This window comes from Pecten maximus, chromosome 11, assembly GCF_902652985.1.
Source record: "Pecten maximus chromosome 11, xPecMax1.1, whole genome shotgun sequence".
Lineage (NCBI taxonomy): Eukaryota > Metazoa > Mollusca > Bivalvia > Pectinida > Pectinidae > Pecten > Pecten maximus.
This window is the reverse complement of record NC_047025.1, coordinates 11,677,250-11,799,145: the sequence shown is the minus strand read 5'-3', so window position 1 is coordinate 11,799,145 and position 121,896 is coordinate 11,677,250. Positions and strand designations below refer to the sequence as shown.

The window sequence follows — 121,896 nt, the reverse complement described above, 5'->3', positions numbered from 1 at the left end:
CGCACGTGCGCTAACACATCCTGTATGACGATAACACGAGATAAGATATTTTAAAGAATAACTTCTTATAGGAAGAAAAGTAAACATTATTAAATCATAATCAGATTTATAAGCAACTTGTGGAACGATGGGTGTGTATTGCAAAAAATATATACAATCTTTGTTACTTTTTTTAATCGGATGATGTTTTGAACTTTAACCGAGAATTACATAATTTCTTAACGAACGCCTACAAAGTGCTCCTTAGTACAAGTTAGATCAAAGCTTCATAATACGTGTACGTAAAAAATATTAATATATAAGTGAGTTGCGTCTGAAAATAACTAATTCATTAAGCAGCGAGACAGACGCACTTGTATCATTTCATTTATTTTCGGATGGCGTTATTTTCATTCGTCATGGCAGCTTAAAGTCGCCACCCCCGCAGAATCTGGGAATAAGACAATTATACTCAACTTCTACCCACTAATTAATGTGTGTGCACAGGAGGCGACCAATGTGGGATCCTGTGCAGAATTATTAGTATAAAGCTAAGGGAGCATTTTACCCAACTTACCCCGACCCTCTAACCCACTTTTGTAGAATATACGCCTCCTTTCATGTCTTCTACATTGGGGACACGAATGCGACCAAACTTATTAAGTCTACTGCACTTATTGCGACATTAACGATATATAAATTAATGTCTTGCGTGGCAATATCTCGCTTTTCATCTTAGTGACCAAACTCAAATCTATAGATGTCCATGGGCGCGATCGTTAAGCCGACTGGCACTTGCATTGCTAATCTCTACCACATTGACTGGTTTGTCTGTCGTCATTATATGATGTGACCGGGTGGGAAGCAGCTATCGTGTCTAGGAAAGTACGAAAAAAATCTTGAATGGTCACTTATGTCCAGCATTTTATTTAAAATCGGTCACAATAATGTGTAAAACTGTACCTATCATGGTGGTATCACCTAATAGAAAAAATGTAGCTTAATATGTCATACGAAATCAGAAAAGATGGCCAGCACTAAATATCAAAACTTTTGTATCGTCGTGGGTGATTAGCCTAGGGAGTCTTCACTTAACATAAAGGTAATGTCACTTTGAACTTTAATATATAAGGGTGAATTGTAAAGTATTTTGGTAGAAGTTTTCTCCTGTTGAATACTTTCACAAATAAGTAATGATATTCATCTCAATACCATTTCTACAAAAGTAGTCCTCTCTCCGAACACCTTACATTTTACCCGTTTCCACAGAAGATGACAGGCTTTAAATTCTTGATTTATACAAATCATTTCTATTTTCAAAATTAAGAGGGTTTTTAAAGCTAGTATTCCTCACAAAGACACTCATCTTTATATGACCTTAGCTGACCACCAAACAAACAAACCTGAATATATTAATATTTTTCCAAGAATTAATATTCTCGTGAAATATAATGACACAGAAAATTCCATGGGCAAATGCCTACCGCTGTTTACTTTTATCAATATAGTAATGATAAGGGAGCATATCGTTACCTGTTCATAAACATATTCCACAAAATCTTATTTCTATGGTCTTTCTGTCGGACTTTATTTAAGTACACCTTCGCTATAATGCTATTGAAGAATGACGGGAAACCTTGTTCTTGGAACAACCATTTTACTGATTCTAATATGATTTTATTTTTCAATATTTAAGTCGGTGACTTAACCCCCACGAGATCAGTTGTTCACCGCGTTCATCAAAATTCATTAAGAATAAAAGAGTTACGTCCCTTGTTACTCTTACTTCGGGACGAAAATTACACAGCTCAGTCTTATTTATGATTTTTCTTTTTTCAGAGTCAAGGGGCAGAAAAACACAGCGACAATAACGGGCTTGGAATATGTGCCCAGTCCCCATTGTCTCAAGTTTTTTTTTTTGTTTTTTTTTTAACTACAATGTATTTGCTTATAACAAGATACCCTTTTATGGCACAAGGCAGTTTTATTGGTGTGACAATGCGTGTACATTTCTAATAATAATAAAATAGCCACGTGTTGCTATTGTTTGTTTCTTCCTCGTTCTAATTTTTTGTCTTAGTCTTTCTTCTGATACGTGATATAAAGTGTATAGTTTTTTTGTTTTTGTTTTTTGTTTTTGTATGAGGAAATATAAGAATAATAGAGTTGTCCCCCTTGTTGTTAATAGGTTTCATTGACATCGCCGACACTGACTTAATCGTCACACTGTCATATCTGACACATAGACAGTGTCGGTTAAGTCCGGTACACTGTATTCAGCTCCGTGCTGTAATGTATTTTGGTCTAAAAGAAGTACACCGTTCGCTATTAACATTTTCATTAAAAACAGTCCATAAAGCTGTATGATTTTCTACAGATGAACAATGTATCAGTTTTTTTCAATACATGTACAAAGAGTGAAATGACACCCCAAAATGGATTTCAAATGTCACGTTGAAAAAATGATTAAAATGTTTCTTTGGTTATTCCCCATGTCTCCATATAAATTATATGCTCACTAAAGAACGTCCACATGGGAATTTAGTTGAAATAAATATATAGACTACATGATATACAAATGTAGATAGCTCATGACTTCATTTCCGGTTCCTCTGCTACGGTGTCTAACCGGAAGGTTTCCGAACGATCCAAAGCCGGTCCCCTCCCTTATGTCGTCCAGGCGTACCGTAAACGAACGCTTCTTCCCTGTCAACAATAAAAGCAATTTATTTTGCATAATATACCGAAGATTTCAATTCCCTGAAAATTCCAAAAGGATGCCATATTAGCTATATAATATCTAGCATAAAGCAACCAATGAGGACTGAAGGTAAAAAACATGTTATGATTTACATGTAGTTCGAGTATTTGTACCTGAACTTTAGCTGGTACTGACCGAAGACCAGTGGTTTTTCTCCTAGTACTCTGGCTTTCTTCCACCTTCAAAACCTGACACGTCCTTAAATGACACTGGCTGTTAAAAGGACGTTAAACAAAATAAACCCCAAACCCCACTAGATTGGCTGGGAAACTTTTTTTTTGTCAAAATAAACTGAAAACATTAAGTTCATGCACTATGTACATCATACAGAGATTTGATACATTTGCTTGTACTGGACCCAATCGTAACTATGACGACGCCTGTCGTAAAAATTCCGTCTTCCTGAGCTACAAACCTTTGCAAGGAATGGATATGCGTGATTTTACATGTAAGCCAAACAGGACAAGCCAGACCAGGCATACTGCTTCATAATGTCATCATTCATGAAATTTGAAGCATTGAAGGTTTTCTCGATCATGTAGTGCACGGAGTCTTCAGAAATAAGGATATGTAGGGATCATCTCATAATTTATAATACTGAAGGTTACGATATACAATGATTACCTGTTTTGTAGATGAATATGGCGGCCCCTAAAATCACACAGAGAACTAAACAGGCGACAATTGTCATTGACACAGGATGAAGCTTTGTTTTACCTGTAACATAAAAACATAATTCAGTGAATACTATGTTTTTAGTAAGCGCCCCCTCCCCTCATACACGCACACAAACAAACAAACAAAATCAATACAGGAAAAAAACAAAAACAAAAACAAAACAAATAACCGGATTCTGATATTTCAACAAACCGCCAAAGCGACACCGGATATTGGTATAAATCGAGATGTCAGTAGAGTTGTACAATTATATTAAAAAAAATATATTTTAGTGCATGCTCAAGTTTGATGACCAAATCAACTTCGCATCAGTGTGCATATCTTAGGCAGGTGTAATACTCAGTAATACACCGTCCAGGTATATAATTTGTTCTATGATTCTCAAACTACAATCGGCGATACTAACGTCCCCCCCCCCCTTCTCTAGTAGCAATATCCAGTGTCGCTCTTATGCGATTTGACTAAACAAAAATAACAAGTTATTTTTATTACTTTGTATTAGAAAGGCTTTCGTATCTTTAATATGCTGAAAATTTACTCATTTTAAACCACATAGTATAATCGCATCGGTATAATGATATACGTCAACACATCCCATATGGTACAACTTGACCGAGACGAATTTTCCTACCACTTGAATTTTCTTCTGAACATTCATTCTCATCCTCCTGATTACGACAATTCGGAACTCCGTCACAGACCCTGTCTTTCCACATCCGAACGGATATGTTGCCATGGTAACCACCGTCTAGTTTAGGTATGCATTGAAACAACATGGCTGCTGTTCCTCTGCTTTTCATTCTGTAACACATGTCTGGAACATAGCAACGAGCGTAATTATCGTTTTACTTCGTTTAGTTACACGTGCGGTTATTTTTCTATCACTTAACTGATATTTGAAAGAAAACAGTTGAAAAAGGATAAATTACAGATGAAAGCCACAAGAACTATTTTGATGGAGAACATTATTCTGTGTGATTAAATACCATAGCTACTGTACGAGTTATCTCCCCTTGTACAATTTTTCAGAAGTTACAACATTCAATACATATTTGTTCTACAGACATCTTTCAAATATAATGAGGTCAGCTATATGCCATTGGCTACATCAATTTTCCTTTTACGATTACGAAATTGCAAATGCAAGAATAGCCAGTATATACTGATTAACCAACCTAGCCGTTCGTCTGACCCGTCCTTGCAATGATCGATCCCGTCACACATGAACCAGAGGTCATGACCTCTGTCATCGTCATACATCGGTAGTGAAGGGCAGACAACTGTGTCATTCCAGCACAGAAAACACGAACCACTGGTTTCGGGTATACGCGTCTCTAAAACACTTCCGATATTTCCTTCAAAGTAGAAAACATGTTTAAATCCGGATTGCAAAATTCTGGAAAATTCATAACCGGATTGCGAATATCCGGAAAATTTATAATCCGGAAACAGGCTTTCGTAACGTTAACAACACACGTTTCTGAACTATTGAAATAAAATAACTCTGAAAAATTAATATCATGTGATTAAGCATCCGTCATCAAGCGCAAAAAGCGCGTTAAAGATGTATTGGTGATAGCAACATAGAAAATAATGAGTACCACAGAATTCGTCCCGTCCATTACGACAGTCCGTTCGTCCATCACACATTCTCCTAGACTCCACACACTGAACTGGGGAGCACTTAAATGAACTGCTGTTGCATCTCGCTGTAAAAATACAGTATCTTGTACACTACGGCCCTGTAGTTTGCATAGCAATGATTTAGGTAATGATCCGGAAAAAATGATAGGTCTGACACAGGATTTAGAAAAATTATTTTCTTCACTTTTTTATAATTTTAAGTCTAGTGTTGGTAGAACACCAAATATTGAAGGATTTTCTTAATTATTGATATTAAGAGTGATTTGAGAATTATAAAAAGCTCTCGGAAAATGTGATGTACTTTATATAAATACTTCCCTAATTGCAGCTATAAAGTTTTTGAGAACTGAACACTTAGATATAAAAGTTGAACACTTACCATCTGGAAGAGCCTCGATGTGGATTTCGCCTGTAGCTTTCTGTTGATTTATGACGTCATATACCATCCACAGATAGTTATCTCTGGATATGATTTCTAACCCGCGTACTACGTCACAAAATTTGTATGACGTCATGGATACCATGTCCAATCGGTATTTGTTGTTCCCAACGTGGAAATAGCCCCGATTACAACCAGAAAACTGAGGATAATACTGGACATTTACTTGTAAACGATATCCAGGAATCGTCTGAACATTGATATGACATTTTCTATAACGCAAGCCACCTTCGCCATGTTTTAAAATTTTCACAGTGTGGTTTCCGGTTGCATCTTGAGATTTTGTGACGTCATTGAAATCACTGCTGAAATACTTCAGGGTGTATTTGTCTTGTTTTGAAACATGTATTGTTTCTCCGCATAGAATTGTATCTGTTAAAGGAAAATTTGATAAACCTGAATCCAAACTCCCTTTTTTTTTATAGAATATAATAATTATGTTACCTGTCTTGATTGTCTAACACTCGGCAGAGCTACCTTCGTGAAGTTGATATTCGTTTCCCATTTTTATAATTACTTATTCCTTATTCCGTTACTTATTCGATTGCATCATTTAAGATTCGTTTCCCCTTTACTAATTAGCACTTCAAATGGTTCAAAACGTATTGTTAAACGTTGCCGTTACCCATTCTACCATTCCATTTATTAACCATAACTTATTACTTATTCAATTCCCTCATTACTTATTCGATTCATTCATAACGCATTTGTCCAATCTTTACTAATTAACACTTTAAATGGTTCAAAACTAATTATTAAACATTCACATTACCCATTCGAGCATTCCATTCCTTATCCATACCTTATTTCTTATTCGATTTCTTCATTGCTTATTCGATTTCTTGATTACTTATTAAATTCCTTCATTACTTATTCGATTCCATCATTACATACTCGCTTCTCATTTGCAAATTGATACTTTAAAACTAATTATGAAACATTTCCTTTACCGATTCGAACATTATATTCCTTATCCATACCTTATTACTAATTCGATCCGTTCATTAATACATTCGATTCCTTCCTTACTTCTTCTTTTCTTTTTTAATTCATTTACACTTTAATGGTTCAAAACTAATTATTGAACATTCTCATTCGAAAATTCCATTCCTTTTTCATACTTTATAATGTATTCAATTCCTTCATTACTTATTCGAGGCCGCGGTGGCCGAGTGGTTAAGGTGTCCTGACTCTTTAACACTAGCCCTCCACCTCTGGGTTGCGAGTTCGAAACCTACGTGGGGCAGTTGCCAGGTACTGACCGGAGGCCGGTGTTTTTTCTCTGAGTACTCCAGCATTCCTCCACCTCCAAAACCTGGCACGTCCTTAAATGACCCTGGCTGTTAATAGGACGTTAAACAAAAACAAACCAAACAAACCAAATCATTACTTATGCGATTTCTTAATGAATTAATTGAATAAGTAATAAGGTATAAACAAGGATTGAAATGGTGTAATGGGTAGTGGGAATGTTCAATAATTAGTTTTGAACTATTTAAAGTGTTAATTAGTAAAGGGGAAACGAATATGTAATGCTGGAATCGAATAAGTAATGAAATAAGGAATAAGTAATCAACTTCACGGGGGTGCAGAGCCTCTGGTTAGACAGCCAAAATAAATACAATCCTCCCTCACTTGGATTTCTCCGTCACCCCTCAAGATATTGGGAAAGATTCTGATAGTCTACAAGCCCTGTCACTCTAAAAGTATTGTGGGGGACTTGAATTGATTTCCTTTCAGAAATGTAAATACAAATGTCTTGACACTTGTTTCTGATTCCTTTTTGTATAAATTATATGTTGTATATATATATATTGTTAAATGTAAATTGAAAAATAAAAAACAGTTTAAAATAAATGTCAATACTAAGATTCAAATATGAAACCAGGTTTTATCAGCATGCAATGATGTGTTGGGTCACATCGGAGGAGTTCCGAGTGTTATCTCTGATGAAAACTTAAATTGTACTTCATATCAGTAAGGTACACTCACCACAAAATTGGCAGATTTAAACAAGTAATTGTTGTTGTTTTTTTAGTAAAATCATAAATAGTTCGGAGCATGCAATTATACAATTTTCATAAAAGTCCGTATTTTTCTGCAATTTACCCGGTATTTTTCAAAGACGAATCCGTTTAGATTCTACATTACAAAGTAAATGTGGCGGTTATCGTTCTTGATTAATATTATATCAATTGCTTTAACCAACAAGGATGTTTGTTAAATCAATATTTGGTTAACTTACCTTGGACTGACCCGGCTACCAATGCAAGTCCTGTGTAAAACACTATTAACGCTGAAATAAGAATTTCTACATCATTATAATTTTTGATATATTTTTGCGTTTGTATCTTCTCGTATTATCCATTTATATATCTTAACGTGTCTGCGGAACCTACAGCATATTTGGATTACATCTCATATACACCAGCGAATATAAAAAATAAGAAAAATAAGTATCGATATCATATCATAAATATTCTTTTTCATTAATTAATATTACATTATTACGTACAAACACTTACTTGTAATAAATGTGTATTCCATCAGGGCGTAAAATTTCCTCACGTTCGTTTATGTCTACCACATTGCATATATAACAATATTATTCTCAACAAGTCGAGACATACGGTTAAATGTATTGTTTACCTACAACACCTGAAGAGCCCTATCTGCCACTTGAGGTTTACCTGTAATAGATAATCAATTTACATCAAACACTTTAGATAACATACTACCTGCTCACATATCGGGTAATTTAATACAAACTTCGATAAAGCAAAATCCAGACGTTTTGATCAGCGGCTATAATAGATACTAACTACTATGGATATATAGAGAATACATGGCCAGTGTCTTAAAATATAAGCTGTATTTTTGCGAGGGTAAAGAAAGACAAAAGTATCGAGCCTCGGCGAGCCACTTTTGTCATTCTGTACCGAGCCAAAAATACAGCTTATATTTTAAGACACTGGCCATGTATTCTTTTTATCCTGCAATAGTCATAAAAATAATCATCAAAAATAATCATTTTGAAGTAAAAAATGACAGAAATAAGTACGCCTTTTAAACGGTGTTTCCCTTTAAAGTAGGTCAGTTGAATTGATACACGTGCTAAGATTCCAAAATACAACTGTTTTCCGTCACTGCCGTATACAGTAAAAATATATATATGGTGGGTGTATTCCGATAGTATCTGCGGTGGCAGTTGCAGGATAAATATATGTAAATCTATAAATCGGTGATACGGTCCCTGAAAATCACCGAAACTTCTCGACCTATTCCGCAAAGACAATATAGGCCATATAGCGCTAGATTATTAGGGTTTCCGTCTTTTTAATTCTTGGCCAAATCGTTTTGTATTTGCTTCGTTGACACAAATAACTGCAGCAGTGTGGACGATACACATTGTCTAGTTTTGGTATCCGGCACGCACCGTATCTGTCTATCGGTTCTTTATCAGTTATTTAGACGGGTCTAATTGTTTACATAGGTATATACACATTTGTCAATATCTATAGAGCATACTGCAGGTTCAGGGTTACTTATATAGATATAGACGTCATAAATATGACATCATTTGACTTTTTGGATGCGTGCGCCGATTTCTATTGCTGCTGTCTGCTGATTGGAGCATTACAAGAGGCACAGAAGACCAGACCGCCTGTTCAATCATGCTTGCTTGATAAATATTGAACACAATAAAAGTTTGGAGATTGTGTACATGTTTTTTGATGTCACATCGTTTTGACTTTCATATCGATCCTCATTTCCAATGCATTCAAAATAAGAAATTTAGAACAAGGGCCCAATGGGCCTGAATCGCTCACCAGCTATCCAGTGATCCTTTTCATACATAAACATAATTAAGAACAAGTGTATCAGAGACCAGATATAAGATCTCAGGGTGTGGCTGTTATTTGAAAAGGTGTCTTAAATATTTTGGCCAATTTAATTGTTCCAAATTTAAATTATGATCAAGGTCATTCATTTGAACAAACTTACCAGCCTTCATCCAAGAACGCTAAAAGCCAAATATAAAGTCTTTGAACCTTTCAGTTATTGGAAATAAGTCATGGAATTGTTTGACTGCTCTCATCTTGAAAGGTCAAGGTCATTCATTTGAACAAACGTGGTAGCCTTTCACCCCAGCATGCTACATACCCAATATCAACTCCCTAGGACTCCTTTTTATTGAAAAGAAGTTGTTTAAAGATTTCAGCCTATTTGATCCTTGTGACCTTGAATGAAGGTCAAGGTCATTCATTTGAACAAATTCGGTAGACCCAATACCAAGTCCATAGGTCTTTTGGTTATTGAGAAAAGGTCGTTTTAAGATTTTAGCCTATTTGACCCCTCTGACATTGAATGACGGTCAATTTCATTCATTGAACAAACTTGGTAGCCCTTCACCCCAGCATGCTACAGACCCAATACCAACTCCCTAGGACTCCTTTTTATTGAGAAGAAGTCGTTTAAATATTTCAGCCTATTTGATCACTGTGACCTTGAATGAAGGTCAAGGTCATTCAATTGAACAAACTTGCTATCCCTTTAGCCCAGCATGTTTCAGACCCAATATAAACTCCCTTGGACTCTTGGTTATTGAGAAGAAATCGTTTAAAAGATTTTAGCATATTTGATCCATGTGACCTTGAATGAAGGTCAATGTTAAACATTTGAACAAACTTGGTAGCCCTTTACCCTAGCATGCTACATAAACAATATCTCAAATCCCTGGATCTTTTGGTTATTGAGAAGAAGTCGTTTAAAAGATTTTAGCATATTTGACCCCTGTGACCTTGAAAATAGGTCAAGGTCATTCATTTGAACAAATTGGTATCCCTTTACCCCAGCATACTACAGACCCAATATGAAGTCCCTTGGTCTTTTGGTTATTGAGAAGAAGTTGTCTGAAGATTTCAGCCTATTTGACCCCTGTGACCTTGAATGAAGGTCAATTTCATTCCTTTGAACAGATTTGGTAGCCCTTCACCCCAGCATGCTACAGGCCTAGTATTAGGTCTCTGGGACTCTTGGTTATTGGAGAAGAAGTTGTTTAAATGGAAAAGTGGACGCCGGAAGGATGCCGGACACCGCGCCACGGCATAAGCTTACTTGCCCTTTGGGCAGGTGAGCTATAAAGAAAAAGGAAAGCCCAATTTAATTCTTAACTAAATTTATTAAATTGTACTAAACGAATACATAATCAACTAAAATAAATAACTGAAAAACAGTACAAAGTATAAGTACATTACATTTTGGAACTAAATTTATATATCAAATTATAACGCACGTGAAGTGTACCAAAACGGACACCCGGCAAATTTGATGTTGTTTTAGTTACTATATATAAAGTTTTTTAAAATTTTATTTTAAATGCCATAATATGAATTGAGATTCCTTATAACATTTTTTTATTTTGTGTCATAAATACGTTCCTTTGCAATAATGCCAGATACAAATGTATCAGTACTTTCATATCAATAAATTGAATTTGTATTTTTGACATAGCAGTTATGTGCTGTGGAGAAAATATATGCTGTGCTATAATTTAGTTGTGCTGTGAGATACTTCTAGGGGTCATCAATACAATAAATGTATATGATGTTTACTTTCAACTGAATTCAATACATTTGTTCAGGCATAAAATTACTATTCAAGGCCAATTTGATACAACACCCAAACTTTGGAAGAGTATACCTTGTATTACACTTTTGTATACACATAGAATTGCATGTCCATCTATAGAAACCTCATCATATTGTCACCTCTGGTCCCCGATAAAAGGATAACTTATTAATGAACAATGGATTACCACTGTCTTAATAAATGTGAAAATGGCAAAATTTGGCTCTAACACTGTACATTACAGTATAGACATTAAGATGTTGAAATGCCATGGACATTCATTATTTCATATTTTGTCTCCTTGCAAGCAGACAAAACCAAAGGAGACAGTGATATGAGCCTAAGGCCAAATTAAAATTTATTTGTGTTTCCTTTTTCCAATTTTTCTTGTGTGATCTGTGAAGTGTATTGATTTCAAGGTGTCAATCTTTTTCCTATTTTCAAAGAGAGAATTAAGTTTAGAATAATCAAATTACTCAAATTTAGTAGATAAAAGGATAATCTATTGTATAACTTATGTAACAAAAATACACCCTTTCCAAGTTGAAGGCATTAGAGGAATGGAAAACAAACATATTTATTTTTGGCCTAATAATAAGTGATGTTCTAGAGATAGAAACATACCATGAACATGTAAAGAAATTGTATCTTATTATTATCAATCCCCAACAGTCTCTATGAAGATGAACAATTTTGTCTACATTAAAAGTACTCTTGTTCTAGTATGCGCCTTTTTAAAGTCAAAGGAAAAGCAATATTTATGCGAAAAATGCCCGGTTTCCAGGGAAACGACACACAAGTTGAATAAATGAATTAGAATAACCTTATATTGTCTGATTTTCACTGTTATAACTGTAATATATGAGATATTGACGACTGTTTTCCGCCAACTCATTATTTTCAACATTTAAGAAAGCACACTTCTCGCAAAATGTTCTAGGTAAGTCACAAAGAGAAAGTTTCATACACTTTTTCTGACACATTTTATTGTTATAAAAATAAAAACAGGCAATGTTTTTGTGAGGAATAATGTAGAGCCTATGAGTTTAAATGAATTTGTGAAAAATCGACAACATATTATACCAGAACATATAGCACTAAATGGCATGGCACGAATGCAAATGGAAATGATATTCCAGATTTTCCTGTTGAATGTCAATGTATTCAATTATCACCTCCTAAAAGTACAAATGTACTCATTAAGTAATGAGGTAACTATGATTAAATTTATGAATGCCGTTAATTTGTGTAAAATGTGTTCATGTACAAAACTACATACCTGTATAGTTTAAAATATAGGTAGTATTTTAATTTGTGATATAGGATACCACTTGCAGGATATTGTTTTGTACAGTACATTGGAGGTAGATACATTACTTTTAGATGTACATACCACAACTCTACAATCAGTGTGTATCTCAATTATCTACAATCAGTTTACAAGTATCTATCTGTTTACAATCATCAAAACTAAACAAACAAACAAGTATATATGCAAAAGAACATCTTTGTAAACAACAGTATATACATTTGGTTTGAGATAAACAAATGTAAATTATATATATTATACCAGGAAATTAATGTCACATTTGGAATTCAATCCTATAAACCCATGCCTAGTGATAAGTTCACCCATGTCTACTTAAGCTCAGTAGAAATCCTTATAATGTCCTGAAATATTCTGATCAATTGGAAGCTGATCAATGTGTTTGCCCCTCAGGTTATCACAGGATGAATATCAAGAGACAGTATACTGTGGTTTGCATTAAATTTTTATGAGAACATTAACACCAGGCTGATATGGTAATGTTATATTGTAAATATCTGACAAAACAATATCCACCTGGTATAAATTTTCACTCTCTCTCTCACTGAACATTTAAAAATCTCATTTTAGTACTGAAAATTCATACCAGAATAATAGAAAATATATTGAAACAATAGATTATTGAAATAAAAGCTTTATAATACTGAAACTTATTGAAACAATAGATTATTGAAACAGATTGTTGAAACAATAGATTTTTGAAACAATAGATATAAGAATTAAGAGCATCAAATGTTTGATAATAAACACATCATAAATGCAACATACACAGGCTATGATTAAGCTTGATCATGAATTGCCATTCATTGCTTGGTATAGGTGCACTTATATTTAAATATGTGCTCCTTCCACATAACTGACAGTGAATATTACTCATTTCATCCAACAATTTCTCACTCTCATAAATCATTGAGTTCCCATTCAATCATTTTGCTTACATTTAAAATTGTCTTTTCTTCAATGAACAAAATTATCATTTAGCACTAGGAGTGTATGTTTTGCTCGTTGGCAGTTAGTGTTGTATCATCTATAACCATGAAGCTTCTATGCCCCTGAAATATTGAGGTAGATAGTGCAAAAAATTAGTCAAAGATTTTCAGAGGTTATTGTCTCTTTAAAGAAACTGAGTGTAGTACGAGAGCACTTTTAGAAATCAGCAGTGTAGCCTTACATAGCTATAGGAACCTATATTGAGAAAATACTTTATGGATTTCTTAACAATGATTTCAATACAGATTTGAGACAACACAATATTTGAAAAAAAAACAAAAAACAAAAACAAAAACAGAAAAAATATATATCTTGGATGACATTGTGCATATATGTACGCATTTTGAAATACATGTAAATGCAACCTAAAAAAAACATCTATTGTACAGATCTTAGGTGGAATATTCAATAAGAAAAGCAGTCTCCTGAACATTTAACTGCTCCTTCTAGGGACATACACAACTTCATCCCTGGTAAAAAAATATCTTAAATCCATCTACTGATTCTTTTAGTGGAAAAAACTTTTTGTACTTGAAGACCACCTAAAGGAAGACCACCTAAAGGAATGCAAAAACATAATGGCATGTTGACAGCTGAAGACAGTTTGGTGTTATAAAAAAGGTGATTCTATCAGAGATGTGTTTTGATAAGAGACACATGGCTTCATAAAGAGGTTTTATAACAGATTTGGTCTCTAAAGAGTATTGATAATGATAAATCAAGATTTTAGAAAATATAAATCACAGAAGAAAAAGTATGTTTCATTGAAAACATGCAACTTTTGCTCGATTTGCCCAATAGTCTGGTAGACATTTTTGCTGTACACAAACAAAACATGGTTATAGAAAAACATAAATAAGATAAAATAATATCTAGTAAAATATATACAAACATATACAAATCTCTTTCATGCTTCAAAACAATTTGTATTTTGTTTTGTTCTCTACTTTTTTTCAGTAAAATGGAATACAAATATAAAGTAATGAATGCTTAAGCTTTATGTCGGAAGATGAAGTGTTTATAGCTTTAAAGAAGTTCACTTTAAACTTTAATGTACTGATGAAGTTTAAATGTTTTGACAACAAAAATGCGTATTGATGTGTTTACTTAGCAATGCCCACAAAACATATATATATATGTATATGATATATATTTATATAGTAAAACAAAACACTGTTATTGCTGTAATTAGCACCAAGGTCCCTTAGTAGAAATCCACAAAAAGAGAAGAGGCCATTTCGATAAAATAAACCATTTCTGTCCAGAGAAAAGAGGGGTTATAATAAATTAAATGAACTTATATAAGTACCAGAAGAAAAAGTGTAAAAATCCTCACTGTATGAAATATTGTTAAATATTATCTAAAAACATTATTTATGTATTTATTGAAAAAAAACTGGTCTTCTATACAAGTTTCTCAAAAGTTAGTTTCAATTTCCTTCAGCGACATAGTCCCAAATGTGATGGGCGAGGGCTTCTCCTTACCGATAAATTTGTCAGAAATAGTGAGAGCTATTGAATTACTCATTGAACCTGGGGGAGGGGCCGGGGGGCTAATTATGGCAATATAGCATCCTAGTACACTACATTTATATGGCACACACTCTTGTACTCTATTTCAGCCATTCTTTCACTCTTTGTTTTCACTCTCTGGTATTTCTGTTTTGATTACAATCTGTTCTGCTTCATCATTGAGATGGTCATAGAGAGGGAACTCACAGCAGCATAAACACTTCAGGGCCCTGGGGAGGGCTCCATAGCACCCGTTGGGGAGGGGGATTAACGGACTTGTCCTGTTCTTGAAGATCACATATGTCTCATTCCTGCAAAAATAAAAAATAAATATTTTTATCTCGACTATAAAAATCATGTGCATGATGAATTACAATTTGTGATACCAGTCATATTTTCCAGCAATATGTCCATGTGTACTTCCAGTGATAAGCATATCCACGTCTGTTGTAATTCAGTAAAATTAACAAACAAAAATTATTTCATTGCCCTGTTTTTTAGTCTACGTCAAATTTGAACGTCCACAAACTAGGGACCAAATGGAACCTACATATTGAATTTGAGAAAGATGTGATCAATTCCTGAAAAAAGCAGAACTTCAAACTAAAGAAAACTCAAAGATGGTCACTTGTCAGAAAATTATTTTCGAAATCGGACAATTACAATTTGAGAAAGATCTAGAAAGATGTAGCACTTAAAAAAAAAAAAAAAAAAAAAATCCCAGTGATAACAAACTTCAATTTTCAGTGTCAATATGGTCACCTTTTGGTAGTTTTGTTTTTCTTTATACAGGGTACGAAGTGGAACATTCAAATTTGTGAAATATCTGCTGTTCTTCGACTTCCTCAGGAACAGAGATAACGCTCGAGAGTTAGACCATGGACAAGGGCGATTTGAAACATGGTGGGCTAATAAACATCAGAGACTAAACAGTATCAATTTTAGTGGCAATTTTCTTGAGATATTTGACCTTGCATAAACAAATCTTACTTTCTGAATCGTTCATCTGCCTTTTTCTCCAGTAGTGGGATACCACTGAGAAACAGTAGAATGCTCATGGTAAAAACTGGACTAAGGACCGCTGACCACTGTCCATCCCAAAGAATACTGGTACTGATGATGAAAATCCCTAGCCAAAGAGTTATCTCCCCAAAATAGTTTGGATGTCGGCTCACACTCCACAGACCTATTAATAGAAAAGGATAGTTATATTCCTGAAAACAGCATTTTCATATACATATATATGTATGTACATGTACCAAACAAATACATCTGTACATATACATGCATATAATACCAATATACATGTACCTGGTAGTATATGATACAAAAACACACATGTATACACATATGTATATATAATACCAATATACATGTACCGGGTAGTATATAATATATAATACATGTACACACACATGTATATACATATGCATATATAATACCAATATACATTCAACACAAAGTACAACTACGACAGGAAATTCAAATCTTTACCTTCGGATCACCAACACATAGTGTATATGATACATTGTGTTAATAATTAGTTATATGTAAACATATATAGTATCATATACATATACAATACAATTATACATTGAGCTTAATCTAATTTTTACCTTGAAGGATTTTGCTTAATTATGTTGGTACTTGTAACTACACTTTCATATACAATGTACTAACACTATTTCAGTTACTATATGAGCATGCCAATTCATCATTTCGCTGATCTGTTAAAATTTGAAAAAGTCAGTATAAGTACATTAAAATTATTAAAATATTCCTTCATACTACAAACATGTATACTTACCAACATCACACCATTTTCCTTTATTCTCGGGATTATTTCTGAAGTTAAATTTCTCAATGTCAGCAATTGTCTCTGATAACAGGCCAATGACGAAAAGAAAAGCACCGATGATATCCTGAGGTTTCCAGTCGTTATCAGGGTCCAACTTGACCGCACTGGACGGTGCATTTATGAAGATGACTGGCAAACTGACAGTGAATACCCAGAATGCCTGAAATATATAATGCATTTAGCACACATGTTGAAATGATTTTTTAAACATCAATAAACAGGATTTTCTTAACAAAATCTAACTAATATTTAAACATGTTTAATTAGGATGACTCACAGTACTAAAGTTTAAGTGAATACAATATATTTGTTAGAGTTTTTTATTCATTTTTTTTTTAAATGTTTATTTATCTAGATTGTGGAGTAAGAAAAAGCAGTCTACTTTTAAATAAATACTTTATGTGACAATAATTTTTGTTTTATTATTTCTCTTTTCTTATTCTTTTTATTTCATTTTATAAATCCAAATGAAATTTGCCATATAGATGTACCAGATACCTGAAATGTCCAGAACCCAGCAAATGCAGCACAATTTTCTCGCTTGTCATCAAATCTTTTATCCTCTCCTATTTTGATGATTCTGTATAGAAGGTACCCGGACAGCCTTATACCCCAGATACACACAAATACGGTCACACATACCTGTCTCCAATTGTAGGTCTGAAAAAAAAAACACTTGAACTTCTAACTCATTCAATACACATGCATATGTATTTCCATTAAAATTAATATACATGTATTTCCATTAAAATTTGACATAAAACTTACATGTTGCTCTTCTCAGTTTTGAATGACCTTTCAGATAGTTCTTTAAAACTTTGCTTGTTTGTTTTTATTATCATTGTATAAATAGAGGTTACACAACGAGTGGTTGTTGGATATGGAATTTATTTCACACGAGTAAGTTATTTTTTAAAAGTTACAAAAGACACAAGCTTTAGCAAGTGTTTTTTGCAACTTTTAAAAAATAACTTACGAGTGTGAAATAAATTCCATATCCAACAATTTCGAGTCATGTGACCTGTTTCTACCACAATAATATCGGCTTGAATCAAAAGGAAACGTGGCCAAGTATAATTTTGCGTATGCAAATAAAGTGTACCGGTGACGTCCGGGACCCGGTGATGTGACGTCATTAGATTATTGATGACGTCAATAACAATTGCAGCTTGGGTCAAAGTTCACCGTGTTAGCCAATCGAAATGTGTGGTATAAACAGATTGTTAATCAACAGCTGTAATGATTAACTGATGGTCTGAGAGTTGAATAACACAGGGTATTGTGGTAGAAATATACTTAATGTACTTTAAATAGAATTTTAATTAATAATTTTCTAGAGTTATTCCCAATTGTTTTCTCCATTCTTTTATTTGAAAGTTGATCTAATTGGGACGCATTTATTATTCAGAAATGTGATTCTATTGTAATTGTCGGCTATAATAAATCTGATGAAAAAATTAAATAGAAAAAAAGAAATTTAAATATAATTTTTTTTTTGATAAAATCATAATCATATTTATCCTGGAATACTCCTAGGATTGGAGGGGTGGGGCAATGCAAGGAATTTAAGTAGGTGGGCTTATTGCGGAACAATAGATACAGACTTTTTGCTTGATAAACAGTGTTTCATTTCAAATTCTAGTAAATTAAAAATAAAAAGTCGTCACACTTACCTGTGCTAGCAAAAAGGTAAGTAAGGCTAAAACTACAAAGTTAGTACCCCCAGCAAAGTCTGTCACTTTGTCAAATTTACAGGTACATGCCACCAGAAAAAAAGTGAACTGCATAGCAACAGTAACTATGGCACAAATGGCCAAGTTGTTTTCATCTGCATCAAACACCAGCACCATGTTGAAGAGTGAATTTGAATTGTTCCTCTGAAAAGAAAAAGAAAAATCAAGAAATTCTGTGCCATTAAGCCAAACAGTCCATATGCATGCATATATAATATATTCACATTTTGAATTACTGTGTACCATGTACCAAAAAGTCTAAACTTTTGTTGGAAGACTTTTATCATCCAATATATACATGTTTATATTTTCTTTAAATTTCTACTACTTCCAATTACACACACACATATATATCCTGCTTATGCTGGGGTTTGAACCAGCAACCTATGGTTCAAGGAGAAAATCATTTTGAATATATTGTGTACCCTGTACCAAATTGTTCTATTAAGCTTGAGGGTATTATTGTTTTTTTATTATTTTATAATTGATCCAGTATTTAAAATATTGATAACAAATTAAAGGCCAAGACATTACGTACATTTTCCACAAAAGGGAAATGTTATCACTTGTAGCAGCTATATTCCGTAGGAAAATAAAACTATGACCCAAATGTGGAGATGACACATGGGGATTGAGGATTAAACTTTGACTCGGTCAAACTGAGTAAATATCTGTTTACATACTTGTGAACTCTGTCCCTTTCTTATATCAGGTACTGTATACATACACAGTAAGTAGGATTGCCGTTTCCTTGTGACCATATATAGATATAACAGTCACATCAGATAACATGCCCTGTATCTATATATAGACTAGTATATACATGTAGACCAAAAGTACTTTTATTACAATCTAATATTGTTCCGCAGGCGCTTCTTGAGTTCGAAATTAACACAGGAATCGGACGTTTCATACACATATATATTATACTTATAAAGATAGCAAAACACTAGCCCGAGTTTCCTCTGGCCCCGACTCCATCGATGATCAGCTGACCATGTCTGGTGACCAGAGGAAACTCAGGCTAGCAGCACACACGTACATAAATGTCCATTTATCTGTTTATGAACATGTAAATATATACATAGGTGCATGATATGCTGCTATTTTCTATTAATAGAATGTCCAATTCCAGCCCGAGTATCCTCCGGTCCTAATAATAACATCAGAGACCCGATATACAAGTCTGATGTACATCAGCTCTGATTCATGTGATTGAATTGAAACTAAATCTATATATCGTAATTATAAACTGGTACATATAAATTGAATTAACTATCAATATATCCATATACACAATGTACGTGTGCATGCATACAAGCACATGGACTGCTAGAGATTACCCACTGTAAAATTTAGATCTCGTTAGGCACGTCTCTGGTTAGGCCTAGGCCTACTGTCACATGAATCATATATAGCTATAGGCTACCACATCACTTGTAAACCAGCTGTGTTACAATTTATACTCACAGATATATCGATGTTGAACGAATGCAATCCCTCTGTTTGATGTTATGAGCTGAAAATTCGTTGAAAACGATCCTTTTTTATCAATCGTCAGGACATAAAGTTATGCAACGTACTGGACACGTGCTGTTCAGCGTGACAGTGACTAGTGTTTACAATTGCCCAGCCGGATGTCGCTTAGGACCTAGACAAAATAAATCACTTACGTAACTATATGATAAGCCCCTTTATGTATTATATGTGTATCTTTTGACAGAAAAATGAATAAAATATGATTTGAAAATATTACAAAATAGAGTGGATATCATTATTTCTGGATTATCAACGTTTCTTTCAGAACTTGTTTACCGGAAGTAACATATAAAGTGCAAATAGGGGCGTGGCTTGATAAGGTTTCATAACGTTGAATTTTAAGTGTGACTGCACTTGAAATTTATTCAGATTTTTGACTCGGTAATAACATGCCCAGCTTACGTGTATTCCATTCGTTAATTTTAACGATCACAATTTATGACATTTGAATGCCTCTACATATTTAGGTTACATCATCACCGCAGCTGGATATTACATTTGTATCAAGGAAAAAAAAGGTGTTGAACATTAATTATTCTTATAAGAGCAAATATTTTCATTGGCGTTTTAATATCAATTAGTTGCATTCATCAGTTCATTAAACTTAATAATACTAAATGTATTTGAGGCAGGTGAAATCCCAAACCTCACATCCATACAGAAAAAAATGGTTTGACAATTGAACCGTATAAGTTAATTTGTGTTGTCTACTTTTCTTAATAAATAATCGTGCCCAAATAGGATAAGTTATCCACGTATTTAAGTTATTACCTCATAATCAAATAAAAAAAAAGTTATATTGTTTCTACGTCCTTTTAAGTTCCGTCGGTGAGCCTTTTTTTTTTTATAAAATAGAACGATACTACCTATAAGCTATTTTGCTGAAAACTGCCACTATTGAAAATACGGAGGTGTTAAATATTTTTTACACACAAATCGGTCTTTTTTTTTTTCAATTGAATGTTTGATGTATTTATTTATAATATTGTCATCAGTGACCTAATTGCTTTTTTCGACCATATGACACAAATAAATAAATAAATAAATGAATAACAGCGTCACTTAAACCTACATGTACATCAGTATGACCATCAACACTTGTATCGAGGCATTGACAAAGATTGAAGAAAGCATAGAAAGCTATAGGTATTGTCCCCTTCTTTTCCTATTATCTTTCAGAAGCTTCCAATAACCTCTTTGATTTTTACTTTTTATAACTTTTTTCATTCGAACATCATATCTTAAAGTTTTAACTCTTTTATTCATATGACTTCAATTCATATTTATAAGTTTTTTTTCAGATTCTTTATATTTACTATGAAAATACTCGTTTCGATGCCGTCGAACTTTAAACCCAATCTAATTAAAATCTAGATGGTCATTCTCACTACGTTACATGAACATCTACCAACATCCCATAACGGGTCACGTCGGGGTGACCTTTTGAATTCGCCAATCAAATGACTACTTCCAGAATCTTGGAAGTGCATTTAGCATGACTAGAGTTCATAGCTTGCATAATCTGTCAATTTGTTTCAAGTCATTTCGTCCCAGAAAGCATATAGTTCAGATGCATACTGTGACGAAATGGTTTGCGTCGATGACTTCGACAAATTGACGATTCGCACTGAAATACATATCTCAAAGGTTATCAGAACGTGACCCCATATGGGATGTTGTTAGATGTTCATGTAACTGGTGAGAATGGCCATCTAGATTTTAATTAGATTGCTTTACACCGTCGGTATCTTTTCTAGTAATTTTACAATTAAAATCAAACCTTACTTAGAGTTTCTTGGAAGCAACTGTTTCTGCCTCTTTACATTATGCAGTTTAACATAAGTGCCAAGTGAGGTTTAGCAGCAGGCAATACACGTACTTAATGTATATTACAACAGTTATAACCTAAATTAGTGATATGTTTGACTGAATCATCATCAATATCATGGACAAAATTAATGTGTGTTTTTTTCAGAATTCCATTCATTAATCCCATCCTCTTTTCAAACTCTAGAAGTATATATAGCGGGGAGTATATATATATCATACCATTTTGACAACGGGACATATGTATCGTGTAACTTTTTGATAAATGTAAAGCAATTCAATTCATGTATGTATCGATGTATGTTTATAGACTGAGGGCAATTTTAATTCAAGCTTTCTCTTGCATTTTTTCTCCATCCATTTATTTAAGAAAACGGCAGACACTGATTGATGATGATACATAAGGTACCATCAACACTCTTTTTTTTTTTTTTTTTTTTTTTTAAAGATGTAGACATATTCAGAGGAGGCTTTTTTGACGGCGTTTTCTGACCTGTTTGTTTGAATTTGTGTTTATATACAAAACGTAATTTCAGTTAATTTAAACCAAACAAAAAGCATATGTTTATGAGTATTAGCAAATCTTAAAAGTGCAATTCTGAAACTAAAATTAAGCTCTATCACCATTCAAGTTTAAGGAATAAGTATTTAATGGAACCTTTGTTTTTCCCGGAAACAATATCAAACTGATGACAGTCACCAACGTGGTGATGTCGTAACAAAGACTAGAAGACATTAAGATAGAAGTGTACTCGGCAAAAGATCGACAAACACTATCGGCAATATCATTTCTATTTTTTAAAAAAACGAATGGGCCAAGAATAGAACCTTGTAGTTTCCAGCTTTGATAACAGCGGGGAGTGAAAGAGAGTCAGATATAAAAAACCTTCTGATTTCTTTGACTGAGAAAATCTTTAAAAAAAAAAGGTTTCCAGATATTGAGTACAATTAAAGGTTTTTCAATAACACAAAATGCTTTTGATCAAAAACTTTTGATATTTCACAAAAATAATAAACAGTTGATAAACAGTAGATTAACATGGCAGAAAACCAGACTTGTGCTCCTAGAAAAGATAATTACTAATTAAATATTTATTAACATGTTTATAATAATAATGCGCCTCTCAAAACTTTACCTGTAGCTTGATTTCAAAGATTTCATAGATTTTATTCACAAACTGAGACACACTATTGTGTGCAATAAGAGGTCACATACATGGCGGATAATACTATCACCTGCTAGTAAAGGGGGATGACCTTGCTGTTTCCTACAAAGCAGGATATTGACAGGTAGATATACTGATATGGAATATTAGCGTTTTCTAGACAGGCAGCATGATATATACCAACAAAATAGAAACGCGTCATTTAGTTATACAATTAATACAATTATGATCGTTTAGTTTGAACAAAATTTGACATCAATATCAAAGGACAAGGTTTGGTTTATTTTAGGGGTTTAACGTCTTCGTAACAACCAGGGCAACACCTACAGAGGAAAACAAAGCACATAAAGAAACCACAGTGAGGAAAGTAAGCAAAGATTTAAAATCCCAAGGACAGATCTATTTTGGTCTCTTCAATGTCCTCTAAATAGAGGACACAAGAAAATCCTCTAATCTTTAGAGACTCCACGTTTAATAGCATGGGCTTCTACGACAAACATGTATTGGGATACAGCGGGTCTTTCTAGGGCTCTGTCCACTGGACAGAAGAGATCGTAGAAACGCTTGGCTAATTTTAGGACAGGTTGTCAAAAAAGAGCATCTATACTGTTTTGCCCGATATCATTACATGCTAATGTGTTCTACAGGGGAAACGTTATAAGAGCCTGTTTTTGTCGAGTATGTACATATATTTCTAGTACGAAAAAAACCCCACTAATGACAAATGTTTCACAGACAACTGGCAGACAGAAGCGTGCCTATGCAAAGACATGTTTTACCTGCATGAACCATAATTTTTATCACAGGTGTCATTGTTATACCGCGATATTCAGGTCACCCACCTAGACACACATGTCATTGTGGTAATGTTGAAAGCATTGTTAGGTCACCATTGTTATAAATGATGTCATTTTAAACATGCATCCAATTTTAAGAATAAAGAAGACATGGATTTAAGAAAAAATACCTGAGAAAATCTGATATTATTTTAAAGATTCAAAAATTGTTCTATTGAATATACAGTTTAAGTATGGGGTAGAGGGATATAGCAAGCTTCTGGTTTCCCGAGACCAGATCTACTTCTCGAGGCGAAGCCAAGGGAAGTAGGTACAATGTATGGTCGAGTGACATCAGAAACGATTTATATCCCTCAATTCCATACTTTAAACGTTTTATTATACCGATACAGACCCGAGATCATCTATTGTTTATTTCCGAATATTTATTAGCTACACGTAACCGCGTGCCAGAGCAAACATTTCATAAACTACGTTATCTTTTACCGAAACATGGTCGGTAAAACTCTAGTAGGGTGGTTTGGCCTGCTATGATTTTTAGCACGACTACGTAATTCAGTTCTAAAGAGAAAAAACCATGGAATGTTAGAAGTAATTATAAGCGTTCCAAGAAGTGACCAGGATACCCCTTTCTGAAGTGTAAAATCGATGATGTTTAGGATACATCTGTGGTAACTAGCCCAATTTTGATTAACAAGAGATCTCTTGTATTTTTTAAATGTTAAATGTTACTCACTTTTATGCAAAACATTTTGACTTCGACATATCCACATATTTAGAACTAGATATATTTTCCCTATATCTGGTTGTTTCAATTTATATTTATATTCGCAAATATAATATCACATAACGACTGTGTTTCGGTAAATTAAAGAAAAAGCTACAATTAAATTGACAGAACCCTCTGTTTTTCTCGGATTAAGTATTTAGCTTTTAAAAGTCATAACTTTTCTAAGTTTCGATTTCAAGACAAAGTCTAGACGATACAAAGACGAAACGTAGATACGACAAACACCAGCAAAATGATTCACATCAATTTCAAAAAGTAATGGACGAAGAATAGAACCCTGTGGTACTACTACTTTGACAAATATGGGAGTGAAATTGAGTCAACAATGAGAACTATTTGATTTCTGTGACATGCGATCTATAAACTAATTCAAATGTTTTCCTGTTGTTCCATATGATTTCACCTTTGCAAATATATCAACCTTAATGTCAAACCCGATTAGAATATTTTAAAGTCACGGAAATCTAAAAAAAATAACTTTGTTTCCTTCCTCAAGTGTCAAGTAAAGTTCAGCTAGTTGTTGACATTAAGATGGTATGTCATTTAACATCAAATAAAAATAAAACTTCTCATGAAATAATAATAAAATCATTTTTATAACCCTCTCAAAACTTTACCTCAGTAGATGATAAGGATATTTGTGTGTGCTTCGAAGGAGACTAACTTTGATTCCTTTTGAAAATGACCATAACTTCTCCTGGTTTCCTATATAGTTGTTTAATAGAAATAAATAGTGACATACACAAGTAATTTCAGTGGCTTACAAACAAAAGGTATATTTGTACTTTACACCATATATTATCGTCCAAACAACAGGGTTCACTTAGCTTTAACTTGTGGATGGTGATACTCAATTCAATTATTATGTAACTGATATATCTCTTCAATACATTTAAAAAATCAGTTTGGGTTCAAATTCACATGATTTATCAACATGGATCAAAGCAAAATTATGATAATGATGTTAGTGATGGTTTTGAGGAAAACAAACTAGTCAACGATTCATTAGCATTTGTTACAATTAAATCGTGTGTTGCAGTTAGAAAATTCGTTTTCAAGGCGAATCCTTGCTCTAGTATTTTCATGATATTTTGAATCAATGACTGATTTCCAAGACGAATGAAGGCCCATAGGACAGGATGGGTCAGGGAATAGTATTCAAACTTGTCGAAATTGATAAGGATGATGTTGTGGATTTTATACGAAGTATATGAATACCATGCACGCTTTCATTCTAAGTCCCAATATATATTTTTCTCATTTTTGGAAAAAAATATCAAAACAAATTTACTCCGTACCAGGAAATGAACGATATCCTCTTCTACGGAACACCTACATTAAAATATCTAGCTGGGATACAAACACGGTAACCGTCCTGTTCCAGTGCTGGAAGTAATCCATTCATGATCCACTTATTTATCTCGTCAGTTGTTTCATAATATGATATATAAACATCATAATACATATCTGGGTATGTATTATATTTGTTTCTGAGAGTTCGAAACAACAGGTAAATTTCGTACTTAAATACCTTAGCGATTAAAGCTATGCCCAATAGAAGAGGTTTCAGTATTGCAAGAGAAACCGTAATCCATTTTGGCAGCATCGACGGTTTACTACAATCTAGGAGCTCTTTTGTTACAACCTCAGCAGCCTCCTTATCGTTGTTTTCAGTGTGGCACCAAAACATGTTGTGTCCTTTTTCATTCTCATGCATTTTTATCCAATCTCCATACCATGTATTGCTACAATTGCAGTTAATTGTAAGTTCTCCAAAAATGAAAATGCTTGGTTTCAAGTAACGTATATCTTCAGGTAGATCCTTGATTCCTGTGTTTCCCCGTAAGTTTACTTCTGTTGCATTCTGTGGTTGATTAACAGCGCGTCCCTCAATCGTAGTTATAGAAGTTGTTGGATAAGACTAACTTCCGTGTTTGGTTAAGGTATCCTCGCCACTCTAAGCTGGATATACTGTTATTGTCTAGATATACATTTGTATCTCAAAAGGAAAAGCTTTTCTGAGCACTTTTTCAGGCATTTTATCAAGTTCATGCCCTGAGCAATTTACGACCACGCGATCTCTGCTTCGCTGTTTATAGCAATTACAATCGTAAGGACAACCTTTAGTTTGTGGTATATCATATATAAACAAATCTAACTGTTTACCCCGCACGAGGTTAGAAAATTGATTTTTAAGTTCTTCCGGATAAAAACACTTAATCAGTTCATAGTATGATCTCCATATATATTGAAAGTTAGATTCAACCATTCGAACGAATGGCTCTATTTCACAGTCACATTTAAAATGAGCATCACGCATCTCAACCACATACATGTATGAAAACAACACCTTTCCCAAAACTTTTAGGTCAGAGACACCTAGATGTAGAAAGTCTATGATTCCAGACGTGCTGTTTTCAGTCAGGTCGACAAAACCACCCTTTACGATTCCATGGTCTGTCGTCAATGTCCATCCAGCTTCGTTGACGATATTTTTGATGTGGTTATTTCGGTAATCAAGGTTACAAAAAGGTCGATTGATGATGACATTCGTGATGTCAACGCCTGACAGATCATTGCCCTGTAGCTGAATGTTAAGTATAGAAGACGTTTGATGAGACCAAGCATAGGGTTGTATGTAGCTTATTTTGTTATTTGCCAAGTTTAAATTGCGCAGTGACACCAGACCTCGGAATGTATTATTGTAGATATAGGACAGTTGGTTCTCACTCAAATCTAATGTATCTAATTTAGTCAGACACGATATGTTTCCTATTTCCTTTATTTTGTTCCCACTTAAGTCAACATAAACCAAACGTTGGTTCTAACATGTTATCTAGAAGGGCCTCCAGGTATCCAACTTTATGTTCCAGCTTCGATTTGATATCATATCGCCCATTACTACAGACGATCCCCTAATTGTCGTGTAATCCACATCCAATGGATGTAACTCGTTTATCTTCCAAAGAGGCTGAGTGTAACAAACACAATTTATGCCTGTTAGCATAACTCCGGAAGTGTTGAATTTTCTATGGTTCATACTGAATATCCATAGAAACATGGAGTGGTACCGACTACAAGCGTACTGACGGACACTAACACTAATGATCGAAGTCCTGTTTTTGAATCTTAAGGATTTATTGTTTGCAAGAAGAACTGAAACAAAAGCAGAAATCGAAACAATAAACAAATAAACATTTAAAACAACCCGTCTTTCATTATTTAAATGATTATCCAATCAATTTGATTATATATAACGTTTTCAAACTATTTTTTACGACGCTGTTGGCGTCACTGTCTCTCTCTCGTACGATGAAGCAAAAACCAAACGGACAGCACACGTTTGTTAAATTATGAATTCGTTGAGGTTTCTTGGTGAGCGAAGCCATGTTGTTTACCGTTGCTTTCGACCAACGGAATATCTCGAGAACGTCGTGTAAGTATTTATACTTCAGAAGAATGAAATCATACTGACATGTTTAGATCTTTCGAACGCCTTATTGTCCCCTAGTAACATTTCTGCAGACTGTAGTCGCATATCTGAAGATTTCAACAAATGCAATAATGGCCATTATATTTGGGATAGTGGTTAAACAACGAGTAGTTGTATATGGTATCTTTCACTGAGTTAGTTTTTTTTCAAACGTTAAAAAAAGATCGCTAGCGAGTGTTTTGTGTTACTTTGGAAATATAACTAACGAGAGAGGCAAACTATAATATGCAAATCATATGCAACAGCCATGAGTTTGTGTGACCTGTTTCTACCACAATAGAAAAGCTATTCTGAGGATGAATTGACCTGTTTTTCTTCGTGTTTGTTTCCCCACAATATCACGTGAGGCGTAAGAATATGGCCTAAAGTGAAATGCCGCTTATCAATATGAAAAAACTGACAATTTCGGAAATGTATAAAAATATCAAAAGGTATAATCAATCATAACAAATAATAAGCAATAATTTTTTAAAAACAATCAAATTGATAGAAATAAACATATATTTTCATTTTCTTATGACAAAAACAACTGTGAACTACTTCTTGTGCGTTATCATTTCCGGGACCCCGTGAAAACGCAATGAACCACGTGATTTAAAATATGCCCTCTCAAAGGTCACCGTATCAATAAATCAAAACGCATTTAGAGTTTATTCCATGCGTGGTATAGACTGAATGTTATTCAACAGTTGTAAGGATTATTTCTTGCCTTGGGAGTTGACTAACGCCCACCTATTGTGGTAGAAGAAGTTTTAAATTGAAACCCTTACTTGGTATGTAATAATTCGTTCCGTTTTCGATTTCATTGTACCAATATACATCCTCTATAAGGAAAAAAATGTCTCAGGGATAAGTGGCGGACACGTGCCATTATATGCTTTAATACTGGAGTGAATTACATGTAGTTTTTCTTATCACGTGTATTGTCTTTCTTACAGCGCCATATGCAGGTCACCCACCTATACCTTGTTGTCAATGGAGTCATGTTGAAGCATTGTTAGGTTACGATTATTTTATTACTGGTATTATTTTACACTTGTAGATCTATTCAAGTTTAAGAAATCAATAAAAGAATTGCATTTCAGAAAAAAATACCCGAACCTGTCTTCTTACTTTTCATGAATCATATGAAAATTAAAAAAATAATCTTGATAATTGTTTATCTTTATCAGAAATGCAGATCAGATACAAAGTTGGATGCTTTCTGGGTAGTTAAGGAAACAGTGACTGTTGACTCAACATATTGATATGTCAGATTTGGGTATCGACTTTTTGTGAAAACAACTAGCACTTTGTTCTATGATGTCTTATGAGGTCACACGTGGTAAACAATCAAAATAAAGACAAAATCCTCACGTCAACTTTTAATTCAAAGTTGATGATTTTGACGTGTACGGATAAAACAGGAAGCTGAGAATTTCTTTCTTGACGTCCGGTCATGTAAATCAAGCAGTGTAAGTCAAATCCCTGTCTTGTTCTCAATTTTACCCTGGGTAACATGCTAACCGTTCATAGCGCCATTAACCGAATACTACAATGTACGTATGCTAACTGGTGGTATACATAACAAAAAGATGATAAGATAAACTCAATAAAGCAAATTATAAATACCGGATACATACCTTTAACGCCGCACTGCAGGGTATTTTCTTGTGTAGTGTCACCTACTGTTCGAGTTTATTACAGTGTAATAAGATAGCGCTTGTGTCAGTCATTCTTTATATCCAGATATAGTACTTACACGTAACCATGCCAGTGCAAACATTTGATTAACAACATTGTCCCTGATCCTCACAGAAATATGGTCAGTAAAAACTCAACAACAAAATACTAGCATGGCTATAATTATTACCTCCACAACGTGATTCAGTTCTGCATGAAGAATGATATACACAGGCATAATGTCTTGAGGTCAATTTGACCTGAAACAATATTGACTTGAAATTGACCTGAAATTGACCAGAAAACGACCAGAAAACGACCGGAATTGATGTCAACTCCACATGAAGAAATTTTCAGGTAAATTTCAGGTCAAAATCAGGTAAATTTCTTGACATGAATTGACTAATCTGCTGTTTTCAGGTCAATATATTTACATTTGTCTGGCATTGTCACTATATAGTCTGTTTGAGAGCTCTGGCGTTGATGTACGTTTAAATGCCACCCATCACGCGCTACATTTATCAGCGTATTAATACAACACAAACCGAAACTACAATATCCAGGATGATTAAGTTTAACAACTAATTATTTTGTCTACATTATTTATGAAAAATATGCCATTTGCGCATTACGTTGATAATAAAATGATGAACAAAATTGAAGTTTAAAAAAAAAAAATTCCATGTTCTATTTTGTTTGCCAAAAAACACGCGACCATGTTCCGGCTGTTCCAACGACTGACAAAAAATCTGCTAACTGTCGATAAGGCGGGAATTATGAATTTTAGATATGAATTATAGCATTTAAAAATCAAAAAAGTAAAATGAATGTAAATATAAGCGTTGAACTGTTTTTGTATGGTATTTATGATCTATTTGAATGCCAGAGCTTTGTAAGCAAACAAATCATAATGTGCGGCGTTAGCACATTATGATTTGTTTGCTTACAAAGCTCTGGCATTCAAATAGATCATAAATACCATACAAAAGCAGTTCAATGCTTAATTGAACTGAAAATACTGACCTGGAATTGACCTGAATTTGTGCTGAATTGGCATAAAGAACTTTTGCCTGTGTATATATATTCATGCATGTAAAGAAAATATCCATGTAATGTTAGTTGTACTTATAGGTAAGTAGTGACAAGTAGGGCCCTTTACTATGAAGTGTCAAATCAATGGTGCTTAAGGGATGCCTGTGGTAATTAGTTCAATTTTAATAGATATCATATATGTAATGTTCTACAATCGCTCGGTCTCTTATCAGAAAATCAGAAAAAAATAAAGTGAAGGCGTGAGGCATCGTGATTTAACGAAATGATCCCAGGAATACCAACCCGGACAATCATCACTTCATTGCATAAGCAATAAACAGTTTAATTATCGGTTTATATATAACTCCGTTATCATAATGAGAAATAGTGGGTTGAACTTTTTTGATCAATTTCCTAAATTTGAAAGTTAATGTATAGAAAGTTCTATAGTATGGTGAGGAACTGCATGCTGGGAATGTAAACTTGAGTATTTCCAGACACGTGTATCGTTACATGAAATTAAGTAAACGATTCAAATTAGACAGGTACAGCGTATAAACAATTGACAATGTCTAGCTTCATTGTATGTTGTATTTGTTTTATTGTGTATCGGGAGAGGGCGTTTAATCAGATTAACAACTTGTGCCAGATTTCTTTGTCTCTGTGTTTGATAATAAAATATATTTAAGTTGATATAAGATAATCAGACGTAGACATGTACAAAAATGCACTTCAAGGAAAAAAACAAAGGCTAAATTTAAAATCCCTCTTTTTCTCCTCGGATTAAATATCGAGCGCTTGAAAGTCACGATTTTTGTAGATATCGATTCTGGGACAAAGTCCGTATATCGTCTTCCAAAGTAGATACAAAACTTCAGAACCATATTCAAAGGTTTTCCAATTATTCCATATGATTTAAACTTCGCAAATAATCCCTTATGTCAAACGCGATTAAAGTCTTACGATGGCTTGACATTAAACCAGAAAATGTGTGCTAATAGAAAAGAAAACATCTCTTGAAATGATTATAAGATTATATAACCTCTCGATAACTTTACCTACAGTAGATATCACGGATATTGGTTTGTGGCCTGATGGAGACTACCTGTCATAGGAACAAAGCTCGTGTATTATAGCATATCATACCATCACAACAAGATTCTGTATAGAAATTAACTTGGTTTTATATTTACATGTATTCATCAACATGGGTCAACATAATTTGGAATTTCAAAGAAAAACTCTAATAATGATATTAATGATGTGTTTTTTCCTTCATTTTAACGATTCATCAGCATTTCGCTACGTTTAAATCGTGTATTGCAATTAGAAAATTCGTTTTCAAGACGAATCTTTTTCCTAGTAGGAAACCCTAGCATTTTCTTGATATCTTGAATCAATGACTGGTCCATGTTGGCGAAGTCAATGCACATTCCAAGTCGAATGAAGGCCCTAAGGACAGGATGGGTCACGCAATCGTATTCAGCCATGTCGAAATTGATAAGGATGATGTTTTGGATTTTATACGATGTATATGAATACCATGCACGCTTCCACTCCAAATCCCAAAACACATTTTTCTCATTTTTTGAAACGAGCATTAAAACAAATTTGCTCCGTCCCATAAAATCAGCGATTTCATCTTCATGTGGAACACCTACATTGAAATCTCTAGCCGGGATACAAACACGGTAACCGTCCTGTTCCAGTGCTGGAAGTAATCCATTCATTATCCACTTATTTATCTCGTCAGTTGTTTCATCATATGATACATAAACATCATAATACATATCTGGGTATGTCTTATATTTGTTTCTGAGAGTACGGAACAACAGGTAAATTTCGTACTTAAATACCTTCACGATTAACGAAATGCCCAAGATAAGAGATGTGAGTATTGCGAGAGCCACCGTAATCCATTTTGATAGCATCGACGGTTTACTACAATCTAGGAACTCTTTTGTTACTACCTCAGGAGCCTCTTTAACGTTGTTTTCAGTGTGGCACCAAAACATGTTGTGTCCTTTTTCATTCTTATGCATTTTTATCCACTCTCCATACCATGTATTGCTACAATCGCAAACAATTGTCAATTCGCCGAAAATAAAAATACTTGGTTTCAAATAACGGATGTCTTCTGGTAGATGTATAATTCCTGTATTTCCCCGTAAGTCTACTTCTGTTGCATTCTGTAGTTGATTAACAGCGCGTCCCTCCATCGTAGTTATGGAGTTGTTGGATAAGACTAACTTCCGTGTTTGGTTAAGGTATCCTCGCCACTCCAAGGTGGATATACTGTTATTGTCTAGATATATCTCAAGGTGGAGATCTGTTCTAGGTACCTGTTGTGGTATTTGATCAAGTCCATGCCCTGAGCAATTTACGACCACGCGATCTCTGCTTGGCTGTTTATAGCAATTGCAATTGTAAGGACAACCTTCACTTTGTGGAATATCACATATAAACAAGTCATATTGCTTATTCCGTACAAGCTCTGCAAGTACTTTATTCCTCAGTTCTTCCGGATAAAAGCACTTTATTTGTTCATAATATGACCTCCACATGGTTTGAAAATTAGATTCAACCATTTTCAAGAATGGCTCCATTATACAATCACACTGAAAAGGGGCATCACGCATGTCAAACGCATACGTAGAAAATATCTTTCCTAAGACTTTAAGGTCAGACACACCTTGATATAGAAAGTCGATTACGCCAGACAATTTGTTGTCTGTCAGGTTGACGTAACCACCTTTTACGATCTCATCGTCCGCCGTCAAAGTCCATCCAGCTTCGCTGACGATATCTTTGATGTGGTTATTTCGGTAATCCAACATGCAAAAAGGCCGATTGATGATTATATTCGTCATGTCAACTTCTGATAGTTCGTTGCCCTCCAACTGAATGTTTAATATTGAAGACGTTTGATGAGACCAAGTATAGGGTTCTATGTAGCTTATCTTGTTATTTGCCAAATTCAGTTTCCGGAGTGACACAAGTCCTCGGAAGGTATGATTGTAGATGAAGGACAATTGGTTCTCACTCAAATCTAACGTATCTAATTTAGTAAGACACGATATATTTCCAATTTCCTTTATATTGTTACCACTTAAGTCAACATAAACCAAAAGTTGGTACTGACATATGTTATCTGGAATGGCATCCAGGTATCCAGCTTCGTGTTCCAGCTTTGATTTGATATCATATCGCCCACTTAGTACGGAAGATCCTCGAATTGTCGTGTACTCCACATCCAATGGGTGTAACTCGCTCATTTTCCAAAGAGGCTGAGTGTTACAAACGCAACTATAACCTTTATGGCCACGACATGAAGACTCAACGTTACAGCAGTTTTCGATACAGCATAACTCCGGAAGTGTTGAATTTTCTATGGTACATACTGAATATCTATCGGAACATGGATTGGTACCGACTATAAGCGTACTGATGGACGCCAACACTAATAATCCAAGTCCAGTTTTTGAATCGGAAGGATTCATTGCATGCAAGTAAAACTGAAACAAAAACATACAGAAATAGTTTAAAATTAAGGAAAAAACAATTAAAAAAATCTTTCAATTATTCACATAATATCCTTTCAATTTTATCATATATAACGTTTTCATGCGAATTGTACAGCATGCTAAGAACATTATTTGATGACGTCAGCTTCTATGAATGTCGTTTATGAAAATGTATCGGTCATCTTTGGTCAGCTGTGAAATGATTTTGTTTACGTATCACATTATACAACACAAAATATCCACTTATGCTATTATGATATTTGACATGTTCTATTATGCATGTGTATTTATATTGGCGTTCTCGAATGTAACAGCATATTTTAGTACGTTATTTATATGAGATATTATTTGCTATATAAATAGTGTACATAATCTGTACCTTACGCAATCATGTTTTATCGTGCAATGTTTCCAGAATCGCCAAAAAATAAATTTACCGTTAAAATGTGAACGTTGATTGCACCTACAATAAAACGCGGGAAATTTAATAAACACCATATGAGACAGGTAAAAGCATTGCGTCATCTATAGAATTATTTTTGTAGTCAAAAATTGGAATATTATTTAAGGGGATAGATAGAGTGTTTCATATCTCATTTAGACAGTTTTACTCGTTAATTTAACGATACAATCAATTGTATTCATGGATTTTTGTAAATAACGAGGAGGCTTAGACAACGCATTGGATTTGAGATCAAAATAATGCTCTGTCTACATGATGCATTGTACCTGGTCGTTTCAGTTTTATCAATGTGACGCATTTTTTTACTCATCTTAGAGGAAATTGTAAATAATATTAGATTATAAAACTCGAAAAGTAGGAGATCTTAGGTGTAAGTTTCCTCAGCTTGGTAGATTTGCGAAAGAAGTTTAAAACTTGATGTAATATGCAACTAACACAAATAAATGATTGATGTTTCAAAAGGCAATGAAATGTTTATGGTATTTTTAGGCCATTCAAACGCCAAATAAGCCCAATAGCTACACTCCGTAGCCTGCCGTTACATACCCAACGGTTTAAATTATGACAATACGTACCATCATATTTTGGAATGTGGTTCCTTTTGCAAAGTCCAAAGACAAAATAGAAGACTTCGCTTTATCAGCTTAATCCAATAATCTGAGTTGAAGAATAAGAAGTATTAAATAACAACGCTTATTCTGTAAACAATTACTTCGCCCCGTTTTCAATATCAAAGTACAAATGTTTACGTTCTATGACAAAAACACTAACAACAATGTATCAAGTATAAGTGGCGGGCAGAAACATGCACAAGACATGACATGCTTCAACACTGCAATTGAAATATATATATATATATATTTTTTATCTCGGGTGCCCTTTATATAATGCGATATCCAGGTCATCCACGTCGACACATGTGTCCATGGAGTCATGTTTAAAGCATGGTTAGGCTACGACTATCAATTGATATATATTTTTAGCAAATATTTAAGTTTGATAAATAATGCCAGAATGGAATTTCAGAACAATAACCGAATGTACCTTTTCGTTTACTTTCATCATGACGCATATCGAAAGGTGTTCTATTGGGTTTGTTTTAAATAACCTTGGTCATTGTTTAGCTTTATAAGTAATGTAGATAAAAAGCAAGGTGGGTTATTTTCTCAATAGTTAAAGTAGAACTGGCTATTGACCCAGCATACTGATATGTCGTGCTTGGATATCGATTTTCTGTCTAAATAATAGGATTTTAGTTCTATGATGACGTAGTTGTCCACAGAAGTATTGTACTAAAAAAGAGAGTCACGCATCCTCACGTCAACCTTTGATTCAATGTTGATATTCTTGACGTGTAATTCGAAAAAATGCAGATGTTGAAACTTTCTTCGTTGACATACTATCCCGTCCTGTTCTTACATTTATCCCAGGTAACACGGGAACTGTCTATAGCGATATTAATATAACAAAATACTTCTAATGGTAACAGGTAGAAAGAAACATTAATATAGAACATAACACTCACGATATCAGCATAATTCTAACTGTATTGAATGCAGAGCGGTTTTATAGTGAGAACAACTATAACACTATAACAGAACGTCCATATGAGCTATGTATGGAATTATTACTTTTGAAAAAAAATCAATATTTTATGTTCTCGTCTTCTCAACGAAGTTTTCGCAGCAACAATGTCTGTAAAGTCTTGATCATGATCATGCTTTCCCTTTAATTCTTTTATGTATAAATTCAAACGCTCTGGCGACTATATTTGTCACGTAATAGTACGAAATTCTGTTCGCCAGAGAAGCGATAGGAAAAGAAATAACAGACTGGTTCTAATTTGATGAAAGTGATGAAATTAGCGAAAACATTTCACATTAACAAAATGATAATTGATGTCATATTGTTTCCCAAAACTTTCGCGGGATATAAATTTGATAACCAACGTCACAGGAAGCCGCATTCGAGAAGAAACTGACACCCGGCTTATATATGCCGCGGTCTGTTTTCGTCGGCTAATCGGGCTGAGCCCAGCTAAAGTGAACATGCGCATTTTAAATTTACGTCCTAACACCATGATGTCTCAACATGGACGCCCGAGACCGAAAATATTAATAGTTACCCGGTAACAGCCGAAGCCGTCGCAAAAATTGCTTACATCACTTCAAAAACTGGTATATATAGCAATCATATTACCGTTATCCGGATATCATAAATTTTCACAAGCTGCGTATAAACACGTTTTGTAACCCGTCTCGACTATATGCTTATCTACAGGGACTTACCTAACGTGTTTTGAACAGCGGGATTTAATCCATAGGCCATAGAAATACATTGGACGGTCCGCCGTCATACAAAGGTAACTGCCACTTGCAGCACGGGGTTACACGTATGTACATACTAAATAATCATATACGGAGCAATATAAAGAGACGGAAACATACAACATAAAGTAATTATCTAATATATTAATTTCGTGTTTGTTAAAGGTTTTGTTATATATCATTTGTTTCCGATGTCATTAATTTGAGATTTATATGCCTGTATACCATTGATATAGATCCATCGTCTACACAATTGATTACTATTTATCAGTTGTACTTTTTCACTAATAAATATTGAACATACGATTAAACAATTTATTTTTACTGTGTCTTAGTTGTTCTTATGATCGCCTTTTTACATTGTAGCTCAAGCTTGCATGATTTTCCTTTGGCCTATATAGTTAGTAGAAGGTGAGTAAGATGACTGGTCAAGAGAGCGATATGTTAATAGAGTCCCAGTCCTGCTGGCAGGATGATTTTTTTTTTATTAATTCCTTGAAATGGACTCGGTTTCATTCAGATCGATGTTCTGCAAATAAGCAGATGATCAACAGTTCAAATGTATTCTAACGTTTAATTAACTGTTCATCGGTCTCATGTTGATATCGCTTTATTACATATTGCATATTTTTTTCCTATTTTCCCTTGAGAGACAATTGTGCCTATATAGCATTCACGATTTAATCTATGATGAATATGAATAATCTGTCATGAATTTTTCTGTGATAGTTCGACATTAAATTATTAACATTTATTGAGATAAAATAAAAGAAAAAATGTATCTATATTTTTATATCCAAATGATTAAAACACCATTTTAAAACATAGCTACATTTGTAGATTCCCTTTTAATTTAACTTTATCCACAATAATTTCCCCAAATTTTAATGAATATTTTTGTTGTCTAGATACAATGCATTTGCCTCTCTGTTCATGATCGATCAACAATCGTTTTAGAATTGTTTAATTAAGAATAATGAAAGACTGATGATGAGTCATCATGAATTCTGAAGTGATTCTCAACATTAGCGACGTCATGCATGATGCAATACAGGTAGATAAAGCTATAATATAATTTGATAGCACAGACCCATTACATCACGAAGTTGCTATATTAATATGGGTTATCAATGTGTTTCTGTTCTAATGTTTATATAGTAATCTGATATATATTACTTATACCTATACATGTGACCTCTTTTATCTTATCAAAATTGAAAGTACAATTGTACCCATAAATCACTTAAACTGTATCAGGTATATACATAATCTCTAAATGTATGACTCAAAAGTATTTTATTTCTTGATTGGTGGCCGAGTGGTTAAGTTGCCCCGACACTTTATCACCAGCCCTCTACATCTGGGTTGTGAGTTGGAAACCCATATGGGACAGTTGCCAGGTACTGACCGTAGGCCGGTGGTTTTTCTTCGGGTACTATGGCTTTCCTCCACCTCCAACACCTGGCACGTTCTTAAATGACTCTAGCTGTTAAAAGGACGTTAAACAATACAAACCAAACCAAATCTTGATTCAACAGTTTTAGTTTTATTCTCGATCCACTACGTTGATACATGTATATCGTTAACTAATGTACTTTTATAAATGAAAAGTAAATTTCAAACTGTTATACTTTTTCCATCAATAAAATATTTCCCTACCTGTCAACAATAGACGTTAAACATTTTGACCAACAGATATCGAGTTTGGCCACCTAAATATCTAACATCAAGTGTTAGGGACAGAGGAAACACTATCTGAACTTGAACTTCAACCAGCAGGACCCTTGATGAAACTCATGCCGGATTTGTACACGGCTGAAATTATATACATTTTGGCCAGAAATAATACAGACTCGTACTTAAATACCTTCGTGATTAACGAATCGCCCAAGACAAGTGCTAACAATATTTCGAGAAACCCCCCCCCCCCCCCCCCCCCCAAAAAAAAAATTACTTTGGCAGCATCAGCGATATCTTGTAGTATGACCTCAGGAGCCTTCATAGCGCTGTTTTCAATCTGACACCAAAAGTTGTTCGTGTCTCGTTTTGAATCTTAGTCATTCTGATCCATTCTCCAAACCACTTTTTTAACACATGCAACGTTAAGTTTGCTTAATATGAAAATGCCTCGTTTCAAGTAACGTATATCTACTGGTAGATCCTTGAATTCCGTGTTTCCCCGTAAGTCTACTTCCGTTGCATTCTGTATTTGATTAACAGCACGTCCCTCCATCGTAGTTATAGAGTTGTTGGATAAGACTAACTTCCGTGTTTCGTTAAGGTATCCTCGCCACTCTAAGCTGGACAGGTTGTTTTTGTCGAGATGAGAACCTATTTTGGCATTATGTTAATTTCATGCTCGGAGCAATTTACGACCATGTGGTGTCTGCTTGGCTGTTTATTTCAATTACAATCGTAAGGACATCCTTCAGTTCGTGGTATATCACACATAAAATTATTTTAGTGATTACTCCGCAAAAGTCGACGGATTGATTGATTCTTAAGTTGTTCTGTATATAAGCATTTCATCTGTTCATTATATAATCTCCATAATATTAGAGTTTGAAAGCCAGATCCAGCCTCCTGCAAAAAAGGTTATATTTCACAATCGCATTTAAAAGGGACATAACGCAAGTCAAAACCATATTAAGAAAACATCTTCCCCAACGATAAGGTCAGAAACACCGAGATTAAGAAAGAAGATGACAAGAGACATACCATTTTCAGTTAGCTTTACAAGACCAACTTTGCCAATGTTATCGTCCACTGTTAATATCCATCCCAATTCGTTGACAATATTTTGTGTCTAGTTATACGTGTAATTCAGTGTGCAGAATGGTCGATTAATGATTAAGGTTAAAGAATATTTAGTATAGAGGATGTTTGACGAGTCCATGAATACGGCCCAATGTTAAGTACCCTGTTGCTTGCCTCGTTCAGACAGCGGAGCGGAGACAATTTTAATAGTGTATAATTGTTGATTTGTCACAAGTTGTTTTCACTCAGATTCAATGTGGGTAACTTAGTAAGACACGATTTCCCCCCTATTTTCGGTGATTTTGTACGGCATATTATATTGGTAAACAACACAACAAACTATATTGTTAAACAACACGACAAACTATAATGGTAAACAACACACGACAAATTATTATTTGGTAATTACAGGACAAACAATATTGGTAAACAACAGGATAAACTATAATTGTAAACAAGAAGACAAATTATTTTGGTAAACAACTTACGACCTGTTATATTGGTAGACAATGTCCGACATATTATACTGGTCAACGGCCTGAATTGGTGAAGTAGTCATGTTGGTTTGTGAAAACAACCTCGGAAGAAAAATAGCCATTGTTTTACAATGTCGTAGAAGACAGGATATGTGTCTCAATTTCTACCCGTCGTGTCCATCTTGTCATTTACGTCTTTTCCAAAACAGACATCGTCCAGATTCCGTACTAATTAATGCTTTACTATTAGACAACGCTTTCTTCTGGCCTCGTACCACAATCACATGCAACTTCCTTCTATGTTCTACCAAAGGTGATTACAAAATATATTATTTAAAAAAATATCTGGTTTACTTATATTTTAAAAACATTTCAAGCTGGACCTAAGGGGAATTGAAAAGTACCTCATGACCAGCATTTAGGAGCGGGTAGCAGGGCTGGAGCGTGTTTGATAACATGCAGCATTACAAATATGGGGTCTTTAGCAAACGATAACATTAACATTTGTAACTATGAAATTGTTTGCGTTAACATGTAACATACATACCATTCTATCACACTTTTCTTCAATATACAAACGTTCACTATATCGAAATAAAACAATACTCACGCAGCTCTTCATGTTAAATGAGTGGTTTATCATCTGAAGAAATGAACAATGAGACCGAACTTCTATTGTTTACGCGATGTCACACACACTGTACTTAGACAATACATGATATATAGTGTCTACTCGTACATAGCATCAGGCATTGTTAGCTTTCGATTACTTAACATATTCTATCGTTTAATCTTAAGATTCATCTTTAAATATAATAGCCAGAACAGCCATCTGTATGTTTTTATGTATGTTTAGACCATCTTGTCCATTGTAAAAGCTGTATAACTAAAGGGGAATCAGAAAGAAGGTGAGATTTCATATCGAGAGTTAGTTATCAGGAGTTCTGTGTATTTTCCCCACAACGCAAAATACCTGTAACAGTAATCGATTTCACGTCGACATTTTTTACGAGTTGCCGGACTAGAGGAAGAGTAACGATCATCGTTCCTTTTGAAGGATAGGTAATTAAGTTTAAACTGTGTTTTATTTGTCAATTTCCACTTAACAATACAACATATGAATCATACAGAAAGAAATCAGAAACAAGTGTCAAGACACGTATATAAACCTGACACCTATGTATATAGCTTGACATTACATAACAGCATAGACATGATAAAACACAACATCGTATCGAAATGGCAATAGATTTAATATGAAAACATCATTTGAAATGTGATCAAATAATTAAATATAAAAAGGGTAACAACGTGAAAGAGGGAATTTCTGCTTCCATCTGGTTGTAGATATATATTTAATGTGGTATTAATCTAAAATGATAGACGTACAAAATATGTACATGCTACGTTAGCATGGGAAATCTGTTATATTTTACAAGGACATTTTGCACACCAAGGGATATCCTGTTATCGTCGATGGAAAGAGAAGCATCTCCAGACAGTAATGAACTTACATTTATTTTATATGATAAGGTGAGAATATACTTACAATGTATGTATTGTATCCTCAATTAGACCACAGGTACACAGAGGAAAGGGAATTATATTATTTTTCCCTAAATGAATGACCATTCAGTGAACTACTGTTAATTCCTAATCTGGCATGATAGATTTGACATAGTCGTGTCCCACAGTAGAACAGATTCGGTGGTTCCGGCGGAGATGATCTTTTTAGATAAGTTTTGAGACAAGAAAGAGCCTTGTTACGTATGATAATTGGCAATTTGTTCCAACAGTCAATAGCAGAGGGAAGGAAAGTTCTACACCGAATCAGTGTAATATTTTCAGACTGTCTAGTCCTATAATTGTGACCTGATGAAATTGGGTAAGGACCAAGATTGCTAGAGTATACCGGTGTATTTTGATAATGCATTTCATGAAATTTGATGATTTTTGGTTTTGTCTTCTGTCGATCAGTTTAGGCCAACCACATCACTGTACATGTACAGTTTTTCAATATTAGTTAATTTGTTAGCACCAGCAACTATTCTGGCGACTATTAAATTTACACTTTCGAGGTTTTGTACATATTCGTATGATATACAGTCACAGACGACGTCAGCATCCTCTTATATAGGGCGAATAAACGAGAAACGCATATTTTGTAAAGAACCTCTATCATATTTTAATTTGAGTGATCGTAGTATATTTAATTTGCTACAAGCTTTAGTTATGATATAATTAAAATGATCAAGCAAATTACCATTTTCTGAGCACGTTACACCAAGGTGTTTGTAAAATGATATATTTAATATGTTTTCGGAATTCATTTGTAGAACAGGATGATTCATATCAATATTTTACTACTAGTTATCATACTTTCCCTCTTTATCGGACATCGTAAGTAATTTATGTAACCAATAATTGCATAACCATTAATATCATCATCATACCATATAAGGAAGTAATGACATCAGTAAGAATATATCAATAGTTACTGTAATCGTACATATTTTAGCGGTGATCTTATTTCAGCGCCTTTTTGCGGTGGAAGCATTCCACTAAATTATTATTGCGCTAATAGCACTTTCTATATACTCTTTCTACATAAATTTTTGGCGCACGAATTTATCAATGCGCTAATCTATACAAATTCAGACATGCGCTTAAATTTGAGTGCGCCAAATAAAGTACATTAGCAGTATATCTTTAACATGTATCTTAATAGGTAAGTTTAAGAAAATAAGGGAAAACAAATTAGATAAATACAATGTATCTACATAGATTGTGTCTGACGTTGTTCGTTACCGATTGCCATTGGTCGTACATACACTACTATTGATGAAGGCACTGGTGTGTCAAGTGTCTCATATATTGTCAACCGACAAGATTTCACAGCAGTTATGCCGAACGATCTATTTGAAGTATCCCTACCTAGGTCAGGATTTAAATAGGACAAATAACCTTCCTGTCTAGAGGTCACGCAAAAGAGTACTTTGGTATTCATACAGTTTGAGAGGTTTCGACAATGTTGAAATAGATGGAGTGTTTATCTTTCACACGAGCAGAAAAAAGGCAAAGTCCTTGTGCATTAAAAGCATGTGTTTACTTTGCGGTAAACAAGGAAAAAAAACTACGCCATATTTTCATTGGTAGATCGATAAAGTAGAGTTGCCGAAAACCTTAACAGCTGATTGGTTAAGTGTAGGTCTACATTGCGTTTTGAGATAAAGCCATATATTTATTTTGACTTAAAGTTCTTACATTGTTATCAGCGTCATATGCATTATATCTACATAGGTAAGTTCGCTACATATTTCAATAAGCTTTTAATGTCAAAACTGACGGATACAATACCTGTATTACGCCATCGGTATGATGGTGTTTTGGTTATATATATATATATATATATTTATATATTGTTTATTAAAATCATATGTCACTGGGGAAAGAACAGGAACCTGCTGTATGTTTTGTGACGTTAATAAATACTTGGGGGAGGACTACTATCGCCCTTACAATCAACGTCCTGGACGTACGTTTTTGACAGGAAATTGGTCGTGGTTTTCGACATGTAATATATTATATAATACAGATATTGAATATTTATAATCTTTCCATATGTGTACATCGTCATGTTCTCCACTATCTGTCGACAAACCACTTGCCACTTTCCTTCGAAAACCACTTGTTGCGGAGCGATGAGGTGAAGGTGAAAACGTGTACGACAACCCTGGACCCGACCCGTTATCCGTACATCATTTATTTTATATAAAAAAGTTCTCTTATGAAGGATGATCGGCACAACTGTGATACAACTGTATCACCAAACATAAATATGTTTCGGTTTAGTTTAAAAAATAATACACAGAAATCTTCAAAGAAATATTTAAGGATGCATCACTTATATTGATATTGATACACTTTTATGAATACATATTCTGCATGTATCTCCTTTTAATTATGGTGTCAATATCTCATGTCTACATCATATGTTTATTATTGCCACAAACATACATAGATAATAAGATAATGAACATATATAAATAAACAAATATATATTTTAATTTTTTTTACAAATTGTTCAAGAATAGTATTGCAATCGAGGGAATACATTACTGTATAATAAAATCAAAAGCACGCATATAGTATAAATTACATACATGTGAATCCCATTAGCAATAACTGTTACAATGTTAATCACTCTACTTTGTTACTGTACCAATACACATACAGAATGTAAACTGTACAATACACATAAAATACAATATCGGAAATCATGTCTACATAGTATGGTCTATATCATAATATACCCACATAATTAACAAATATGAATTAAAATTGAGTGTCCGACAGCAAATATTATTAGATAATATAGATTTATTATTGCTACAAACATACATAGATAATAAGATAATGAACATATATAAATAAACAAATATATATTAAAAAAAAAAAAAAAATCGGCGGAAAAATAGATAGGTAAGATAAGCTTATCTTACCTATCTACAGTGTATTTTCCCCCCGATTTTTTTTAAAAATATATATTTGTTTATTTATATATGTTCATTATCTTATTATCTATGTATGTTTGTAGCAATAATAAACATATGATGTAGGCATCAGATATTGACACCATAATTAAAAGACATTATATTTATATATGTTGTTATGTTTTCATTAATCTTTGATTTCTTTTTTCGTAATTCGGGCCCACTGTCGCTGAGTGGAATTTTATATACTGGTTCTGTGTTCCAACGCATGGTTAGGTTTTGTTTTGTTAAACGTCCTATTAACAGCCAGGTTCATTTAAGGACGTGCCAGGTTTGGAGGTGGAGGAAAGCCGGAGTACCCGGAGGAAAAATCACCGGCCTACGGTCAGTACCAGGCGACTGCCCCACGTAGGCTTTACGACCGTCCAACAAATGATAATTTCTTCTGTATACATGTATCCTAAGGCCAATTGACACCAGTGGATAATTACTTGATAACAAAGATATATATTGCTGTCAGTTACCTTTGTGATTCTTTGGAAGACGATATAGCTGTATGGTCTTTTAATGACATAGTTAACATTTTTTACATCAGTTTTATGACTAATACCGAATAATGTGTAATTGTTACCTTGTTCACATTGCATTTACGTTTGTACGTGTGAGATTTTAATATTCTCGTTTATATAATAACATGTTACTGGTGTAACGTTATGTTTTGATTGATTTAATTTTCTATTATATTTATATTGAAAATATGTTTCTTCGTCTCGGGCAATACACATAAACTTAACTTTATTCCATTTTTGATCCCCATCGTTATATATTTGAGTCCGCATTGTCGTATGTAATCCACTTTTTATATTTTCACATTTCCCCATATTTTAGCGTAGTGTCTGCTTCGGTTTATGTTTTTCGGCATTTATTCGCGTTTTGTTCACTTTTCATATTTTCGTATTTTCCCATAATTTTACCGTTTCGTCCGCTTTTCCTCGTCTCTCGGTTTTCTACTGAGTATCTATCCATATTCTGCGTTTCATTAACAGTCGAACAAGATGTCTCATTTACCAGAACACGTATTGTGCATTTAATGCATTGATATACAAATGCACCACGCGTGCCCTGAGGTTAACAATAGCCCAGTAGAACATGAATGACTCTATTCTATCATTAATCTCTGTAGTCATTATACTGAAACACTCTGATCACCAGTGGTCAGTGGTCAGTGGTCACAATGGGTATTCTAACCACAGTTCTTATTATTTCTGTGCTGTTTTCCTGCGTTAATTGTTCATCGTCTCCGAGAAGGCCTCCAAGCTCCGGACTTGCATCATGTTCAGAAGTCAGGAAACATCAATTCTTTAGTTATGATAATCGTTCGCCTATAGGTAATGCTCTATATCTATATATTCAACACATTTGAGTTTTTCTATATACTCATGTTGATCACCTTTATTTCTTATTGGGTGGCAGAATTGTTACTTTTTAATGTTAAATGTATAGACTGTCTTTGCGATCAATTATCACTTTTATATGAAACTTTGTGTATGCTTATGTTAAAGGTAAGATGTAATTCAGATCAACTTTAGATGATTATCTAAGTATATACATGTATGTGTATGTAGGCAGGCTCTGTGGATGAAGTTGAATTAATGCTGTGGTTGTAGTTTATACAGGTTTATGGCGTAGCCTTTAGAAGGGGTGGGGGTATTGCATTGTTAAGATTATTATGTTTCATATATAAACACCAATTTTTAACATTACATATTTGGTAGTGCGAGTTTACATTAGAAAATATAATAAAAGTCTTAAAATGTTTACATTGTACCATCACCAGGCCCTAGAAGATGGCGGATGTGTTATAATGAGTGCAAGGGACCCCATCAGAGCCCTATCGATATAAGACTTAATAGGGTACAGTGCATGGGAATCTGCAGAAGAAGACGACTCTCCTTTATATCTCCATTATAGAAGTCAGAATGGATACGTCAGAGGGAGCTTTTTAAACAACGGTAACTTAGATATCATATCTTATCTATAAGTTTTCCGAGTTTGTGTCGAATATTAGTTCCTTATATTTTAACATAATGTCTTCTCCATTTTTGATTTTCAACTTCTCTTCCGGATTTCTTAACTTCTGAAGCGTTGCAGAAGAATCTTAGAAAGACGAAACAGTTCTATTATAAACGTAAACGTATTTGTTGGCTCCCTCAAATTTAGCAAATCTCCGAATTGAAGAGATTAACGAATTGGTGAATTGGCGCACCAAATGATTTTATATAGAAAAAGTGTATAGGAAGTGCAATTAGCGGAATCATAATTTAGCGGAATGCTTTTAGTACGAAAAGCGCTAAAATAAGAATACTGCTAAAATATGTACGTTTTCAGAACGTATCTATTATCAAAACTATATTTTAAAGTGATACTCAGTTGGGCGCCATGTGTACAACGTATTGTGAAACACATTGCTTTATTAGTATACATGAACACGAATATGGTGAAAGCAAATCAGACAAGATTGCATATACATGTACGTATAAGTATGAAAACTGAACTATAATGTACTCAAATATTAGCCACCGTATGTGTATTTTGGTGTAGCATAAAAGTCAAATAATCAATGACATAATTCAGTTTTTACATTGATTTATTCCACACGTGCTGCAAACATCTGTCTGGATCACATGACCTCCCCTCTGTCTTTTGTGTATTTGTTCTCCTCGTGATAGTGTTCTTATCATTGTATATTCTTAATGTAGCCTCACTTCCGCTCTTTACATTGGTTTGCTTTTCTTTCCGTGACATCATTTCCGTTTTAAGTGCGAGGGTCACTGTTTCTTCCTGACCTCATTTACGTTATAACTATGGCAGTTACGTTCCTTTCGTTACGTTCTTTCCATTTTGTGTGTTAGACCGTTGTTCCTTCTGCGATCCAACTTCAATTTGATGAATGAAATAGTAATTCTGCTACTTCTGTTTGCATTCTTGTTGCCTTTGCTTGTAATATTGATGGTTGTTTCTATCTTTCTTTTGTTTCTATTGGGTTTGAATTTTGGGATTTAAACGATATGTGTTGTGTCATTTTTTCTACTTGATTGATTGTGTTTAATTGTCTCTCGACAACCGTGGGCATTTTAAGCCTACGTAACGGCAATGTTCACTGGCTATTAACTTTATTGCAAAGACAAAAAAAAAAAAAAAAAAATAAATAAAAAAAAATTAACTGCTGTAAGGATGTTTGTATGGCTGACATATCCTGATCTTCCAAAACCATCTTGATGAAAACAACAAATTCATAGAAACACGATACGACCAGTTATTATCACGGGACCATTTAGTTCTTTAGTCTCTTTAAAAATGGTCACGTGGTAAATATAAAATCTTCCTAATTTGCACAGGTCATTCTAGTACATTTACACCATCAAACCGCGGCGGTGTTCGCACGTATGGAAAAGTACTGAGAAATGTTCCAGACCACGAGGATACTGACTATGTATTCTCGGAACTCCATTTCCACATTGGTACCAACGGGAGTCGTACAGGATCTGAACACCGGATCAATGGGAAGGGATTCAGAGGAGAGGTACTAACGTTTAAAAGACACAGGGCGTCAATTTTCATTATTATTATTTTTTTTCTATTTTCTTATTTAGCTACTGTAAACGTATATATCATGTCGCATAACTAATGTAAAGAGACTAGCAAAATGGTGAAGTGGCGTAGTCACGGGACTTTCCCTAGAATACCAAGCACAAAAAAACTGCAGTTCACGCAAACAGTATTTACCAGAAGATTTCATTGCGAAAATCGGTATTATATATATCTAATTCAAATGTATTTAATTAAAAAAAAAAAATCTTATTTCTATTAAAGTTTTTTTTTATTCTGTATTTTTGTCTTTGTTACTTTTTTACTTTTACTTTTTTAATAAAATTAAATAACACTATTGATATTAGCATGTATATTTTTTATAAACATCTTAAACGTGGAGATCTTGAAAAAGTTCTGTATGGCAATTTCTGTATTTATCTTTTTAAAAGCTTTTCATTTGTTTGTTTATCTATTGATATTGTTTTTCGTTTTTGTTTTGTTTTATGCTTTGTTTTGTTTCTCGTCGATTTTAAGCCTTAGTTTTTTTATCTATTTTTTTGCACTCATGTTTAACGCTTTAACACAATTGTTATATATACTTTGTTCTCTATAAAAGAACAAACCTCTGAGCACGTGCTTTCTTGTTGCTAGGATTTTAATGAATCATTTCACTTTTTGGAACAACTTGTTTTGGCTTGAATTCAGCTCTGTCATTAAGTGTCATCGCTAATGTTTTGCATTGTTCTTTGAAATTTACAATTTTTGTTGTACATTTAAAAGACTCTGTAATTGTACATCCTGCTGTTAATAATGCTACAATGAAATAAGCAATGTTATAATTGTATATTACTAGATCCACATGGTTCATTGGAAGAGGACACAGGAGTCGAGAACAATTGAAGAAGGTTCTCAAGCAAGAGACGGTTTGGTAGCAGTAGGGATCTTTTTCAATGTGAGTCTTTGTTGTACGAAGAATCTTGTAATAATACTAACGATGAAAATGTTTGATTGTCGTGATGAAATGACATATATATATCAATGTTGTAAAATCAAGTATTTTCTTATAAGTTTAATATCCGTGTCTGTACATGGGCAAATTCATATTTTTACATTTTTCATACATAAATGTAGCTTTGGTTTTGTAAAATTCAGTATCTTATCAAATTGTTGCTGACTGGTGAACAAATTGACAAATATGATTTTCGTTACGGCTGAGTTCAGTTGTAGCCATGTTTATTTCAATAATAGCTCACCACCATATAGATAATAGCGTATCGCCTCCGGCAGCCCATAATTTGCATAACAAAAATGAAAATAAATATCCCGTGAGAGGACCCTTAATGCCCGATACGAACGCACCGCGCATGACCCAAAACCTCACTTCCGCTTATGGCAGCCATCATCCCAGAAGGATTTTGACGACAGCTCGTTTTCCCAGGGTTTTTGTTGCATTTAATTAGTTTTTCTTTTGCTTTGCTTTCGTAATTTGTTATTCTCATCTTTGTTGACAAGTTTTTCATTTTCGTTTGAACTGTCAGTCCGTTTGTGTGTCGTATTTCGTCTTTTTTGTCGAGTGGTTACTGCACACGTGGACTGTCTCGCTACGGTACCGCGGTCTAGTAGACCACTTCGGTGTCTATTTTTCTCGCTTTATTTGCTACCGTTTTGCTTTTGTCAACTCAGTTGTTTTATTTCCTTTTCATTTTGTACTTTTCTGTACTTATTTCCAGTTTACGGGACGTTTTTCCGTAATTTTATCGGTGGATTTTTCTTCCGTTTTTTGGCTGGATTTTCTCGTTTGCTGGAAGCTGCCCGCCTAGCAGAATGCGAGGTAAGAGACTTACTTCGGGTCCAAAAACTCGGTCAGGAGACTGCGGTCATGTCATCCTCGATGGGGATGACCATGACACCTGTTCTACCTGCCGAGGCTGCTCCCGGGACAACATGTGTTCCGTCTGTTTGACATGGTCAAACACTTTGTGGGACAGGGTGTTGTCCCATCAGTCTGTCGCCCGTAATAAGGGTGCTAAGTCTGGGGCAGACAGTAAACGTCAACCTAAAGTCCAGTGTGGTGCTGTTGTCAGCCTCCCACCTGGCAGTGAGGCATTTTTACCCCCTGAAGGGGAAGTAATTTTGTCTCACGGTGGTAGGCACTCTTTGGCTACAGAGGAGCCTATTCACACACATATTTCTGAGGCGGTAGGGCCTTTGGGTTCTATCGGTCATCAGAAGGGCACTCACCCGGGAATCTCCTTGGAGGTCGAAGGGAGCGAGTGTCCAGGTACCATCTCCGTTAGCGGAATGGTTACCGAACAGGCCAGTCATGCGACCCGGGCCCCATTGAGGGGTGCCGGCGTACCCACTGACAGTAGGCCGGCTGGTACTGCCAGTTTTTACGGTGGTTCTGGAGAGGCTGCACTAGGATCTGGGAGTGTCTCTGTTTCACTCCCAGGCGTTGGTTTACCGTATTTTGAGTCTGGTTTGGGTTCCGGGGTTATGCACCCGTCGGTTCCTAGGTCTGCCTTGCCTCTATCTGGTCCTCCTCCAGTTAGAGCTCCTGGCTCAGTTGGGTTTATGGGTGCTCCAGGGCATCCCCCACCTTATCCCTACCCTCATTCTGCACCCGGGTTAGGTGGTAGTTTGCAGTCTCCTGGCAATTTTGGCCATTTTCAGCCATATTGGCCAGGCAGGTCTCCAGTAGGGGGCAATTCATTTCCTGGTCCTGCGGGTGTCGGAATGTTGCCTTCTCCCCAGTATTCTGGCTTCGGCCAACACTGGGGCCCCTCCCAGTCTATGGGATTTCCATACCCTGGGTATGGTCAAACCTTTCCAGGTTACACTGGTCAACCTTGGGTTTCCTCAGCTGTCTATAATCAGTCAGGTGTTGAGTTGGGTCCCCCCCCCCCCCCCCTTCTCGCACACGCCTTGTTAAGTCTAAAAGGGTTCACCGTCCCTCGAAGACATTGGCTGAGACTCCCAGGTCATCGCTTCCCAGCAGGGTTAAGCGTAAAGTCAACTTCTCTCATCTTAGTGCTGGCCTTTCTTCTGCTTCTAAGTGTAGGAGAATGGAGGCTCCAGACCAGACTGTGTCTCGGTCAACCTCCAGTTTTGGCCAGTCTCCTCAAACTGATCTTCAGGAGACTGAGGATATGGATTTTGAGGAGTCCGAGACTGAGGATGTTGGTCAGCTGACTTTGCCTGATGATGGGGACACTCTGTCGTTGGATGCTGGGTCTGATTTGGATGCCGAGACTCGCTCATGGCTCCCATCAGTACCTACCGAGGGGTCAGATCATGAGTCTTTTCACTCTGAGGCTGATAACCCCGACTCAGATTTAGGTCTGGCTGCATTTCAGGCAGAGAGGAATCTTGATTCCTTTCGTAGCCTTCGTTTGGAGGTTGCTTCCCTTTTGGGAGTTGAATTTTGTCCCCCTCCCTCTGCTTCTAGCCTCCCAGAAAGGACTTCAACTTTAAGTGCCTTTCTTCCCTCGGAGCCAGAAGCTAAGGCATCAGGTAGGTCTTTGGCTGAAGGGACTATGGTCTCTTCAGCATTGGCCCAAATTGAAAAGGTTCTGCAGGCCAAAGGTTCTTCTAATAGAAAGCAGGATCTTTCTGGTTTGCTTCTGGGGGTTAGCGATATCGAGGGGTTTAGTCCTTCTCGATATTCTGTGCACAATTCCTCAGTTGAACCTACTCCAGCCAAGGTGGATCTTATCTTAGACCATCGCTGGCCTGGGAGATCAAATGATATTGTTCATTTATCTCCTAAGGAGCATAGTCGCATGGAAAGACTGCTTCGTCTTGCCATTCATGTGCTGGCTTATGCAGATTCTTTTTCCTCTGCTTTGTTCGTAGCATCTTCTCATTCTGAGGAGAGCCTACCTAACAAGACTAAGCTTCTGGCTGAACTCAGCAAGGCCATGAACCGGGCCCACATGGATGGAACCGCGCTCATTTTGGCAGTTCTTGCTGATTTTGTTTTGGCCCGCCGTGCAGCAGTTCTGAAGCCCAGACTAGCTGTAGGTGAGCCATTCATTTCCGATCTCATGACTGCTCCCTTGTCTGGCTCAGAAATGTTTGGAGGTATTCTCACCTCTGTCATGGACCGAGTCAACAATGACAAGGCGGCTTCAGCTAGGCTTGAGAAGCTTAGGGCTAAGCCTAAACCTGGCCGGGTGCAGCGTCCAGGTAAGCCTAAGAGGGGTGCTCAGACAACTCAGTCTCAGACCCAGACTCAGCCTCCTGTAGCTTCGGCTGTTCGAGGTGGGCACTCTTCTCGGGGTCGGGGCAGTCAGAGTCACAGAGGAGGAAGGGGTGGATAGAAGAATCCCAGCAAGAAGGGACAGAGTTCCTGACTCTTGCAGTCCCTCGGTTCCTCATTGTCACTTGTCCTCCCCATTAGACGATCCATGGTCAGGTCTCCAGCTTCCAAAGCCAGATCTGCACGTCGGGGGTCGTCTATCCTCCTTCCTACCAGAATGGAAGGAGCTCACCAAGGACAAGTGGGCAATTTCGGTGGTTTCCGAGGGTCTAGGTATTCCTCTTTTGAAGGATCCTCCTCTGTCTGTGGACCCTATCTTCTTTCCTCCACCAGGCGATGTAGAGAAGGCTCAAGCCCTTTTAGACGAGGTCAATTCCTTGATAGCCAAGGGTGCTGTGGAGGAGCTTCCAAGGTCACTCTGGACTCCAGGCTTTTACTCCCGGATGTTTCTTGTCAAGAAGAAATCCGGGGCCTGGCGTCCGATTATAGACCTCAGTGCATTCAACAAGCATGTAGTCTCGCCACACTTCAAAATGGAGACACCTCGAAGTATCTTGACTTCGGTAGCTCCAGGTATGTGGGCGACCTCAATCGACCTCAAGGACGCTTATTTCCATATACCGATAAAGAAATCGGTCAGGAAATTCCTGAGATTCACTTCTCAGGGCAGAGTGTTCCAGTTCAAGGCCATGCCCTTCGGTCTGACCACCGCCCCTTTGGTGTTCACCAAGCTACTTCAGGTGGTTGTGGGCTATTTACACAGTCGCGGAGTAGATATCCATATTTATTTCGACGACTCCCTGATGCTGCATATAGACCCAATCTCTCTGCGTTGCAGCACCAGGTCGGTCTTGACAACTCTTCTACGCCTAGGTTTTATCCCTTCACGGGAGAAATCCGAGGTTCTTCCATCCCAGGACTTCATTTTCCTGGGAAACCGTTTCCTTACGGATCGGGGCCTCGTTCTTCCTCCTCAGTCCAAGTTCCAGAAAGCCAAGGAGTTGGTTATTCTGCTCAACAGTCTGGACTATATTCAGGTCAGGTGGTTTCTGAGGCTTCTCGGATTCCTCAATTCCCTTTCGGATGTCGTACCCCTGGGTCGGCTCCATATTCGCCCTCTTCAGATGTTTCTTCTTTCCAAATGGAAACCTGCATCCCTCGAGTGGGATGCTCGGATTCCATTGGAAGCTTCCGTCAAGGCCTCGGCCATGTGGTGGGCTTTGGAGGCCAATGTTTTGAAGGGCGTCTCTCTTCAGAGAGCTTCCCCTACAGTAACTCTGTATACGGACGCATCTATGACGGGTTGGGGTGCCTACCTCAACGGTCAGTGTCGTTCAGGGGTCTGGCAGGGGGCTCAACTCCAGGAACACATCAATGTGCTGGAGATGAGAGCAGTTCTGCTAGCCATTCAGTCCCTACAGCCTCTGCTGCAGGATCAGTCCATTTGTCTGGCTACAGACAATGCTACAGTGGTAGCTTATTTGGAGAATCAGGGGGGTACAAAGTCTCACAAGCTATGTGCCCTCACTATCAGGATTCTTCTTCTTTGTCAGGATATGGGTCTGTCCCTCTCAGTGAGGCATCTTCCAGGGCACCTGAATGTTTTAGCAGACACGCTATCTAGATCACGGAGTCCAGTTATCACAGAATGGACCCTGAACAGGTCTATATTCAGGGCCATCTGCATGGTTTGGGAGACTCCTCTTGTAGATCTGTTTGCCACAGCTCTGAATTTCCAGATTCAGACGTTCGTGTCTCCAGTTCCGGATCCTTTGGCTTGGGAAGTAGATGCTCTATCCCTGAGCTGGGAGGGTCTTCTGGCATATGCCTTCCCTCCATTCAACCTCCTGGGCAGGGTACTTCACAAGGTCAGGAATCACGATTGCTCGGTTCTCCTGATAGCACCTCTGTGGCCCAGACAGCCTTGGTTTCCGGCTCTTCTGGATTTGCTGGTAGATCTCCCCTTGGCCATTCCGGCCAGGTGGAATCTCCTCAGCCAGCCCAAATCCAGACAGTTTCACCCCAATCCGGAACACCTGCACCTTCACGCGTGGAGGCTATCTCGGTCTGTCTCTTGCAGGCAGGCTTTTCTGCAGAAGTTACCGATGGCATCACAAGATCTATTCGATCTTCCTCATCTGCCATCTATGAGTCCAGATGGTCAGTCTTCTGCAGTTGGTGTATCAGCAGGAAGATTGATCCACTCGGTGCCTCTATTCAGTTAATAGCGGAGTTTTTCCTCTACCTTTTTAAGGTTAGGGAACTAGCGCCTAGCACCATTCGAGGCTATCGTTCAGTCTTAGCCAATGTATTTTCTTTTCGGGGTCGTTCAGATGTTGGAACATGTTCCACTCTCTCTAATCTCCTCAGGTCTTTTTCGTTGGAGAAGCCTAAGGTAAGAATCTTGACACCCCAGTGGGACTTGGCTTTAGTTTTGGACTCTCTTACAAGGTCTCCTTATGAGTCTTTGGCTTCTGCTTCTGTTAAGTTCCTTTCTTGGAAGACTGTTTTCCTGATTGCACTTGCCTCAGGTAGGCGGAGAAGTGAAACACATGCTCTTTCTTCTTCTCCGTCATGTCTCAGGTGGTCACGTAACTATTCCCTAGTGACCCTTCTCACTGACCCCTCCTTCTTGGCGAAAAACCAGGTTCCCAATTTTTCACCAGATCCTATTAAGATTCCTGCCTTAAAGGCTGTCTCTGGTCCCAATGATCAGGATCTGCTACTTTGTCCTTGTAGGGCTTTGAAGTTTTATCTTGATAAAACTAAGGGGGGGCGGCAGGGTCCTAGACCTCGTCTGTTCTTGTCCATCAAGGCAAAGCAGTCTGATATATCTTCTCAGACTATTCCCAGGTGGATCTGTGAAACTATTCAGAAAGCCTATGAGGGGTCTACTGCAACGACTCGTGACAGTGTTCGGGTTAGGGCACATGAAGTCAGGGCTCTATCTGCCTCTTGGGCTTTTCTCAATGGAACCTCATATGATGAGGTCATGGCATCTGCCTTTTGGCGAGGCCGCAACACCTTTGCAGACTTCTATCTGCGGTCGCTGTCCTCCCATGCAGATGGGTTATATTCTCTGGGTCCTCTTGTCACTGCTCAGTCAGTCACTTGTCCCCCAGTCAATCCTTAGGGAGGTTCCATTGCGGTTTCTGTTTTTAAAGAGTTTTATTGTAAATATCCCAGACCCTTAAGGGGTTTTTAACTGATGTCTTTGTTGCGGTCTTTTCAAGAGGTCATTGTCCTCGGAGACTCCTCTACGGTAAGACAAATTCGCTATTATCTATATGGTGGTGAGCTATTATTGAAATAAACTTGAGGTTTTTGTAGTAAAACCAATGTTTATGATATAATACTCACCACCATATACTAGAGTTCCCACCCTCCTCCCCTCGTCTCCTCATCCAATTATTTGGTTGCGGAAGTGAGGTTTTGGGTCATGCGCGGTGCGTTCGTATCGGGCATTAAGGGTCCTCTCACGGGATATTTATTTTCATTTTTGTTATGCAAATTATGGGCTGCCGGAGGCGATACGCTATTATCTATATGGTGGTGAGTATTATATCATAAACATTGGTTTTACTACAAAAACCTCAAGTTTGAATAAACAATTAATTGCATTCCGAACGAGTTCACAGCACCAAAAGTTGGTATGCACTTTCCAGTCTTATGAGTGATTACTTTTAATGCAAAACTTCTCAGTTTTTTGCTCTGTTTCGTCGGTACTTCTAAGATGATTATATTTCTATATCATTGATGTAATTTTAGGCATTGTCGTGAAAAGTAGTGTACATGTATATGCCGTCGACGGTATAACTTCTTTTAAGTAGAGCTGAAATATAACCTGTTATCTTTGATAAAAATAGTTCATAAATATACTAGCGGGAAAAAGTTTGGTTTTTCTAATATAACTGTTAGACACGTGGTCTAGATTCAATTTAATCTCACACTGATCTACCTCCCTGCACTGTGAAAATGTTCTTCAATTAAAATTCAGTCGAACTTGACCCCGCTCGACGCTGCATGTTTTCATATCATAAGCGTGCATCCGGGGTACTCCTGCACCATATTTACCGGTAAATCATTGCAGATAGAACTTTAGGATAGTACAGACCAGTTACACAATATTTCTTTTCGAAGAGGTTGTACAGCGAAGGGGCGCGACTGAATGAAGTCGATAGATGTAGGGCCGTTGCTGGGATACTACAGGGACACTCGTAACGTAGCCCAGCAATACCGTGTACAAGAGACAACACTATCCCGTTTAGTTGGGCGTCTAAGAGCCACGGGGAGATTGGGTGACCTTCCTAAGAACGGACGCCCACTCATTACGTCGCGTCGTCAAGATAGAGAAATACATTTGTACGTCTCTCGCACCTCCGTAACCAACTTCAGACGGCGAAGGTACGTCAGGGTGTCGGCACTCATGGTCGGCCAGTGTGTCTAAGAACAGTTAGGAATCGTTCACAGGAGTTTCATTGAAGGCCACGGCGTCCCTATGTTGGTCCGCCAGTTTGGCAGAGGCGACGCGAACGTCGAATTCAGTGTCTGCTTGCACATACACGTAATCGGTTTCGTTTGGCCCATTGGAGACGCGCGTTGTTCACTAGCGAGTCTCGCCTGACACTTCGCAGTTCGGATGGGCGACAACGTGTCTATTGACCTCGTGGTAAGCGATATTCTGACGCCTGTGTAATGGAAAGCAATAGTTTCGGGGAAGGGCCTGTTATGTTTTGGGCAGAGATATATGTAACAGAGCACAGGATTAATTAAATTTAAATCACTGCCTCCGCTAGGGATCGAACCCGGGACCTCTGGCTTACTAGTCTTACGCTCAACCGATCAAGCTAAAGACAAGATCTCTCTAGCCGAGCGGTATATTGCGGCTAGTATTTACCAGGGTTACATATATAAAAGCGTGAAAACATTTTTCGTATTTATCCATGATAATCTTAAATCGATAGGATATCGGAATCAGGTCTTGAGATTACACGTTCTTCCTCTTATCCATCAGCGTAATCTAACGTTGCAGCAGGACAACGAGAGGCCCCATATTGCTAGGGTTGTTTCAAACAACGCTCCAGTTCTTGGTCCCAAATCGAGCATTGGTGGGACGAGCAAGGAAGCGCGACAACGACCTTTATAATGTCGCTCAACCCACGCAGGCCCTGGTTCACGAGTGGAATAATAATCACCAAAGAGCAATAAACACCTTGATTGGGTCAATGTTAAGGAGAGTAAGTCAGGCGACTGATATTAGGAGTGGGCATACGGGCTACTGATTTGGATCAGGAAACGGCGTCGGGTAACCTTGTTTAAACGGTATTCGCTAAAACACCGCCTGTGATAGGACAACAAAAATCCTCAAAATATATTTACTATTGATGAAATAATCGAGAAACCCACACCATGAACACATCAGCATGTGCCGTATATTATTATAATAAACTCTTGTCACATGATCAGGTTTTTGTTTTAATATTTACATATCCTGAGTGTTTTCATTATTTTCCTTACTAACTTGATAATCTTACAAGTGTGTAAACATCTGACGCGTAAGAATACAATGCTCATAGCCAGACCGGTGCACACTTGCTCAATTTGTGTGAATGCGCAATGAATATTTTCGTTTCTGTTTTGACTTTTTGAAAAAAATATATGAATTGAATATGGTAGATTTAAACAAAATATAACGATAGAAAAATGAAATGTTTGAAACATCTTACAGGAATCTAATAAAAAAAATTGATACTGTGGAAATATGTTTTGTTTATTCCCGTAGATGATGACCTTTCCCGCCAAATTGGTATCAGCTGTCTAGCGATCCCTTTAACTGTCCGTCTGTTACGTCTATTAGTATAACGCCGAAGAAAGAATGCCGATTTAATTAACGAAAGTATTGAAAAAAATTTATTATAAGGAATATTTTTTTGTATCGTTTACGGGTGTTTTAACTGCATTTTTACAGATATTTCAACATGGCGCACTAACGTCATTTAAACATCTGTAAAAAGCATGCAGTTATTCAACACCAGTAAACGTTAAAAACAAGAATTATTCCATAAATATCTTCATTATATGTCTTATTTCAATCCACTTCGAATTTTACGTAAATTAATGAATGGTTATTGTGTATTTGAATTATTCAAATGTTTACCCATCTAGTGCGACTTAAGCATATATTGCAGTTTTGAGTTGTGCTGTTTTTTGTGTGTTGTTACTTTAGTATATCTAATTATTGTTGTTTGAGAACAATGTGTCGTCATAAAGATGTTGCCGTCGTTATATATCATGTTATCATTATATTTGTATAGGTAGTTAGACGCTGTCACACAGAGGCGGATAGACTTATATTGAACTACGTGTCACACACAAGGAGATATCTTTCAGTGAAGAGTAAGTAAGATTAAGATCCAACTTAATCTAATAGTGCTCAGATACAACTATAAGTAAAAGGAAACATATTAACACAATACTTTTCAAAAAAAATAAAAAAAAAAAAATAAAAAAGATTAATAGGTTATCATTAACACAATACGTCATTATGGTTTAATAGGAGAAAGGGTGTCTTTTTACATAGGTGACAGAATAAAAGTTAATTAAAGGGAACCACGAGACCTCCTAATAGAATTAATACTAGACACCGCTTATAAAAACACAACGTGATTTACAGTTATATAGTATGATGAACAAGATTAAAGGATTCCGAATAAACTTTAAAAAAAAAAACAACCAAGAAGCAATGCTGTATGCTTCGGTATTGATACTTTCTAAGTACAACGATTTTATATGTTATAAATATTTTGCCTATTTTATAATCAATAAGAAGCTATGTTTTTAGAGAATAATGTTATAAACATAATTTACACATATGAATGTTATGATTTAGAATATTTATATATACATGTAAACGACATTTTTTTTTATAATATTTAGACCCTGCGTTTGTCAATCCCAGTCTTTTACTTCCGGCTGATGGTAGATATTATACATACAAAGGATCCAAGACAACACCTCCCTGTAACACCAATGTTATATGGGTAGTGTACAACACACCGACAACGATTTGTTACAGGGTATGTATCTATTGGTATTGCATAATAAATACATTTATTAAAAAGTTTCTTGTTGAAGGCAATACAAATGTTACGTTCCACTCGTGATAAACTGGCGGGTAAATATGATTGTAAACGAAAAAAATATAATTTTGTTATCCATTTCATAGTAAAGACACAAAACTAAAAAAAAAAAACGCTTACAAGTATGGGGTATACGATTTATCATGGAACGTGTATGAAGTCCAATGCTTTAAAGCGTAATATTAATTCTAATATCTGCGTGCGATACCATACGCAGGTTTCTATTCCTTTTTTAATTGTTCAAATACACTAAAATAACATTAAATTTAACATGTTACTGTATTGTATTTTGATATATATTTTGCAGAGTTACCGTGTATTGATGGGTTTACAATCAGCTGAAATTGGTCACCCTTACCTGCGTATGTTCGGAAATGATCGTCCAATTCAAAGCAAGGGCATACACAACGTAAAAGCTAATTTCCTACAATGTGATTAAGTGATACAAATATTATAAATGTTCTTATTTCTGTTTTTGTCAGCAAAGGTTTTTTATCTATATTTTTGCGAAAAGTCTTAAATTGAGCTGAATTATTAAAGTCAGTATAAGAGCAAGTGAAGGTATTAAAGCTAAAGGAAAGGAAATAAAGGTCTTGGGGGTTACCAGTGTTATAAGATAACCAATAATCTATTAAGTCACCCACTTAAAACAAATGACACAAATGTTCTTCAAGGTCATGGAGTTTGCATCTGATCCTTTATTTTCCGATCGGTCAGCCAAGATGACCACCACAGACTTACTTCTCCGACTGGTGAAAATTTAGATATTGTTTGATTTCGATTACCATTGGTATATGGTATATATTGGTATTAGGGAACTGCAAATTCCATTACATGGGTATAATTGCCATGGCTTCTGATTGGTCGAAGTTTAGACATTGGATTTTGATGCAAAATGGTAAATAGGGGAATTCGAATTCAACCACATGGGATTCATTGCCATAGCAACCACATGGAGGAATTCAATTGGTAAAATTTTAGATGCGAATTCGACCTCACAGATTTTCCTGCCATAGAACCACGCTGAGGATTCTGATTGGTCGAAATATTGATATTGAATTATTTTGATGTAAACCAGGACTCGTGCATGGAACCTCTGAACTCAAGACGGATATTTCTGTATCATTCTCAGCATTTATTTTTATCTGTCTTTCGTGCTCAACCAGAGTTATCTTCCCTAACTACACTTTATTCTTTCTGTGACACTACTTTAGGTGTCACCCCACTAGTTAAAGTCGGAAGGAAACAAATTCATTCATTCGCGTTTTTTGTGTTGTTCATTCATCATTTTGTTGACATTTAATTCTTCACGAAACAATGAAGTTAAAAGAATAGTATGATTCTATTTATGTTTCTAATTAAGTTATTTAAGGATAAACTAATATATATAACGTAAAATATCTATTCACGTTAAGTCTTTATCATTGTACCTACTGTACAAAATCACCGTGAAAATTTTCTTAAATTGATGGGCGCTGTGTGAGTCAATCAAAAGAGACATTACAAACAGCGAAGCCATTATGTTACGTTAAGGGGCGATAACACACATTTTGAGACAATTAACATGTTTGTTACAAGCAAAATTGAATTATGAAACACGAAATCACGGTACTTCCTGTTTGCCTTAATGAGTTATATGTGCAGCATTGTTTAAGAACACGAGATCACCAATATTTTCCTTGTATGTGTTACTGTATCTGTATTTGATGCAATTAAAAGAAAACAATATACGCATCAAATAAACATCGAGTTGTATTTCATTTTTCTTTATTGAATACACGGTCATGTTACACAGAACCGATTTCATCAACGTTCCACAATTTCAGACCATTACTAAACGTAATTATGTTCCCATAGGGAAGCATTTTCCTGTTCAATGGGAAACTATAGCTATTTTCCCTTGTGTTAGATGTATAAATACATTTTTCTTTCAGCTTGGGAATGATGATGAAACCGGACCCAAAATTACACAACTGTACGCTTTAGCAGCGTTCATTCTAATTATGAATAGGTAAGTAGGAAACCAGAAAACAATGAAAATACTGGTTCCAGATGAACAGATGATTGATGTTTGACGACTATTACTACCCAAACCTCGTCGCCCTCGGAGAGTTCAACAACGGCTGTTCCTGTGCAGCTACTCCAGTGAGAGTCGTTCCCGCATGTTGTAGCAGATATCATTTGACCATTCCTATTGATATGTCCGTCTACCCTTTCATTTGTGGATAGGGACAACGTGAAACTGAAAAAATAAACCCCAGTCTGGGTACAGTGGAAGATCCCAGTGTTAGAGCTATAGGCATTACCGATATTTGTGATGACATTACGAAAGGGAATCGCTTGACCAAGGCCAGGGTTTTCTAGGACATGTCCCAGAATGGCATGGAAACCAATACCGTTATTGACAGGTGTAGCTGCAATGGATGAATAACAATAGTTATTTTTGACCAAAGGTCAACCGAAATCAGTGAGAGAATACTGTAATGAAATTGTAATTGTAACACAAAAACGATAATACGCAGGCAAAATATGACAAACAGAATCACACGCTTGCAGATGTTAGAAAGAGAGTTGAAAATTTGTTGCTGAGGATTAACCACCATCTTCAGCGTCCTGTTCAAGTCTACCTGAGCGGCGACAAAGGAATTATTTCCATAAGAACCTTACACATCTTTCTGCATATAACACAAGGGAATGGACTGACGAAATAAGATCTTATGTCCACCATGTTGTAACCAATTATCGTAAATCGTGATATAGGGTAATCTCATTTCTCTCCATAAATAAAGTGTATAATACTCGAACTATATTTTATCTTCAATCATCCGTGAACAAGCTTGTTCTATAAATATAGTTAACTGGTCATATATGAAATTAATATCAATGGAATAGATCAAACAATTTCAAGAAAGCCTACTTACCCACTCGGGCGATTCTGCTCTGGCTATCGGGGTCTGTACCTCGGCTATCCATACTGTTACTTTCTTGGTGGGTGTCAAAGGTGTCATCCTTTCGACCATCCTCACTCGCATTGTTAAGACTCTCCACTGGCCACTTTTGTTTCCCAATAAGCTTACTGACCAGGCCGTTAAGATGTTTGATTTGATTTTCTAAACTGTTTATTTTGTTATCGCGAGTTCCCATTTGTCGCACATCGCTGGCGTGTTGACTCTCCAAAGCGCCGATGCGTCTTTGAAGAATACTGACGTCATCATCATGGCGGCGTTCCATTTCGTCCAAGCGTTTCATTAGATCAGACACAGACGGTGAGATATTCCTCGATGATTCAGGCGAGGCGACCGTTTTGGAATCTGTTTCTCCAGCTGCTAGACCAAAGCTAATGACCATCCATGCCAGAAGTAACGAGATGCGTCTTAAAGTCATATCGGCCATACTGTGAACGGATTTATGAAAAAATTCATTACAGAAAGGGCACGTCTATTTCATATGCTCATTTTTTCAAATAATTATTCACATACTGGCTCCATATTGGTGTAAACTAGTTAATCATCATTAACAAAATAAAACCAGCAGAAATATTCAAAGTAACAAGTGCAAAATATTATATATCCTGCAATAGAAAGTGCTCAGAGACTTTAACCCTATAATTAGATTGCTAATGTCATCTTTCACATCGTTTGCACATTGCACGATGTATCATATATTGTTAAACTGTCAAAGTGCACTTACAAGTGAATACTACCAAGTTGTACAGTTATCAGCACTATTTTTATTACTGGTGAAAAGATAACTTCAGCCTATTTATGCAAAAATATCTACTTCACTACCATAAAGAAAATTGATAAGTGTACACACATACAATACATATAAATATAACACTTGAGAGGATTTAGATCGTTTTGTCCATCTTTCTAAATCCTTTTGGATTTTAATGTGCAATTGTAAAATTAAACATGTACATGTTATCATTTCACGATTACGACACAGCAAGAGCAACTATTGTTATTCATAAATGCTTGGATATGTTTTCAATAACAATGCCATTTCTCTCAGATTACGTTTAATGTCACCCAAAGATTCTCTACTTCCAAAACAGTATCAACCTTTTACATAGGATGTGAAAATATTCGTTGAAAAAGCAGATTTCAAGTGAAAAGCTATGGCAGTGTGCACATAGACACACATATATGATTTTTTTCTTCTTATCCTTTTGGTTTTTCATGTGAAAAATTAAATGAAATATATATATGTTATAATTCGACGAATAGGGCACAGTAATAGCAAACATTTTAATTCATAAATAGTTGTATAGGGTATGAAATTATTATATATTGTAAACATATATAGAGGATATTGAATTGTTTCCCATTTGATATAACATTTCACGAGTATGTCAGAATATCGATATTTTCACGAGTGAAAAATATCGAAATATTCTGTCATACGAGTGTAATATATGTTAGATTTTCTTTTTATTGCATTTCATATACTTAAAAACAAAATTGAAAACATCGAAAATTAATAGTGTCAAAAAGTGCGGGAATTAGTAATGACGTCATCTCTTTGTGACGTTATTCCACGTCAACTTGACGGCGCCATTTTGAAAGGACTGATCAGCGCAATTTAAGCGTTTTCTGCTGTTATCGGAGAATTTTTCCATGAAAAGCTAACGTCAAGTGAGTAATTTGTCAAAAACTAGTCAAAATATTTCAGAAACACAGCAAAATAACCAATTTATCTATCTCCGCTTCGACTGGTAAAATCGTCTCATTCAGGTGAATACAAAGGTAAGCTCTGATTGGTCAAAAACTTATATTTTCACTGCAAAATCTTATTTTTTCACTGCTCATAGCTGTAGTGAAAATATAAGTTTTATGAGTTTGATAAATTTCTATATTTCACTGGCGAAATTGCAATAAATACATTTGTTTAAAAATTGATAAGGTAAGTGCCGACATGATAGATATAGAGGCTTTAGATAACTAACTCTCTGCCATTGGTGTTTGTGAGAATGTCAAGTTCTTTTTCTATATTGTCTGAAAAAGTGCAATTTATAACAGCAATTTCTATATCATTTCACCAAACAAATCAACGCAGACATATTTTCGATGACAACTGCATCACTCAGTTTTCAAATTAACTGAACATGTGTTCTCAATATTAAGAAATAAACACAATATCTCATTTATATAGATCAATGATAGTGATACCTGTAATTATCGAAATTGTGGTTTTGCTGAACATTTAGACAAGAACAGCACAATATATGTAAAGGTTTAAATTTATTTGCTATTTAAGATAGCTGTTCCATGGACTGTAATCTAAAGTCCAAGCTCCAAGATAAAGCGTGTGAAAATTACTGTCTCGGGAACAGAAGCATACGCTATAGGCTGTTATGCTACTTTAAAATTCCAGAGGCTTTACTTTATTTTCTGTCGTATTAATTTTTTTTCATGCACTTAGGCACTGTAGGAAATGTAAATATAAGCATTAATTACGTGGTTTATGTTATATTCCTGTATTGCAATTTGCGTTTATATTTCCTCATATTACCCGAAAAGGAATTCAGTTTTAATGCTTAAATATATAAAAGTCAGATTGATAATATCAAACAGATAATGCTCACGTCTGTTTGAATATTGAAAGTTGAAATAAATTGCCAACTTACCTGCACGAAGATAATATCAATGTTTAGTTTCTAAATCTTCCCACTTCCAATCTGAATCAAACTGCACGGTCTTATCTCTAAAAGTTCACTCAGGTCTTCCTGAACTAAACAGCTGTCTAGTTGTTCACTCTAAATATCGTCCTCGTTTCCTTGTTTTCCTTCTGCCTCATTTAACCACCCTCCATAATGGAAATGCACAAGCGACTCACAAGTGAACAGGACTTAGCAAATTGTACATGCCAAATATATCAAGTACTAATTGCAATAGGATACCATTACAAAAGTCCCCTAAACGCCCCGGCAGTCGTATTTTTGTGTTCGGCATCCCTCAAAATCCCTATATACCAATTTCATCAAAATCGGACAATATCTAAATTTTGACCCATTAGAAGCCAGGAAAAGGGGCCATTTTGATAAAATATGAAAATTAGGTTACGAGAGTGGCCGGTAGCTCATAATGAACCTACATACCAAATTTCATCAAAATCGGGCAATATCTAACTTTGGAGAAATCAGAGGCCATGGCGGCCATCTTGGTGGACTGATCGGCAAATAAAGTGTCAGTTGCACACCCCCTGGCTATGATGAACCCTTGTGTCAATGGGAATGTATCTTTGGGGTATGGTTAAAATGTTGAAATATTTATAGCTATTCAAAAGTTAATAAAATCGAGTAGAATATTTAAAATAATTACAATGCAACTTCACGAAACCGATCCTTCTCAAAACCGATCACTTCTTGAAAATGGCATTGTTCGGAATCGATCCTTCTTTATCAAAGTTATAAAAGACAAATGGTTAAAATATACCCAAAATTACTTCTGTATCATATTTATAAAAAAAACAAATGGTTAAAGTACACCCAAAATTACTTCTGTAAACCCGCCTGACCTGTGCGAACATGACAAGTGACCGCCAACCAACCGTGAGGTCAACACATGTGGCGATTGCTGTCGTAATCTTTGTTTTGGGGCGTTCGCGTGTATTAGGTAAATTGGTACATAACACAAACGACTAAAGGAGCATTATTATTTCATTTTGTACTTATCAAAACGGACAAGATGAAACCATGTACATCAACATGCATCATGACATGTTTACCATAAGAAAACACATATAGTTAGATAGCCGGAATTTCGCATTTAATTTGCATGAGGTCCCGAAGCGGGTTAATTTTGCAGCGAGACAAATTCACACAATGCTTCCAAGATACAAAACGCTATCCGATAAATACTCATCCCCAATCCTGGCGTATCCCGACCGGTCAAAATGGATCACTTCTCCATACCGAATCCTCTCTAAACCGACCAAATAATCATCAACAGTGCATAATTGGTCCGGAGAAGTCCTACTGTTATAATGAAATAATTAAATGACTCCATACAAACTCTTACTATTATTGCTCTCCCCCATTTATATTTGATTTTCATGTCCGATTTCATCCATCAAATGTATACACACCTCTTATCGCTTCACTATTTATCCCTTTAAATGTAATTACTTCATAAGCTATTGATATAACGGGTGCACATGTAATATCAGCTGATTGTTACGTTTGAAGAGAAGGGCTATAAACTGACTTTAATACCTGTTTCCATGTCATCCTTGGTATGCATGCTTCCAAATGAGCATGTTGTATTTACCTGAGTGAAATTCAATTGAAGATAAATGTTTGTGCAATTATATGACTAACAGTTCTAGTTCGCCTTAGATAACCCTAAACAGTTATAAAAATAAAAGTCTCAAATATCATGCTATTTGATAGATTTCCAGATAAGTTTTTTTATCCGACATGATGAATTCTAGTGAAAACCTAAATTAAGAACATTTGCGCATGAGTTTCCTCTTCATATTATTTCTAAAATGAAATCTCAAACTATATTACCCGTGTAAAATTTTATGAATCATAAAACTATAATAATAAAACAGTCGTAAACTAACAATGCTTCCGGGTGTCTGTATGGGTGACCAGGATATTGAGGTATAAGAATGACACCCGTGATAAATTGGTTGTTCAATTATAATGTTAATGCATGCCGTGTCACGTGCATGTTTCTGTCTGTCACTTATTCGTTTATTTGACATTTAGCATTGGTGTTTTTCATATCGAGGGCAAACACTGCAATCGAAACGGAAAGAAATGTTATATATCAAAATAGAATAAGGGTTCTAAATTAATACGTCTTATTTTTCTAGTTTGATGAAATATGAGATTGTTATTGTGTCTGGAGTTCTAAGAAACGGAACCATAACCCAGAATATGACGGTACGTATTGTCTTAATTGAAAAAAATAACATATACAACCCGAGGCTTTTAACTGCTTTTGTTTTTGTTTCGTTTGTGTGTTGTGTGTGTATATATTGAGAGCGAAATATACATATGTAGCCACGGGGCGAATTAAGCGTTTGAACACCCATGTAAAAAATATTTTTGACAACATTACTAAAATGTTTGGGGACACAATTCTGCTCTATACAGCCAGCATAATCCGAAATACGCTGTCTTGGACGTTGCGTTTATAAGAGTGGTTAAAACTATGAAATACAAAATGTGAAAACATACTTTGTACTGTAAATATATTGTATATTCTACTGTACATAAGTAAGTGTTAGCTTTCGCACAAACACCATGACGAAGTCCCTGACAGAGTGAACTATGGTTTACTGAACTATTATCCATGTATGGGGTAAAGTTCACTTGACCACATTAGCTGACCTCTACGTCTGTTTTTATTTATATCTGGACACAATCCACTGTCATGCGATAATATCAATCTGAACCCGAGACTGAGATGACAAATTAATATAAATGATGATCCGTTAAATAACAGTAAGTGATAGTGTAGACTTCATCGCCAATTATGCTGGATATTGTTAGATATCACACGCTGACGGCAACAAGTATTTACATATTACCGTATCTTAAATACATAACTGTACCACTGTTTTTGCCTCGTAATCATTGAAGATTAGAAGATAGTGTTTTGTTAGGTATACTTGTAGCTGCAAACGGATTCCTGTATTTTTTTCTAGCGCAACCGACAACACCTACCTACTTACACTCAGTTTACAGTTTAGGAGTTACTACGTATAATAAAACCCTAGTTCCATCCAGCTGATTAATCAACCCCTCAGTAAAAGACATCCTTTTAACAGCATTTGTGACAGCAAATAATCATATTACTGCAAAATATAACATAATCAATCAACAAATATATATTAACAATTTTCTATGATTCATGCAACATTGCGATTGTGTTCAACAGCTATCACCATTGGTCGGAACATATTTCGCTTTTCAAAGTATGTGGATTTCAGATTGATAATTATATAAATTAATTATAGATAACTAAAAAATGTTACAATTAACAAAAACAACACCAATAATTGCAAACAATATTTTCGTACATACTTGTGAGGTAGAAGACTTTTTATCATAATCTCATAACTAGGAAGTTATTTTCCTCCAAATAGTGTATTTACTTTTGAAAAAAAAAATGTTTGAAGGGGGGAAATCAGTTTACTTTTGATGAATTTATTAAAGTGGTACAGATAAGAAAAATTAGATTACAATTGATATTGATCCAAATACATGCATGATAACAAAATTAAACATTTAATTTTGTTATCATGCATGTATTTGGATCAGTCGCTGCTTAGTCGCTGCGGTCATTAACCTAAATATGATTATTATATAAATACTTGTTTAATTATTATATGATAAACACGTTTGGGGCAGACAAGCGGAAATGTATGTCACGTAACAGAAAATCGGTGAAATAGATATTAACTTAATTTCATCCTAAAATACCTTAGAATACTTCAATATACATTGATTAATTAATCCAGAATCTGATGGACTTAGTTTCACTAACAAAGTGTACCTGTAAACTTCTAGAAACATATTTCTTTTATTCAATAACATTTTGGGAGCACAGACCTGAAACGAAACTTTACTTCGAAGGGAGAGTTCAAAAATAAGAGGGAACTCTATAAGACATTGTCAATATGTCAACTAGCGGGAAATGGGAAATAACTCTTACAAGTGAAAACTGTAATCTTCAAACTGAGTCATCACAATTGTTGCTCTTGAATTGTTCAAGAAGAGGTTATAGATTATTATGATTTATATTTGTCAATAGACAATTTGAGATAGAAACACGGAAAGTAACGAAAATCGACATATTTGTTTACCATCCATATCGTCATCTTCATTATCCGCAGTGAAAATGACACAATTATTCTTGGTTAACGACTGCCTAATACGGACTTAGTCGTAATTGAATGCTATGGAATGACATTAAACACAAGCCAAAAGTGACGTGTATTGGTTAATTAACGGATTAACTTTTCATTTTATTTAGTTTATGATATAATTAATGCAATAAACCGCAAATGCGGCTTTCTGATTAGTTTAGATTTTGTTCATACCATCACGAAAAAAATCCAAAAATGACGCACAAAATATAACGCCACATTAAGGCAATTGACCTTGCGTATTAATTTGTGAAATATAATATCTTATAAGATTAGTTAAATTGTAAATACAACTGTACAACATATTTTAATTTTGTTAATCAGTTTCAAAAATTAATTATAAGTGTTGATGTCAATTATTTTTTGTTTCATAGGGGTATGAAGAAAGATTCATACAGTTTGCAAGCAATGTTGTTCATACCCCAATGAAACTAAAAAAATGATATCAATGCTTAGATAAATATCAATAACATATTTGTCTGTTTTATCGTTTCTCTTAATTTTTTTATTTCAGTTATTCCTGCAGGCAATGAATCTTAATTCAAAAACTGGACTGGGATTCCTAGTGTTGGCGTACCTCAGTACTCTTATAGCCGCAACCAATCCATGTTCCTATGGATATTCAGTATGTACCATAGAAAACTCGACACTTTCGGAATTATGTTGTATCGAAAACTGCTGTAACGTTGAGTCGTCTTGTCGTGGCCGTAAAGATATACGCTGTGTTTGCCACACTCAGCCTCTTTGGGAGATTAGCGCGCTACACCCATTGTATGTGGAATACACGACAGTTCGAGGCTCTTCTGAACTAAATGGACGATACGATATCAAATCAAAGCTAGAACATAAAGCTGGATACCTGGAAGCTCTTCCAGATAACATATGTCAGTACCAACTTTTGGTTAATGTTGACTTAAGTGGTAACAATATAAAGGAAATAGGAAATATATCGTGTCTTACTAAATTAGACACATTAGATTTGAGTGAGAACCAACTGTCTTATATCTACAATAATACATTCCGAGGACTGGTGTCACTGCGCAATTTAAACTTGGCAAATAACAAGATAAGCTACATAGAACCCTATTCCTGGTCTCATCAAACGTCTACTATACTAAATATTCAGCTGGAGGGCAATGATCTGTCAGAAGTTGACGTAACAAATGTCATCATCAATCGACCATTTTGTAATCTTGATTACGGAACATAACAACATTGAAAATATCGTTAACGAAGCTGGATGGACTTTGACAGCGGACGATGAAATCGTACAAGGTGGTTTCGTCGATTTGACTAAAAACTGCATGTCTGGCATCATCGACTTTCTAAATCTTGGTGTTACTGACCTTAAAGTCTTCGGAAAGACATATTCTTATGGCATAGACATTCGTGATGTCCCCTTCCAATGTGATTGTAGAATGGAGCCATTCTTCCAGTTGGCAGAATCTGCCCTTCAGGTGGTATGGAGAAGTTATTTTGATATGTACTGCTTCTCCCCAGAGCAACTACGCAATCGGTCTATACCAGAACTGATCCGGAATAAGCAGTACGATCTGTTTATATGTGATATACCACAAACTGAAGGTTGTCCTTACAATTGCAATTGCTATAAGCAGCCAAGCAGAGATCGTGTGGTCGTAAATTGCTCAGGGCATGGACTTGATATAATGCCGCAACACGTTCCCAGAAATGATCTTCCCCTTGAGATATATCTAGACAATAACATTATATCCAGCTTAGAGTGGCGCGAATACCTTAACCGAACCCGGAAGTTATCCTTATCCAACAACTCTATAACTACGATGGAGGGTAGCGCTGTTAATCAACTACAGAATGCAACAGAAGTAGACTTACGGGGGGAAAAGGGAATCAAGAACCTACCTGAAGATATACGTTACTTAAAACCAAGTATTTTCATGTTTGGAGAATTGACAATTTATTGCAACTGTGACAATACATGGTTTGGAAATTGGATAAAAATGCATCTGAACGAAAAAGGAGAGAGCAACAACTTTTGGTGTCACACTGTAAACAGTGCTAAGGAAGCTGCTGAGGTCGTAACAGAAGAGTTCCTTGATTGTAGGAAACCGTCGATACTGCCAAAATGGATTACGATTTCTCTCGCAGTACTGACATCCCTTATCTTGGGCATTTCTTTAATCGCTAAGATATTTCAGTACGAAATTTACCTGTTGTTCCGTACACTCAGAAGCAAATATAAGACATACCCAGATAGGTATTATGATGTGTATGTATCATATGATGAAACAACTGACGAGATAAATAAGTGGATCATGAATGGATTACTTCCAGCACTGGAAAATGACGGTTACCGAGTTTGTATTCCAGCTAGAGATTTTAGTGTAGGTATCACGTATGAAAATGAAATCGCCGATTTTATGGGACGGAGCAAATTTGTTTTAACGCTCTTTTCAAAAAATGTGAGAAGCGTGTCTTGGCATTTGGAATGGAAGCATGCATGGTATTTGTATACTTCTTATCAAATCAAGAACATTATCCTGATAAATTTAGACATTTTAGACTATGATTCCGTGACCCATCCCGTCTTAAGAGCGTTCGTCCGGCTTGGAATGTACCTTGACTTTGCCAACATGAAGCAGTCGTTAATTGCCGATATCAAGAAAATAATTGGTTGTTCAAGTAGATCAAATCGCCGTTTAAAGAACGAATATACTAACTGCAAAACACGATTTAATCGTCACGATATGCTGCAGAAGCAATGCAATTGATAGCCTCCTCAATGTCAATACCTTCGTTTGTTTCCATTTTCTTTTGTCATCTGACTCGAACCCTGAACCAAACGGTCAGACATATAACCGTTGTGTTTCTGGGTTTTTATTGATAAACTTTTGATTTTTTTCCCAATTTTTGCCGTGAAATTCGGTTAAAGTTGTTCATACCAATTTCACTTCAGCGATAGATCAAGGAGGGAATTAATCATCATTTCAAAAGTTTAAAATGGGGCTGTCGTCATGGCGACCCAATATCTCCTATTTTTTTTTTTTTTTTTTGCTATGTGTAGAAATATTAGGCATACGGATAAGACACAATTACTATGTAAATGGTATATATGTAGATAATACTCCTATTCGTATTTCCAAATATGCTGATGACACACCTCTGGTATTAGATGGCTAGGAAAAATCTCTGAAAGAGTCTGACAATGAATTATATAGTTTTACTAAAATATCTGGTTTAAAATGAACACAGGTAGTTTGGATTGGAGAAAAATGCCATAGCAGAGATACATTTCTGTCTGACTTATATTTTCAATGGGGGAAAGACAAAATTTACACTTCTAGGAATAGAATTTAATGTTATGTTGCATAACCATAACTTTGATAAGAAACCATTTGAACTAAAGTGTCCGATCAACACCTGGAGCAGAAGATCTCTTACTCCAGTTGGTAGATTGTCATCATTGTTTTGAGTACATTAAATTCGTTGCTCTTCAGTTTCAATGGAATAGTAAAATTGATAAGGTTAAGAGAAGATAGCTCAAAATTGTTGTGATGGGGGCTGAAGATGGTTGATATAAGAGCTTTTATAGAATCGTTGAAACTTGGATGGATAGGAGTATGCATCATAGGCCTGGTAATCCTTAACACATATGCTGATAAACACATGCTTTCAATTTGCGGTGATGGATATATTTCAGTGTGCCAAAATAAATGTTCTTGATAGATATGTTTAAAGCACGGACAAGATTCAATAAAACAAATGAGGTAAAGAGTTAAAGACATCTAAAAAAATCCCAGCTGTAACGGGAAAACACCACTAAGGTATGATCCAAACCTGACTATCGACTGTTAATCTATATTTTACAGATCATGGTACAATAAAGGGATGCCTATGATAAATGACTTGGTTAAATATCTAGACACTGCAAGCTTTTATAGTTTTCAAGAATTTATTCAAGTATATCAAGTCGATCACACAAATACAAGATGCCTTCATAAAGTTTTAAATATCAATATTCTAGTTAGATCTATACAAGAGTACTATGCTGTTCAGAGATTCATTGCCAACAGCCATGGATATTTTGCTCAAGCTAAGCTAGAAAATGAATGGAAAAAATGGTAAAAAAATATTAGAACTTGGTTATGTGTGAGTATAAGATATTCAACATTTTTATAATGATTTTATAAACCTCAACAATCTAAGACCTAAAGATTGATACATTTGACACTACTTTTCTCATTTATTTCAAAGTTATACATACATACAAAATGTTTTTATTTTTTCTAAAATTTAGATTATTTAGGTCATTATTGATTTATTGATGATATGTTTTTGATCCTAGCCCTGTCTCTTTCTCTCTTTGTCTCTGTCTGCTCTAATTCTATTCTCTCTCAAGCTTTCTTAAGTAGCTGCCAATAAATGAAGTACTGTGTGTGTGCTAATTATACAGTCAGTATGTGTCAGAGTATTGGACAAAAAACATTTCAATTTCAATTTTTTGGATAATTTAAAATTTTGGCGGGAAAAGAATAAACCTATCGGCCAATGAGGTGGTGTTTCACCAGAACCAAGTCCCTTAAAGTTATCATTTGATGAAGTTTGTGTGGATTTATTTGAGGAATTAACGTTTGAATTAGGTACTTCATTGATACCAGAATGAAGAGTTATAGCTAAAAATTCGGAAATAGTTCCTATTAAAAACAGAATGTGTAGTAATAAATGCGAGAGGTGCAAACAGGAAGGAATTCCTCATCTGGTGTTTCCCAGCCCACTGTTCAGGTCAAGATCACTGTTCTTATGGAGAGGGGGCATATTTGCATTCTTGTGAGTGTGTATGTTGGGGGTGGGGGGATGGTATGTTAAATATTCTCATACTTTGCTTGAATGGGGATGTATACTTAGGTTTCTCTCTTAATATGCCTATTTATGAGGAATAATTATCACTGTTCTTAGGTTTGCGGGGAATTTGTAATTATCTCTATAAAGTCGTCTTGTGGGGAATATTACCCATAATTCTTCAAGCCGACTTCTACGGCAGTGTGAGAGAATGGAATTTGCCAGTTGTTCTAAAAATAGCACATTTACTTTTGGCGACAATTTTCGCATCCGGATTCTTTTCAAATAGTGCTTGGATTTATGGGGAATCAGAGGAATCCCCATAAAACCGATTATTCCGTGCAATGTTGGTCAAAAGCCTAATTATATTCCCCATGGGCATGGTATTGTGAGTGCTCTCTGTCTGTCTGTCTGTATGTCTGTCTGTCTGTCTGTCTGTCTCTCTCTCTCTCTCTCGATGTAAATGTTGGTGTGATTGCAATGCTACTTGTCATCATTATGTTGGAAGATGAAAAGCGATAAGATAATATATTCGTAGTCTATGGTAATCAATGTTTTTGTTCATGACTATTATAATGATGGTGATATATGTGGTGAAGATGAGAAATTTGATAGGTAGTCGGATGATGTATGTGATTGTGTGAATGTTTATGTGTGTGTTGCATGTGGGCGTGTGCGTGAGTGTAGTTGTTGCAGGAGAAAGGGTGTGTTGGTGTGTTAATCCATTTTTCTGTGTATGTCTATATTTACATGGTTGATAAGTATAGAATAAATACAATAGTGTTTATATTCATAATTCAAAATGCGTAACAAAAATCATGTACATGTATCAAATGTGTTGTATCACGATTTGTAAAATTTTGAAAAAAAAAAAAAATTAAAAAAAAAGATAATGAAAAAATTATCAATCCTATCGACTCGACATTATCTCATGTAGTACCTAATATAATGTTTCACAACAGGAACAAACCTGGGGGTTATACTCTACAAAGATATGACAAAGAATAAAAAAAAAAAAAAATAAAAAAAAAATAGCGCCAGTATTGTTTGCTACCCCTACTGTTATTCATTAGAAAACCCTATGTTTATAGTAATATCCTTACTTTTTATCTGATATATATCTCAATTTACTGTCTGAATTTCAAACGTCTGTGGGACATTGTAATTCACGTATTCAAAGAATCTCACTTCATGTTAACCCCCTGCAGTCAGTACGGTCATTTAGGGTGTTTCCCATTAACAGTACGTACGTCACTCCTAAATACCCTTACTGTCAATTCATAGCGTGTTGGTTGAGTTAACAATGGATATTGTTTGGTGTTGATTCGTATCGGTAAAATGTGCGAGGTCCCCTGAAACAACATCTTTCTCACGTTTATCATTTATCTATAAATAGGTTTTGTTGTCGTCGGTTTTATTTCAAAAGGAATGTTTCCCTGATGTAATCCGAACCTTTTATATCGTGTTATGTAAACGGCAAAAACTTCACGTTGATCGTATTCCGACAGGTGCTTGTAATATAGGCCTGCCCAGTCTTGCGTGACTGTGATGTTTTTATTCTGCTATTTTTATCATTAATACAGTTATGCATTTCAGACATTTCTTTGGGCTTCAGTTAATTAAAATGCATTATTCAGTTATTTGTAAAATCCTTGAAATCAGTCGACATAAGCTGGATGTAGGAGTATGTCACATGTGTTTGGTGGAAAAAATCACGTTTGAGAGGATTCCTGTAAATACTGTGAAATATCACTTTACATTCCACACTGTGTAAAAGGCAATATCATTGTGTATCCTGCAATGCAGTGTGCGTTCATCTATGTCCCACTTCGTGACTGTCTACCTTGTGTAACTAAATACAACATCATGGACAAAAACTCCATTATTTCGACAGCAAATCAAGAGCAGGTTTCTTATTATCAGATTCTCGTTATCTACCGAGAAAATAGCCTGTCTTGTTTTCGATCCACAGCATTTATAAAGAACTAACACAGTTATTCAAAACAAATTAAATCAAACACATTTTGATACCTTTCATAAAATACCCTATTGTAAAACATTCGTAACCCTATCATGCGTACAATATATCGCCAATGACATGCTTGGTTAGGTCGGTTACACGGATATAGCTGGTATAAGAATGACAACCTGAATAAAAAGTCAAGTTTAATTAAAATGTTAAAGCCCGGCGTGGCATGTGCATGTTTCTGTCTGTCAGTTATTCATGAGACATTTGGTATTAGTTTATATCATATAGAAGACATGCACAGCAATCGATACGGCAAAACCAAGCATGGTATAGCAAAATTGAATAAGGATTGCAAATGAAAACGTCATATTCTTGAAACCGGATTACGGGATTTTGTTGGTGTTAACGAAGTCTGATCGTTTGTGTTTGGAGGGAACTACAACCTACAATATGACGGTAGGTATTGTCTTAGAGGAAAACATATACAGCACAAGGCTAAAGTCTGGGGCTTCCTGTGTGCTGTTACAGGTGGCGAAATATAACTATAGCACGTATAGGGTGTTGGAAAGATATAAAAATACCATGAACAGCCAAATGAATTTCCCTATAGATTCCGTGTAGAAATATATTTTGATAACATAACTAAAATGGTTGTGGTTCTTGCTCCTGCAATCACACAGAGGGGATGTAGACTATTTTGTGATATATTTGTTAAATACCTTTTTATGGCATCAAGAGCAACAATGGTGTTACAAGAATTGGAGACGCAGAAAATCAATCTGGTAAGGGTGTCTTTTTTCACCAGTATCCTCCTAATATTTTTCTCGTTGTTATAGCTGTCGTTTTTTATGGACACAGTACTGCAAGAGAACGCAAGTAGTTGATCGTCGTTATCCAAATATCAAACTATGAGATTATAGTACTATTAAAAGGCTGAATCATAACCAAATAAAATATTTTATCTTTCGCAAATCTCTCATGCAGGTTAAACTGATATCAAGACTCCCCAGTTTCATAAGATCCAGTATAATCTACAATCATCATTAACTTAATATTTGTTCCAAAACATGTCTTATATTGATAAACTGGAGATATTGTGCATAGATTTGATTCTTTATATTCTGACCTACAAATTTGACAAATTTGTCAAGTGCACAGAAGCAAAACGTTCCAGTTGATATTCTTACTCTAAATACATGTTTTGTAAAATATATCCATTCAAATACATTTCTATTAATACGTTGACGTCATGAGGAATATTCATGTCTCTTTTAATACGCCTTACGCCTTGCATATTACATGTTAAAGAACACAGGTATTAGTAATATAATGGATTGTCCGTAATGAAAAAATCAACAGTACACATATACAACCTGCCACAATGGAAAATGGCCTCCTTATATTATTCAGTTGTAATTCAATCCCCCGTAAAGGAACACTACAGGTAAACCTAACTGGGGAAAACATATTCGGGGATTCCCCTTGTATAAACCATCGGGGCACTTATGTAATTAGAAGGGGGATATAACCCTTGGCGCCTTGAAGGTATACTCCTTAGGGAAGTTGAAATACTCAAGAGAGGATGCAATACTTGGTACAGGTCACTGCCTTTCACACATAAAAAGGACTAGAATATACTGATATCATTGCAATAATACGCTGAATTTTATTTGTTAAAATACATATTCATTGTTATTTGGATGACAAATTCCGTAATAGTATTGGTGAATATGATGTGGGATCATAGCACAGCAGATCAAAGATTACTGATACATTTTCATGAAAACAAATTACGTAATGTTTAACGTTTTAAAAAAAATATTTTTAATAATGTTTCATGCTAAATATGGTTGAACTAAGTTCAGTCATTCAGGAGAGGAAGCGATTTAAAGCAGTATTTAAGCTAAGTTCTTATTTTAGAGGCCCCGCCCTTCTTTTTCCAGGGGTCAGACCGGACTCATTTATATTAGTTATAATTGCCGTCCCCTAATGATGTTTCAAACAAAATTTGGTTGTAATCCATTAAAACATTAAGGAGGATTTGTGCTTTAAAGCAAATTATAGGCTAATTTCCCCTTTTGGGACCCCATTCCTCTGTCCCCAAATTTGGTTATAATCAACTGAATAGCTTAGGAGGAGAGGTTTTAAAGCAACATTACAGAAAAAGTTCCCCTTTTCGGGCCCCACCACGGGTGGTGATTGCCCCCCCCCCCCCCCCCCCCCCCCCCCCCCCCATGATGCTTCACAAATTGGGATGTAATCCACCCATATGTTAAGAAAGAGTATGATTTCTAAAGTAAAAAAATCAACGAAGTTCGCCATTTTGGCACCCCAACTCGGGCCCCTTGGGTCAGACTAGCCTCATTTATATATAATATGATTGCAATCCCCTAATAATGTTTCACATCAAATTTGGTAGTAATCCGCTTTGTGCATAAAGATGAGTAGCGTTTTGATTGTGAAAATCTAACGGTGCACGGCGGACGACGACGGGGGAGCACAATGGTTTTAGGGCATCCTCACCCTTCGGATCAGATGACATCAAACCTGTATTTCATCACATCGAAAACATCAATATACATATAGGGAGGTGTTTATTTCGCTTGCTTTAACTTAGTTTACCTTTCTATCTTAACAGTTTCAAATATTGAAATAAAGATAAATCAATTTTTCTTATATTTTTTAAAATTTTCTTTCAGTTGTTCCTGAAGGCAATGGACCCTTTTGATTCAAAATCGGTATTTGGATTCCTAGTGTTGGCGTACGTCAGTACTCTTATCACTGCTACCAATCCATGTTCCTATGGATATTCAGTGTGTACTATAGAAAACTCAACACTTTCAGAGTTATGCTGCATTGAAAACTGCTGTAACGTTGAGTCGTCCTGTCGTGGTAGTAAATATAAAGAGATTCGTTGCGTTCGCAACACTCAGCCTCTTTGGAAGATGAGCGAGTTAGAGCCATTGGATGTGGAATACACGACGATTCGTGGGTCTTCTGTAGTTAGTGGGCGATATGGTATCAAAGCGAAGCTGGAACACGAAGCTGGATACCTGAACGCCCTTCCAGATAACATATGTCAGTACCAACTTTTGGTTTATGTTGACTTAAGTGGGAACAATATAAATGAAATAAGAAATATATCGTGTCTTACTAAATTGGATACATTAGATTTGAGTGAGAACCAAGTATCGTTCATCTACAATCGTACATTCCGAGGACTTGTGTCACTGCGCAACCTAAATTTGGCAAATAACAAGATAAGCTACATAGAACCCTATTCCTGGTCTCATCAAACGTCTTCTATACTTAATATTCAGCTGGAGGGCAATAATCTATCAGAAATTGACGTAACGAATGTCATCATCAATCGACCTTTTTGTAATCTTAATTACAGACATAACAACATTGAAAATATCGTCAACGAAGCTGGATGGACTTTGACAGCAGACGATGAAATCGTACAAGGTGGTTTCATTGACCTGACTGAGAACAGCATTTCTGGTGTCATTGACTTTCTAAATCTTGGTGTTGCTGACCTTAAAGTCTTAGGGAAGATATATTCTTATGGTATAGACATTCGTGATGTCCCCTTCCAATGTGATTGTAGAATGGAGCCATTCTTTCAGTTAGCTGAATCTAGCCTTATGATCATATGGAGAAGTTATTTTGATATGTACTGCTTCTCCCCAGAACAACTACGTAATCAGTCTATACCGGAACTGATACGGAATAAGCAGTACGATCTATTTATATGTGATATTCCACAAACTGAAGGTTGTCCTTACAATTGCAATTGCTATAAACAGCCAAGCAGAGATCGTGTGGTCGTAAATTGCTCAGGGCATGGACTTGATATGATGCCTAAACACGTTCCCAGAAATGATCTTCCCCTTGAGATATATCTAGACAATAACATTATATCCAGCTTAAAGTGGCGAGGATACCTTAACCAAACACGGAAGTTAGTCTTATCCAACAACTCCATAACTACGATGGAGGGCCGTGCTGTTAATCAACTACAGAACGCAATGGAAGTAGATTTACGGGGAAACACGGAACTCAATGATCTACCTGAAGATATACGTTACTTAAAACCAAGCATTTTCATTTTCGGAGAACTTACAATTAACTGCAATTGTAGCAATACATGGTATGGAGAATGGATAAAAATGCATGAGAACCAAAAAGGAACCATAAATAACTTCTGGTGCCAGACCGAACGCAGTACTAAGGAGGCTGCTGAGGTAGTAACAGAAGAATTGCTAGATTGTAGTAAAGCGTCGATGCTGCCGACATGGATTGCGGTTACTCTGGCAGTATTGTCAACTCTTATCTTGGGGATTTCGTTGATCGTGAAGGTATTTAAGTACGAAATTTACCTGTTGTTCCGTACTCTAAGAAGCAAATATAAGACATACCCAGATATGTACTATGATGTTTATATATCATATGATGAAACAACTGACGAGATAAATAAGTGGATCATGCATGGATTACTTCCAGCACTTGAACAGGATGGTTACCGCGTTTGTATCCCAGCTAGAGATTTCAATGTAGGTATTCCGTATGAAGATGAAATTGCTGATTTTATGGGACGCAGCAAATTTGTTTTAATGCTCTTTTCAAACAATGAGAGAAACGTGTTTTGGGATTTGGAATGGAAGCGTGCATGGTATTTGTATACCCGGTATCAAATCAAGAACATTATCCTGATAAATTTTGATATTTTAGACTATGATTCCGTGACCCACCCCGTTCTAAGAGCGTTTGTCCGGCTTGGAATGTCTCTTGACTTTGCCAATATGAAGCAATCATTAATTACCGATATTAAGAAAAAACTGGGTTGTTCAAGAAGAAGAAATCGTCGTTTAAAGAACTAATTTACTAATTGCAACACAAGATTTGTTCGTCAGGATATGCTGGAGAAGCGATGAAATGCAAAACCTTTTCAAAATCAAAAGTTTCATTTTTCAATCTCTGTGGTTATTCAGATCTTCATCTGTCCTCGAACACCGTTCCTCATGGGGTCTCAAGGTCTCACACAACTAATTCAGCAATCAGCTGCTGTTTCACCTGAGCCAAGTCTATAAAGAAAATGTTTGTTACATTTGTAGCCGTTTAAGTGAATAAATAATATATGAAATGGATATTTTCTATATTCGAAAATAAATTGTAGGATCTGGAAATTTGGGAAATAAAAAATATACACTGCTCGTGAAAAAAATGACGTACGATTCCATGTGTTAAAAGGCGGGAATTCCCCAGTCCAGTGTCAATAACGGGATTAATGTCTGCCAAGGATTGGTATGGATTATATATGCTAATAAACCTATCCGATAACATCGTCTTTCAGGAAGGGAAATCTTTATACATCTGTACTTTAAATTAATTACTTAAAGGGGGGAGTATTGGAGAGAGGTCCCAGGGAGACAATGGGGACTATGAACTATGAATGAACTTCTCCAGAGTTACTTTTATTTTTATTTTTTGTTTTGTTTTTTTTTTTGGATTTTTTATCGATTTTTTTGTGAGATTTTTGAACCGCTTTCCACATTATCATTGACCAGTAAAATGTATACATGTCTATTTTCCTATTGGTAGGAATGCTGGCCGGTGAGAACACCTGCCTTTTCAGGCGTTACTTTGGATTCATATACAATAGTAGGTAGCCTGTTGGTAATGTCTGGTGTTGAAGGATTGCTTTGTGGAATTCCATATAGGAAATCTAAGCAATTTTGTGTTCTGCAAGTTTTACCAATTTTTTGCGGATGCGATGTGAATTAGTTACAGCGGACCTAGAATATATGTTTTAGATTTCCTCTGCTAATGAGAATGTTTGCCAGGTCAGCCAGATTCTGATAGATTTTGACAGATCTCTCATATATCCCACCAGGGGGAGCTGAATGGTTATCTATATATCCCAAATTATTATTTACTATCATTGTTTGTTTATATTAGATTTGCATAAGCTTCGCTAGTACTAGGCAGACTTTCAGTCACTTCTGCATTTAATTGTTTTCTCTAAAAACATAGGGTTTTAAAAGAATATCAATATTTTCTTTTCACAAGATTAATTAAAACAAATTGTAAAAATATATTGAATTCATATATTAATTTTAAATGGACAGTTTATTAAAGGTACATATTTGTAACAAACGTGTTCAAAGTTTGAAGATTATTCATTAATAACTAATAGGTAAACAATGGCTTCAGCGCAGGTTAGGTCATTGTAATTTCTGACACATTCAAAGCCAGATTTGGCAGCACATCAGGGGAGACAATCTGTCATATCACGAGAACCACACCGGTTGCTGTAACTTGGGAGTTTTCCAAACAGCAAATTAAAGATTAATTTTGATTCATTTTTAATGATTTTACAGCTATTACAAAGACAAAACAAACTCCCTTAAGGCCTCCCATACTTAATTCAGCCAACCAGCTGCTGTTTCATCTGAACCAAGTCCTTGGAGAAAATGTGTTTCTTAGGTCTATAACTGTTTTCCCAATTAAATAGCATATGAAATGGATATTTTATATACAGAAGAATAAAAAGTGTGGTCATAAAGTTTGGAAAATCAAAAATATACACTTCTAATGAAAATAGAATCACGTAGGATTCCAGGTGTAAAAAGGCGGGAAGTCCCTAGGTGGGGACTCCCTAGTTCATTGTCAATAACGGGGTTACTGTCATTCAATTACTAGTTTGCTCTAATATGCTATTAAATGTGTCCGATAACATCATTTTTCAGGTACATCTTCACACTTTAATTTGATTAAGAAATCACTTCTTCCTCTGTTCTACTGGTACCATCGAGCTAAAATATGGTAAGGATATTAGTGAATGGAAGCTGACAAAATGATTTTAACTTAAAGTCCTTACAAACTTTGACATGGCAGCGCTCGTCGGCCATTTTACAACATGAGTTATCATTACCACGTCTTATAACGGACATGGATTATATTTTATTTCATTTCAACAAATTTTATTGACATTTGATGTTATTTGTCAAAAGGATTAAATAACAGGTCAAGCCTATATAAATTTTCTCCTATGGTTACAATTGGAATGTATAAATATAAAATTAATATATAAATTTACTATGAAATGAATAAAATACATGTATAACTAACATTTAAGGGAGATAACTCAAACATAAACATTCACACATCATTCATACATTTTACTTATATATACATGCATACATAATATTTGATAATATGTAATATGAAATTTATCTATAAGAATAATTCATTGACAGGCATTGACCAAAAGTCCATGTGCATGTATGCACAGGTCGTGCCTGTCAATAATTAAGCGAAAATAATATATATAAATGTAAAATAGTATATCATAAATTGTCAGAAAAATTACTATCAAAATGTTTAGCAGACGCTATACTTCACATATATACAAGACTTAGCATACTCAACTGATGACACATGTGACCAATGAAGATGAAGGGATCTTTCATGTATAATCATACATATTCCATATTCATTTACATATAAGGTATATATAATATAACACAGTACAATACAATATGATATAATAATATATAACACCATGGCTTATATATTTAAAGCATATAGAGATTAAAGCGTCTCGATTTCCCAATGATCAATTGAACATCATTTAATATTTGTATATTTACAAACTTATCACAGTCAGGGCAACCTTGTAAGAAAGTGCTAATATTAGAATGATTATGATTTGCATAACTATCTACTGAGGTAAACAGAGAATGTCTAATAGCATTATACCTAGGACAATCAAAGAAATAATGTGAAGTAGTTTCATTTTCAATATCACAGGCACAGGTGGGAGAGTTTAATAAATGATCATTAAATAAATCAAAATTTAAATTGCTACATGAATTTCTAAGCTGACAAATAATGATATTGGCCTTTCTATTTCCTTCAAATTTGAAAATTTGCAGTGAATCACATTCAGCATTAATATCATGATTAAGTTTGCATTTAAAAGCTGCTAGAGAAGAAGAGTTGAAGAGGTCAGGATTAGCATTGTTAGTTGTGCGGCACATTTGGGGGAAGAAACTGTCAAAGTAATTGTTACTTTTGCATAGAGGAGGATTGAATAGTCGTGATTGTCTTAGGGAATACGGGTTATCATTTTGGTTGTTAATAAAAGGAATAAGGATATCGTGCAAGTGTTGTGGTGATAGTCCATGAATTATTTTGTACATCATTATGTGGTTGTGTTTATTTCTTCTATCTGATAGAGATTCCCAGCCAATTTCTTCATATAATTTATTGTGTGATGTTCCTGATATGAGTCCTGTAATGATTCTGGCTGCTTCTAACTGAACAGATTCTAATAATTGTTTTGATTGGTGAGTGCAGTTATCCCGGATTCTGTCTGCATATTCTAAAATTGGTCTTAGAAATGCTGTATATATTTTGATTAAAGACTTACGATTCACTTTAAATTTTATGTATCGAAGAATATTTATCTACTGTATGCTTTTCTATATATATTAAGGATATGTTCTTTCCATGTTGCATCTTCTTGTAGTGTAAGTCCAAGATGTTTGTGAACTGTTGTGTCTGTAATTTGTCTATTTTGGAAAGTTATTTGAGGGTGATTTTTGTTGTGTTTCCTTGAAAAGATAACTGATTTAGTTTTTTTTAGGGTTACATTCAATGTCCCAAATACCTGCCCATTCACCAATATTAGAGAGATCATCTGCTAGAGCTTGTGCTGCTTGTGCTTGATTATCATCTATTATTACATACAAAGAAATATCATCAGCAAAAAGTTTGATATCAGTTGAAATATTATCAGTGAAGAGAAGAGGTCCAAGAACTGATCCTTGAGGTATCCCTGCATTTACAACTTTGAATTGTGAGTGATAACCTTCGGTAGAGACTCTTTGCATTCTGTCTGAGAGATAATTTTGAAACCATAAAAGTAAATTTCCATCAATTCCATACATTTTAAGCTTCTGTATAAGACCTTCATGCCAGACTCTGTCAAATGCTTTACTTACATCACAGCTCTTTTCCCTTGTCCATATTACTAGGTATCTCATTATAAATAAACAAAAATTGATTAACTGTGGAATTACCTGGTATAAAACCAGACTGATGCTTTGTTAAGATTGGATTTTCAATTAAACAATATCTTATCTTTCAGATATTTTTCTTGTGCTGTCGCCATCTAGGATTTTTTTTAATAATCTGACTGTTCTTTTAAACTCATCGGTGTTCTGTTGAGATTTTTGATGAAATTCAGTTGGTACCAAATGTAAATATGACAAACTGTTTTTTTTTCTGTATATTTATCGAATTGTTGCTGCATTGCCGTCGGGGTAACTACATATTTTACTTAATAATAAGAAATCCTTTAATGAAAATTGCTCTAGAGAATGTATGTGTAGCAATCAATAAAGATAAATATAAATCAAATTCCTTTGTAAATTTGACGCTTGACAAGCTTGTTGTAACGTATATAATATGGTTTTGAATCAATGGTTCAAATGACTGTAGTTTTCCTTTTTTCAAAAGCAATGTTTGAAAGCTGTTTAATATGCAATATTCAATTTCATTCAATTAAGTGTTTGTTTGTAGATAAAAAAAATAATGAATATAACTCAACATTTTTTCAAATTTTGTGTTAGAAATGCGATGTTTTATAAGTCGGTATTAAGTTTTCTTGATTTTGTATAATTTTTTTTTTGAGGAAAAAGGATTCCTGTAAATATGGTGTAATGTAAATAAAATTGGGAGTATTTAAGTTATACCATCTTTTTTAAGGTCTATGAGATAAAATTTCTATTCCATACTTAACACGACATCTACAATTCAAAATGCGATACACCGAGTAAAGAAATACACTATACACTATACCGTGTATCGCACTGAATAAAGATATATACTATTCATTATACTGTGTATCGCACTGAGAAAAGATAAACACTATTCATAATACCGGGTATTCAAATTCAAAATGCTCGAAACAATAGTTATAACGCTTTGGTCGGAGTCGAATAAACCCGTTTAAAAATTGAATATAAAAGAATAGTTAGCAGAGATATAAGGCTTTAATCACACAGTGTCGGTCACATGTAACACATGGACGTAAACATGTTTCAATGGCGACCGCAAAACTTAGTTTTCAAAACAAGCTAACATGCCTCCGCAAAGTAATAATACAAACAGACAATGTAATTTGAAACTTGTATAAAAGTAACATATATTAAAGATCAGGTCTTACTGCACTTTTAATAAAGTTTGTTTGGTTTGGTTCAGTATTGTTTAATGACCTATCAACAGCTAAGGTCATTTAAGGACGACCTTTCCTGACCTGTATGCAAGATGCATGCATGGGTTGTATGCGTGTGTACTTTTGGAGGCTGTGGAATGTTTATTTTTATCTCCTGGTGATAGCGGCGAACTGATGTGGACTTTATAGTGCCTCGCTAAAGCATGCTGTCGAAGTCATTCAGCACACGGTCACATTATACTGTAAATCACTTATATTTCGCGTGGGATTTATTTTCGCGTTAATTCGCGAGGAGAGTCAAACGCGAATTCAAATCCCTCGCGAATATTTGTATAAGAATGACAAAAATACTAAGTGGCGTCCATTTTGAATCTATCGTAATCTTTAGTAGGTGAGCAAACATCGCCGTTAAATTAATGATAGAGTGATAGATTATATACTTATATCAGAGTGTGTTTTTATATCACAAAACACCAAAATTTCACACACACAAATAACCGCCACTGAACACTGATATTGTGGTTGAACTCGGACTTAATTAACTTCTAGACGACGTTTTACATGTGTTAATTTAAGTACAATAGGTACGGTGCCGAGGATCCCGGATGGTCACCCGGAATACGTCCTACTTTATTACCCACGCTGTTGTAAGTTATGTAAGGTTTCATGTATATATAGCACTTCACATCGCTTGATTCTCGGAAAGATATTTACCATAACAAAGTTGAAATCAAACAAATTCTTTACTTAATTCAAACATTCAGAGCAAATAATCGCCTTGAGTATAAATCCTTCGCAATAGACTGTCCCGAGAACTGTTCATCGGTATCACTGTATACACACGTACGTTAATTACAATGTACGTTAACTCACAATCTATTGTAGTCCCGTCATCTTCCAGGCATTCTTAATGAGCCGTGGGTTTGTTCAATGTCTGACACCGCCTTTGTAAGCCATTTAGCATGTATACAGGTACGGTAAATACAATTCAGTATGTCCCGACACCGATATCACATGATTGAATCACATGACTTTTCTTGTACCGTCACATGACTCATAAACAAAATGGCTACCAACATGGAAATGTCGCCGACCTGTTAACATCATTCGCGAATTTAAAGTCATTTTGAGATCAGAATTCGCAAAATTATGTATTCGCGAATAAGTCAAATTAGGTGAGTTCGCAAAATTAAGTACCCGAGAAATATAAGTGATTTACAGTACTGACGACAGGCAAACCAGTCATCCCACTCCCAAAATGCTAAGCGCCAAGAAGCAACAACAATTTTAAGACTCTGGTATGTCTCGGCCTTGAGACAAAACCCAAAGCCTTCCTCACAGGGGCGAACGCTCAACTAAAGGCCAAAAGTGAGGCATTGTCAAGGGAGACATTAGGAAAACGAAAGTTGTTAAGAAAGTAGAGGAAAGATAAAATCCTAAATTGTGTCGCCTCGTACAATTATGTAATGGAGGCAGAAGGTACAATTCAAATGCCCTACTTTCATGACAGTTTTAAAGAAGAAAAAACAGGTTAAGAAAACGTTTGAACTGATTCATAAGAAAATACCTTTTCACGACAGATGTTTTTACCTTTTTAAGAAAGCTATTTTTCACCTTTTTACGACAACTGTTTTTCAATGCCCCTTTCTAAAAATCCCAGTTCCAAGAGAAAGCTTCCATCACGGTTATTGCTAATCTGCTAATTCAACATGTAAAGCTCCTGGAAATATGATTAATTTCCAGTCATAATGATGATACGGCTAGGGGTAGATATGTAGATATAAGTATCAAACTGCAGCCAATTTATATTACGTCTAACCAGAACCGGAATGTTGGTTCAAAGGTTAACTTGAGGGTGTGTGTCCCTCTTGGTGATTGTGTACCTTGTGTAACTAAATACTACATCATGGACAAATAATCCAATTTTCGACAGAAAATCGACACACTGTGCACGTACTGCGGTATTTCAATATGCTGGGTCAGGCGTCGGGGTTTTTATGATCAGCTTCCCGTTATCTATCGAGATAATAGCTTGACTTGTATTCGATACAAATTAGGTTTAAAAAAAAATACAATGTAACATATTTCTTATATATTTCATAATAGAATACCCAAAGTTAGGTTAGCTTATGTATTTTCTCAACACTATTTCTATAATTAATTCTCAAACTTAAATACTTGTGTAAAATTCATATAAATAATAAAGCAATCGTAACCTAACCATGCTTACAACGTGTCTCCATTGACACGGGTGTCTAGGTGGGTAACCTGGATATCGCGGTATAAGAGTGACACCCGTGTTAAAAAAAACCTGGTTCAGTTCTTATGTTAGAGGCCGCCGTGGCATGTGCTTGTTTCTGTCTGCCAGTTATTCCTGGGACATTTGGCATTAGTTTATTTCATATCAATACATACACAGCACTCGAAACGGAAAGAAGTATATTATAGCAAAATTGAAAAAGAGTTGTAAATTAATACGTCTTATTCCTCAAACAAGATTAGGGCTTTTGTTGATGTGAATGAAGTCTGATCTTTTGTGTTTGGAGTTTAACAAAGGAACCACAACCCAGAATATAACGGTACGTATTGTCTTAAAGGAAAACATTTTTTATACAACCATAACTTACAAAATATCGTTTCCTATGTGCTTATACAGGTTGCGAAATACAACTATAGAACGTATAAGGAGTTAAAAATCCATGTTAAATTTTATTTGAACAACATATTTGAAATGTTTGGGTCATTTTTCTTATTGTCCAAAAGATATTTTGTTATATATTTGATAAATGCGACAATCATTTTGCAAGAAAAAAGTAACGAAAATCAATCTTGTTGGGCTGTCTTTTAGCCACTGGTGCCCTTCTAATATTTTTGTCGTCGTGTGGTTGTTTATGGATACAGTACTGCACGACTGCAAGCAATTGATCGTCGTAATACAGAGACCAAACTTATGAGATCCTAGTTCTACTACAGAGTAAACGTTACACCCCAGTGGAAATATATTATCTTCAGCAAATCTCTCATAAAGCTTTAAAAAATCTTATGATCCTCCAATTTTCGGGTTCTTTTTTGTCATATGATCAGATATAATCCACAGTTATCTTTAGCCTGTGTTTCAAAAATGTGTTATATCGATAAAAATGGAGATATTATGTATTGATTGGGTACACATATTTAAAATCTGAAAAAAAGTTAATTTCATATTTAAAAAAATGATTATTAAAATTCCTTTGTTATCTAAAAAGGTACATGAATATTCATAATTGACGTGTAAACCTCTTTAAAGTTCTTCAAAAGAAAGACATTTCATTCTATGTGCATTTGACATACATCAGTATGATAAACTAATTAATGTTTGGCTTTCCCTTGTAACACTACGAGTCGAATTTTCCTTCCAACATCTAACATGAAAAACATCCATAATTCCGGATACCACACATAGGACGATCCGATTTGATCATTTATATTCTCATCTAAACTTTTCACTTTCACTATAAATATTCCTTCTACGACTGCCTTATTATATCAACATAGTCATCAATAATTGTCAAGTTAAAAGTAGCAAAAAGTTCAAGGAATACACATAAATGTGTCGGATAGCGGTACTTGTATTATTTTTTTTTTTTTTTCGAAATGGACGTGACGTTGAATAAAAAGAATATGTTAATTAGGTTCATATTGGTCACAATGATGTATGCTGCATTACATATAACTTGTATGTATTAAACAGATGATGAAAAGATTTATTCAATTTACATACCTTCCTCCAAAAAACACATTGACGAAAAATAATAAATAAATGAAATAAAATGAAATACAAATACAAAATTAAAATCAATGAAAAATATTGCAATCAATCATAAGCCTGTGTCTCTTAAGTAATTATGTTTTCATTATGTTTATTCCTAGTGTGTGTGATATAATGGCGAGTCTGTTCTAAATACATGTACATCATGATATCTCCATTTATATCAATGCCTATTAATACGGTGACGTCATGAGGAATGTCCATGTCTATTTTAATACGCCTTCACATTACATGTTAAAGAACACAGGTAACGCTCTATATACAACCTGCCACAATAGAAATATTTAAAGGTGGCTTCCTTATCTTATTCAACTGTAATTCAATCCATCGTTAAGTAATTGGGAACACTACAGGTTAACCAAAAGTGGGAAAACATACCTGGGGATACCCCTTAGGTGTATAACCCATTGGGATACTTATCCACTGAAAAGGGGTATTCCCAAAGGGGCACAACCGTTGGTACCTTGCAGGTATAACCGTTAGGATAGGATTCAACACCTGGCATATGACAAGCATTGGTCACTGACTTTCACCTATGCAAAGGACTAAAACGCCATACACATTACTGCTATCGAAACAGTAAGATGTTGAATTGTTTAAGTACGTCAAGATTTATTAATCTTTCGGATGTCAAATATCATAATCGCATTAGTAAATATGATGAATTGAGTAAGTTATTAAAAGACGATAATGTGACAATTGATCAAAGATGTATAACGTTATCAAAATATGTTTCTCAATATTTGCGTTTTGTCGCTGTATATGTTGCAAATAATAACACATATGAATGGAAACCGTACCTGTCATGATAAGGTACTAGCGGACGGTTTTGGCACATGCCGGATATCAGCTAATTATTATGTAAACACAGTAACAGTTAGTCAGATTCACCTGGTTATGTCAACTGTTGGTGTTGTTTTCCCAGAGCATTCCGTTTAATCCCATTGAACGTTCATCGCAGACTCTGACGAACCGCAGGGATTGACTTTAACACCGATGTCCTATAAAAAATATGTAGTTTTCCACTATTTGGTAGATTAACATGATGATTTCACATTTCGTACATCTGTGTGACAGTGACGAAACGATTATCTTAAGATAACGGCAGGTGTGAAAGAAATGGACATCTATAATCAATATTTAGTATAATATGATTTAGTTTGGGTTAATTATGTGACAAATCAAGTGAAAAGGTAGGTCAACTGGGCGTCGCGAGACGAATGATTTTAGTATAATGTCGACATTTCCGCCCTTGTAACGCTTAACTTACAATTGCGTTATCTCGATTTCTGATAACTTTACATTTTATATCGACAATAAAATGTCGATATAAAACAGACTCGGTTATCTCGAATGCTAAGCAAATCTTGAATGTTTTCAATGACTCAATCGACTTTACTATGACGAAGATAGACTGTACTTAAAGCTCTCTGCGTATCATTTTTTTTTTCAATTGCTTAACATGAACAGAGAAGTTTGATGAATGTGATTTTGTCCCTTTAAAACATACCGCTTGTGTTTTGGCTAACTACAAACGATCATCAAATATTATACAGTAGATACGATTAAATTGGTAAGCAATACATGTACACAAAGAAAAAAAAATACTGTAATTAATCATATCACAAACATCAATATATAGAGCTAGGAGTTTATTGCCCATGTGTTAAATTATTCTGATAAAGTTTATCTTTTAGTTTTAACTTTTTTTTTCAAATATTGAAATAAAAATCAATAAGATATTTGACTGTTTTATTTGTTCTATTTCTGTTTCAGTTGGTCCTGCTAGCAATGAATTATTTTAATTCAAAATCTGGATTCTTGGTGTTGGCGTCCCTCAGTACTCTTATAGCTGCTACTAATCCATGTTCCTATGGATATTCGGTATGTACCATAGAAAAATCAACACTTTCGGAATTATGCTGTATCGAAAACTGCTGTAATGTAGAGTCGTCCTGTCGTGGCATTAAATTCAAAGAAAAATATTGCGTTTGTAACACTCGGCCTCTTTGGAAGATGAGCGAGTTAGAGCCATTGGATGTAGAATACACGAAAATTCAGGGATCTGCTGTACTAAGTGGGCGATATGATATCAAATCGAAGCTGGAACACGAAGCGGGATACCTGGATGCACTTCCAGATAACATATGTCAGTACCAACTTTTGGTTTATGTTGACTTAAGTGGTAACAATATAAAGGAAATTGGAAATATATCGTGTCTTACTAAATTAGATACATTAGATTTGAGTGAGAACCAACTGTTCTATATCTACAATAATACATTCCGAGGACTGGTGTCACTGCGGAAACTAAATTTGACAAATAACAAAATCAGCTACATAGAACCCTATTCCTGGTCTCATCAAACGTCTACTATAATAAACATTCAGCTGGAGGGCAATGATCTGTCAGAAGTTGACGTAACGAATGTCATCATCAATCGACCTTTTTGTTATCTTAATTACAAACATAACAACATTGGAAATATCGTTAACGAAGCTGGATGGACTTTGACAGCGGACGATGAAATCGTACAAGGTGGTTTCATCGACTTGACTGAAAACAGCATGTCTGGCATCATCGACTTTCTAAATCTTGGTGTTACTGACCTTACGGTATTAGGGAAGATATATTCTTATGGTATAGATTTGAGTGATGTTCCCTTCCAATGTGATTGTAGAATGGAGCCATTCTTTCAGTTGGCTGAATCTAGCCTCCAGGTGGTATGGAGAAGTTATTTGGATATGTACTGCTTCTCCCCAGAGCAACTACGCAATCGGTCTATACCAGAACTGATACGGAGTAAGCAATACGATCTCTTTATATGTGATATACCACAAACTGAAGGTTGTCCTTACAATTGTAATTGCTATAAACAGCCAAGCAGAGATCGCGTGGTCGTAAATTGCTCAGGGCATGGACTTGATATGATGCCTAAACACGTTCCCAGAAATGATCTTCCACTTGAGATATATCTAGACAATAACAGTATATCCAGCTTAGAGTGGCGAGGATACCTTAACCAAACACGGAAGTTAGTCTTATCCAACAACTCCATAACTACGATGGAGGGCCGTGCTGTTAATCAACTACAGAACGCAATGGAAGTAGATTTACGGGGAAACACGGAAATCAATGATTTACCTGAAGATATACGTTACTTAAAACCAAGCATTTTCATTTTCGGAGAACTTACAATTAACTGCAATTGTAGCAATACATGGTATGGAGAATGGATAAAAATGCATGAGAATGAAAAAGGAGATATGAACAAGTTTTGGTGCCACACTGAAAACAGTACTAAGGAGGCTGCTGAGGTAGTAACAGAAGAATTGCTAGATTGTAGTAAAGCGTCGATGCCGCCGACATGGATTGCGGTTACTCTGGCAGTATTGTCAACTCTTATCTTGGGGATTTCGTTGATCGTGAAGGTATTTAAGTACGAGATTTACCTGTTATTCCGTACTCTAAGAAGCAAATATAAGACATACCCAGATATGTATTATGATGTTTATGTATTATATGATGAAAAAACTGACGAGATAAATAAGTGGATCATGAATGGATTACTTCCAGCACTTGAACAGGACGGTTACCGCGTTTGTATCCCAGCTAGAGATTTTAATGTAGGTATTCCGTTTGAAGATGAAATTGCTGATTTCATGGGACGGAGCAAATTTGCGTTAATACTCTTTTCAAAACATGAGAAAAACGTGTTTTGGGATTTGGAATGGAAGCATGCATGGTACTTGTATACTTCGTATCAAATCAAGAACATTATCCTGATAAATTTTGACATTTTAGACTATGATTCCGTGACCCAACCCGTCTTAAGTGCGTTTGTCCGGCTTGGAATGTCTCTTGACTTTGCCAATATGAAGAAATCATTAATTACCGATGTTAAGGAAAAACTGGGTTGTTCAAGAAGAAGAAATCGTCGTTTAAAGAACGAATTTGCTAACTGCAACACAAGATTTATTCGTCAGGATATGCTCGTGAAGTGATGAAATGCAAAGCCTTATCAAAATCAAAAGTTTCGTTTGTCAATCTTTGTTGTTTTTTCAGATCTGACCCGAAACCTGTCTCGAAGGGTAAGGGTTTCCTTTAGTCATTAATCTTCATTTGTCCTCGACTGCCGTTCTCCATGGAGTTAACGAATCACAGCTAAATCTTCTGCCCACGTTCCACCAGTGGGTTTAACTTTCCTGATAGAGTCTTGAGGTGGTTCTACCTAGGATGCGTTATTTTTGGGTCGGTTCAAAATCCGAAAAGGCTGTCTTCTGGCAATACACATTTTAAATTTCTTCCTCAGTTCTACTGGTACCATTTAGCTTATTTTTGGTAAAGATATTTATGAATGGACGCTAATAAATGATCTTAAGTTAATGTCAACTACAAACTTCAATATGATATGTATATACTACATGTATGTATATTAACATAATAAAAGAATCTTTAGAGTCAGATAACCATAAGGACAATGTGCTCTTAGCTATTTTATGGTCAGCCCAATTCAGACATGTCCTTTATGACAGCCATCTTGAAACATACTTTTCAAACCTCTTCTACCTGTATGATAGACTAAAGTTAAAAACTGACTTCCCATTTCATGAAAATAGTAAACAAATCTAGCAGTAAAGAAAATGAAAATAGACTTAAGAATAAAAACCACCTTGTTCCAAACTGACGTGAAATAGGATCTGTGTTGTGTCTGCACAATATAATTACATATTAATCTAGTCGCTGCCCGATTCCTTAAGACTTTTCTTTGTCCGCTGAGCTGAACAAGACCCACAATACTTGAAATATTGAGGCACCAACTTAATTGATTTCGAGACAATGGAAGTATATTGAAAGATATCTTGTCTATTAGAGGCTGACGACCTGGACATGCATCCTCTCCAGACACCTACGTGTGGTCTTTTCACTTCCTATTGCGCGCATGAATTATATGATGAAATGCAGTTGGTACCAAATTTAAATTGAACGATTTCTTGTTATTTTCTGTATATTCCTCGAAGTGAAGCTACATTGACTTCGCGGTAACTACATATTTAACTTGGTGCTCCTTGATAATTAATCCTTTAATGAAGTTTGCACTGGAGTGTACATGTGTAGCAATGAATATAATATATATTAAATTCTTGCGTAAACCCGATGCTTGACAGGCTTCTTGTAACGTTGAATATGGTTTTGAATCAATCGTTCAAATGACTGTAATTTTTACTTTTTTTTTAAAGCAATGTTTGAAAGCTGAGAGGCATGTTATGCAATAAACTGTTCCATTTCAGATAGTTAAGTGTGTGTAAGTAGATAAAACTTTTTTTTTTATTTTGGTAAAAATGCAAAAAAAAATGCGATGTTTTTTAAGCGATTTTTTTTTCTTTTTCTTTTTTTTTTTTTGAATTTATTGGAGAAAACATGTTTTGTAAGAATTCCTGTAAAATGTTAATAAAATTGAGAGTTTTTAAGTTATACCACCCTTTTTCAGTTCTTGGAGATAAAACGACATCATCAATTTAAATGCTTGAAATAAAAATTGTTATGGCTTTCCAACTCATATAACTGTAAAAATAGTAAGCAAATGTTCACTAATAACAAAGTTGTTGGATATTTTCTCCTGTTAGAGGTATGTTTCCTACTTCATTAGCTCCAAAAATAAGGGAAATATGACGACTTCCCTTACACCGACATGGTTGGACGTCATGATGGTACAAAAGACACCTTTAAAACGCTGATTTTTATGCGAATTACACATTAAGGTTTTATATTGATCTCAATATTTACATTCACACTACGGCGTCACTTTGTTAACTTAGTGAGCTCCGTTACGGGTTATAGTACTATAAACCGAATGGGTATGAATACAAACGTGAGTATAATGCAAACAAACAATGCAAAACCACACTAGATCTCGTTTTGACGAGACTTTATAGAAAATATGGATAATTAATTCATGCTATTTAACATTTTTCATCACGCTTTGGTCAGAGAGAAAAACCCCTGTTTAGAAATGAATAAGTGCCTTAACAAAAATTAAAATATTTTAATCACTCACTATCTGCCATATGTAGGCCCTTGTGATTCTTACGCCCTATTGCAGGGCAGTTAAGAGAAGGACGCAATACGCTATGAACAAGTGCAAAGTGATTCATGAGAAAATACCTTTTTCACGTCTACGCACTGCGGTATGTCAATATATTTGATCAAGGGTCAGTTTTCTTATTAACAGTTTCCCGTTATCTAAAGGGATAATAGCTTGCTTTCCATTCGATCGGCGGTATTCATAAAAAAAGGTTATTTAACACTAATTCAATAGAACCTATTTTTATATCTTACGTAATAGAAGATCCGAAGTGAGGTTCTCGTATGTGTATGTTTCCGTCTGAATGTTATTCGTGAGACATTTGGTATTAGTAGTTTTTCATAAAGAAGAAATACACAGCAATCTAAATGAACCTAAGTACGATATAGCAAATCGGAACAAGATTTGTAAATTTGATACTTCTTATTCTTCAAATAAGATTACAGGATTTTGTTGATGTGGATGCAGTCTGCTCGATGGTGTTTCAAAAAGGAATTATTACCAAGAACATGGCGGTATGTATTGCCCTTGTGGAAACCATTTATATAGTTAACCCTTGGCTATCAACTCTCGTGTCCTTTGTGCTTATACAGGTGGCGAAATATAATATGGGAGGTATAATTCGTTGAAAAGATATCATCAACAGTCATTTTAAGTATTTTTTAAATACGAATTTACTCAATATGGATCACACTGATGTATGCTGAAATAAATATTTAAATCTATTGCTTAAAAATAGATTGGGTTTTTGAAATAAAAGACTGTTTTTCTCTGCAATGTGTTTGCAGATACCATAATTGTGGATTTGTTCCATTGGCGTATTTGTTCGCCAGTTCAAGTGTGTAAAGTGTTTGTTTGCCAAAGGTAGAATTTTTGAGTGGGAGTTACTTCCCCTTGTACAATGAAGTTGGATGCTGAGAACATCTGGATGCTAGGAAGTTTGAGAAATATTTTAAGATAGGGGGCGCCGTTTAACGGATGCTTCCTTTCAAATTTTGGAGACATAGGGTAAGGATGGAAAATTGAGATAGAGAGAATAATATTAAAATGTTTAAGTGTATTGTGGTAATAGTTGAAAAATTTTATTCCCATCCCACCAGCCCGAGAATTTGTATTATATCATTTTACGTTGTTGTTGCTCTTGGTTTTCATTTTTTGTCTTTGCAGAATTGATAGTCTAAAGATTACAGTTTAACCAGTTTTCGAGGAGCAAGTTGGAACATAAAGTTATGGATCGTAGAGTTACGGCACGGCTTTCAAGTGTTCTTGAACTTCTTGGCGTTCGCGCTTCGCACAACTTCAACTATAGACCTATAGTTATAATTTTCGTTAGCTTATCACCAACTTGGCCACTGTTCCCAGGGTCAAGCTTTTAATGCACTTGATGAACTTTGTATAGTCAAGTTTAATATCTGAAGTTGTGGACATTGTCAATATTTTAATATTGTTTGGGCTGGCCATATACATTTGTTGTCGGCAGCCAATTATTTTGTACACAGCCGTGACCAATATACGCCAAACTAAATAAAAAAAATTCCCGTTATAAATTTGTGTTTTTGTCTTGTGTTCAATAATACTTGTATACGTAATAAACAGGTTATATAAAAATTTATTCAATTAATATCCCACCCTCAATGTCTGTAGGCATACGTCTTTCATGCGAAATCATTTTTTTTCTCACGGTGGTTATGTTAATCTAAATACATGAATATCAAAATATCTCCATTTCTAGCAATAGATTGACGTCATATCTATCTTAATACGCCTTCCGCCACATTAATTGTTTGAGAACACAGGTAGGACTATAATCGATTGACAGAAATGAATGAATCGGCAGCACACATATGCAATTCACCCTTCTTGGCCACGCCGCCAAGTAGCAACTAAAGTCACGTGGCCATATAGGTAATCCGTCAAAAAATGTAAACAAGCACCAATCGACAACTTTTGACGATGGTGGTGCCGGTGTCTACTGTTTGACTCACAAATGAATACGAAATATCAATGGCCGTATTGTGACGTCACATATTTCGAGCCATTTTCGGATTTTTTCATACAGGTATGAAAAACAATCTCAACCAATCAAAAAACCGCATTCTGCGTACAAATACCGGATAAAATAATTATAGCTCGGTAATTAATTAATACACCAAATGTATCTAGACAGTTTTGATTCACAATGAAATGATTATAATAGATCTAATTCTGTGGTCAGCAAAAAAAAATCCCTATCCGTTTGACAACTTCAGCTACCAGGCATTCATTCTTTAAACCCGGCTTTGCTTAAGTTTTAGCTGATGTATTTTATAATTTAGTTTTCCCACAAAACGTACCACAACAAATTAAAAGCATGAAGATATTAACAGAAATCAGCTAATAATAAAAAAAGAAACTTATTCAACACTCCAATGCAAATAGCACTGTACTGATTAAAGAAACAACTTACAGCACTGTATTTCCAATGTGGACAGAGCTATAAAAAGACACTGGACTGTTAATTGTCTTTGATCATTTTCCCCATATTAGACCTGATAGACAGTAAGCTTAATTGAGTAATTAAAACTGTATAGTAATTAAAACTATGGGGCCGCGGTGGCCGAGTGGTTAAGGTGTCCCGACACTTTAACGCGAGCCCTCCACCTCTGGGTTGCGAGTTCGAAACCTACGTGGGGCAGTTGCAAGATACTGACCCTAGGCCGGTGGTTTTTCTCCGGGTACTCCGGCTTTCCTCCACCTCCAAACCTGGCACGTCCTTAAATGACCCAGGCTGTTAATAGAACGTTAAACAAAAACAAACCAAACAAACCAAATCATTACTTATTCGATTTTCATTTTCTACATATATGCTCTACCATAAGATACATACATGTATATATAAATGTGTGTGCTTTTCCTACCCTCTACATGTAGTCTTTTGTTATGCTTGCTGGGCATAGCAACTATCGACTTTATAGACTAGAAAATAGAATACATATGTACATACATTAAAGGTAATGGATGTTAGAATATTCAGAGGGTGGGGTCAGATAAGATAGGTTAACTGCTGTCAGTAGTGCTTAGTGACCATATTAGACAGGGTCATGGATTAATATCACTCAGGGATTAGATTAGACATGTTTCACAAGTTTCACTTGTGTTGTTATATCGTAGTTACTGACAGTTATTATTGAGCAAGGAAAATGAAATGCACACAATTAGTCAAACTGGCACACCATTTTGTTTGGCTGGTTTACAGATTCACATATAGTCAGTGTATATTTAGATATATAATATTTTTATTTTCACTCAATGTCAATATGATAAACAACAGGAAAATGTTTTATTAAAAATGATCACATTATTGTATATCCCAAATAAAACATTCCAGTGATTTGAGCTACTATTAAAGCTCCAATATAAACAGGTCCATTTTAAGTGGCAGTACAATTAGTATTAACTATAGCAGTATAGAGCTCATTTTGACAGGTAATTATACAACCATCAATATGCATATACCGTGTTCCAATTACAATAAGAAATACTAATATGAAGATTTTAAGTGAGAGATTATCATCTATTAATTAAAACTGGTATTGGACATAATTGATACATGTACAATGCATGATCTTAACAATGTAATTATACATATGTATTGAAAATAGCTAAATTTATGGTCCATCACTACAAAAAAAATCATGATTTCAACTTTGAAATATCAAGGTGGACTGAGAAATCAATGGAAACAAATATTTTGGCAAAATATTGAAATTCATTGAATTGTTAACAAAGTGCTGTTTGCAACAAATCGAAGGAGGTGGTGCATAGGAGGGCTAAATCGGCCCACGGCGATTTTTTTCCCGAAAACATATTTTTGTCAAAAGCATAATATCCCCGATTATGTGGGAGGAATTAATTTCCATTCCTCAATGTATATATTCTTTTTTTGGTGATTTCATTATTTCCCCATCTAACTGCATAAGAAGCTAATGTTTGGACCACTAATTATTATAGAACACATTTTTATTTCCTATTTGTGAAACAAATTCACCCCATTTGTTTAAGGTTTAATTTTGTATATGAATCATCACGCTCCGTGACACTAAAATTAAATTTCAGCCTAATTTGATGTCTTCTTTGTGAAAATCATTGTTTTTAACTTTTCATTTAAAGTCTAATACCATAAAGTTATTAATGGAGTACTATCAAAATTTCCAGTTAGAAATAATCTATGGATATTCATCAACATTTAATGAAGCAAATTGAATTACTGGATATGCCAAGATTCTATTATGTTAAATGCATACACCCCCAATTTTGGACAACATATCAAAGTACCGAAAGTACTGAAAAATAGAGGCAAATGCTAAAAATCTAACAAAAATAACAATGTAACCAGACTTTACTGCTTGTGTCAGACAGGGTATTCCTTTTTAACCCTTGGGTTTTTAATACAATTTACTTCATGACTTTTAAAAGCAAAATTTGATAGTACTCCAACGATTATTACATTTTATCTACTTAACAAATAAAAGAAAATCTCATGAAGATAATTTTTGTACTGATAATTTTGTTAAAAAAGCTGTAATTACACTTTCTATTATACAAATTCATACTAAACACACATGTTTTTATAAAATATAACATCACATGAGACTATCAATGCAATATGAAATTTATCAAGTACTTTTGTACGAGAAATATACTGAATTTAAAAGGGAGGGTACACATTTTTTACAGAAATCATGTTAGGCGGCGCTGCGTTTACAGCATTTGCCAATTTTCGTTTTAGTGTCTAAAATGACATGTATTTGGTAAAAGTCTATCATAATATCATGCATAAAATAATATTCGGCCGTGGGCAGCCATGCACCACCTCCTTTATGCATTGATATATGCATTAATTTATCTGATCTATGTATAATGTGATATTTACTTTATAAACAAGTATTGAACTTAGAAAAATTTTCTTATCTATTTTTTTTTTTAAATAACTTTGCAAAAAATCAAAGATAGGGTCTATGAAAATATCTGTGAAAAATCTAATGAAGTTTGTGTAACTCCAATAGCCGTTGTCTATATGTTTTAAAAGATATTTTCCCTGTAATTGGTAGATTACACATGGGCAGGAAATATAGCGTAACATTACACATACAGATTTCCAAATTCCGTGTAACATTGAAACAGCGACGCATTTAAGATAACTATTACATGATATGATATAGTATTGATTAATTGTGTACTAAATCAAAGGAAAAGGTAGCTCTACTATGAAGATGAGCGAGTTAGAGCCATTGCATGTGGAATACACGAAAATTCAGGGATCTGCTGTACTAAGAGGGCGATATGATATCAAATCAAAGCTGGAACATGAAGCTGGATACCTGGGCGCTCTTCCAGATAACATATGTCAGTACCAACTTTTGGTTTATGTTGACTTAAGTGGGAACAAAATAAAGGAAATAGGAAATATATCGTGTCTGACTAAATTAGATACACTAGGAAAAATCTCTGAAAGAGTCTGTCAATGAATTATATAGTTTTACTAAAATATATGGTTTAAAAATGACTACAGGTAGTCTAGATTGGAAGAAAAAGCCATAGTAGATATACATCTCTGTCTGACTTATATTTTCAATGGGGAAAGACAAAATTTAAACTTCTAGGAATATAATTTAATGTTATGCTGCATAACCATAACTTTGATAAGAAATTATTTGAACTAAAGTGTCCCATCAACACCTGGAGCAGAATATCTCTTACTCCAGTTGGTAGATTGTCATCATTGTTTTGAGTTCATTTAATTCGTTGCTCTTCGGTTTTCAATGGAATAGTAAAATTGATAAAGTTAAGAGAAGATAGCTCAAAATTGTTGTGATGGGGGCTGAAGATGGTTAATATAAGAACTTTTATAGAATCGTTGAAACTTGGATGGATAGGAGTATACATCATAGGCCTGGTAGGTGGCAAGCTATCCTTAACACATATGCTGATAAACACATGGTTTCGATTTGCGGTGATGGATATATTTCAGTGTGCATAAATAAATGTTCTTGATAGATGTGTTTAAAGCACGGACAAGATTCAATAAAACAAATGAGGTAAAGAGTTAAAGACATCTAAAAAAAATCCCAGCTGTAACGGGAAAACACCACTAAGGTATGATCCAAACCTGACTATCGACTGTAAATCTATATTTTACAGATCATGGTACAATAAAGGGGTGACTATGATAAATGACTTGTTTAAGTATTTAGACACTGCAAACTTTTATAATTTTCAAGAATAAGTATATCAAGTCGATCACACAAATACAAGATGTCTTCATAAAATTCTAAATATCAATATTCTAGTTAGATCTATACAAGTGTACTATGCTGTTCCGAGATTCATTGCCAACAGCCATGGATATTTTGCTCAAGCTAAGCTAGAAAATGAATGGAAAAATCGGAAAAAATATTAGAACTTGGTTATTTGTGAGTATAAGATATTCAACATTTTTATAATTATTTTATAAACCTCAACAATGTAAGACCTAAAGATTGATACATTTGACACTCCTTTTTCATTTATTTCAAAGTTAAACATACATACACAATGTTTTTATTTTTTCTAAAATTTAAAATATTCAGGTCATTGTTGATTTATTGATAATATATGTTTGATCCTAGCCCAGTCTCTTTCTCTCTTTGTCTCTGTCTGCTCTAATTCCATTCTCTCTCTCTCTCACTCTCTCTCTGTGTCTGTCTGTCTGTCTGTCTCTCTGTCTCTCTGTCTCTCTCTCTCTGTCTCTCTCTCTGTCTCTCTCTCTCTCTGTCTCTCTCTCTCTCTTGATGTGAATGTGGATGAGATTTTAATGCTACTTGTCATCATTATGTTGGAAGACGAAAGTGATAAGAAAATAGATTCGTAGTCTATGGTAGTTAATGTTGTGTTCATGATTATCATAATGATGGTGATATATGTTGTGAAGATGAGAAATTAGATAGGTAGTCGGATGATGTATGTGATTGTGTAAATGTTTGTGTGTGTGTTGCGTGTGCGTGAGTGTAGTTGTTGCAGGAGAAAGGATGTGTTTATATTCATAATTCAAAATGCGTAACAACAATCATGTACATGTATCAAATGTGTTGTATCGCGATTTGTAAAATTTTGAAAAAGAATAATGAAACAATAATCAATCCTATCAACTCGAAATTATGTCATGTAGTACATAATATAATGTTTCACAACAAGAACAAACCTGGGGGTTATACTCTACAAAGATATGACAAAGAATAAAAAAAAAAAACAATAGCGCAAGTATTGGTTGCTACCCCTAATGTTATTCGTTAGAAAACCTTATGTTTATAGTAATACCTTACTTTTTATCTGACATATATCTCAATTTACTGTCTGAATTTCAAACGTCTGTGGGACATTAAATATTCCCGCGTTTCGTCAGTATAGCGGGAATAATTTGTCTTTAATGACATCGTATTACTCGTGCTAGGCGCACGCTCCGCGGGAGCGGGTACACGTGTACATACCCGGGTACACGTGGTCGTGAGGTCACTTTCTAGCTGCCATCTCAGCAGGGCGGACACAGCTAAATTTTTCATTTGATTTTTCCTGTTTTTGAAAAACATGGAGTGTACATGTAATACAAATGTCAATTGTATATATTTCCTCGATAACGCAGGTCCAGCGTTACCCCTAGGTACACCTGTAAGGGTATAATCGTTTTCCCGCCACCGCGGATACAGGTTTCCGGGGGCTATCTCCGGTTTTTCCTGGGCGCCAGGTGTATACTGATGACGGGGATATTGTATTTTACTATTCAAATAGTTTTCCAAAGTTTCATGTACATCTGTATAATGTTGTTTCAGAGGAGCGATATCGTTTGAGTACGGAATATTTGTACAAAAGATCGGTGTATATACATTAAACTTGCATAATTTTGATTAAACGCCGACTGCTATTACACGGGCATGCTAGTACGGCAAATTTATATTTGCTTTTGAGTTGTATTTTTGGAAGTAGTGGAGTGAAGACTTGTAATTCACGTGTTCAAAAAATCTCACTTCATGTTAACCTCCTGCAGTTAGTACGGTCATATAGGTTGTTTCCCATTAACAGTACGTACGTCACTCCTAAAGGCCCTGACTCTCAATTCAGAGCATATTGGCTGAATTAACAATGGATATAAATAGGTTTTGTTGTCGTCGGTTATTTCAAAAGGAATGTTTCCCTGATGTAATCCGAACCATTTATATCGTGTCATATAAACGGCAAAAACTTCACGTTGATCGTATTCCTACAGGTGCTTGTAATATAGGCCTGCCCAGTCTTGCATGGCGTCAGTGTAATGTTTTGTTCAAATACATTGTAGTGCCATTTTGTTGTAACATTGAATCCTTTATTCTGCTATATGTATCATTAATACAGTTATGCATTTCATCCAGTTTTTTCTTTGCTTCAGTAAAGCATAATGCATAACTCAGTTATTTTTTAAATCATTAAAATCAGTCGGGATAAGCGTGATGTAGGTGCATATCACATGTGCTTGATAAAAAAACATGTTTTGAGAGAATTCCTGTAAATACGGTGAAATATCATTTAAGAGTATTGAAGTTTTACCATCGTTTTTAAGTATTGTCAGTTATAATTTCGATATTCTGTACTGAAACACAACGTCAACAATTCAAAATTCTGGAATCAAAATTAAGCATGTTTCATAAAACTTTAAGAATAGTTGGTTAAATGTAGCAAAAGCTGTTGAAAATTTTCTGCTTATTAACGAGGCATATTATGTACTACAAGTAAGGACGACTTGACGATTTCCCTAACATCGACATTGTTTGTGGTCACCATCGTAGATGGCATAAACTAACTTTTAAAACGCTGGTTTTATGTGAATTACACATCAAGGTTATAGAAACAATGAAATTCACACTAAGTCTCGTTTGGACGAAACGTTACCGTAAACGCAGGGGGTTCATTTATTGTAATTTATCGTTTGGTATAACGCTTTGGTCGGAGTCCAATAATCTGATATAAAAATTGTATAAGGCTTCAATCACTAAGTAATGACTGCCATATGTAGGACACCATGATTATCGGAATGTCCCTGCGGCCAGTATAGGTTTAATATTGTCTGAAATAACGCAGACATTGTCAACAAGTGGACACGGCATATCTGGAGAAAGATCAGCTGTACCCCTATAAACAGTATAGTTTGATCATCAATAGCATGCACATATTCAGCTTCCTAGGCAACACAAAATATAATAGCAGTTTCTCCGATTTTAACAAACACCTGGACGTAAATATGTTTTCCATGGCGACCCCATTACTCAGTTTTCATATTTTGTGTATATGCCCCTGCAATTTAACGATAAAAACAGACGATGTAATTTACACTCTCTATAAAAGTGATCAATATTAATAAAGTGGTTTGATTTAACGTTTAGAGAAGAACAAAATCAGAACAGGATTGAACTGATTCCTGAGAAAATTTCTTTTTCGACAAGGTCACGATGTCACAGTTTCCGTTCCATGAGAAAGCGCACGATGTTGCTATTGCCGTTATCGTTCCACTATTTCAACATCAAAAGCTCCTGAAAATATAATTAATTTTCTCTATTATAATTATGTGGCAGTTATGGTAAGAAATGTTAATATTATTATCAAATTACATTCCATTCTGTGTAAAAGGCTATATTATTGTTTATCCTTTAATGCAGTGTGCGTTCATATTGTCTACAATACCAACCGGAATGCAGTTCAAAGGGTGATGTGAGGATATATGTCCCACTTCGTGACTGTCTACCTTGTGTAACTAAATACAACATCATGGACAAAAAATCCATTACTTCGACAGGAAATCAAGGGCACGTTTCTTATTATCAGATTCCCGTTATCTATCGAGAAAATAGCCTGTTTTGTTTTCGATCCACAGCATTTATAAAGAATTAACAAAGTTATTTAAAACAAATTAAGCAAAACACATTTTGATATCTTTCATCAAATAACCTATTGTAAAAAATTCGTAACACTATCATGCTTACAATATATCGCCATTGACACGGTTGACTAGGTCGGGTTAATGGATATCGCGATATACGAATGATACCCTGAATAACTAAACAAGTTTAATTAAAATGTTAAAGCCCGGCGTGGCATGTGCATGTTCCTGTCTGTCAGTTATTCATGAGACATTTGGCATTAGTTTATATCATATAGAAGACATGCACAGCAATCGATACGGCAAAACCAAGTATGGTATAGCAAAATTGAATAAGGATTGCAAATGAAAACGTCATATTCTTGAAACCAAATTACGGGATTTTGTTGGTGTTAACGAAGTCTGATCGTTTGTGTTTGGAAGGAACTACAACCTACAATATGACGGTAGGTATTTTCTTGGACGAAAACATATACAGCCCAACGCTAAAGTCTGGGGCTTCCTGTGTGCTGTTACAGGTGGCGAAATATAACTATAGCACGTATAGGGTGTTGAAAAGATATAAAAATACCATGAACAGCCAAATGCATTTTCCTATAGATTCCGTGTAAAAATCTATTTTGACAACATTACTAAAATGGTTGGGATTCTTGCTCCTGCGATCACACAGAGGGGATGTAGACTATTTTGTGATATATTTGTTAAATAACTTTTTATGGCATCAAGGGCAACAATGGTGTTACAAGAATTGGAGACGCAGAAAATCAACCTGGTAAGGGTGTCTTTTTTCACTAGTATCCTCCTAATATTTTTTGTTGTTGTTATGGGTGTTGTTTTTTATGGACACAGTACAGCACGAACGCAAGTAGTTGGTCGTCGTTATCCAAATATCAAACTATGATATTATAGTAATCATACCCAAATAAAATATTTTATCTTTCGCAAATCTCTCATGCAGGTTAAACTGATATCAAGATCCCCCAGTTTCATAAGATCCGGTATATTCCACAGTCATCCTTAACCTAATGTGTGTTCCAAAGCATGTCTTATATCGATAAAACTGGAGATATTGTGCATAGATTTGATTCTTTATATTATACCACCAACATTCCTTCTATGCTTGCCTAATATCAACTAAGTAATCAATTAATGTCAAGTGAAAAGAATCAAAACGTTCCAACGGGATGCTGTAATAAATATTACATGCATATTTTATTAATCAGGTTACATCTATTCAAATACCATACCTCCTTCCAAAATTGCATTAAAAAAAATCCATGAAAAATATTACAAAAACCGAAGAATGTATGTGGGCCTTTGCCTTTTATCAAAATCATATTTTGTATTAAAATCAAATTATTTTTCTCAATATATTATGTTCAATTCTAGTGTGTGACATCCTGCTGATTCTGTTACTATAAATACATGTTTTTTTCCTCAAAATATCCATTTCAATTTATTTCTAATCATACGTTGACGTCAGAAGGAATGTTCATGTCTCTTTTAATACGCCTTGCACATTACATGTTACATGTAGGTAATGAAAAAATCAACAGTACACATATACAACCTGCCACAATGGAAATATCTAAAAATGGCCTGCTTCTATTATTCAATTGTAATTCAATTCGCCGTTAAGTAATTAGGAACACTACAGGTAAACCTAACTGAGGAAAACATATTCGGGGATTCCCCTTGTATAACCATCGGGGCACGTATGCACTTAGAAGGGGGATATAACCCTTGGCGCCTTGAAGGTAGACTCCTTAGGAAAGTTGAAATACTCAAGAGAGGATGCAATACTTGGTACAGGTCACTGGCTTTCACACATAAAAAGACTCGAAAGCCGTTAACACTATACTGATCTCATTGCAATAATGCTCTATTTGTTGTGGGTCAAAATACATATGCATTGTTATTTGGATGAGAAATTCGTAATAGTGATGAATATGATGTGTGATCTCAAAAATTACTGATACATTTTCATGAAAACAGATTAGGTAATGCTTTATTTTAAAAAAATTATTTTAAATACTGTTTCATACTAAATATGGTTGAACTAAGTTAAGACATTCAGGAGAGGTAGCGATTTAAAGCAATATTTAAGCTAAGTTCTTATTTTAGAGGCCCCGGCCTTCTTTCCCCAGGGGACGGACCTGACCCATTTATATAAATTGTTATTCCCATCCTCTTATGATGTTTCCCTTTTCGGGACCCCATCCCTGTGTCCCCAAATTCTGTTATAATCAACAGAACGGTTTAGGAGGAGGGGTTTTAAACAGAAATGTTCCCCTTTTGGGGCCCCACCACTCGAGCCCCACGGGTAACAACAGCCTCCTATTCATATAGAATATGACCCCCCCCCCCCCCCTCCCAAATGATGCTTAACAACAAATTGGAATGTAATGCCCCCCCCCCCCCCCCCTAAAGTCTAACGGTGGTTAAGTGGGAACAATATAAATGAAATAGGAAATATATCGTGTCTTACTACATTGGATACATTAGATTTGAGTGAGAACCAAGTATCGTTCATCTATAATCGTACATTCCGAGGACTTGTGTCACTGCGCAACCTAAATTTGGCAAATAACAAGATAAGCTACATAGAACCCTATTCCTGGTCTCATCAAAAGTCTTCTATACTAAACATTCAGCTGGAGGGCAATAATCTATCAGAGGTTGACGTGACGAATGTCACCATCAATCGACATTTTTGTAACCTTGATTACAGACATAACAACATTGAAAATATCGTTAACGAAGCTGGATGGACTTTGACAGCGGACGATGAAATCGTACAAGGTGGTTTCGTCGACTTGACTGAAAACAGCATTTCTGGCGTCATCGACTTTCTAAATCTTGGTTTTGCTGACCTTAAAGTCTTCGGGAAGATATATTCTTATCGTATAGACTTGCGTGATGCTTCCTTCCGATGTGATTGTAGAATGGAGCCATTCTTTCAGTTGGCAGAATCTGCCCTTCAGGTGGTATGGAGAAGTTATTATGATATGTACTGCTTCTCCCCAGAGCAACTACGCCATCGGTCTATACCAGAACTGATACGGAATAAGCAGTACGATCTGTTTATATGTGATATACCACAAACTAAAGGTTGTCCTTACAATTGTTATTGCTATAAACAGCCAAGCAGAGATCGTGTGGTCGTAAATTGCTCAGGGCATGGACTTGATATGATGCCTAAACACGTTCCCAGAAATGATCATCCCCTTGAGATATATCTAGACAATAACATTATATCCAGCTTAGAGTGGCGAGGATACCTTAACCTAACCCGGAAGTTAGTCTTATCCAACAACTCTATAACTACGATTGAGGGACGCGCTGTTAATCAACTACAGAATGCAACAGAAGTAGACTTACGAGGAAACACGAAAATCAATTATCTACCTGAAGATATACGTTACTTAAAACCAAGCATTTTCATTTTTGGAGAACTCACAATTAACTGCAATTGTAGCAATACATGGTATGGAGAATGGATAAAAATGCATGAGAACCAAAAAGGAACCATAAATAACTTCTGGTGCCAGACCGAACGCAGTACTAAGGAGGCTGCTGAGGTAGTAACAGAAGAATTGCTAGATTGTAGTAAAGCGTCGATGCTGCCGACTTGGATTGCGGTTACTCTGGCAGTATTGTCAACTCTTATCTTGGGGATTTCGTTGATCGTGAAGGTATTTAAGTACGAGATTTACCTGTTATTCCGTACTCTAAGAAGCAAATATAAGACATACCCAGATATGTACTATGATGTTTATATATCATATGATGAAACAACTGACGAGATAAATAAGTGGATCATGCATGGATTACTTCCAGCACTTGAACAGGACGGTTACCGCGTTTGTATCCCAGCTAGAGATTTCAATGTAGGTATTCCGTATGAAGATGAAATTGCTGATTGTATGGGACGCAGCAAATTTGTTTTAATGCTCTTTTCAAACAATGAGAGAAACGTGTTTTGGGATTTGGAATGGAAGCGTGCATGGTATTTGTATACCCGGTATCAAATCAAGAACATTATCCTGATAAATTTCGATATTTTAGACTACGATTCCGTGACCCACCCCGTTCTAAGAGCGTTTGTCCGGCTTGGAATGTCTCTTGACTTTGCCAATATGAAGCAATCATTAATTACCGATATTAAGAAAAAACTGGGTTGTTCAAGAAGAAGAAATCGTCGTTTAAAGAACTAATTTACTAATTGCAACACAAGATTTGTTCGTCAGGATATGCTGGAGAAGCGATGAAATGCAAAACCTTTTCAAAATCAAAAATTTCATTTTTCAATCTCTGTGGTTATTCAGATCTTCATCAGTCCTCGAACACCGTTCCTCATGGGGTTAAGGTCTCACACAACTAATTCAGCAATCAGCTGCTGTTTCACCTGAGCCAAGTCTATAAAGAAAATATGTTTGTTACATTTGTAGCCGTTTAAGTGAATAAATAACATATGAAATGGATATTTTCTATATTCGAAAATAAATTGTAGGATCTGGAAATTTGGGAAATCGAAAATATACACTGCTCGTGAAAAAAAATGACGTACGATTCCATGTGTTAAAAGGCGGGAATTCCCCAGTCCAGTGTCAATAACGGGATTACTGTCTGCCAAGGATTGGTATGGATTATATATGCTAATAAACCTATCCGATAACATCGTCTTTCAGGAAGGGAAGTCTTTATACATCTGTACTTTAAATTAATTACTTAAAATTTCACGTTATTTGAACTTGAAATGAACGATTGAGAGGCTGGAGTCGCTGTTCATAACATATTGTGAAATCTTGTTGTGTGAGACGGTACGAGAATCGACACGCATTGAGGTGGCCATGACCGTTGGAGTCCGTACAGCCATAATCAAGGAAATATTACCTTCCTAGGCTTAATACAGGATATGCAAGATAAACTTTTAGTGCTAACTCTTGACCACACACAGGGTGTGTAATATGGATGGTGAAGTGTGTGTGTGTGTGTGTGTGTGTGTGTGTGTGTGTGTTTGTGTGTGTGTGTGTGTTGGGGGAGGGGGGGGGGGGGGGGGGGTATTGGAGAGAGGTCCCAGGGAGACAATGGGGACTATGAACTTCAGAGTTAGTTTTTTTTTTTTTTTTTTTTTTTTTTTTTATTTATTTTTTTTTGAACCGCTTTCCACATTATCATTGACCAGTAAAATGTATACATGTCTATTTTCCTATTGGTCGGAATGCTGGCCGTTGAGAACACCTGCCTTTTCAGTCGTTACTCTGGATTGATATTTAACAGTAGGTAGCCTGTTGGTAATGTCTGGTGTTGAAGGATTGCTTTGTGGAATTCATATAGGAAATCTAAGCTATTTAGAAAGTTTTCTGCAAGTTTTACCAATTTTTTGCGGATGCGATGAGAATTAGTTACAGCGGACCTAGAATATATGTTTTAGATTTCCTCTACTAATGAGATTGTAGGATATCAATGTTTTCCAAGTCAGCCAGATTCTGATAGATTTTGACAGATCAATCATATATCCCACCAGAGGGAGCTGAATGGTTATCTATATATCCATAATTATTATTTACTATCATTGTTTGTTTATGTTAGATTTGCATAAGCTTCGCTAGTTCTAGGCAGACTTTCAGTCACTTCTGCATTTAATTGTTTTCTCTAAAAACATGGGGTTTTAAAAGAATATCAATATTTTCTTTTTACAAGATTAATTAAAACAAATTGTAAAAATATATTGAATTCATATATTAATTTTAAATGGACAGTTTATTAAAGGTACATATTTGTAACAAACGTGTTCAATGTTTGAAGATTATTCATTAATAACTAATAGGTAAACAATGGCTTCAGCGCAGGTTAGGTCATTGTAATTTCTGACACATTCAAAGCCAGATTTGGCAGCACATCAGGGGAGACAATCTGTCATATCACGAGAACCACACCGGTTGCTGTAACTTGGGAGTTTTCCAAACAGCAAATTAAACATTAATTTTGATTCATTTTTAATGATTTTACAGCTATTACAAAGACAAAACAAACTCCCTTAAGGCCCCCCCATACTTAATTCAGCCAACCAGCTGCTGTTTCATCTGAACGAAGTCCTTGGAGAAAATGTGTTTCTTAGGTCTATAACTGTTTTCCCAATTAAATAGCATATGAAATGGATATTTATATACAGAAGAATAAAAAGTGTGGTCATAAAGTTTGGAAAATCAAAAATATACACTTCTAATGAAAATAGAATCACGTAGGATTCCAGGTGTAAAAAGGCGGGAAGTCCCTAGGTGGGGACTCCCTAGTTCATTGTCAATAACGGGGTTACTGTTTTTAAATTACTAGTTTGCTCTAATATGCTATTAAAGGTGTCCGATAACATCATTTTTCAGGAACATCTTCACACTTTAATTTGATTAAGAAATCACTTCTTCCTCTGTTCTACTGGTACCATCGAGCTAAAATATGGTAAGGATATTAGTGAATGGAAGCTGACAAAATGATTTTAACTTAAAGTCCTTACAAACTTTGACATGGCAGCGCTCGTCGGCCATTTTACAACATGAGTTATCATTACCACGTCTTATAACGGACATGGATTATATTTTATCTTTCAGATATTTTGCTTGTGCTGTCGCCATCTAGGAATTTTTTCATAACCTGGATGTTCTTTTAAACTTATCGGTGTTCTATCGATGTGTATGAGGTGATTTAGTTTTGAGATGTTTGATGAAATTCAGTTGGTACCAAATGTAAATATGACAATTTTCTGTTATTTTCTGTATATTTATCGAATTGTTGCTGCTTTGCGTCGGGGTAACTACATATTTTACTTAATAATAAGAAATCCTTCAATGAAGTTTGCTCTAGAGAATGTATGTGTAGCAATCAATAAAGATAAATATACATCAAATCCCTTTGTCGATCCGACGCTTGACACGCTTCTTGTAACGTATATAATATGGTTTTGAATCAATGTTTCAAATGACTGTAGTTATTCCTTTTTTAAGGCAATGTTTGAAAGCTGTTTAATATGCAATATCCAATTTCATTCAGTTAAGTGTTTGTTTGTAGATAAAAAAAAATTAATGAATATAACTCAACATTTTTCAAATTTTGTGTTAGAAATGCGATATTTTATAAGTCGGTATTAAATTTTCTTGATTTTGTATCATTTTTTTTTTTTTTTTTTTTGAGGAAAAATGTTTTGTGAGGATTCCTGTAAATATGGTGTAATATAAATAAAATTGAGAGTATTTAAAGAGGCTTACCCGCAGACGGACCGGTAAACGGCACATCTCCGATCACTAAATAAACTTCAGTACACGTTTCTATGTGACAAAATTAGAGGCTTTCCGACTTTATTTCTTGAAAACAATTACAGAATATGTATTTAAAAGACGTTTTAAAACTCAACCTGAGAGGGAAATGTATGGAATATAACGGCAAATCTTCTTTGTAAATCGCCGCTGCCTTTGAAGTTATCACTGTGCGGCACTGTGCACGTGCTTGTTTCTTATAAAACGCTGAAAAGTGATATTAAAACCTCATTTTTAATGTTATTTATCGCAACCCGCAATAAGTCCCCGCTATAAAGTGGAGTCTAATTTGATTGACACATCAAAGAAACAAGCACGTGCACAGAAAAAACAGGTTAAGAAAACGTTTGAACTGATTCATAAGAAAATACCTTTTCACGACAGATGTTTTTACCTTTTTAAGAAAGCTATTTTTCACCTTTTTACGACAACTGTTTTTCAATGCCCCTTTCTCAAAATCCCAGTTCCAAGAGAAAGCTTCCCTCCCGGTTATTGCTAATCTGTTAATTGAACATGTAAAGCTCCTGGAAATATGATTAATTTCCAGTCATAATGATGTTACGGCTAGGGGTAGATATGTAGATATAAGTATCAAACTGCATCCAATTTATATTACGTCTAACCAGAACCGGAATGTTGATTCAAAGGTTGGCCTGAGGGTGTGTGTCCCTCTTGGTGATTGTGTACCTTGTGTAACCAAATACTACACCATGGACAAATAATCCATTATTTCGACAGAAAATCGATACACTGTGCACGTACTGCGGTATTTCAATATGCTGGGTCAAGCGTCGGGTTTTTTTTATGATCACCTTCCGTTATCTATCGAGATAATAGCTTGACTTGTATTCGATACAAATTAGGTTTTAAAAAAAAATACAATGTAACATATTTCTTATATATTTCATAATAGAATACCCAAAGTCAGGTTAGCTTAAGTATTTTCTCAACACTATTTCTATGATTAATTCTCAAACTTAAATACTTGTGTAAAATTCATATAAATAATAAAGCAATCGTAACCTAACCATGCTTACAACGTGTCTCCATTGACACGGGTGTCTAGGTGGGTGACCTGGATATCGCGGTATAAGAGTGACACCCGTGTTAAAAAAAAACCTGGTTCAGTTCTTATGTTAGAGGCCGCCGTGGCATGTGCTTGTTTCTGTCTGCCAGTTATTCCTGGGACATTTGGCATTAGTTTATTTCATATCAATACATACACAGCACTCGAAACGGAAAGAAGTATATTATAGCAAAATTGAAAAAGGGTTGTAAATTAATACGTCTTATTCTTCAAACAAGATTAGGGCTTTTGTTGATGTGAATGAAGTCTGATCTTTTGTGTTTGGAGTTTAACAAAGGAACCACAACCCAGAATATAACGGTACGTATTGTCTTAAAGGAAAGCATTTATATATACAACCATAACTTACAAAATATCGTATCCTATGTGCTTATACAGGTTGCTAAATGCAACTATAGAACGTATAAGGAGTTAAAAAGATATAAATATATCATAAAAAACGCAATTAAACCTTCCTTTAAAATCCATGTTAAATTTTATTTGAACAACATATTTGAAATGTTCGGGTAATTTTTCGTATTGTCCAAAAGATATTGTGTTATATATTTGATAAATGCGACAATCATCTTGCAAGAAAAAAGTAACGAAAATCAATCTGGTTGGGCTGTCCTTTAGCCACTAGTGCCCTTCTAGTATTTTTGTCGTCGTATGGTTGTTTATGGATACAGTACTGCACGATTGAAAGCAATTGATCGTCGTAATACAGAGACCAAACTATGAGATCCTAGTACTACTACAGAGTAAACGTTACCCCCCGGTGGAAATATGTTATCTTTAGCAAATCTCTCATAAAGCTTTAAAAAAATCTTATGATCCTCCAATTTTCCGGTTCTTTTTTGTCATATTATCAGATATAATCCAGTTATTTTTAGCATGTGTTTCAAAAATGTGTTATATCGATAAAAATGGAGATATTATGTATTGATCGGGTACACATATTTAAAATCTGAAAAAAAAGTTAATTTCATATTAAAAAAAATGATTATTAAAATTCCTTGTTATCTAAAAAGGTACATGAATATTCATAATTGACGATTAAACCTCTTTAAAGTTCTTCAAAAGAAAGACATTTAATTCTATGTGCATTTGACATACATCAGTATGATCAACTAATTAATGTTTGGCTTTCCCTTGTAACACTACGAGTCGAATTTTCCTTCCAACATCTAACATGAAAAAAATCCATGATTACAGATACCACACATAGGACGATCCGATTTGATCATTTATATTCTCATCTAAACTTTTCACTTTCACTATAAATATTCCTTCTACGACTGCCTTATTATATCAACATAGTCATCAATGAGTGTCAAGTTAAAAGCAGCAAAAAGTTCAAGGAATACACATAAATGTGTCGGATAGCGGTACCTGTATTTTTTTTTTTTTTTTTTTCGAAATGGACGTGACGTTGAATAAAAGGTATATGTAAATTAGGTTCATATTGATCACACTGATGTATGCTGCATTACATATAACTTGTATGTATTAAATAGATGATAAAAAGATTTATTCAATTTACATACCTTCCTCCAAAAAACACATTGACGAAAAATAATAAATAAATAAAATAAAATGAAATACAAATACAAAATTAAAATCAATGAAAAATATTGCAATCAATCATAAGCCCGTGTCTCTTAAGTAATTATGTTTTTATTATATTTATTCCTAGTGTGTGTGATATAATGGCGAGTCTGTTCTAAATACATGTACATCATGATATCTCCATTTATATCAATGCCTATTAATGCGGTGACGTCATGAGGAATGTCCATGTCTATTTTAATACGCCTTCACATTACATGTTAAAGAACACAGGTAACGCTCTATATACAACCTGCCACCATAGAAATATTTAAAGGTGGCTTCCTTATCTTATTCAACTGTAATTCAATCCATCGTTAAGTAATTGGGAACACTACAGGTTAACCAAAAGTGGGAAAACATACCCGGGGATACCCCTTAGGTGTATAACCCATTGGGATACTTATCCACTGAAAAGGGGTATTCCCAAAGGGGCACAACCGTTGGTACCTTGCAGGTATAACCGTTAGGATAGGATTCAACACCTGGCATATGACAAGCATTGGTCACTGACTTTCACCTGTGCAAAGGACTAAAACGCCATACACACTACTGCTATCGAAACAGTAAGATGTTGAATTGTTTAAGTACGTCAAGATTTATTAATCTTTCGGATGTCAAATATCATAATCGCATTAGTAAATATGATGAATTGAGTAAGTTATTAAAAGACGATAATGTGACAATTGATCAAAGATGTATAACGTTATCATAATATGTTTCTCAATATTTGCGGTTTGTCGCTGTATATGTTGCTAATAAAAAAATATGAATGAAAACCGTACCTGTCGCGATAAGGTACTAGCGGACGGTTTTGGCACATGCCGGATATCAGCTAATTATTATGTAAACACAGTAACAGTTAGTCAGATTCACCTGGTGATGTCAACTGTTGGTGTTGTTTCCCCAGAGCATTCCATTTAATCCCATTGAACGTTCATCGCAGACTCTGACGAACCGCAGGGATTGACTTTAACACCGATGTCCTATAAAAAATATGTAGTTTTCCACTATTTGATAGATTAACATGATGATTTGCGCGCGCCGCCATTGGATAGGTCAGAAAATAGACCGTAACATCGGCCAAATAGATTTCAAATTTCGTACATCTGTGTGACAGTGACGAAACGATTATCTTAAGATAACGGCAGGTGTGAAAGAAATGGACATCTATAATCAATATTTAGTATAATATGATTTAGTTTTGGTTAATTATGTGACAAATCAAGTGAAAAGGTAGGTCTACTGGTCGTCGCGAGACGAATGATTTTAGTATAATGTCGACATTTCCGCCCTTGTAACGCTTAACTTACAATTGGGTTATCTCGATTTCTGATAACTTGAATGCGTTGCTTTATTAAAAGTAAAAATTCAGTTCGACAATAAAATGTCGATATAAAACAGACTCAGTTATCTCGAATGCTAAGCAAATCTTGAATGTTTTCAATGACTCAATCGACTTTACTATGACGAAGATAAACTGTACTTAAAGCTCTCTGCGTATCTTTTTTTTCAATTGTTTAACATGAACAGAGAAGTTTGATGAATGTGATTCTGTCCCTTTAAAACATACCGCTTGTGTTTGGCTAACTACAAACGATCATCAAATATTATACAGTAAATACGATTAAATTGGTAAGCAATACATGTACACAAAGGAAAAAAACTGTAATTAATCATATCACAGACATCAATATATAGAGCTAGGAGTTTATTGCCCGTGTGTTAAATTATTCTGATAAAGTTTATCTTTTAGTTTCAACTTTTTTTTTCAAATATTGAGATCAAAATCAATAAGATATTTGGCTGTTTTATTTGTTCTATTTCTGTTTCAGTTGGTCCTGCTAGCAATGAATTACTCTAATTCAAAATCTGGACTTGGATTCTTGGTGTTGGCGTCCCTCAGTACTCTTATAGCTGCTACTAATCCATGTTCCTATGGATATTCAGTATGTACCATAGAAAACTCAACACTTTCGGAATTATGCTGTATCGAAAACTGCTGTAACGTAGAGTCGTCCTGTCGTGGCATTAAATTCAAAGAAATACGTTGCGTTTGTAACACTCGGCCTCTTTGGAAGATGAGCGAGTTAGAGCCGTTGGATGTGGAATACACGACAATTCGTGGGTCGTCTATACTAAGTGGGCGATATGATATCAAATCGAAGCTGGAACACGAAGCGGGATACCTGGATGCACTTCCAAATAACATATGTCAGTACCAACTTTTGGTTTATGTTGACTTAAGTGGTAACAATATAAAGGAAATTGGAAATATATCGTGTCTAACTAAATTAGATACGTTAGATTTGAGTGAGAACCAACTGTCCTATATCTACAATAATACATTCCGAGGACTGGTGTCACTGCGGAAACTAGATTTGGCAAATAACAAAATAAGCTACATAGAACCATATTCCTGGTCTCATCAAACGTCTACTATACTAAACATTCAGCTGGAGGGCAATGATCTGTCAGAAGTTGACGTAACGAATGTCATCATCAATCGACCTTTTTGTAATGTTGATTACAAACATAACAACATTGAAAATATCGTTAACGAAGCTGGATGGACTTTGAGAGCAGACGATGAAATCGTACAAGGTGGTTTCATCGACTTGACTGAAAACAGCATGTCTGGCATCATCGACTTTCTAAATCTTGGTGTTACTGACCTTAAGGTCTTAGGGAAGATATTTTCTTATGGTATAGATGTGCATGATGTTCCCTTCCAATGTGATTGTAGAATGGAGCCATTCTTTCAGTTGGCTGAATCTAGCCTCCAGGTGGTATGGAGAAGTTATTTTGATATGTACTGCTTCTCCCCAGAGCAACTACGCAATCGGTCTATACCAGAACTGATACGGAGCAAGCAATACGATCTCTTTATATGTGATATACCACAAACTGAAGGTTGTCCTTACAATTGTAATTGCTATAAACAGCCAAGCAGAGATCGCGTGGTCGTAAATTGCTCAGGGCATGGACTTGATATGATGCCTAAACACGTTCCCAGAAATGATCTTCCACTTGAGATATATCTAGACAATAACAGTATATCCAGCTTAGAGTGGCGAGGATACCTTAACCAAACACGGAAGTTAGTCTTATCCAACAACTCCATAACTACGATGGAGGGCCGTGCTCTTAATCAACTACAGAAGAATGCAACTGAAGTAGACTTACTAGGAAACACGGGAATCAAGGATCTACCAGAAGATATACGTTACTTGAAACCAAGCATTTTCATTTTTGGAGAACTTACAATTCACTGCAATTGTAGCAATACATGGTATGGAGAATGGATAAAAATGCATGAGAATGAAAAAGGAGATATGAACAAATTTTGGTGCCACACTGAAAACAGCATTAAGGAGGCAGCTGAGGTTGTAACAGAAGAGTTCCTAGATTGTAGTAAACCGTCGATGCTGCCAAAATGGATAACGGTGGCTCTCGCAATACTGACATCTCTTGTCCTAGGCATTTCGCTAATCGCTAAGGTATTTAAGTACGAGATTTACCTGTTATTCCGGACACTCAGAAACAAATATAAGACATACCCAGATATGTATTATGATGTGTATGTATCATATGATGAAACAACTGACGAGATAAATAAGTGGATCATGAATGGATTACTTCCAGCACTGGAACAGGACGGTTACCGCGTTTGTATCCCAGCTAGAGATTTCAATGTAGGTATTCCGTATGAAGATGAAATTGCTGATTTTATGGGACGGAGTAAATTTGTTTTAATGCTCTTTTCAAACAATGAGAAGAATGTGTTTTGGGACCTGGAATGGAAGCGTGCGTGGTATTTGTATACCCGGTATCAAATCAAGAACATTATCCTGATAAATTTTGACATTTTAGACTACGAATCCGTGACCCATCCCGTCTTAAGAGCGTTCGTACGGCTTGGAATGTCTCTTGACTTTGCCAACATGAAGCAATCATTACCTGTCGATATCAAGAAAAAATTGGGTTGTCCAAGCAGAATCAATCGTCGTTTGGAGACCGAATATGCTAACTGCAAAACACGATTTAATCGCCACGATATGCTGGAGAAGCGGTGATGTGACTAGTTTCCTCAAAATCCATAGTCTCAGTTTTCATTCTCCGGGGATATGTTTCATGTTTTAAACTACTTCTCAAAGGCCAACAGTGGATTCAGGTCTAACTTTCCTGAAATGGTCTTGAGATGATTCTAGCTAGACCGGGGTTTTTTCGGGTCGGTCCGAAATCCAAAATTATTTCCATTTTGATATATATAATATACGGTTACTGGGTGTGTACATGTATATTACAATAGTACTAGGGTCTTTAGAGTCACATGACTTATTTTTCTGACCAGTCTGAATTCTAAAATGACCACTATGTCCGCCATCTTGAAAAACACATTTAAAAGTCTTCACCAGTTCCACCAATTCAGCTCATACTTGCCTTGGATGATCCGAGATGACCCTGACCACGTTTTGCTATTTTCCGGGTAGGTCAGAAAGCCAATATGGCCGCCATGATTGCAATATTAAAAACACACTTAATACTAGTTCTCGAATGAATGTTTGTAGAATATGTAATGTATGCGTGATATATATTTATTCTTTATAAATATACACTTGCGTTGTCCCCAGATGTACATCGAAATAGTAAAAGAGTATCCTTTTAAAGAAAGTAGTAACAGGCAATTCTGGCAGTAAAGAAAGAAAAAAAAAAGATATATACGACCTTGTTCCAAGCAATTTTGCCTGCAATATATACCTTGTTTATTCGCTTCGCTTCAATGAATCTAGTAAACTCTGATTACATCATTTCCTGTTGAAGATTTTTGATCGCGTTCTGAGAGACTAATCACTTTCTTGCTGGCGTGTGAATACATTGCCGATCTAGTTTTGTACTGCCTCAGACTTGAATGCATTTTCAGTTTGTGAATATGAACACAAGTAGAGGAGCCGCTTTATGTGCTAATAAGAATGTCATTATAAGTAGACAGTTTAGAAAACAGCTAGGACCTGACAGAACACTGACACTCCCGATAGCTGTTTCGCAAATGCGATACTTGATATCATTTTAGTGGTCACTGACAATACTTCAATTCTAACACTGTTTAACAACACAAAACATACTGGTATTAGCATTTTGCTATATGGAGAGCAGGGGCATTACTACAAACATATGAAGGACACAATTTTCAGGCCGTCGAATACCGCCAATGTTCAGATCAATGTTTCTCTACTTACTTTTATCAAAATTTACATCCCGAAAACGCCAGTGCGAGAATGAACA

At 35.4% G+C, this 121,896-nt stretch overlaps 11 protein-coding genes across 11 annotated transcripts; 6 read left to right on the top strand and 5 right to left on the bottom strand.

Moving 5' to 3' along the window:
* Positions 1-890: 890 nt before the first annotated feature.
* Positions 891-8,264, bottom strand: LOC117337169. The gene is made up of 8 exons (XM_033898016.1): positions 8,027-8,264; positions 7,747-7,797; positions 5,442-5,873; positions 5,020-5,127; positions 4,594-4,773; positions 4,050-4,232; positions 3,365-3,457; positions 891-2,685 (listed from the first exon to the last, which is right to left on the bottom strand). The coding sequence occupies exons 1-8, from the start codon at positions 8,046-8,048 to the stop codon at positions 2,543-2,545; spliced, it is 1,212 nt and encodes a 403-aa protein (XP_033753907.1). The 5' UTR covers positions 8,049-8,264; the 3' UTR covers positions 891-2,542.
* Positions 8,265-10,663: 2,399 nt separating this feature from the next.
* LOC117337621 lies at positions 10,664-20,182 on the bottom strand. The gene is made up of 6 exons (XM_033898689.1): positions 20,023-20,182; positions 18,493-18,696; positions 17,318-17,479; positions 16,769-16,979; positions 15,952-16,147; positions 10,664-15,272 (listed from the first exon to the last, which is right to left on the bottom strand). Exons 2-6 carry the CDS (start codon positions 18,667-18,669, stop codon positions 15,080-15,082), a joined length of 939 nt encoding a protein of 312 aa, XP_033754580.1. The 5' UTR covers positions 18,670-18,696; positions 20,023-20,182; the 3' UTR covers positions 10,664-15,079.
* Positions 20,183-26,652: 6,470 nt separating this feature from the next.
* Positions 26,653-28,209, bottom strand: LOC117338436 (protein toll-like). Its single transcript, XM_033899788.1, has 2 exons — positions 28,147-28,209; positions 26,653-27,495 (listed from the first exon to the last, which is right to left on the bottom strand). The coding sequence occupies exons 1-2, from the start codon at positions 28,207-28,209 to the stop codon at positions 26,653-26,655; spliced, it is 906 nt and encodes a 301-aa protein (XP_033755679.1).
* A 3,929-nt stretch (positions 28,210-32,138) lies between these two features.
* LOC117338434 (slit homolog 3 protein-like) lies at positions 32,139-34,133 on the bottom strand. The gene has a single exon (XM_033899787.1). It carries the CDS (start codon positions 34,131-34,133, stop codon positions 32,139-32,141), a length of 1,995 nt encoding a protein of 664 aa, XP_033755678.1.
* A 12,670-nt stretch (positions 34,134-46,803) lies between these two features.
* LOC117337720 (carbonic anhydrase 7-like) lies at positions 46,804-60,361 on the top strand. Its single transcript, XM_033898817.1, has 6 exons — positions 46,804-46,910; positions 48,297-48,481; positions 49,343-49,441; positions 59,065-59,146; positions 59,687-59,826; positions 60,197-60,361. The coding sequence occupies exons 3-6, from the start codon at positions 49,349-49,351 to the stop codon at positions 60,326-60,328; spliced, it is 447 nt and encodes a 148-aa protein (XP_033754708.1). The 5' UTR covers positions 46,804-46,910; positions 48,297-48,481; positions 49,343-49,348; the 3' UTR covers positions 60,329-60,361.
* A 1,267-nt stretch (positions 60,362-61,628) lies between these two features.
* Positions 61,629-65,930, bottom strand: LOC117337719. The gene is made up of 3 exons (XM_033898816.1): positions 65,519-65,930; positions 62,811-63,283; positions 61,629-62,303 (listed from the first exon to the last, which is right to left on the bottom strand). The coding sequence occupies exons 2-3, from the start codon at positions 63,280-63,282 to the stop codon at positions 61,891-61,893; spliced, it is 885 nt and encodes a 294-aa protein (XP_033754707.1). The 5' UTR covers position 63,283; positions 65,519-65,930; the 3' UTR covers positions 61,629-61,890.
* A 4,365-nt stretch (positions 65,931-70,295) lies between these two features.
* On the top strand, positions 70,296-72,830 carry LOC117337166 (protein toll-like). Its single transcript, XM_033898012.1, has one exon. It carries the CDS (start codon positions 70,938-70,940, stop codon positions 72,522-72,524), a length of 1,587 nt encoding a protein of 528 aa, XP_033753903.1. The 5' UTR covers positions 70,296-70,937; the 3' UTR covers positions 72,525-72,830.
* A 4,001-nt stretch (positions 72,831-76,831) lies between these two features.
* Positions 76,832-82,300, top strand: LOC117337065 (protein toll-like). Its single transcript, XM_033897847.1, has 2 exons — positions 76,832-77,017; positions 79,261-82,300. The coding sequence occupies exons 1-2, from the start codon at positions 77,012-77,014 to the stop codon at positions 81,442-81,444; spliced, it is 2,190 nt and encodes a 729-aa protein (XP_033753738.1). The 5' UTR covers positions 76,832-77,011; the 3' UTR covers positions 81,445-82,300.
* A 10,331-nt stretch (positions 82,301-92,631) lies between these two features.
* LOC117338433 (protein slit-like) lies at positions 92,632-94,975 on the top strand. Its single transcript, XM_033899786.1, has one exon. It carries the CDS (start codon positions 92,632-92,634, stop codon positions 94,618-94,620), a length of 1,989 nt encoding a protein of 662 aa, XP_033755677.1. The 3' UTR covers positions 94,621-94,975.
* Positions 94,976-101,947: 6,972 nt separating this feature from the next.
* Positions 101,948-111,630, top strand: LOC117338432 (slit homolog 2 protein-like). Its single transcript, XM_033899785.1, has 2 exons — positions 101,948-102,200; positions 109,129-111,630. The coding sequence occupies exons 1-2, from the start codon at positions 101,948-101,950 to the stop codon at positions 110,838-110,840; spliced, it is 1,965 nt and encodes a 654-aa protein (XP_033755676.1). The 3' UTR covers positions 110,841-111,630.
* Positions 111,631-118,691: 7,061 nt separating this feature from the next.
* Positions 118,692-120,686, top strand: LOC117338431 (slit homolog 1 protein-like). The gene has a single exon (XM_033899784.1). The coding sequence runs from the start codon at positions 118,692-118,694 to the stop codon at positions 120,684-120,686; it is 1,995 nt and encodes a 664-aa protein (XP_033755675.1).
* The last annotated feature ends 1,210 nt before the right edge of the window (positions 120,687-121,896 follow it).

Excerpts from the sequence above, each read along its gene's own strand:
- LOC117337719 (XM_033898816.1), bottom strand. The coding sequence starts at position 63,282 with ATGGCCGATATGACTTTAAGACGCATCTCGTTACTTCTGGCATGGATG. Across the intron at positions 62,304-62,810 it reads GAGCAGAATCGCCCGAGTGG|CTACACCTGTCAATAACGGT; the intron begins GTAAGTAGGCTT and ends CATCCATTGCAG.
- LOC117338432 (XM_033899785.1), top strand. The coding sequence starts at position 101,948 with ATGAAGATGAGCGAGTTAGAGCCATTGCATGTGGAATACACGAAAATT. Across the intron at positions 102,201-109,128 it reads AAAAATCTCTGAAAGAGTCT|ATTTGAGTGAGAACCAAGTA; the intron begins GTCAATGAATTA and ends TGGATACATTAG.
- LOC117337621 (XM_033898689.1), bottom strand. The coding sequence starts at position 18,669 with ATGGTGCTGGTGTTTGATGCAGATGAAAACAACTTGGCCATTTGTGCC. Across the intron at positions 17,480-18,492 it reads TTACCTTTTTGCTAGCACAG|ACCTACAATTGGAGACAGGT; the intron begins GTAAGTGTGACG and ends TTTTTTTTTCAG. Across the intron at positions 16,980-17,317 it reads CTGGGTTCTGGACATTTCAG|GCATTCTGGGTATTCACTGT; the intron begins GTATCTGGTACA and ends TATATATTTCAG.
- LOC117338431 (XM_033899784.1), top strand. The coding sequence starts at position 118,692 with ATGAGCGAGTTAGAGCCGTTGGATGTGGAATACACGACAATTCGTGGG.
- LOC117338433 (XM_033899786.1), top strand. The coding sequence starts at position 92,632 with ATGAGCGAGTTAGAGCCATTGGATGTAGAATACACGAAAATTCAGGGA.
- LOC117338434 (XM_033899787.1), bottom strand. The coding sequence starts at position 34,133 with ATGAGCGAGTTACACCCATTGGATGTGGAGTACACGACAATTCGAGGA.
- LOC117338436 (XM_033899788.1), bottom strand. The coding sequence starts at position 28,209 with ATGCGACTACAGTCTGCAGAAATGTTACTAGGGGACAATAAGGCGTTC. Across the intron at positions 27,496-28,146 it reads CGTTCGAAAGATCTAAACAT|AACCAACGTTTGGTTTATGT; the intron begins GTCAGTATGATT and ends ATAACATGTTAG.
- LOC117337169 (XM_033898016.1), bottom strand. The coding sequence starts at position 8,048 with ATGGAATACACATTTATTACAA. Across the intron at positions 4,774-5,019 it reads TGGACGGGACGAATTCTGTG|GAAATATCGGAAGTGTTTTA; the intron begins GTACTCATTATT and ends TCTACTTTGAAG. Across the intron at positions 3,458-4,049 it reads TTCAGAAGAAAATTCAAGTG|GTAAAACAAAGCTTCATCCT; the intron begins GTAGGAAAATTC and ends TTTATGTTACAG.
- LOC117337720 (XM_033898817.1), top strand. The coding sequence starts at position 49,349 with ATGGTTCATTGGAAGAGGACACAGGAGTCGAGAACAATTGAAGAAGGT. Across the intron at positions 49,442-59,064 it reads CAGTAGGGATCTTTTTCAAT|GTAGTTAGACGCTGTCACAC; the intron begins GTGAGTCTTTGT and ends ATATTTGTATAG. Across the intron at positions 59,147-59,686 it reads GAGATATCTTTCAGTGAAGA|ACCCTGCGTTTGTCAATCCC; the intron begins GTAAGTAAGATT and ends TATAATATTTAG.
- LOC117337166 (XM_033898012.1), top strand. The coding sequence starts at position 70,938 with ATGTCATCATCAATCGACCATTTTGTAATCTTGATTACGGAACATAAC.